This window comes from Pinus tabuliformis, chromosome 3_2 (assembly GCF_031772625.1).
Source record: "Pinus tabuliformis cultivar Carrire ecotype Pingquan chromosome 3_2, CPIR1, whole genome shotgun sequence".
NCBI classification, from domain to species: Eukaryota; Viridiplantae; Streptophyta; class Pinopsida; order Pinales; family Pinaceae; genus Pinus; species Pinus tabuliformis.
This window is the reverse complement of record NC_142302.1, coordinates 139,233,761-139,377,939: the sequence shown is the minus strand read 5'-3', so window position 1 is coordinate 139,377,939 and position 144,179 is coordinate 139,233,761. Positions and strand designations below refer to the sequence as shown.

General features: G+C 40.4%; 1 protein-coding gene across 7 annotated transcripts; it reads right to left on the bottom strand.

Annotated features, from left to right (window-relative positions):
* Nucleotides 1-25,165: 25,165 nt before the first annotated feature.
* On the bottom strand, nt 25,166-116,745 carry LOC149180211 (polypyrimidine tract-binding protein homolog 3-like). Of its 7 annotated transcripts, none has more exons than XM_089415967.1 (16): nt 116,467-116,745; nt 88,676-88,795; nt 36,174-36,240; nt 36,005-36,076; nt 35,816-35,892; nt 35,624-35,723; nt 35,280-35,412; nt 34,917-34,981; nt 34,773-34,822; nt 34,597-34,638; nt 34,408-34,474; nt 33,813-33,870; nt 26,369-26,430; nt 26,118-26,231; nt 25,803-25,946; nt 25,166-25,713 (listed from the first exon to the last, which is right to left on the bottom strand). In XM_089415967.1, exons 3-16 carry the CDS (start codon nt 36,231-36,233, stop codon nt 25,315-25,317), a joined length of 1,443 nt encoding a protein of 480 aa, XP_089272093.1. In that variant the 5' UTR covers nt 36,234-36,240; nt 88,676-88,795; nt 116,467-116,745; the 3' UTR covers nt 25,166-25,314. The 7 variants fall into 7 exon arrangements, with proteins under 7 accessions (XP_089272093.1, XP_089272092.1, XP_089272091.1 ...); XM_089415966.1 differs by lacking the exon at nt 88,676-88,795 and adding an exon at nt 86,302-86,390; XM_089415965.1 differs by lacking the exon at nt 88,676-88,795 and having other exon boundaries at nt 116,467-116,744.
* Nucleotides 116,746-144,179: the final 27,434 nt, after the last annotated feature.

Sequence of the window (144,179 nt, the reverse complement as noted above, 5' to 3'; positions counted from 1 at the left end):
GGAAAGGCTGGATCGAAGGGTGGCAGAAAAGGACGATGTTACAATTGCAATAAAATGGGCCACTATGCAAGGGAGTGCCCTGATAAAAGGGACTCGCACCATGACGATGACCAAAATCACTCTCAAGGAAATCAAAGGAATGGGAGGTCCAATGGCAGAGGTAAAAGAAATGTCAGAAATCAAGGATCAGGACAACCCTTCAAGAAGGCAAGAAACTCCAGGTATGAATCTAACGTTGTTAATAATAAGCAAGATGAATATTATCTACCAACGACTCTCTCTACTACTGCTCCCCCGGACACGCTGGGAAATTGGCTTATTGATAGTGGTGCCTCAAGGCACTTCACTGGTTTCAAAGAAGCTCTCTCTAATCTAATAGAGAAGGAGACCAACCTGGAAATTGTTGTTGGGGACTACGCAAAATATCCCATGAAAGGCATAGGGAATGTTACTCTTCAATTGAATCAGGGTAATACAATTCATTTGCAAGAAGACCTATATGTACTTGATCTAAAAAAGAACTTGGTGTCCATTTCAGCAATGGAAGACAAAGGCTACAAGGTAACCTTCATCGATGGCAAGGTACATGTATGGAAAAAGAATTTTAAATAAGCTTTCACTCTTGGGTTTCGAGTCGATTCATTATATTGGATCGGAGGAAGTCCACTGAGTGTCATGTCTTGTGACACATCACTTCAGTCCGAACTATGGCATCGAAGGTTTGCTCACCTTCATTGTAAAGCTCTACCCAATGCAAGACAGATGGTGACAGGGATGCCTGAGTTCCGAGTAGAGCAAGAAGGTGTATGTCTGGGATGTGTCGAAGGGAAGCTCAAAAGGGGACCATTCCCCTCGAGCTTCCCCTTTAGCTCTCTGTTTTTTATTACCGGATCTATACCTTTCATTTCTGTGTATGCTCTTTGCCCCGCGACTCTGTGGAATCTGGAAAATCAGAAACAGAAAGAAATGATTTTTCTCATGTGTATGCTCTTTTCTGCCACGCCTTATTGTGACCTCGGAAAATCACAAACATTGAGTAAAATCGTTAGTTTCTGGGTAAAGTTAACTTCAAACCATAAGGTTTTTTTTTGTATGTCCATTTTGGGTTTTGTGGTTTTTGTTTTGTAGACAAAAAAGAACTTTCTCAAGTAAACACGCACCCTAAAGCTTCGGTGACTAAAAAAAACACCCTTCCTCTTTTCCAAAAATTACTAACCTTTTAAACTAGCTCACTTGGTCCAAAGTTACTTTGTGAGAATAGAGGTCTTGAGTTCAAGTCTTTCTCTTTGTTGAGCTAATTAGATTAAGTTTAGAAAGGGGGCGGATTTTTTTTAAAATATAACATTATTATTCATTTCCGCACATTCCCGCACTTCGTCGGCATCTTCAACAACTTTTCTTCAAAAAGCCATAACTTCTTCATCTGAAAGCCGTTTTCAGAGCCATTTTTTTTAATTAGCCTAATTTTTTGAGATATTTCCATTGGAACACTTAGTTTCAGCATCTATAGCTTCAATTTCTGTTAAAATGGAAAGCCCATGCAAAGTTATTATTGACAACACCAACTACTTCCAATGGTGGTCCTACATTGTGGATTTACTTAGAAGTAAAAGTATTTACAGAATAGCATTAGGCCAAGAAACCAAACCGAGAGATGAAGATAAGGCAGCCAAATGGGAAAATAGGCAAGATCAAGCACGTGGGTTGATAGGGATGTTTATTTCTCTAGACCTTAAATTCCATATCGCAGAACTTGATACTCCTAATGAAGCAATGAAACAGATCACTAAAGTTTTTGGAATTAAAAATGAACTTAAAGCCCATCAACTCGAAAATGAGTTGCTTACATTGGACCCCAATAATTTTTCTTCCATTGAAGACTTTTTGTCCAAGTTCAAGACCCTTAGACTTCTCTTGGAAGGTGTTAAGGTTAAGAAAGAAGATGGTAACCTTATCTATTCCATTCTTACTAAGTTGGGACTAGCCTACTCTGTGTTTGTTTCCACCTTACATTCTACAAGAGAAGCCTTCATTTCTCAAGGACAAGACTACAAGTCCTCTTCCTTTGATGTCTTTTGTGATTCTTTAATAAGAGAACAAGAAAAACTCTTACACCTTGGTCTTCTTAACCTTGGAAACTCTTCTAAGAAAGCCTTAGCCGCCCAGCAGCAACCAAATTCAAATAATCCTAAGAAGCCATATCCTAAAAAGAATGGTCATAAACCAAATAAGGGTCCTAAGCAATTTTAGTCTCAAAATGAAAAATCATTTCAACAAAATGATAAGGCAAATAAAAACAAAGGGAAGAAGACTGATAGACATTGCCTCTTTTGTAATCGAGATGGCCACTTAGAATCCAAATGCTTTAAGAAGATGGAAGCCTTGGAAACAAAAATGAAGAAGCATAACATCCATTTGGAGCACTCTTCAACTTCAACTTCATCTTCAGGAATAGCACTTTCTGCATGTGGTTGTCAAACATCTTGGTCTGGATATGCACTAAATGTATCTTCTTCTTCTAATTCTCATGAGTGGCTCATTGATTCTGGAGCTTCTTATCACTGACGCATAAAAACTATGTTGAAGCAATAAAGACTGATAGCTTGTAGATTTGAATGTAAAAATCCACACAGGTATTTAATAATAATACTTTATTATATATAAAATTGTATAAGATGATTGAATGTACGATGAGGCCCTACTTTTATACCTCAGCAGGTGACCTTTTGTGAAAGGGCATGTCTTTTTAGACATGTCTTTTCACTTAAATTAATAACTATTTAACCTAATTAATATCTAATTATTTAATACTGATAATTATTTTATTTATTTATTTGTTATGAATTATATTCATAACCTAGCCTCTTCCTTCAGAAGCTTTGTCCTCAAAGCTATATTGCTAGCAATTGTCTTTGCGGTGGTTGTCTTCTTGGCATATAATTTGGGTATCGTTTCATCATGTAGCTCATCAATAATATTACTTAGGAATTTTTTTATTTTTATTTTTTTATTAATATTGATTTTTTTTAATGGAATTATATAAATAATATATATAGTATTATTTAACGAATATAATATATAGTTATTATGTATTAATGAATCAAGTTTGACCGAGGGGTTGCATCATTTGACTCATGGTAAAGAAAATCGACGGAGTGGAATTCAAGACCAACCAATCCAAGGACATATAACCCACATCCATGCAGATCTTTCAATTACTTCGATACGACCTATGCAGAGTTAGACCGTTGAAGATACTTGAAATCAGGCACTTCAAGGACTGTTAATGGTCCAGCATCCTCTGGCTGGCTGGGATTTTCAGAGTCATCGGCCAGCTTCTCTACCACCTTCAACATACTCTCCTTGCTGGATTGCACGATATAGAAAACATAAAATAACGAATAAAATCCAACAACCCTAACAGCCCCCATCATCTTTTCCATTGTTTCTGTCTTCGACCTCCGAAGCTCCAATGCAAATCGCCAGGCGATCCCAACATCGATATAGGCCCTCATGAAGCGAACAAGGCCATTGATTCTAGAAGGGTATACGGTGAAAAATGGTTGCCTGCATGACATGTCAAAGAAAATCTCAGGGTCATCAACAGTGAACGAATAGGTCACATTGTCGCCCTCGGCAGTCGCCATGGAAACGGCCTGTCGGATTCCAGTATGGTCATTCGACAGAATGTGGAGATGGAATACCTCAATGAGATAGAGAGAAAAATTAAATTCCCCTTGAACCACTTCTCTTAAATCTTCATCGATTTCGGATTCCTCACTTCTTTCCGTCTTAGGGAACACGGGAGGTTTTACTTCGAAGGGTTGATAGCTATAATGCATTATGTCGGTAATGTAGCGGATGAAGGCTTCGAAGCTTGTCACACCGCGAGGGCCTCTCACAGTGAAAACGCTACCCTTATTTTCATCATAAGGGGCTAACACGAAGTTGGATGTCTGTTCGTCTTCGGCTTCGTAAAATATTCTGGAATCAAAGTATTTGAGAAGACTCGAGGAAGATTTCGTTGTCTGACACTTGACTTCATCAACATACTAGTACTCATCCTCGTAGAGATGCAGCCCTTGTCTGAATTTCTCGACAGCCTGTAACGGAACACCGTGCTATGAAAAGTGTAGACAACGGGTAACGATACCTCAAGCTTTATCGAATGCAAATCGTGAACGATTATCTGATCCCCTGGTACATCTTTAGCCATCGACACGAAGGCGCAAAAACAGAAACAGAAGGCTCGTTGTGCAGTCATCACGTATAATGCTTCCAAATTATTGCGAAGTACTTCAAGCACAGTCCTATACGTTTCCCACAAAAACTTAAGCCAACGTGTAAAAATCTCCTGCTCTTTCTCTTTGTTTTTATGTTTTCGTCCTTTCTTCTTTGGAAGAACCTCGTCCACCTCATGTGACAGGGTCCGGAACCTACCTTGTTTCCTGACCTGGACTCCCTTATCAAGAACGACCTCCATCTGCATTCCAGCATCCACACGCGGGGTAATTTTTCAACCTTGCATCGCGTAGATTCGGTAACCTATAATAGCCCTCCTGTGATACGGTCCGGGGCTTTCTGCCCTGCTTCCGAGCCTGGACTTCGGTATTAGGTCCCAACCCCATTTGGGGGTCCATAAATGTCGAAACTTCAGGTTCCACACCAGGAGAAATGTCAAATCTTGCATGGCTTAAATTCAATGGCCCCTCATTATTCTCATGTGCAACGGTATTGGACTTACTACCCAGTTTCTTAATCGTGATGGGTGTTCCAGTAACAAGACCCACCCCAATTGGCAATCTGTTGTCATGCTTCTCACTTTCTACGTTAGCCACGCTTAGCGACTTTACAATCCTGTCTTCCAGCAGACACATGGGGCATTCTTCTGAATTTTTGGCTCGAGAATCTTCTGCAACACTATCAATCAAATCAAGATTAGTTTCATCATAATCATTATCTTTTTCTAGATCATCCTCATTCACATCAAGATCATCCTTATCGGAATCCTCATCTTGATCTGTATAAGCTTCATTGGATTCATCATCTTCATCTAGATCATTTTACTTTCGACTAATTTCTGCAAATGATTTTTCTAAATGTTGTAATGCTTCTTGAGTACTAAGCTACTCAACATAATCAGGATGTGAACGTAATGGCACATTGTGCGATGAACTGTGTTCAAAGGCCCGCATGATTATATCATGTGTCATGGCTCTGATACTACTGAAGCATAAAAACTATGTTGAAGCAATAAAGACTGATAACTTGTAGATTTGAATGTAAAAATACACACAGGTATTTAATAATAATAATTTATTAATATATATATAAATGTATAAGATGTACAATGAAGCCCTGCTTTTATACCTCAGCAGGTGACCTTTGGTGAAAGGGCATGTCTTTTTAGACATGCCTTTTCACTTAATTTAATGATTGTTTAACCTAATTAATATATAATTATTTAATACTAATATTTATTTTATTTATTTAATTGTTATGAATTATATTCATAACAATCACATGGCCAAAAACAAAGCCATGTTTTCTTCTTTAAATGATTGTAACACCAAAAATATATATGTTGGTGATGATAGATCTCTTAGTGTTGTAGGGACTGGAACTGTTCATATAAACAATGGTCAATTTAATGATGTATTATGTGTTCCAACCTTATCCTGCAACCTTCTATCTGTATATCAGATAACTCATTCAGGTGAAGGTAAAATCATTGAATTTTCACCTCACGGTGTTGTAATTAAGGACCTAAGAGATCCTAGGCAGATTTTAGCTATTGGCATTACTGATGATTCTACAAGGTTATATAAGTTTAACAACTTTTGGTCATCAAATCTTCCCTCGGTATTTGTTGCTCATAATGATGAAGTGAGCAAACTTTGGCATGAGCGATTTGGTCACTTAAACTATCGCTCCCTTCAGAATCTATGTAAAGAAAATATGGTGACAGGTCTTCCAATAGTATCTTGTAGAGATGGTGTTTGTTGCGGATGTGTACTCGGAAAACATCATTGGGATAGTTTTGAAAAACGTGCCTCTTGGCACGCCTCAGCCTCTTTACAGCTTGTGCATAGTGATTTATGTGGTCCACTTCGAGTTGTTTCATTCTTTGGCTACAAGTATTTCTTAACTTTCATTGATGATTTCTCTAGACGCATGTAGTGTTCTAGCTAGGGTACTAGACTCGACTATATTAATTATCGACCAGGATGCGTAAGCTTAGAGGCATGCGTCTAAAGTATATAGACATAAAGGATTGTTGACTAGGTGGTTATGATGTAGGTCACAGGGCTTCTTTACGGAAGACTGGAATATGTCACCTATCATCCAAACACTCGGTCACTCTGCTAATATACCTGATTACAATGCTATCATTAAATGCATTTACCAATTCACACACTGAAACTAAACACTGTGTATCACTGCAGCAATGATCTTAATCTCCTTACGAAGATATTACACATAAAACCCTTGTTCAGTAAACACCCAGTATTCACTAATATTTATACAATATCAAAATATACAGAGATCATAAAGGAATTGTGAAGTGAAAACAAAGTTTATGACAGTGCTTTGAAAAGACACACAGGGATCGAATCCCTTACAGGACGCCCTTCCAGATCTCAGTGATGACTGTCCAGCATTACCATAAACGCAAACCAACCATAAGCGCAAACCATATACATTCAATGGAAATCAAAAGCTATGGAAATCGAAACCCAAATAATTGTAACTGCTGTGCAAACCATATAATACGTATTGAAATCGAAATCAAACCATACGATAACCTAAGTGCAAATAAAATGAAAGAACAGTATACCGGTTGAGTGCAGGGCCCGTCCGCACTCCAGAGGTACACTGGACTATAATCGACTGAAGATCAAATCAATGCACGAGACACCAATCGGAACTGTAACTGGTTCTTAGTATTAAGTTTCAAAACAGAGTCTTTGGAATGATACAACGATTAACCTTCATCCATTACCCGGACTGTATTTACATAACTATGTCATTAATGAATGTACATTCGGAATTCGGCTGTTGCCGCTTTTATTACATCGAGCTTTTTCAAAATGTTTCTATCCTAACTAATTTCAAAAAGAACAAAAACTAAATCAAGATAGAATGAGCTGATGTTTCTGCCTTTGTCGCCAGTGTGCCATGCTTTGACCTGAGTTGACCGCGCATGTAGGAGGGTCGATTCGGCTGCATGATAGGTGTTTGTCCATCCTTGGACATTCTATTTTTCACCCATGCCTTTCGCTCCAGTCCAGCTGCTGTGACACATGTCAAACAATGAGCTGATTACAGGATGTTGAGACTTCCTGTAATCATTTCACCAAAAACTTCTAATTCTTCAACATAAGATTCCTAAATCAATTTCTATGCATTTTAATAACTATAAGACTATTAATAATTAATTTTCAAGGATTCTAAGGAATATATGATGAAAAGGAATGGGTAAATGACATGTTTTTAGGAGGAAAAAGGGGTCTTGGGATGATACTAACATCTCTCCCCGACTTAAGGAATTAGCATGTCCCCATGCTATCCCCGAAGTGCTTCCCTTGAACTCTGTCCCTGACTGGATCTCTGCTGCCTTGAGCAATGTGTCCACATTCTTTTTCACCTGGTTTTCCTTCTGACCCTTGAGCTCCTGCTTTAACTTTTTGTATTTTTCTTTGAGGGTCTTCTTCTGATTGTACCACTTAGTGGCCCAGTTAGAAATCTCAGTTTGCTCAGCCTCCAGTTCACTGATTCTCTCCTTCAACTTTTCATTCTTCTTCTGAGTTTCTTTACTTTGCGCCCGGAGCATTTCATTTTCCCTCTTGATAACTTTTTCTAACATATTAGCTTCCATGAGCTCTTCCTTTAATTCTTCAATTTGTTTTTCCAATTTCTTTTGTCTCTTAATGGGAGGTGGTGAACATTTTTCCTGCTGATTATTGCTTTCTACCTCTACATCAACTTCTGGTCCTGGTAGTGAGTGGTCACCACTCTCAACATCCATTTGTGCAGGTGCATTGGATTCAAGCTGGTCTTCTTGCAACTGGGCTTTTGGTGTCCTCCTTGTTCTCCGTGAGTAAGTGGTGAAAATTTTATCTTTCTCGGCCCTCTTAGCATCTTCCTTTTTCATGTTCCTGGTCCTTATGCTGCCCACAGGTAGAGGTGCCTTGCTGGCTTTGGATACTGGAATTTCTTCATCAATGTCCTTCATGAACCCTGAATCCTCTTGCACTTCTTCTTTATCTTCTTCATCTCTAATTTGATTAACAGCAAGGAATTCTTTCCATGGTTTCCCTCTTCTGTGCAATTCATGCTCAATGAGAATTTTAATCAAGCCAAAGTGATACAGGCTCTTGTCTTCATTCCCCTTCTGCTTCTGAATAGTCTTGGACATCTTGGTTAAGCTTTGTAACAGAAAATATGGTACACTGATAACACATTGTTTCTTCAAATGGAGGAGTAGTTTAATGTGGTATAAATAGACAATACTGTAGCGGCCTTCACAGGTTATGAATTTTTGAAGGATGTAGACCATCTCATCCCAAGGATGCATCAACCAGCTTCTTAGAACACCCTTCTTCCAGTTCACTGATGAGACTCTAGATCTAGACATAAACTGTGTCCACGATTTTTCTTTAAATTGCTTGGTTTTAAAATATTTCTCCCCTTCTAGACTAATCCCTATTGCCTGAGCTATAGTATCCTCTGAAACCCTGAATGAGAAGTTACCTATCAGGGCTTTTTCTCCATTGAAGGTGAAGGCAAATTGCTTGGTAACTTCCTCATTGCTTCCATGGAATTTCTCTAGGAATGGTAACCACTGTATTTCTCTAAGAATTTCGATGCAATCCTCATGATATTGTGCACTGTCAAACACACTCGGTTCGACCCTATTAGTCATGGTGGCAGAGGGTCGTGCTTCTAACCCTTCTCTGTTTATGTTCTTACAATTTTAACAAAGAAATTTCAAACTGGTTACCTGGTATATCGCTTTCCTTAGTCTTCAATATGATGCTCGGTTGGTCGACTGTATGATGACTGTGGTGGAAATCGCAACAGGGTGGTTATACTTTCTCTTTAAGCGCTCACTGCTCCCATTCCTCACTGAATAAGTCGGACCCAAATGATAATAATCGAACCTAAATGATAATGCTTCTTCCAGCGCTCACTGCTCCCGATTATACTTTGAAAATTATGGGAATCAAGTGCGAGAATGACTGTGGGATAACCGGCTGTACTCACTTCACAGCATATTCATTCATTTGAAAACAGAGGAGTGTTGTACGCTTACACAGATGTCACCACAAGAACGCTGGGAGCATGTATATATAATGTTGGGTATGGTTTCGGGAAGTCCCTTGAATCATTGGGTACGTTGGGTGGTGGAATTATGATTTGGCTGTGTGGAATGAAATAGATAGGCCGCTTTACATTTGTCCCTTTCCTTTATATTTAAAAACATAATCCGCTCTCTTTCCCTTGTATTTAAAAACATAATCCGCCACGTGTCCCATTCCAGATGGTATTCGGTCGGATGGAGGATGTTGGTATGACTGTGGGATGTATGACAAGGTTGATGTATTGATAATGGGTTTTGGAAGTATGAATGGGTTGATGTTATGGGAATGATGAGAATCGGTGGAATAAGGGATGATAGGAAATGTAGATGTCCTTGAAATCAATCATAACAGTTTACAGTTATCAAAGTTACATTAAAAATCAATCTTAAGAAATCAAATGTTTAAGAACAAGAAACATATTACTCTTTTGTCGGTCATTGTTGTATTGACATGCTGAGTAGCTAGTCCCTTTTTTACTGTCCTTTTGCTTGTTGTAACAGGTCCTCTAAGGAAGATTGAATGCACAGGTCCTTTGAGAAAAATTTGAAGATATAACAGGTCCCTTGAGAAAGATTGAATGTAACAGGTCCCTTGAGAAAAATCGAAAATGTTCATGCAGCTCCTTATATTGATACAGGTTCACTGAGCTTGTGCCTTTGATGGAGTCTTGATGCCCAAATCCTTGTAGAAACTTGATGAAATTCTGTTGAAGTAGCCATTGGTGTCAATTTCTTTAACAGGTCCCTTCTGAATGTTTTAAACAGGTCCCTTACTGTTGGTGTTGGTAGCATAGTTGTCTGAACAAAACAGGTCCCCCTGCATAATGTTTATAACCAGGTCCCTTTGAGATAAAACAATTACAAAACAGCTTATTTATTGAAGTCTGGAATGCTGGAACAAGCTGCTTTGGAAATTTACAGTGAAGATATAGAATAAGAAATCTTTAAGAATTTACAATGGAGAGATAAAAGAACAAAGTGCTGATGCCTCTCTCCCCGACTTAAAATTTTGACTTGTCCTCAAGTCATGATTCAACTGATAAAGCAAACTGTAAACAAAAGAAAGAGAATTCATACCCGCCAGAGACTGGTTTTCAAGTAGGAATTTGAGGTTAGAGTGTGCCAGAGACTGGTTTTCACATCTAACCCATTATTTTTTATATTTTTATTTTTTTTAATTTTTTTTTAGTTTTTGTTTTATATTTTTTTTTTTATATTTTTTTTTATTTCTTTTTAACTTTGAAATTGAAAGGAAATGAAACTAAGGCAGTGATACTGCAGCTGAGGGTTGCAGTACCTCAACCTCTCTTTGCTGAGATAGTGTATGGAGAAAATCTTGCTTGCTGATGGGCTTGGTGTAGAGCTTCAGGCGATGACCATTGACTGTGAAGGAGTGACCTTCTCCATCAATAGTTTTGAGCTTGACTGAACCATTGTCATAAGCTTGAACAATTTCGTAGGGGCCCATCCAATGGGTGGTGAACTTAGCTTTATGATCTCTGAACTTTGAGTCAAAAAGCAAAGCCCAGTCATCTTCCTTAAACTGCTTCTTCTTAATATTTGCATCATGCCATTGCTTCCTATGTTTTTGCATGAGGATGGTGGTTTCTTCTGCTTGCTGCCTCATCTCATCCAGCTGGTTCAGCTGCTGAATTCTTTCTTTTTGTGCTTGGTCCAAATCAATTTGTAAATCTGCAGCCAGTTTAAAAGTGTGTATTTGGAACTCAATAGGAAGCATTACCTCTTTACCGTACACCAACTGATATGGTGTAAATCCTGTAGTATCTTTCCAGGTAATTTTGTAAGCCCAGAGTGCTTCTTTGAGCTTTTCCTCCCAGTTTTTCCGGTTCATTGCAACAGTTTTAGTAATGATGCCTTCCAAGGTTTTGTTTGTGGATTCCACCTGCCCATTGGCCTGTGGATGGTAAGGGGTACTTTTCCTATGCTTGATTTGGTATCTGTCTGTGATGTCCTTCACTAGCTTTGAGGTGAATTGAGTACCTTGATCAGTCACAATTTCCCTTGGTACTCCATACCTCACAAAAATCTCCTCAAAAAGGAAATTGACTACTGTGTGTTCGATTGCTCTAACCAGTGCTTTTGCTTCAGCCCACTTTGTGACGTAATCAGTACATACTAAGATGTACTTCTTACCATTGGAGGTTGGGTTAATGGGTCCTATAAAGTCTAGAGCCCACTTGTCAAATGGCTCTAAGTGAACTTGGGGCTGAAGGGGCATCTCATCGGTAGCTGTGGGCCTGCCCATTCTTTGGCAGCTGTCACAACTCTTTACATACTTCTTGGCATCCTTGAAAATGGATGGCCAATAGTATCCAAGAGTAAGAACTTTGAATGATGTCCGCTTCGCTGCAAAATGCCCACCACACGGTTCATCATGGCAAGATTTTAAAATATCAATGACCTCATCATTTCTTACACATCTCCTAATTATCATATCAAAACCAGTGTAAAATAAATTGCCATTAAGCCATGAATATCTAGCACTTTGTTTGACCAGTCTCTTCTGTTCCTTTGCAGTAAAGTGTGGACGTGTCCTTCCTGTAGACAAATAATTAGCCAAATCAGCATACCAAGGAGTTACTATGGAAATTGCAAATAAGTGTTCATCTGTAAAAGAATCTTCAACTGGAACAACCTCACCTGGATTTTGTAGTCTAGAGAGAAAATCTGCCACCTGGTTCTCTTTGCCTGGTCTATCTAACACTGTGATGTTAAATTCCTGTAACAATAGTAACCATCTGGTAACTCTGCCACTAGTTATTGGTTTATTCATCAAATGTCTAATGGCCGAATGATCGGTATGTACAAAGACTTCATAACCAGTTATGTAATGTCGGAATTTATTCACAGCATAAATAATCGCAAGTGTTTCCTTTTCTGTAACTGTGTAGTTGAGCTCTGCAAATGTTAGATTTTTACTAATGAAATAAATGGCATAAGTACAAGATTCCTCTTTTTGGCCTAAGGATGCACCTACTGCAGTGTCGGATGCATCTGTAAAGATATGAAATGGTAGGCTCCAATTAGGCCCTCTCAAGACTGGTGCGGTGGATAGTTTCTTTTTGACTTGTTCGAATGCTTGTTGGCAGTTCTCATTCCAGTTGAAAAGTACATCTTTGGTTAGAAGTTTAAACGAAGGTAAAGCTATCTTACTAAAATTTTCAATAAATCTGCGATAATAGCTTGCATACCCAAGGAAACTTCTTACCTCTCTTTGATTCTGTGGAATTGGCAAATCAGCAATAATTTGGATCTTGGCTGGGTCAACCTGGATGCCTTGAAAAGAAATATAGTGGCCCAACACTATCCCTTCATTTAACATCATAAAGCACTTTTCATTGCTAAGGGACAGGTTAGCTTCAATACATCTTTTCAAAACTCTCTCAAGATTTTCTAATGCATGTTCAAATGAATTGCCATATACTGAAAAATCATCCATGTAGACTTCAACACAATCATGAATTAAATCAGCAAAAATAGCTAAGACAGCTCTCTGAAATGTAGCTGGAGCGTTGCAAAGTCCAAATGGCAAAACATTGTAGGCATAGGTGCCCCAAGGACAGGTGAATGTGGTTTTGTCCTGGTCTTCAGGGGCTATCCTGATCTGGTTGTAGCCACTGAAACCATCAAGAAAAGAAAATGATGATTTGTCAGCTAGGGTGTCTAACACTTGGTCAATAAATGGCAGTGGGAGGTAATCTTTGAGCGTTGCTTTGTTCAGCTGCCTGTAATCAACACAAATGCGCCACTTACCATTCTTCTTGGGTACTATCACCAATGGGGATACCCACTGACTATCAGAAATAGGATATATAAAATTAACTCTCAAAAGTTTTTGCAACTCCTCTCTGACAATATCTTGGAGCATGGGGTTCATTCTTCTCTGTGGTTGCCTCACTGGTTTAATGGTGCTATCTGTATAGATGTGGTGAGTGCATGTGTCGGGGTGAATCCCATGCATGTCGGTATAGTCCCAAGCAAAGGCTTTTTGGTATTTTCTCAAGAGTTTAATTAATTTCTCTTGTTGAGATGAGTCTAGGTGATTGCCTATGTTCAAAGTTTTCCCTGGACTGATCTCTATGATCTGACTCTGTGTATTGGTGATGGATTGAACTGGAAAAATGTCGTGAAATGTAGTTTGCAATGATTGGATAGAGCATGTTTCTTGAAAGTTTTGAGCCAGAAGTAAATCTGCAGCAGGATATTGTTCATTTCTCAAATTTTCAGACATATCAGGTTGAGAAAGAAATAATTCTACCAAATCATTATTGTCTTCCTGGAAATCATAGATTTTGTCAATGCTAAAAACAGATTGTACTTCCTCTTTATCATTAAATTTATCATCAAGCCACAAGTTATGTGTTACTGCTGGTGATTGTGCCGATGGATAAAGGGTGAGTTGTTTTCTTTCGGTCCCCCTTGAAATGATCATGTTGCCTGATCGACATCCTATAAATGCATCAGCAGTCGCTAACCATGGTCTACCTAGGATGATAGGGTGTCCTCCTAAATTGGATTTGGGTTGAAGGACTAGGAAATCCACTGGGTACTCCCAAGAGTCCAGTGAGACAATGATGTCTTCCAAAATCCCTTCAGGAATGACTTTGGACCTATCAGCTAGTTCTAGAACAATCGTGGTATGTTGCAAATTCATGAGTTGGAGTGTTCTCATGGTTTCAAGAGTCATGACATTGATTGCGGCTCCAAGATCTATCAAAGTGTTTGGAATCCGTATGTTGTTAATGATGGTGGTCACCTTGGGAATGCCAGGATCAACATACTTCTCCATGGAGATGGTATTGGTCATAAGGCCTGCTAAATTTCCTAAAACATGAATGGTTTGAGGATCAAGTCTTTTCCTAGCAGGCTTCTTGAGGCACATGTCTTTGATGGCTTTGGTATAGATAGGAATGTCTTTTATAGCTTGCAGCAGTGGGATTTTTATGTAGACATTTTTAAGTTCATCTAAGACATCGAATTGTGGTGTAGACAATGGTGGTTTTACTTGGACCAATCGGTCTGGAAAAGGTGGATGCAATGGTTGCATCTGTTTGTCTTTGGTATCACTGTTTGGTTTTGTTTGATTTGTCAGTTCATTTTCTTTTTCTGAGTTTTCTTCTTGCTTATCTGTTATTTGAGAATCCTTGTGGAGCACCCTACCAGACCTCAAGTTAATGTTTTGCAAAGGCAGTGTGGAATATGAGGTTCCTTCCTCTATGTTATAGGCTGGCCTCTCTGCTCTATTATTCGGATTTGGGACTGTTTGAGCAGGAATTTGAGTGGGTCTGGGAGGTTGTGTGTTAGCTGGAAATTGCAGTTGTGGTGCATTTATTGGTGGAGGAGCAGGCAGTGCTTGTTGAGGAGGTTGGGGCTGATAAACAACTTGCTGAGGATACTGCTGATATGGTTGAGAATGTGATGGATATGGCTGTTGGTATTGCTGATATGGTTGTGAGTAAGGTGGGTATGATTGAGGGTATGTATTATAAGATTGGGAGTACTGTTGAGATGGTCTCCATTGGTTTTGTGATTGGTTCTGGTGCTGCCATGGCATGGGTATATTCCATGAGTTTTGTGCATACATTTGATCATTCATAGGAAATTGCAGATTTTGATTTGGAAACATACCTTGGGTTGCTGGCCGTGGCTGCCATGGTCGCTTTGTGCCCATGTAATACACGTTTTCCACCTCTGTATTGGCTGCCATATTACAGTTCTGCAAAATTTTAACCTTAGGACAGTTAAACATATCATGATGTTCGGTACAGAAAGCACAAACTTGGATATTCTCTAGAGGGCAATCTTTTAATGCATGTTTCTTTCGACACTTTGGGCAGAAGATAGCCATGATATGATCTTCATCTTCTTGTTTCTTTTTGGCTTTTAAAGTGTCAATTTGGTTCCTTAGAGTGCTTAACAAATCTGTTTTAAACTCTTCTAAAAGATTTCCTATTTCGGCCCTAGTGACACTTGCAGAGGCAGATTTTGTGACCCTTGATGGCAGGCCTCTCTTTCCCATTTTAGCTTTACTCCTTGAATACTTTTCGCACAAGTCAGCGATTTCTTCAAAGAGTAAGGCAGAAATGTCACCTTTGCCCATTAAGTTGAGATCATCCATGTATTCCTCTCGGATACCTTTCAAGAATATTGTGCAGACCAGATCAGGAGGCATAGTTCGGTGTTTAGATTTTTGTAAGTTGTAGACAAACCGTTCTAGATATTCCTCTAAGGTTTCATCCTCTTGCTGACTCATTCTAAAGATATCATCTTTAGAGTCTTTGGATCTGCAATAAGGCTGATATTTCCTTAGAAATATTCTCCTCATACCATCCCAATCAACTATAGCATGCTCACCTAGCCCCATAAACCATTTTAAGGCTGATGCCTTTAATGTGGCTGGGAACAATCTAAGTCTATGGGCATCATCTGTATAGCCATAAGTTCGACATACAATGTCAAACTCGAACAAGAATGAGTCCGGATCCTCTGAGGCCATACCATAGAAATTTGGTAGGACGGATGGGGGTATGTTTTTCATTTTGATCTCCTCATCCTCCTGTGGTTCTTGTATAGGGAACTTAAAAGTTGATTCTTCTTCATCTCCTGGGCGTGGGACTGATCCAGATCCTTCCTCAGCCATTCTAATTGGTCTTTCTATGTCAGTGTCACTTGGTGGAAAAAGGAGGAAGGAAGATTGCTCGGTAACTGTACTACTTTCTCCTTGTGTAGAAGATTTAGGAAAGTGCTTCTTCTGTGATTTATGTGTGAATAAAGTTTCCCTCTCAATAAGAGTAAGTTCCTCTCCTGAATAAAATTTTTCTGCCAATGTCTGGATAACTTCCTCAGCTGGTGTTGTATTCCCTAGAGAGTCTGCTCCTGATGATGATGATGGGTTATTTTTTAGATGGTGGGGGGTTTTTACAAATCTCCCTTGACTGTCTCTAAATCTAGGCATAAATGAACATGATTTCTAACTGTGTTTTTTTTTTTTTTTTTTTTTTTGAAATTTTTTTCTTTTTGTTTGAATCCTTTAAGTACGCCTCCCCGGCAACGGCGCCAAAATGTAGTGTTCTAGCTAGGGTACTAGACTCGACTATATTAATTATCGACCAGGATGCGTAAGCTTAGAGGCATGCGTCTAAAGTATATAGACATAAAGGATTGTTGACTAGGTGGTTATGATGTAGGTCACAGGGCTTCTTTACGGAAGACTGGAATATGTCACCTATCATCCAAACACTCGGTCACTCTGCTAATATACCTGATTACAATGCTATCATTAAATGCATTTACCAATTCACACACTGAAACTAAACACTGTGTATCACTGCAGCAATGATCTTAATCTCCTTACGAAGATATTACACATAAAACCCTTGTTCAGTAAACACCCAGTATTCACTAATATTTATACAATATCAAAATATACAAAGATCATAAAGGAATTGTAAAGTGAAAACAAAGTTTATGACAGTGCTTTGAAAAGACACACAGGGATCGAATCCCTTACAGGACGCCCTTCCAGATCTCAGTGATGACTGTCCAACATTATCATAAACGCAAACCAACCATAAGCGCAAACCATATACATTCAATGGAAATCAAAAGCTATGGAAATCGAAACCCAAATGATTGTAACCATTGTGCAAACCATATAATACGTATTGAAATCAAAATCAAACCATACGATAACCTAAGTGCAAATAAAATGAAAGAACAGTATACTGGTTGAGTGCAGGGCCCGTCTGCACTCCAAGGGTACACTGGACTATAATCGATTGAAGATCAAATCAATGCACGAGACACCAATCGAAACTGTAACTGGTTCTTAATATTAAGTTTCAAAACAGAGTCTTTGGAATGATACAACGATTAACCTTCATCCATTACCCGGACTGTATTTACATAACTATGTCATTAATGAATGTACATTCGGAATTCGGCTGTTGCCGCTTTTATTACATCGAGCTTTTTCAAAATGTTTCTATCCTAACTAATTTCAAAAAGAACAAAAACTAAATCAAGATAGAATGAGCTGATGTTTCTGCGTTTGTCGCCAGTGTGCCATGCTTTGACCTGAGTTGACCGCGCATGTAGGAAGGTCGATTCGGCTGCATGATAGGTGTTTGTCCATCCTTGGACATTCTATTTCTCACCCATGCCTTTCGCTCCAGTCCAACTGCTGTGACACATGTCAAACAATGAGTTGATTACAGGATGTTGAGACTTCCTGTAATCATTTCACCAAAAACTTCTAATTCTTCAACATAAGATTCCTAAATCAATTTCTATGCATTTTAATAACTATAAGACTATTAATAATTAATTTTCAAGGATTCTAAGGAATATATGATGAAAAGGAATGGGTAAATGACATGTTTTTAGGAGGAAAAAGGGGTCTTGGGATGATACCAACAACACACTTGGGTATACTTCTTAAAACTCAGGAGTGAAGTATTTAACATGTTCTTGGCCTTTAAGGCCTTTGTTGAAAAACAATCTGGACATCAAACTCTTAAGCTAAGATCTGATAATGGCAGAGAATGGAATTCAAATGCAACATATTGTTCCATATACTCCACAACAAAATGGTGTAGCTAAAAGGAAGAATCGCACCTTAAAGGAAATGGCTAATTGTATGCTTCAATCTAAAGGACTTAGTCTTAATTTTTGGGTAGAAGCAATTAACTGTGAAAATTACATAATAAATCGCACTCCTACTAAGGTTTTAAAGAATATCACTCCAAAAGAAGCATGGAGCTCAATTAAACCAGATGTAAGTCACTTTCGTGTTTTTGGAAGTGAAGCATGGACCCATATTCCCGAGGAGAGACATAAAGATTTAGAACCTAAGAGTGAAAAATGTATTTTTGTTGGATATTCTGAAGATGTCAAAGGATACAGACTTATTCCACTTAAGTCCAAAAATGTTATCATTAGAAGAGATGTAAAGTTTTCTGAAAATATATCGGCCTATGAGCCTAGTTCGACGGATGTGCCACCTCTCTCTATCCCTTCTACTTCTGAAAATATTTCTTCTTCAGATGATGACAGCGAGGATGACAATCCTCCCCCACCTTCTCAGGGTCCTCCTTCAGCTCCTCAGCTTCCAAAATGGGTCTGTGCTACTCGGGATGCAACAAGTGCTCTTGCCGGTGATCCTATAGATCAGCGATGTACACGTTCTCAGTTCGATAGAACCTCTTCTTAATTGGCTCAAGATTTAGCTAATTATGATCCTAACAACTTTGCAGAAGCTTCAGGCCATCCAGATTGAGACGCAACTATGAATGAAGAATATCGTTCATTATTGGCAAATGATACATGGGATCTTGTTCCCCTTCCAAAGGGACGAAAACTTGTTAGATGCAAATGGCTTTACAAAACCAAGTATGGACCAGATAGAAAAGTTGATAAACATAAAGCTCGTCTTGTTGCTAAGGGTTTTACACAAGTTGAAGGCATTGACTATACTGAAACCTTCTCCCCTGCTACCAAAATGAACTCTATCTGCCTTGTTCTTTCCCTTGTTGCCTCTTTCAAATGGGAAGTCCATCAAATGGATGTTAAATCTGCCTTCTTGCATGGGGACTTGCTTGAAGAAATCTATATGGAACAACCTATTGGCTTTATACAAACAGACTCCAGCCTTGTATGTCGGCTTAAGAAATCCCTTTATGGTCTCAAGCAAGCCCCTTAGGCTTGGTATGCCAAAATGGATAGCTTTCTTTTAGAAACTGGATTTTCTAGGTGTCATTCTGACAATACTGTCTACACCAAGAAAGTGGTTAAGTCTCTTATCACTCTTGTTCTTTATGTTGATGATCTTATCCTTACCAGTAATGATCCCAACCTTATAAACCATGTGAAGTCCAACCTTAAAAAGAAGTTTGAAATGATAGACTTAGGACACTTGCATTATTTTCTTGGTCTTCAAGTCTTGCAATCCAAGGAAGGTATTTCCCTTTCCCAGTCCAAGTATGCATGTGATCTTCTACGCCATTTTCACATGGAAGACTGTAAGCCAGCCCCTTCTCCCTTTCAGTGAAGAGCCAAACTTTCAGTCACTTGTACTTCCCCTGAAGTTGATGCTACCTTATACCGTCAACTTGTAGGAAAACTTTTGTCTGACCCATACTCTTCCTGACCTTTCCTTTGTTGCTGGCCTTAATGCTCGGTTTATGCAAAACCCACATGAAAGTCATTGGAAAGTAGCTAAAAGAATATTTCATTATGTTCGAGGTACAGTTCAGTTTGGAATTCATTACAGTGCAAAAGCATCTCCTTTATTGGTTGGTTTCACTGATTCTGATTAGGCTGGTGACCCTAATGATCGGAAGTCTACTGTAGGTTATGTGTTCACTCTTGGTTCAGGACCTATTACATGGGCTTGCAAGAAACAAAGTGCCATTTCTCTTTCTTCAGCAGAAGCAGAGTATCGTGGTGCCGTAGAAGCTAGTAAGGAAGCCATGTGGCTTCATCAGATCCTGTCAGAGTTTGGCTTTCAGCAACAGCATCCGAATACACTTTGGTGTGATAATCAAAGTGCCATTCAACTATGCAAAGATCCAGTCCAACATCAGCGCAGCAAACACATTGAACTGCACATGCACTTCATCAGAAAGCTCATTCACGACCATGTTCTTAAAGTGCAATATTGTTCAACAGATGATCAAGTTGCAGACATCTTTACAAAGGCTCTCACAGAGGCGAAGTTTACTAAACTTCGATTTATGGTTGGAGTTCAAGAAGTTGTCACTGAGGGGGGATAGGCTCTAATGCCTCCTTCCTTCTCCTATTGTGTCATATTTGTACATCCTTCAATCCTATCCCAATTTGTTCTTAAGGGAGGATGTTAGGATATTCCGACACATAGGAAATAGTTAAGTATAACTTGGTCTAGTGTAGAGTTAGGTAAAGTGTGTTTTTTTACTATGTACTTTTGTAACTTACAATTCGACTGTCATGATATGTAGTGATCCGACAGTTCATTCTCTCCTCGGTATTACCGACACTTAATCCATGGCTTAACACTTGATTGGTCCATGATCTCTATTTAAAGAGAATGGAGGGCCATTTGTAGGGTAACCATTCATGAGAGAAGCTTATGTAAATTTTCATTCTTTTATTAATAAATTGCCTGAAGTGGCCACGTTGGCTCAGGCTGTGGACTATTTCCCTCTTTGAGGATTTTATCCACGTCAAGAACACTGGTGTATTGATTAGTGATCTGTTTGTAGTGGTGTCCTTTGGTGTTCTGTCTGAGGAACTTACCCTATAAATTCCTACACATCTAGCCATCAATTCCTCAAATCCTTGGATGAAATTATTGTTAAGAAGAGTAGTCCTGAATATATACCATTCAGGTGGCAATCCTCCAAGAGTTGTGATAGCCATTTCCCTATCAAGAACTACTTCCCCAATAGATAGGAGATCATTCTTGATCCCAATGATCCTTAAGAAATATGCTTGCATACTCTCATATTTGCCCTTCTTAATTTCCTTTAGCTTATTTCTAAGGAACGGAACTTGATTTGCATCATTAACTTTAAATAAACTCACCAGTCTATCGTAGATTTCCTTGGAGGTTGTCAGCTCGGAAACATAAGCCACCAGGCGCTTGTCGATAGAGTCCTAGATGATCTTCCTTGCTTTGACTTCTCCCTTGGACCACTTGCTTTTGGCAGCAGCGGATGCATTTGATGGAGACGCAACAATATTGCCTCTTACATGGTCCAACACTTCCTGATCTTCTAAAGTCAGATCAAGAGACATCTTCCATCCGTGATAGTCGGACTTCTCACAGAGCTTGTCTTCCGCGGGAAAGAGTGTTGAGGACCCCATGAAGTTTTTAGGATAGCCTTGCCAACCTTCTCTTCGGTGATTGCTCTTGCTTGGGCTTTGTCTTCACCTCAGCTCTGATACCATGTTAAATTATGGTATGTTCTATGCTTAACGCAGTTTACTTCTTTTCTTCTTATTAGCCACAGATTAGCAATCATATATACATTAAGTAAAGTGCAGATAGAACATTAAATAATCAACAGAAAACAAGCCAAGACAAGAGACACAAGATGTGGTGGCTAGCCAGGGACAAACCACAATGCGAGGAAACCCTTTGATCAATTTATCTTCAATAGTTCAGCAGAGAGAAATGGTACAAAATCATAATTTTGTAATTTTATATCAGCAACAGCAAACCCTAGATCAACAAAGTCAACCTTGTTCAAACGAGTTGAAATTGACCTCCAATATGCTTGGTCAATTTCTGGTCAACTAGCCCTCGAACAGCCTGAAGAAACAATACTTGAACAACGAAAAAAACACAGTGAAACTATTGTTGACTAAAGTCAACCTGCTGCCCAAAACTAGGGCAGTGAACGCTGGTCAAACCTATCGACAGATTGCCTCGATTTTTGTGCCAAAATCTACGACCTGCCTAGGAGAGGCAACCACACCAAAACTGCACCCTTGATGAGTCAACACTTGGTCAACGCAGGTCAAAGATACCTTCAGTAGCTTTTGCGTCCTCCTTGCCCTAATGCGTCCTCCTTCCCACATGTGAGTTGCTCCTTGTATAACCCAATGCTAAGGAGAGAGAGAAGAATGAGTGAGATGAGATGATGAGAAAATGAATCAACCTCTCTTGTATTTATATGATTCAGTGGGCATGTGTGCCACACATTTAACTGATGGCTGACATTGACAATTTGTCAAGTAAATACAAATAAATTCATATCTCCATAAATACTTGTCAGAATCGGATGATCTTTAGAATCTAGGAAAAAATATCAGCTGTCATAAATGAGGTAACCCACATGGAGTTTGGCCCTAGTTTCCAATTTTAACAAGTTTCCACAATTTTATTTGGTGTAGGCTACAATGTATGTATTTCAGTATTTGTCATAGAAAATTGCAAGTAACATGTTCAATTAATTTAACAAGTAGGTGAAATATAATCAGTTTGTTGCAGTAGGAATCGGGTAACCGATTTTTCACAAAAATCCCCAATGAGACTAGCATGTTATAATAATGCAAAAAGGGGGGTAGGCATCCCCTAGATAGATGTCCACTTCGGTGTAGTTGGGACACCTCAGCCCTTGCTAATTCACAAGTTATTGATATATCTAGCTTACAAACTATTGGATATACTCCTAGGTTATAGTCTCAACCAATTGTTTTGATCTCGACCCTAGCCTAGGGCACTCCAACGAGTTGGCACTCTAAAGAGTTACCATTCCCATGTTTAAAAAAAGGAAAAAATCAAAGGAAACTTATCAAAATGGTATTAGTAAAGCAAAAGAGGGCCATTGCTCTTCTCAGGGGAAGGAATGATCACAATCACAAACTCCTACAAAAATGAGTTTTGGCACTGACTCTTCTACAGTTCACAAGTTAATCTATGACTAGTAGAGCCACAAGCTTGACCACAAGTTAGCTACAATGTGCAAAGTTCTTTTGCAACATACATAAGACCTCATGTGCAACATCTCAAGAGGCCAGAAGCTCGAGTTGTCGGTACTATGAAGACAACAACCACAACTATAGGCACTAAATCTAGAAAGTGCTACAAAAGTATAGGCCAACCATTTAAGCCACAAGAAAAGACTTCATCTCCAAAACTACAAGACATCTTGTATAGATATTAACTAGCAAAGAAGAGTCATCTTGGACTCAAACATTTTTGTCAAATAGAAAACATTAGCAAACCACAAATGAGCATTATCAATGATTTTAGTTTATGAAACGTAAGCAACCGCACAACAAACTTTTGATCCAACATATTTTGATATTTTGTTAATGATCATTGTAAACCAAACAATTGAAGAAGCCCACTGTTTCATAACCATGAAATAGCTTGATCTGTTTCTATGTTGACCAGAGAACTCACTAGAGAAGGAAACACAGGCAATTGAACACATTTGACCAGAGAACTTACCAAAGAAGGAAACATGGGCAATTGGGCACATGAGGGAGAAAGCATGGAACAAAACAACAATGGTCTCCAATCACATGCTCTTGAATATCAACAGGCTAGTATAGCCTTCGATTCTATAAAAGGTGTTCACTGACCTTTTACTCGATCATGATGTTAGTGTCACCACACATAGACCCCAGCAATAAGATACATCCTATGGCTATGGCTTAGGTGCTTTGATCCATTGTTCGAGGAAGAAATGCTAGCAAATCAAGGGAACTGTTAGTTACAGGCCTCAAGTCAGTTGCACCAGCTAGTCTTAGCAGCTGTAGCTTAAAATAACTTGCATGGACCTATGAATAGTATAATTTTTCTTTTTCCAAGGAAAACCTTGCAGGGAAATTCAAGTGATGTTTCCCAAATTTGTGGATGGCAGCCCTAGTAAATTGATTGGCATAGACTAGTGCACTTCACTGAGTGGGATTCAAACAAAACACTTACTGACAGAACTAACCAATGCCCAATAACATTGACAACAGACTGTTGAGTTAACCCTTGAGCTCTGTGGATGGTATATTTATACATGAATTGGACAGAAAAAATCCACCTTAGTGATATCCAGCCATGTTATATGCAATATGTTCTTATGGTAAAGGATAAATTTAATGGTGCACTGTGGGATCCATTTAAATGGCTGTTTTCAGACTTGCTATTAGCATCCTATGCATGGAAACCAACCTCATATTCGGCTATCGTCTTAGTCTACCATACAAAAACCAAGGTTTGAACTAAAATTGAACATGACAGCTGGGCATCCATGTTTGGCAGTTTCTAAGTCCAGGTAAATGCACAGCACTCAGTGATATGCCAGAGAGAAGATAACATGCAACCAAAACTCACGCTAAAAATACATCCATCAATCTAGCCTACAAATCAACCAGAATCCATGAGCATCTATTTTAATCAGTACACAAAGTTCTACCTTCAAATAACTCCCGAAACAAATATTCACAATTGCACAACTTCAACAAGCTCCCATTGGCCTCTCTTCTTCCTCTGCCCTTCAACCACAAGGGTACATACTGAAAAGGGAACATTAAAATTTAAGCGTAAATATCGACAATGTTATAAGTCGCGCCATCCAGCCTGCAAATCAATCAGAATCTGTAGCCTTACAATGAAGCACAAAATCAGCAGCTCCATGAAAAACCCAGCAATGCACAGAAAAAGTAAATATTGTGTGAGAAGCTACAACTAGATTTTCATATTGATGATCAGTTGGTGAGATTTGAGGATACACTTGTTAGTTGCCTGTGTTCCAGTGCAGCATGGCTTGGGAAGTCTACCCCAGCAGCAGGGCCCCAGTTATTGAAATCCTGCTAATCCCAGTCACTGGATGATTCTCCATATTGCCTTCAAATGCTGAGAAAATGCACATCTAAAAAGTATCCAAAGCAAACCTAAGCATGCCTACAGAGAAAGCACGCCTAGCATACCAACATTTGTTAAATGACACTCAATGTCAAAACAGCTTAATATTGTATTGTGATGCAAAGATTGAAAACCTGAAATAGAAATTCCTTATCCATATCTAACAGCAAACACAAAATGTTCTATCTGACCACCAGTTCTAAAGGGAAAACTAAAAAGATCAGATGCACCAACTTATAAATTCAAAACTGTAACACTCCAGAAAATTAAGATTGTGCATAAAGGCATTCTCTGGAAAAGCATAGCAACAGTACATTCCTATGGTACTATACCAAGCACACCTGCTGAAGCACCTTACAGCAGTCAGTCGACTAATAGACAATTTCATAGTCAACTAACTGCACGCAACAAAATGAAGGTGATTCAAGACATGAAAATAGAAAAAAGATATTCAAAATAGCCATGTTTAGTAGATAAGGTAATTTGCACAAGAAATCAAGCCTCCTCACACAAAAATTGACAGACAGAATACATAGAGTGACTCCTCGGAATGACAACGCTGTTAAAAGGTGGTACATTCTCACGATGACTGAATAGATTGAAGCTGAGAAAATGATATTCTTATAGTCAACCCATCAATAGTTGTTGCATGTTTGCTAACAAGAGCTTCTGTAGACTGCTCTTCATTTTCAAAAAGAACCAGTGCCTGCTTCTTACCATTAATCTCAAAGAGCTTGCTATTAACTACATTACCATGTGGTTCCAAGTGGGAAATTATTTCATCTCCTGTCACTTCAGGAGGGAGGCTGGAAATGTGAATCATCTTCGTTGGGGCACAACAATATCGGTAATTCTTTACCATGTTACGGTTAAAACGATTCAGCTTGGAAGTGGAGTAATCACGAGTATCTGGAGCAGAAGTTATCTGTGGATGCTTGGAATAGTTTACTTCCATTCGTTTGTCAAACAGCATAGCCCCCTGTTATACAATATCCATTGCTTTAGTATAAAATTTTGACCTCAACAAGTGACCTATCAAATAACTAAATTGCATAATAAAGAGCTCACCTTCAAGTAATGAACAGCCAGCTCGGCCTGCAAACCATCTCCCATTTGAATCAAAGCATGGTCAGGCTTGTTTCTAAGTATCTTGATGCGCATGATATTACCATAGATGGAGAACAAATTGAAAAGTTTGTCTTCATCAATTTTCTGCAGTATGAAAATATTATTCGTTAAGCTTGATATTTTTTTTCCAAAACAATCAGGCACAAGCTTATTCTCTAGCATCTATCACAAAAACTGTACCTCAGTGTTCAAATTGGAGACTAGAATAGTACATCTGACAAGCTTATCCTCTAGCATCTATCACAAAAACTGTACCTCAGAGTTCAAATTGGAGACTAGAATAGTACATCTGTCATTAGTACCAGTGATTCCAGAAGGTAGCATCCCACCAAAAGCTGCTGCAACAGCATCTGCAAAGCCAACAGGCATCTAACAAAAGGCCATCATAAGTAGTGTATTTATAGTTAGCCCATTAAAATAATACTAATCACTTCCATCATTCTGAATTTGAAAAGCATCTGGAGCCAAATTCTTTAGCTTAAGTAAAAAAAGGAAGCATAACTTACATAATTACCAACCTGCAATGAATTAAGAACCATAGGCTGAGCAACTATCTGCTGAAATGGCACTGCATAATTTGAAAAAAATAATACACAAACATATTAGTACATTGAGTTGTGGTATTACTCAAATTTGACTATCATGGCTAAATACCAATAGTCAGCGACTCAGCAGAAGTACCTCTTTCGAGACATCATTTTCTAGCACCAATATTGGAATACATAATGCATAACATTATGACCTAAGTTGCTGCATGAAATGTGGACATGTACTAGTTTCAGAAATGGGTACATCTTGGGAAATGCAATATAGTCTCCATTTTCCATATGTCGTGGTTTTTTCTAAGTTTGTATGGGTCCCACACCCGTCATAAACACTCGGGCATTTCCAAGAAGTTTTTGTGTAATGTCCCCGATTTTGATTTTTCATTTAAGGGGAAGTTAATGGAGTTTATTGGGGAGGTGCTAAGCATAGCACAATTTTGTAGCTTGAGGGTTGGAGACATTTTTGGAGTATGGGACTTAGGAAAAATATAAGATTATTTTGCTAGTGGAATGTGGAGGCCACACTCACAAGAATACGCACCACATGTAGAGAAAATCGAATTGCTAAGGGAAAGAGGCCGAAACATTGGATGGAGGGACCCACATGAGGATGCAAGAAAAAATTATAAATAGAAGAAGCATAGAAGCTATTGGGGTCTTTTGCTCACTCATCTATTTTCTTTGTTGCTCAAGTTGTTTAGCTAGGTCACTAGTGTTGCTTAACACAGAGTTCTCCAAGGGGAGAATTCACCCTTCTTTTAGTGGACTTCGAGTGCCACCCTAGGAATGCAATCTATTTCTATTTTGGTGAGAAGGTTGTGGAGTATTTCAGCAGATTTCTCCGCAAATATGTACTCTAGGAAGGACGTAGTAGAGAAATTGTACCAATCATTTCAACTAGCTTCCGAGGGTATTTTACAAGGAGAAAACCAGTGGAGTTGGTTGAGGGAGAACTCAACTTTTGCGGAAATTTTTGGAGCTGGTGGTGACTGCTATTAAGGGGAAAAAATTTATCTTCCTAGGCCCTGTGCAGGGGGTCACTGGACAGCGTGTTTGTGGAGCTGGGTTCAGCTATCTTGTGCCGGGATTTGATGTAAAACCGCTCCCCTACATCCGGGAAAATTTCCTATATCATTCCTATTGCAGATTGAGGAGAAATAAGGAGATTTTGCAGCAGATTAAGACACTGGGGACGCAGTTCCTGCCAAGGAGGGCATAGCACCAATTTTGGGTAATTTCGGGAGATCGGCATTAGCCCAAAACATTTCTGGGTTTTGTCACTCAAGGGTCAAGGAGTTAGCTCCTAATTTTGCAGAATTTTTGGGAGAGTTTTGACACCCCAAACAGCAGAATTATTTGGCAGCCGATGGGGAGGAGTGAGCTGAAGTTTTGAGTTCTAAGTGGTCGGTAGAATTAGCCAAAACCTTTTTTGGGATTTTCTGGGTTTGTGGTGGAGAGCCCAAAATTAATTTAGCATAATTTTCTGAGCAATTTTGGAGGTTCAAACAATGGTTTCTTTCCAGCCAACAACTGTTGGTAATTTGTTCTATTTTGTGGGTTTTTGGTTTGGAGGATAGGGATCAATTCCTTTCTGTGTCATGTGGGGAAAATTAAGAGGAAGCTACAGCGACAATTTCAGGGCAAACTGGGCATTCCAGCAGGGGATTCGAACCATTTTCATGTAGCAGAAGTGACACAATTTCTAGGCAGCGCAGAGGTAGTTTGGGGGCCGAAATTTCTACTCCTGGAGCGTCTTTCTCATGTTGGGTTTGCTTCAACTTGCTTACACAAGCTCAGGTGCACTTGTTCCTTGTTATTGTACTCCCATTCATACCAGATTTAACAAAATGGTTCAGCTTATTCGCCCAATTTCTTGGTGTTTTTGATGGTGCATGCTTAATTGTGATCTTATTTGCTATAGCCTAGTTCATGTGTCTGTTATTAGCTGTAAATTTCAAATTGGAACATTACGCCCCAACGGTGGGTAACCAATAAGATCATGGAAAATTTGGGTATGTAGGCACAATGACTGGTGAAACCGTAGACAAACCCATGGCCCAAGGGAAATTCAGTATCCAGGAATTCTGGGGTGGAATTCATTGTAGCGATGAGAGGTTGACCCAGTTGAGGAGGGTGACAGATCAGACTCGTCCTCATTTTTTCAGTAGAGACACTAGACATACACAAACCGTTGGGGTGCAGCCATATACACCATGTGGGGTAAGTCGACAAACTCAGGACACCAAATCTCCTCAAAAGGAGCAGGCAGGACAGGGACAGTTAGAGGGTGAGTCTAGGGGGCGCTTTTGTTGGTGGAAACCTGGCTTTAGATATCAAGAGCCTGAGGAGGAGGTTGAGCATGATGTTGAGGGCCCAAAGGATGGTGAGGAGCACATCGATATACCCAGTGGGGCACAAGAGTCACCATTATTAGAGACCTCTTTGATAGCCCCAGTTGACACCTTGGTGGAGAGGATAGAGCCTACACCCATAGAGCCATCTGTTGAGGAGGTGCCACCCATGGATGAGATGCTGACAGTTGCTGAGGTATCTGGAGTTGTGACAAAGTTTACAAGTGATAGGTGCCCACAGAAATTTCATCAGTTACAAGTCGGCCTTCTAGCATTGAGAAAGAATGCCACGACAATACGAGAGGCCCTTCTGCACCAAAACGAGGAGTTGGAGGGCATGAGAGCGGTTTGTGCCAAGTGAGCGACCAAACTGACTCGCATTGGGGAATGGTTGGATTCCCTAATGGTACAACTAGAGTGCACATTAGAGCATCAGAGCAGCCCGCTTCAGACATACATAGATGGGATTGGCAACACTATTAGGTTACCTTTGCCCTTTGGAGAGAGAGAGAGGCAGAGCTACCTAGTCAGGTTTTATGTGTTGACCAGGATGATGAGTTGAGGTGACATGAGTTATGCAGGAAGCAGCACTCGCAGGATGAAGGGCTTGCTCTTGCTGGAGTTCATGCATATGATCCCTCTCTTGGGGTTGGATGGCAAGAGATTTTGAGTTGGTACAAGGTGGAGGGAGCTAGACTCATGGAGATGGTCATAGTCCGGAGTGAAGCTCAGTGGGAGCTCCTAGACATCGAGGGTACTGGAGGCCTAGGTTAGCATTGGGATCCAGGCAGGGCTTCCTATCTAACATCAAACACGTGAGATGGCTATGGCATTGTAGTCAACCCAGTGCCTGAGCGCATGCGTTCCTTAGGGGAGTTCCAGTCGGCACTAGTGGCCAGACGGTTCGTGAGCATACTCCATGGGTTGTTTTGGCATGTTGGTTGCGCATGGGGTCACGGGATGATTAGCGCTCTCTAGCAGGAGATGGTTGGAGGAGGTGGCATGGGTAGGCCACTGGACCGAGCATTGTATGGAGACGATGTTCTCCCATTGAGGTTTAAGACTCAGGGGTCACCGAGGATCGGCACAACAAAGTTATCCCCTCTAGCAGGAGTAGAGTTAGGGTGCTTAGATCTACCAAGATCAACGAGAAGGTGCAGCCTGATACATACAAACCCAATTAGGCCATAACACCCAGTGGTGTGCAAGGCTATGCAATGAGGAGCAGTGGCCTGCAGAGGAGCATGGAGATGCATGGTGGTATACCACAGCTTGCCGGTTTACACTATGGGTAAGGAGGAGTGACTCGCATTGCATTGAGTACCCACAGCGAGTATTAGGTATAGTGACACAGGCAGGACACGAGACGGTACAAGATGGTACGGCAGTAGCAAGGGGTATCCAACGATGCACAGGGCTAGGTCGCAACATACAATGGCATGACGAGGAGTACAGGGATGCTCGGTGGTATGTGAGAGCTTATGGTGCAACACATCGAGGTCATGGAGTGTTGCCTCCGAGGAGACTTATGGACAAAGACACTAGGTATACCTTTGGGTGTAGTTCATCCATGATCGACATGGACGTGGATGACCGACACCTTGACGGTTTCCATGGGGACTCACACACCTACCCCTCTTCTATATCACTTATAGGAACGGGCAATCTGGTTGTTGTCCTTTGACACTCTGGGCACGAGCAGCAGGGGACGGGGAGCTCACCCAAGATATTTGGATGACACTCAATGCATTAGGGGAGAGACTTCTCAGCGGTGGCATCGGGTTGGTGTGCAAGTTGACAGCCATAGGTTGAGGGATGAGGTGATCACCTGCAAGGATGGCATATCGTTCATCATTGATCCTACGCCTAGGGAGTTGGTCACAGGGGAGACATGTGTCATTCTTTCGACAGGGCATGTCTGGAACATGCATGAGTAGAGGATACCGCGTACGGCTTAGACAGTTTTCCAATATGTATCCGAATTCCCGACGTTGTATTGACACATTATCCAGAGGGTAGGTGGCCGACCCAGTGGCAATGGTTGGCAAGAGCAGGATGGATCCACATACACTGAGTTGATTGCGAGTATCAGATACCCATCTATTGGCTGCATTCAGGGGGTAGCTATTTGGCACATGTGGTTTCTAGTGGTCATCATTACTACACAGTGGGCACAGGGCAGTTTAGCATGCCTCATATTAGTTCATGATATACTATATATTCGTGGCATACAGGGACTAGAGATGAGGGCCTGAGGGATTCAGCAGTTGTCAGAGCTATGCCGCAGTAGGTTTGGATATGGGATGCAGGGATTCAATTGATCGATAGATCACTTTGTCTCGTGATGAGTGGAGTCGTTGCAGAGAGTGATATAGTTCACTCTTGGGATGACACATGGGGGTTCGCAAAGGGTTTCATCCTATGGGGAGGCAGACATTCTCTGTTGCTGCACAGGTTCGGAGTTAGATTTGGATGGGTAGGCTTTGGCATCATGGAGATGTCTAGGCAAGATGTATCTCACCTCTATCAGTATTTCACCATCGAGTTCTAAGAGAGGAAGATACAGTGCACGCACAATGGGCAGTTGGTACCAATTGGAGCAACGACAACATGGTGGCACCTTTCTAAGGGTAGCATGGGACCTGGGCATCACAGTACTTGGCAGCTCAACAACCTTTAGGGATGAGCTGGCTGCTACATGGGGAGGTCACTTAGATCTTCCATGGGGCTTTAGTGACTCGTTGATGGTGTGGGGGACTTCATCAACATGGCAAGTTGGCCAGCAGGAGGATTTTAGGAGGAGCTCATGCAGGGGAGACTTCATTCACATAGGGAGTGGGTTGTATCTTCAGGGGGCCACAATCAGAGTGCACGAGATGGACTAGTCGGTAGAGCTGCTTCATGAGGATTTGGACAGAGTTTTATAATGTCAATATGCTCTACTTATTGGCAGTAGACAGAGGGCTTCTAACGCCTATATCTAGCAGGATGGTGAGTGGAGCAAGGGGTGCTTCACGTTGATCAGGTTGGCTTGGGATCCTGGTATCGAGGGACTCCTTCACTATAGGACACTATAGAATTCAAGGACGATCCAACGGCACATTTGGGACCTTGGTGAAGTTTGCAATGACAATGGGGATCCATGGTCAAAGAGGGCACTTGTTCAGCCATTGCTTGAGGACAAGAAATTTTTGGTGGGAAGGACTGTAATGTCCCCAATTTTGATTTTTCATCTGAGGGAGTTAATGGAGTTTATTGGAGAGGTGCTAAGCATAGTACAATTTTGTAGCTTGAGCATTGGAGACATTTTCGATGCATGGGACTTGGGAGAAATATAAGATTATTTTGCTAGTGGAATGTGGGGGCCACACCCACAAGAAATGCGCACCACGTGGAGAGAAAATCGAATTGCTAAGGGAAAGAGGCCTAAACATTGGATGGAGGGACCCACATGAGGAAGCAAGAAAAAATTATAAATAGGAGCATAGAAGCTATTGGGGTCTTTTGTTCACTCATCTATTTTCTTTGTTGCTCAAGTTGTTTAGCTAGGTCACTAGTGTTGCTTAGCACAGAGTTCTCCAAGGGGAGAATTCACCCTTCTTTCAGTGGACTTCGAGTGCCACCCTAAGGAGGCAAGCTATTGCTATTTTGGTGAGAGGGTTGTAGAGTATTGCACATATTTCAGCAGATTCCTTCAGCCAATTCGCACTCTAGGGAGGACGCAGTAGAGAAATTGTACCACTCATTTCAGCTAACTTTCGAGGGTATTTCTTCGGGAGAAAATTAGTGGAGTTGCTTGAGGGAGAGCTCAACTTTTGTGGAAAGTTTTGGAGCTGGTGGTGATTGCTATTGAGGAGAACAAATTTATCTTCCTAGGGCCTATGCAGGGGGTCACTGGACAGAGTGTTTGTGGAGCTGGGTTCAGCGATCTTGTGTTGGGATTTGATGTAAAACCTCTCTCCTACATCCGGGAAAATTTCCTATATCATTCCTATTGCAGATTGAGGAGAAATAAGGAGATTTTGCAGCAGATTGAGCCACTGGGGACGCAGTTCCTGCCAATGAGGGCGTAGCACCAATTTTGGGTAATTACGGGAAGTCGGAATCAGCCCAAAACATTTCTGGGTTTTGTCGGTCAGTGGTCAAGGAGTTGGTTCCTAATTTTGCAGGATTTTTTGGAGAGTTTTGGCGCCCCAAACAGCAGAATTATTTGGGAGTCAATGGGGAGGAGTGAGCTGAAATTTTGGATTCCCAGTGGTCAGTAGAATTAGCCAAAACCCTTTCTAGGTTTTTCTTGGTTTGGTGGAGAGCCCAAGATTAATTTGGCAAAATTTTCTGGGCACTTTTGGAGGCTCAAACAAGGGTTTCTTTCCAGCCAGCAGCTGCTGGTAATTTGCTCTATTTTGTGGGGTTTCTGGTTTGAAGGATTGGGACCAATTCCTTTCTAGGTCATGTGGGGAAAATTACGAGGAAGCTACAGCAGATATTTCAGGGCAAACTAGGCATTCGAGCAGGGGATTCAAACCATCTTCAAGTAGCAAAAGTGGCACAATTTCTGGGCAGCGCAGAGGTAGTTTGGGGACCGAAATTTCTACTCCTGAGAGCGTCTTTCTCACCTTGGGTTTGCTTCAACTTGCTTCCGCAAGCCCAGGTGCACTTGTTCCTTGTTATTGTACTCCCATTCATACCAGAATTAATAAAATGGCTCAGCTTATTCGCCAGTTTCTTGGTGTTTTTTATGGTGCATGCTTAATTGTGATTTTATTTGCTGTAGCCTAGTTCATGTGTCTGTTATTAGCTGTAAATTTCAAATTGGAACATTACATTCTGAGGCATTTTTGTGTTTCCAGTTCCACAATTTTCTGCTACTGGTATGTGGGCAGTTCAGGAGTTTCATGCAACAGAGATTATGATGCATTAAAAATAAACCCTAATTGGTGTTCATGTTGTGACATGCAACTACTGTAAAAAGGCACTCACCCCATAATTCAAATCACACCCATGCTAAACGATTTACAATGAATAATCAAGAAAAATACAGATTTAACACATACCATGTCTAGACCCTGTAGGCTGAATACGATAGATGCTTCCTGTCTCTCCAAATGCTGACTGTGATTATATTATTCAGACGTCTTAGTAAGCATGTAAGAGAAACAATTATGTAGCCACTCAATAATCCCATACACATAGCCAAAGTAGCTTGCTGCATTCAAACCCAGACAAAGGTTCTCCATAGAACATTTCACTCCATTTTACTGAAAAGGAAAAACTAGCCCTCAATTAAGTCATAACTGTTCAAATTTAAAAAATCGGATTCATCTAAACCAACTACTCAACTTCATTATCTTAGCTGTGTATGAACTGACACTATATCTGACAGGCTCTTCCCCAATTTGAAGATTTAACTTATTTTCTTTTTACTATTCGCATGTTGTAGTTAATGCAAAATGTCATAACAGGCATTCACTTGAAACTCTAATTTACCATACCCATCCAACTCTTCTCCGAGGTAGTTTTCACAAGTGATCATTAGTTTGCCTTCATAGAGTAAAATAAATTTCACAAAGTACTACCAGGGCTGCAACATCAGAGGCAGATTTATAAAAATGGTCAAAAAACTGGTGGAATTTCAATATTGTCAGATACCATTGCATTTGCTTGGGCTGGAATTCTACTTTTCTGTTCAGAAGGCAAAGATGGATTTGTGAAGTCCCTGTAAAGACAATTGTTTGGTTACAGACTATTCAACCACACGAAAAATTTGGAATATAAACGTGCACCCATGGGCTCACTGATGGAAGATAGACAGAAATGATAACCAATGCCTAATCATACCTGGAGCGCTCATTGTTATAGTGTACTTGCAATCCATTGAGGCTGATAAGAAATGCATATTAGAAAGTCAGAAAAAAATCAAACTGTTCATACACGCAACAAATGGTAGCATCGTGAAGAATTGGAAAAATAAAACATCTGAAACAAAATGTATGATTTAATTCTTGCAGGCATACTTGGAGAACTGAATGTCTAGCTGACAGCAGCCATCATAGATATTGCGCCCCTGCATAAAATATACTATGACGACCAGAGTTTCTTCTATATATGCAACCTGTTATAATAAGGAAAAAGAAAACCAATATACAAAATATGCATACCTGCAAATTATTTTTTGCTTGAATAGCATTTTGTTGTGATGCATACTGAATGAGAGCTTGCAGTCCTAAATGACCAGACATTACTATCTTTAAATATTGAATGGAATTCTAGGATATCAGACAGTTAAATAAAAATAGAACTTTAATAAGTACCAATTTTTGAGATTGCAGTAATTGGTTGCATGCCAAAAATTATATTTCAAGAGCACACTCAGCTTGAGAAACAGGAGTATAGAAATAAACCACATAGAAAACAATGGGGAAATTCTAGGGTAAGAAATATTATAAGCCCCTCAACGTACTAACATTGAAACAACAGCAAGACATGAGAATTAGATATGAAGCAGACTAGAAGAAGCTGACCAGCTGACTTCTGAAATGTAACGATCTTCTCCACAAAGCCATAAGGAGAAAACACTTGATGCAGCACTTCCACTGTGATGGGATAGAGCAGGTGGTGGATTGTGACTAAGAGAATTCGATTGGGCTGTGAATCCTGAGGATGGCCCAACCAACCCAACAGAGTAGAGGCATGAAAGAGAAGACATGAATAGAGATAAAGAAGTAAGAAAGGACACATGAAAGAAGATTCAAGATAAAGAAAAGAGCTTTAGATACTAAAAACAGTCTAGTCAATCTGTTAGTAATTAACTGACATTAAATGACATAAATAACTGACATCAAATGACGTGAAAATGACAGAATACATGGATGAAAACCTGATCCCCACTTTGGCGTGCATGTGTTGGCTGTTCAACAGTTGTCAATTCTTGATGTGAAGAGAATTGAATGTACACATTTCTTCCCCTGAAAATATATAATGTATTAAATCCCTTTCTGCAAAGAATTGAAATAGTTGTAACTGCCTCTTAACTTTAATGACAAGAGTTGCATCCCACCTAACAGTTGGTTGAACAGTCGAGTAGTACTGAATGGCATAGATCGCAGCAGATACATCATGCATCTGTAGTAGAGCCTGGAAGACAAAAGCGGACACTTACAAAAATTCCAGGCACCTCAAGAACAGTACCCAATATCTACAATAGAAAGATTCAAGTCATGCTTGACACAGAACAGGCTTCTCAAACCTGATTTTTTGCTCGCAACATCACAAGTTTTGTTACTGATCCAAACTGTTGAACCAGTTTCAATAAGTCATTCTGCACAATTTAATTTAGAAAGCATAAGCATTCTTAGATATAATAAAAATAAAGGAACATCTATAACAATACTCTTTAGGTTTTAAAGAGACAGCACCTCTGATATCTCATGCCCAACATTTCGTACATGCAAAACTTTCGAAGGCTCTGCCATCATTTTATACCTGAAAAAGATAACATCAACAATGAGAAATGACAATATCTGGGTCAGCATTCGATATGTTTATTTCCAAGTATCCAGAAAAACCGACCCACAAACCACGACAATATCTGGGACAGTATTCAACGTTTTTCTTTATTTCTAAGAGTCCAGAAAAACCAACCCAATAAGGATGCAACAGAAATGACAGATCTACATAAGAGCTTATTCAAGCACCATAAAGCAAAAGAGCTAAACATTGCACCTTAAAGTTCAAAGATTAATTTTTGAATTTTCTTTTCTACAATTCAAATATCACATCAAATCTGATCCAGCATGCCTTGATCCTATTGTTCTGACTGTAGTCTAAATGTGCTATGAATTGGCCATTTTCTGACCACTCAAAATAACACAGGGAAACTGGGATTTTTTGCTTGAAATCCAGCAAGAATTATTTTGGACTGATGGAATTGTAAATATCGGATGTTAAAATTACACAATCCGATTGCTGAATTCAAGGGAACTGAATCCTTTTTTGCATTAAAAACAACAATTTCATCCATCCAAAATAGCACTTTTGGCAAAGATTGCCTGGCTTGACCTGAAAAGGTCAAAAAAGTGCAATGATAGCCGTCTTCATTCTTGTGTGGTCATCCTACATGTTGCCACTGCATTCATACAAATAATATAAACAATACTTGGTCTTGTTAGAGGAAAGCATTCCAAGAAACAACCTTTCAACTATGAGCCATCAATATTATCCCATTGCATTTCAGATTAGGACTGAGATGGTGACTCTGACTATACTGGTATAATTGTACGTGGCAACACCTAGCCCCACTGCTTCCAATAAGCACACACATGTGGGATGCTTGTGCCCACAGACACAGGGAAACATCTGTTGAAAAACATTGGGGCATCAAAACTCATAAGAAAATCAACCCCAACCCTGACTATCACAAAGCTAATAAGGACAGCCACAAAATAAAATGCACAGCAATGCCCGTTTGGTTCCTTGATTTGGAGCAAGCAATTAACTCTTTGTCTGGATTTATTATTTTAATTAACTAACAATTTAATTCTTCTACTTTCCAGCCCTTCCTTTTGGAGTTATCTTCACATCAACAGCAAAGCATGCTTTTTTCTCAATGATGCTGTTACCTCCCAGGTTCTCACTAGGTTAAAAGTCCTGAGCACAAGGATGAAACTCAAGTGTGATGATGATGATAAGTTCAAATGAGTCCTCTATTTATATGAGGAGGTTGAGTTCCTATTTTAGCCTATTAGTCCCTAAAACAATAAAATAATCATAATGTGCTAGGTCACAAGCCAACCTAGTAGCTAATGAACAAAACTCAAATTAGACCACAAGTGTGAGCCACAATAGAGATAAAGCTGACATCATCTATGTGTGGGCTTGCTTAGGGCAGGCATTGAGGGCTTAGGGTGCCATGATGTGAGTAGAGGCCCTCTAAAATCAACTCCTAGGGGTTGACCCTTAGATCTTTGTCAATCTCCCTTTGTGGACCCCAATTTTTTATTTTGGGGCACAAAAGTAGTCTCATGGGTCTCCAGGTGGTCAAAATGTATGTCTCTGCTCCAACTTTGAGGGCCCTCAAGGTGGTGCTAGCCCTCCCATGTCTCATGGGTCTCCAAGTGGTCAAAATGCATGTCTCTGCTCCAATGTTGAGGGCCCTCAAGGTGGTGCTAGCCCTCCCATGTCTCAAGGTGTGAGACCATCCTCCTCTAGGCTCTGGATCAACTGCCAAACCCTCATGAAGTGCTACGCTGACTAGGGACATGCTTGGTCCAGGTGCATCATCCCATAAAATTCATCAATGTGGGGAAAATTGTTGGAACAATGTGGGTGCTAGAGGTGCCCATGGCTATGTGTGATGCTCTATTACAGCTTGGCGAACCATGGCTCTCAACGCCTCACCTATGGGCATCAACATGCTACTTTAAAGGACTTGGGCCCCAGTTAAGTTGCCCAAGCCATGGCTATGGAACCACCTGAGAATTACACAATATCCAGTGCTAGCATCTACATCATTACGTACATTTAATCATTTTTGCATCTAAGTGAACCAAGTTTGCAAGTAATGGGCAACTTGACACTTCAAACAAGGCTTCCCTTCCAAAATCAAGGCTTTGAACTTGAAATAGTGTCACCGCCCTAGGTAGGAGTGGCTAATGGACCACCTTATTAGGTGTTTCCAGCGCCTAGGGGGAAATGACCTGTCCTTGGTCCATCCTTCAATTGATAGGTGTCATGTGAATAATGAGGGAACGGAGTGGAAAAGACTTCATGGCCAATTGCCACAGTCAAAGAGAACAACATTGATGGGCCCCTCGTCCTGAGCGTATAGATGTTGGGACATGGGAGGGAGCAATCGTGGATGCACAAGTTACCAACTTGGCCTTTGTTTTTCCACCCCTCTTGTGTGCCTTTTATTTTTTCTTGATTTTTTCTTTATATCACTGCTCGTAGCTCAAGGGTTAGAGCTTGCTTTGTACAATGTATAGTAGTAATTGCCCCCTTAAGGGTGAGGCAGCTCATTGCTCGCTAGGGGTTGGGACATGCAAGGGTTTCTTCTCATAATATGAAAGCAACAAGTGCTTAGGAATCGGGTTATGGCCATAATGAATGAGGTAGAGCTCATGCTAGGATTTTGCCCATGTGCTAATGTGTATGTCCCAACCATCTTTTGCATTTTGATCTTCTTTTGTTTTTACTTGTGGCCATCATATGCTTTTTCTTGTTCTTTTAGCTGTATCAACATCCTAGAGCCAAGCTTTGGGCCCTGCCCAAGTATGAGGATGTATGGTGTCAATCCCAAAGAACCAATGGTTAATTGAACCCAAAGAAGGGAGGTGGTATATGCGGTTTGTAATGTAAAATGGATAGTGGCAAGCATGGAATAGGTAGAGATGGGACTATGCTATTTCAATCAAGGTGTCCTTGTGAGTTTGTGTAACTTGGACAGGTGTTCTAGTCTCAGGTGGTGTCTATGAGGGTAGAAAAACAGATGGATCAATTATCTCCAATACCCAGAAAAAAATTATCTAAGGAAAATTGTCTTAATTAGATTTAATTAGCCAGTTTAATTAGTTTCCTAAGTCTAACTCAAGAAAAGTGGTTAATTAATCAGTATTAATTGAGACAAATGATTTTGCTCTAGTGACTTCTAGAAAAGTGATTTGAGGAAGTCAATTTGATCTTAGCCATCGATTTGAGTTAGATCGTGGTCGTTGATTTCTTAATGAGAGATTATAAGAGGAGATCGATGGGGTTTTTGGAGATTATTGGAACAAGCGTAATTGCAATGATAACAAGGGCACAGTGATAGTGTGGGAGGACACTAGCAGTGGGGTTTCAGCAGGAGAAATTGAGGAGAGATTTTTGGAGAAATTCTTCACAGAGATTTCGGTTTTCTAACAGAAGCAAGGAGGTCGAATTATTCTACAAGAGGGAGGTTGTATCAGCTAGTGCAAATTGCCATATTATCCAGCGCAAGTTGCCAGAGGCTCTTTTTTATTGCCAATTGCCAGATCGATTTCCTCGAAGTAGTGCGAGTGGGTTTTTGGAGTTGCTAGAGGCAGAGAAATTCGCTGGAGTGGTTTTTCGAAGGCAATGCGAGCTTTAGGAAGAGTCGGTGTGCATTTCCAATGGGTAGTGTAAGTTCACATATGGAGTGCAAGTTGCACAGAGAGGGTCGAGCTTGTTTGCAGAGGATTTTCTAATTCGACATGAATAGTAGAAGTGAAGGAAAGATATTGTTGGAGCTTTTCCAATAAAAGGCAAGGAGTTTATGTAATCATGAGAACTCCAGCAATCCCTGGGCTCGCAGACTTGTAACTTGCACATTTTAATCAACTTGATTGGGAGCATGTGTTACTTTATGTAGCTCGAACAAGTGTTCTAGTCTCAAATGGTGTCTATGAGGCTAAGGAACATAGTGGTTTGATTTTCTCCAATACCCGAAAAAAAGTTTCTAAGGAAAATTAGCTTAATTAAAATTAATTAGCCAGTTTATTAATTTTCCTAAGTCCAACTTAAAGAAATGGCTTAATTAATTGGGCTTAATTGGGGTAAATCGATTTTCCTCTAGTGACTTCTAGAAAGTCATGTGATGGGATCAAGATGATCTTAGCCATCAATTGAGATTAGATCACGGTCGTTGATTGCACAACGAGAGATTAGACAAGGAAATCGATGGGCATTTGAAGAACACATCGGGACACAGATTGGCAATGATAGCAAAGGCGCAGTGATAGCGTGAGGTCAACAACACAGCGAGATCAACAGTGACTGCAAACATGATTGTTGGAGAAGATTCCTCATAGTGATTTCCAGAGTCTGTAGGAGATCGATTTCTCTGCAGAGAGATTGATTTTCCCCTTGGTGCAAGTTGCTTCAAAGAGGCTGACTTGCCTGAGCAAGGAAAAAGATTGCCAAAGTGATTGATTTGCACAAGGAAACCGAGTTTACCAGTTGAAGCCGAAATCTAGTGGAGGCCAAGTTTATTTTCCCAACAGTGCGAGTTTGCCAGAGAGGGTCGAGTGCCAGGCTAAGTTGCACTGAAACAGATATGGGAACAGATACAGACATGGGGTTTGAAATAGATACAACAAATTTCCAAAAAATCTAGATATGATACGGCAAGGAAACGACATGCATATATATATATATATATATATATATATATATATATTTTATTACCATTCATCTTTTAGAATCTTGAATTTATATCCAAAATACAGAATCCTTGTCATGAATTCAACATAAACAAATTATCATTATGAATTCAACGTAAACATTGTCATCATAATTAGTGATTATTATAACATTCAACATATTGTCATCATCATTAGTAATGTAATCAGAAATGCTACAACCTTTGTGCTTTCAAGTCCAACTCCTTCAAAGAACATGTCATGCATGGCAGATGATATCTATCTTCCTTGCATGGCAATTAAAAATCCCATGGGATCAATGGGATATTCCGTCAAGACCTATTCAAACATTTCAATCTTCTCAACATCAACTTGGTCTCTTAACTATAAGCAAGCAAAACATTGGCTAGAGAATATTTTTTATATTGGAGGGATTTATGAAATCACGAGAAAAATCAATGACAATTAACAAAACCTTAACCAAATTGAAAATTAATTGCTTAAATAAATCTCTTTGCAAAGACATTCATCAAAACCTTTTGTTTGCATTTTTGAACATCTATCTTTTTCTTAGTAAGAATCCTTGACAAATATATGGAGTGTCATTGTTTCTAAAGATTAGAAGAGATGTTATGAGACTGTGTTTATATTGAGTTTATTTTTTTTTCCAAGGAAAAAAGCGAACTTTTCATTAAACATAAAAAGTTACAAGTATATGCCAAAGGCATTCCATTTGCTGTATGACAAAATCATAGAGCTGCTACAAAAAGAACAGACCTTTCTGTGCCTCAAAATCTGGTATAAAAGCAGCTGAAAAGAAATAAATGCAGTTTCGTTTTCAGCCCTTATGTACCCAAAACCAGTCAAAATGTAGAGATCCCACTGTGTTTGTCCACTTACTATTTCCTGGGCTTCCTCTTAAGAGGAAAACAGCCCAAAACGAAAATAGCAAATGACATATTCAGATACTGTGACATTGTTTCACCAACAAGTAGTTTAGAACATAATATCTTATGTACCAAAAGTTTATGCCAAAAAACAAAAGAAAGAAACAAAAATTTAAAGGACAGGATGATAGACATTAAGAGCATGGCGGCTGATCCGACACACGGATCTGTCCCTGATCTTCTTCCACTATTTTCCAACTGCCCATAGCTTGCTGTAAACCTTCTTTAGAAAGGATATCTGCTGTAAAGTTTCGCTCCCTGTAGATGTTTATATTGAGTTTATTAGCAAATATGATTTCTTCATTTTTATTATTTATTTATGGCTATACAAATTTTCATGCTTTTTAACATTGTAAGGGTGGATCCTGATCACAATTTAAATCCGAAAACGGATCCAAAAAAATTAAAACCCTTGGAAATGTATCCAATTCCAAATCTGTAGTTTTAGATTTTTTGTAACGTTGCAAAAACGTTTTTACAGCGTTTCAAACAAGAATCGTATCCATTTCCATATCGGAAATGAGGATCCGCGTTTCCGGCAAATTCTTCAAGCGTTTCCGGAAACTTAGGTGCCAGGGCTGCACGTGTGACCGATTTAGGAGCCAGAGGGAGGTCAAATTGGATCAAAGGGGTTGCATTGCTTCCACGGGCCTAAATTGACTTGCAGAAGTGACTGCGATAATTTTTCGGAGGATTGCTAATTAACGACAAACACTTGTAATTTTTGCATTACAAATTTTGAACACAGTAACCAATCAAACGGGAATTGAACCGAGTTCTCACTTTTTTAGAGGTAGAAAAAAATCATCCGATTTTGAAAAGTGTTGATTCAGAAAACACCTTTTTTTTGGGAGCATATTTTTGATACTTTAAATTTTCTTTGCGCATTTTTTTTAAATGTTAGTGACTTTCACGCCATTTTTTGCAAGTGTTGATACAGCATCAACCCCTTTGTTGTTTTCTTGGGGCTTATTTTTGACACTTCAAATTTTCTGATATATTAAGTATGGATAAATTTTGTTTAAATGTTGTTGATTTTCATGCGGATTTTGAAAAGCATCAACATAATTTTTCAAGGCATAGTTTTGACACTTTAAATTTTTTTGTCTTAAGTATTCACTTTTTTTTTTTAATATTTGTTACTAACCATTTAAATTAAAAGAAAAAAACAATATAAAAAAATTGTATTAAAAAACATTAAAAAATAAATAAAATAGCCAAAAATAACCCATAAACTATGAAAATTCAAACATAAAAAAAAAACAAAATAATATTAAAAAAGACCAAAAAACAAAATTACCAACAAAAAATAAAATTTAAAATATATATATATATATAACACATTAAAAAATAATAAATAAAGTCGGCCAGCCACCCCCGCCCAGTAGCCAAGGGGTTGTGAGCCAAGGTGGGTGTGATTCCCATAATCACCCTCTAGCCCCCAGCACGATGGAGGGTGATCACCGAAAACACCTACGATGCCCTCTCGCCCTCTAGCCCCTACACAGCAAAGGGTGATTCCTAGGCACAATGGAGGGTGATTCCTAGGCACAATGGAGGGTGATTCCGAGGATCACCCTCTCATCCCCAACATGACAGAGGGTCTAGCCCCTACACAGCAGAGGGTGATTCCTAGGCACAGTGGAGGGTGATTCCGAGAATCACCCTCTCATCCCCAACATGACAGAGGATGATTCTGGGAATCACCCTCTAGCCCCAACACGGTAGAGCATAATTCCCATAATCAAACACCCTCTAGCCCCCACCATGGTGGGAGGTGAATATGGGAATCACCCATGGTGCCCTCTCGCCACCAACATGGCAGAGGGTGATTTCGGGAATCACCCTTTAGCCTCAGCACTATAGAGGGTGATTCTGGGAATCACTCTCTGACCCCAGCACGGTGGAGGGTGATTCTCAGAATCACCCTCTCGCCCCCATCTAAGCAAAGGGTGATTCCGAGAATCACCTTCTAGCCCCAGCACAGCAGAAGTTGATTCCCAGAATGACCCTCTAGGCTCTAGCCCCTAGCACAGTGGAGGGTGATTCCGAGAATCACCCATGGTGCCCTCTCACCACCAACACGACGAAGGATGATTCCTGGAATCATCCTCTGGCCCTGACACGGTGGAGTGATTCCAGGAATCACCTTTTGGCCCTAGCATGGCAAACCCTCTCATCCCCAGCACAGCAAAGGGTGATTCTCGAAATCACCCTCTCGCCTCTAGCACGGGAGAGGGTGATCCTAGGAATCAGCTTGCCACCCTCACCCAGTCGCCAAGAGCCAGGGCGGGCACCCTCGCCTAGAGGCCAAGGGGCCGTGGGTGAAGAAACCTGCCTTGGCCCGTGACCCCTTGGCTGTTGAATTTTCTAAGTCTATCCATTAGAAAATTAATCTGTATTCTACTAGTTTATTTCTTCTACTTGTAAATTCTGAACAAGTTATTTAAAACATATAAATAATGAAATAAACACAATACAATCTCAACATCTACAGATCATCAGCTGAAAGAAAACAAACACACAAGTGACACCGTTATTTTTGGACAAATGTCCCCGAAAAAACCCAATGTGGGAAAACCAGTGCAACTATTCTGAGGGTTTATTATTATGCAGTATTTCCTTGAGTACAACTGGGTGCCTAACCGGCTCACCCGACAGAGAAAAATACATGGCAACAATACCTCTCTATTTGAAAATAGATATTCAGGAAACCTATCCCACGAAACACTCTCCAACGACTCTGAAGCACTGCACTGGCACTTCTGGCCTCTGCATCGGCCCCAAACCCTTATGCCTCAGCCCTCTGAGGCACTGCACAACTTCTAGGACCCTCTGCGTCACTCCAGTTGCTCTCTGCGTGGATGACACAATCCCTCTGGCCTCTGCGTTGTCTCTACTAGGCTCTGCGTGGCCTGCTCTGACTACTGCTCTTGCTCTCTGCTTCTGCACTAGTTTCTTGGTACTGTCTCTACCTCTCCGACCAATACTCAGTGCCCCTCGCTGCTGATCATTGATTCGGCTTTGCTTAGGAACTTCACTCTAGCAAATCAAATGACTAATCACTCTGGTGTGTTCTCCAACTGACCCTCAAGCCTCCTCTTATATTTTCCTCGTTGGTCCTTCAATGGCCGATATTAAATCTCTAATCAACGGCTAAGATTAGATTTGGCTTGATCTATGACTTTTGGAACCTTCTAACCTAGTTGCATATTAATACTCATTAATATTTTATTTTTCCTAAGTTTAGACTTACAAACTCCATTAAAAATATTAATTATTTTAATATCTCCCAAACTGGGTACAATCTGTCCAAACCATTTCTGGGTCTTGGAGATCTCATGTGCTTTAGCCTCTCCACCAATTTTCATGGCTAGAGCAACCCCAAATCGACACTCCCTCTTAGCGAGCACTGTGCTCTAGTAATACTCCTCGCTCAGCATCACTTTGATTATACAGCACCGGTAGCTGTGTTGATGCTAGGCCTCCTTGCCCAACATCCTCTGCACTGCTGCCACCTGTACTACTGCCCATGGCCCTGCCATTGCCACTGCTGCATCCATACGGCAGCTCCCTCTGCATCCGTGTTGCTGGTGGTCCTTTCTACCAACATTGCATCTGCACTGCAACCCCCTCTCATCATGCTGCATCGTGCTACTGCACTACAACTCAGTTACTGAGAAGTAAGTAACTGATCCACCCAACTTCTGACATCCCCGTCAAGCTAGAAACACTCCCGATGTTGAAGCTCCCTCTGCCGCTAACAAGTGCTCCCTCCACTGACCTTGCGCTGCTGCAACAACTCATTGCATCTCGCACCGCTGCAAACCTCTCTGTGTCGTCCTGCATCGTTGCAACACTCTCGTGCTTCTCACATTGTTGCAGCCTGCTAGCCTCGCGATGCTTGGGGACTCCTGCACTGTAGCACTCTCTGTCACTTCATCTACATCCGTCTCTACCTACATCCGCCAGTCCTACTACTCTTCGGAGCTCCCGTAGCAAGGTATAATCCAAGAGGTTGGGTACCTCAAAGATCCTGCCCCTCATCGCTTATAGTCTTCCTGACTATAGCTCGATGTCTCCCCACCTCTTCTCTAGAGGTACATGAGCACTCATGGCACAATCGTCGTCATCCTCATCTTCTTTCTCCGCCTTCGTTGGCACTGTCTTAGAGTTAGAAGCCTCTCCCTTACTCTTCTTCCTCGGACACTGGTTCACATAGTGACCCAGTTCCCCACAGTGGAAGCACTTGACCTTGGAGAGGTCCTTCTTCTTCCTCTTCTCATGCTTTCCCGCAAATGCTAGAGTCGCATCCTCTTCCTCTTCCTTCTTGATCCTAACCCCTTTGTTGCTACTTCCCACCTTGCTCAATCACCTGATCTCCTCTTGACAAAGAGTGGCCCACAATTCTTCTTCCCAATTTGAAAGATCCGCCCTGCCTAGTATCACCTGGACAAATGTCTCCCACTCCTCAAAGACTGCGTTAAGTGCAATCCTTACCATCAACTCTTCATCCGGCGTGGCTCCTATGGAAGTCAGCTGGTCCCGGATCTCCTTCAACCGACTGAGGAAGTGATCTATTTGCTCCCCCTTTTGCATCTGGTATTACCTTCGCTGATTCTCAAGTAACATCTTCCTCTGCACAGAAGTATGTTGGTACAATGTCTTCAAGGTGTCCCACATCTCCTTTGTCGTCTCCTTCTCGGCAATATGTTGGACCACATGATCCTTGACCCCATCAAGGATGAAGCATTTTGCCTTGGCCATTGCCTCCTCGTACTTCTTATTAGCTACCAGGTCAACTGGGATAGCCATTACTCTCAAGGCGAATCCCTTGATGCAATGTCTGTCTAGAATGGACAAGATCTTGGCCTTCCAAACCACAAAGTTGGACGCTCCGTCCAGCCTATCCTGATCTCTCAGCCTATTCACGGCCATCTCTCTGCTCTTCTGTCGACTCCTCCGAGTCTCTCTACTTCCCTCTGGAAGTTCTCCTTCTGAACCCTGTTGAATCTTTCTACTTCCCACCTGGAAGTTCCCTACTAGACTCCCTCTGAGTCCCGATTTCCCTCCTAGAAATCCTTCTACCAATCGTCAAGTTGCCCATCTCCGATCGTTTGTGCACTCGCAACATTGATCCAGATTCCTTAGCTAGAAATCCGTCTTGGTAGCAACTCCCTCTACCTTGGTTTTGCCTTGTTAGGCACTGTTATGCCATCAGTACCCCACCAGCTTTGCTCCCGCAAACTGCGCACAGTTTCCTATGCCCCAGCAACTGAAGGACAGAGCCTCTAGGCTTTGCGCAATTCCGACACTGGCAAAACAACTCCCTCAGCCAACTGCGTCAACCCTCCTGGTCTCTACATGAGCCTCTTTCTGCCCTTCTCAGCCTCTGCGCTAGCGTCTCTTTGGCCCGGACTAAAGATGCAGTCCCTCAGCATCAACCCTTCTCTGTTGCTTCTGCAAGGATCAACTTCTATCACTCGGGATAGTTGATTCTGCTACAAATGCTTTGCTTAGCTGATGCCTTCAGCTCTCCTGTGATCTGTAACCACGCTCTGATACCTGTTGAATTTTCTAAGTCTATCAATTAGAAAATTAATCTGTATTCTACTGATTTATTTCTTCTACTTGTAAATTCTGAACAAGTTATTTAAAACATATAAATAACGAAATAAGCACACAGACACACAGAAAACAAAACGAAAGAAAACAAACACACAAGTGACACTGTTATTTTTGGACAAATGTCACTGGAAAAACCCAATGCGAGAAAACCAGTGCAACTATTCTAAGGGTTTATTATTATGCAGTGTTTCCTTGAGTACAACTGGGTGCCTAACCGGCTCACCCGACACAAAAAAATACATGGCAGCAATACCTCTCTATTCGGAAACAGGTATTCAGAAAACCTGTCCCACGAAACCCTCTCCAACGACTCTAAAGCACTGTGCTGGCACTTTTGGCCTCTACGTCAGCCCCAAACCCCTCTGTGTCAGCCCTCTGAGGCACTGTGCAACTTTTGGGACCCTCTACGTCACTCCAGCTGCTCTCTGCGTGGATGACGCAGTCCCTCTAGCCTCTACGTCGTCTTTGTTGGGCTCTGCGTGGCCTGCTCTGGCTGCTGCTCTCGCTCTCGCTCTCTGCTTCTGCACTGGTCTCTTGGTATTGTCTCTGCCTCTCCGTCCAGTACTCACTGCCCCTCGTTGCTGATCATTAATTCGACTTTGCTTAGCAACCCCGCTCTAGCAAATCGAATGATTGATCACTCTGGTGTGTTCTCCAACTGACCCTCAAGCCTCCTCTTATCCTTTTCTCGTTGGTCCTTCAACGGCCAAGATTAAATCTCTAATCAACAGCTAAGATTAGATTTGGCTTGATCCATGACTTTTGGAACCTTCTAACCCAGTTTTATATTAATACTCATTATTATTTTATTTTTCCTAAATGGACTATTCAAAAATCATGAGAAATTAGTCAGTTACGAGTCACGACTACCCTCATGGAAATGGTCATAGATGAATGACTCACTTAACGCAGTTGAATCCCAAAAAATCATATCTATTATTTTAATATCTCCCAAACCGGGTACAATCTGTCCAAACCATTTCTGGGTCTTGGAGATCTCATGTGTCTTAGCCTCTCCACCAATTTCCATGGCTAGAGCACATCCGATGCTACCCCAAATCAACATTGGCGGGGGTGCCCATCCCCGCCCAGCTGCTAAGGGGCCTTGAGCTAGGGCACCTGCCTTGGCTTGCAACCCCTTGGCAGCTGGGCGGGGATGGCAGACCGATTTTATATATATATATATATTACATTTTTTTTTGCTTTTTTATGTTTGAATTTTCATTGTTTTATGGGTTATTTTTCGTTGTTTTTTTTTTTTTTTTTTTTATGTTTTTTTTTTTATTTCTTGGTTTTTTCTTTGTTTTTTTATACAAATTTTTTATATCGATTTTTATTTTTTTGTCATTTTTAATTTTATTTTATTCTATTTTTTACTTTTTTATTTGGGTTATGATTTAATTTTATTTTTTTTAATTTTTGTTTGGTTTTGTTTTTTAATTTTATTGATTTATTTATTTATTTATTTTTTGTTGTAGGGGTTGTGTGGATGTTCGACTAGCAACCCGACCCCGAGTATGTGTCAATTTTATAGTTGATTTTTCAGTTTTCGTTACAATGAATCAAGTTCGTCTCCAATATGTGTTAATTTGATGGTTAATTTTTAAGTTTCAATTGCAATGGGTCAAGCACGCCCCCACTATGTGTCAATTTGATGGTTGATTTTTAAGTGTTCGCTGCAATGTGTCAAGTTGTCTTAAGGTAAGATTTTAAAAGAACTATATTTTTAGCATTTGGTATTATGATTTTTTTATTCAGATATTTATTTTTAAGGCTTGATTTAATCATCATATTTCATTTCGAAATATATTGAAAATCTAAGGCTTGTTATAGTCATGATATATATTTTTAATTCCATGGCTGAAAAATGTTGAAATTTTAAGGTTTTATAGAGTCGTGATATTTTATCTTTAACGTCGTGGTTGAAAAATGCCAAAATTATAATGTTTTTCAAAGTCATAATGCTATGGTTGAAAATTATTGGAAATTTTACGTATTTTGGAGTCATGATATTTTATCTTAAATGTATTGTTGAAAACTATTGGAATTTTAATGATTTTTGGAGTGATGGTATTTTATTTTTGATGCCATTGCTAAAAAAATGTTGGAATTTTAGCGAAAACAAAAATAAATAAATAAATTATGTCGACATCAACGCCTTTTTTATATCAAGGTGTTTTTTGCGCAAAAAAAAATTGGTTTTCACTATCATTTTTAAAAAATGTTGAAAATTCACCCCTGCCCCCCAAAAAAAAAGTTGTTCCAGCATACACACTTTTCATTTTGGGGCATTTTCTTCATGTTTTTTGGGGGTTTTTTGGATAGAGTTCTCGTTTGATTGGTTACTTTGTTTTTGTTGAAGAATTAATAAAAATACTCATCTACAGAACTGGTTTTCCCCACACTAAGGTTTTTCCAAGGACATTTGTTTGAAAAATATTGGTGTTCATTATTTGTGTGCGCGCAATTATTTCTCAATTCCTATGTTTATTTATTTTTTGTGAAGTTACAGTAGTGTTTTATTCAGTATTTGTTGCAAAGAAATTGCAGAAGACAAATAATCAAATTTGATAGGAGAATAATAACCAATTAGCTATAATAATATTAAATTTCACATGGTATCAAATGCAAATTTGAGACCAAAAGAAGGCTCTCTGAAGGCACAGGAAGAGAAAAGTCAAGGGTTTTGAACCCATTTTATATTCTTCAGTTTATTTGGGTTTTGCTTATTTTCCGAGAGTTTGGAAATGGCCTCAGCGGGTTTGAGAGATCAGGACAGATTAGATGGAGCCTCAAATTTTGGTGTTTGGAAAGCCAAAATTTCTTTGTTGTTGGAAGAGAATGGTCTCAATGACTATGTGACCCATGTCATAGTTGTTCCTATGGATCCACAACAACTTTTAACATATCAGAAGGAAGATGCCAAAACACAGAGGATAATCCTTGATGGAGTTAAGGGCCATATAGTTTCGCATATTGCTGAACCGGATACAGCAAAGAAGATGTGGAACGTTATATTGAAGCTGTCCCAGGGTGCGACCACTAATAGGAAGCTACTTCTCAGAGAGAAGCTAAGGAATACAAAGATGCAAAAGGGCAAGACACAGATAGTAGCTTCAACAAGTGTAGATGAGCTCTCCAGTAAGATGGATCAAGAATTTGCATTGATAGATTGCCTATCTAGCTCAACTTCATAGGGTGTCGAGTATATAGACAGTGGAGCGTCATTACACATGACACGAGTTAGAGTACTTCTCTGGCTATATGGAGAAGGACATCAAATTTCAAATCCAGATGGGGAACAAGTCCAGGTGCAACCCAGTTGCAAGAGGGATCGTTCTATTTCAGAGGGAGAATGACAAGTTGATTCCAATTCATGATGTGCTGCATGTGCCAGGCTTGAAGATGAACTTGGTCTTTGTATTTATCATTCAGGATAAGGGGTATGATGGACTCTTTAGAGAGACGCGGGTGTTGTTGAAGCACAAGCATTACAGATCTCCTATATTGATTGAAGTTAGGAGCGGTCCGTTATACGGGTTGCAGATGGGCACTCATAAGGCACTAGCTAGCAACAGTGATCGAAGGGATTAGAGGGAGCTATGCCATAGGAGGATGGGCCATATACATCATGGAGCACTTAGATTGCTTCGTGAGACAGTAACAGGTGTTCCAAAGGTGAGCACAAAGCATGATAACATTTGCAGAGGATATGTGTTAGGGAAGTTTGTGAAAGCAGTTTTTCCAAAGAGTGACAATAGATCACAAAGGATACCTGACTTGGTGCATTCAAATATATGTGGGTTGATGTCTATGAAATCTTTCAGGGGATACAAGTACTTCGCGACTTTTATCGATGATTTCACCAAGAACACTTGGATCTACTTACTAAAGACCAAGGATGAGGTTTTCAGTTGCTTTCAAGAGTTTAAAGGTCTAGTGGAGAAAGCAAGGGGTAGGAATACTCTTCAGTCAAGGGATTGAAATGAATACACCATTAAGGAATTATAGGAATTTTGTACCACGACAAGAATCAAGAGAGAGTGGACAGTTCCTTACAACCCACAACAGAATGGGGTTGCCAAGAGGAAGAACCGCTCTATTTTGGAGGCAGTGAGAGTGATGTTGTATGACCAAGATCTCCAATGCTACTTATGAGCAGAGGCATGCAATACAACAGTTTACATACAAAACAGGGTCCTGTTACCGCTCAAACTAGCAAGGGCCTAAAGGGGACAACTGTTAGGCCAAAGGTAACAATGGAGACTTAGCCCACTGTCACCTCAGCTAAGATTCCCTACTCTTTACAGACTTTCATTGATGGGAGGAGACCCGGTATATGGAAGTCACTTGTGAATGATGAATCAACAAATGGATGTGAAATGACCTTGATGATCCTTTTCCTAGAAGGAGGGTAAAGAATGGAGCTTACTTGCTCTTCAAGCAAGGTAAAAAGATTTCTAGGATAAGGAGGGGAGGATTTGAGGGTTAGGTAAGGAGTTTCCCAATCATAAAATCCTTATTGAACTTGACTTCCTGAATGGTTCTTGAATAATTTACTTTTCAAAGGTATGGGCCACACGGGACCAAGTGGACCCAGCCTAGGTTAAGGAGAGAGAATCTAGCAACCAATGATATTTTTAACCCAGACAAGGAAGGGGAAAGGATCAAAGCAAGAATTTCCAATTAAAAGTGTCAAATTGATCCTCTGAGGTGCTAGCTTAAGGAATACCCGGGCAAAGTTTGATCTCACAACACCGTCAGAATGGCTTCAAATTTGGAGGAGGCCTTAAGGACACACCAACGCAATAGAGGCTAGGAGATCGAACTTTTTCTATGGCTATTTCGTCGGGAAAATGATGCCCTAGGTGACCCAACTTGGCTAGACCTAGAAGAGAAAGGGAAGAGGTGGAGAAAATGTTCTTTGAGTGATCACCTATTGGTAGACCAGTGCCTAATCCCTTGGGGAGAATGGAGTCTAGGAGAATGATGAGAAAGGACTTCATATTTCGGTCAAGGAGGCCTTAAGGACTACTTCGCTTGGCCTTTAGGGCAAGAAGAAGTGACCTCAAAGCTTTTATACTTCGCTTTGCAAAAAGAAATGGCTTATCAAGATAAATTCACTAGTAGAATTATCCCTAGGAGATTTCATTCACATACATGGCCCATACATTGAGAGATGCTATATAGAAACAATAATTCCACAATTTCACAATTATGCAATGCAGCAATTAGCCCTAGTATAGCGAAAATCCCATTCAATGCATATGACAAAAAGTAAAACAAGAATAGCATTAAATGTGTGTACTTACATGTAATAGAACATATCCAACCATCAACAATTTGACAATAAAGAAGCTCCAAGATAAAATACTCCAATCCAAACATCAAAATTCATCCATGCTCCAATTCATCCTCCCAGAAAAAGTGCGAAATTCTCTAAAGAGAAGAATGATCCAATCCAAAGTGATGATACAAATGAATTCATGTCTCTCCTATTTATACACTCATTAGGAGTTTGAATTACCTAATTTGAGCCTACATTAGCCCATCAACTAAAATAATGTGCAAATAACTATCTATTGGTGACAAGCCCACCAAACTAGCTCACAAATAAAATAATAAGCCTCCCAAGAGGTCGAATGATCAATAATGCATGTCGTTGGGCTCTCTAAGACGCTTCATGAAGCCCATAAGTGCCAAAATGATGAATTGGACTTCCAAAAGTAATGGACAAGGAGTTGGCCCCTTGTTCGCCACATAATACACCTGTGGTGCTCCCAATGGCTGTGAAGGCACACAAGTGACCTCATGGGTCTCCAAGTAAGTCGAAGATGCTTATAGACCATCTGTAAGGGCTCAGACGATGTTGTAGGTGATGCCACATCATCCTCAAGTCCTCGGTCAGCTACCAAGTGCATGGTATTATGGTATATCTGTGGGGTTGGCTGGGCAAAGGTGAACCAGGGCATCTTCCTCGTCCAATAGGTGAATCTCAAGCAATCTTTGAACATCTCTGGGGATCCATGGAGTGTTGTCTACTGCTGTGGAGGCCCATGGCTCTCAACACACACCCTACATGTGCCAATGTAGCCCTTTGGAGGGTTAGGACCCCGTATAGGGAGACCAAACCCAAGATGGAGACCACCTACAATCCTGCATAAGATCCAATGTGTCCCCTAGCCTTCTAGTACAACAAGTCATCAAGAAAATTGAGTAAAAGAGCTTACAAACCATGGACCACAAGTGGGGACTTCATAATGGCCTGCCCTTCCATAATGGGCTTTGGCATGTGCTAATGTCTCCAAACTCCAAATGGGGTTAACCAAGTATCCCATTAGGTGGTTTCTACTTTTAAAGGGGATAATATGTCCAAGGTACATCCTTTAAAAGGTGGTGGCATGTGATAAAGAGGTGAATGGAGTAGGGAATGAGAAGGGGCAGCCTGGGCCACATGTTGGGGTACAAGGGTAGCTAGTAGAAGGGAAGCCCACACTTGGGTATATAATGTATAGGAGGGAGCAATCGTGGTACATGAGGTGCCCCGGCCTTGATTTTTCCACCCTTCTTTATATGCCTTTTGCCTTTTTATGATTTTTCTTCAATTAATTGCTCGGGGCTCAAGGGGTAAGAGCATGATGTGTGAGATATAGCAGTGGATACCCCCTTTTAAGGTAGGGCAATTCATTGCCCACCAGGGGTTGGGACAATCATGGGTTCCTATATGATGAAGGAGGCTCATAGAACCTGTAGGAACCAGGGTGATGGCCATGATGATGGGGTAGAGCTCATGTATTGGCTTTTTCCCACGTGCTAAATGTGTTTGTCCCAACCATCTTTTGCATTTTGTGGTACATTTTCCTGTTGAATGTGGCCAATTATGCTTTTACTTTTCTTTTCAGCTGCATCAACCTCCGGGGCATCATTCTAGGCCTGACCCAAGGTGTGGGCAAGGGGAAGGGGAGAGCTAGCCCTATGTGGACCCAGTGGAGGAATGTGGACCCAAGTGGGAGAAATGATGAATGGGGTAATAATGAGTGGAAAGGGGGTAATATATGCGGATGAGGGAGCGGGACCACGCAACCAAAATCAGGGTTTCCCGTGAAATACCATCCCTAAAACCAAATGGTCAGTAAAAGAGATCCCACGGGACTAGAATCCAAGGTTAATATCCAAAAAGGGGTCTAGGGGACAAGAGCACAAACCTAGCCCATTCTTTTTGTCGAATCCCCCCATTAATCCATGTCCAAAAGTGTCCATGATAAGCAAACTAGAATACCCAATTACCAAATGACAAGGAACACCTTTAGGTTCAGGAGGCCCACCTTCAAACATACGATCATGACAGATGGGTGAGGGACCACACGGTTGGCTCAGCTGGCGGAGAAGTGGCACAACGAGCTAGTTGGTCGCTGCAAGGGGTTGTTGGTTGCCAGCTGAGGACCATCTTGGAGAAAAAAATTTCTCCTAGGGATATCACCCACAAAATGGTGGGTAATATGAGAATTTTTGAATCTACACATCAGAAATCCTACTGCAATCACTAGTTTATCATCTCCTACTTGTTCTTTACATTCAACAAGTTATTTAATTACTTAAACAGCGATGAAAACACTATTGCAGCCTACACATACATACAGATCATGAACTGAAATAAACTGAGACAATAACACAAGGGACACCATTATTTTTGGACAATCGTCCCCGGAAAAACCCAATGCGGGAAAACCAGTGTAGCATATAGAAGGTTTGTATTATTAAGCAGATTTATGAATACAACTAAGGTGACAAATCGGGCTCACCCACAAGAGAATAAACCCGACAAAAGTACCTCTATTCGGAGACAGATATTTTGACAATTTTAGCAACTGGATGATCAAACCCCACAGATGACAATGTTGTTCCCAGTGCTGGGCAGCGATGGCTACTCCAAGCTCTGCGCAGGAACTACGTCACCTCCTCTAGGAGTTGCGTCACCCTCCCAGTGAATCTCCCTTGCTTAGAAGTCGATATGTTGAACTGCTGCTCTCTCTGCCCCACACAAAATCCCAGCGCTACCTCTAAGGGTCTGCATCAACCCCTCTAGCTTCTACGTCACCCTCTCTGGAGCTGCGTTGTCTCTCCTATTGTTGCTCTGCCTCTCTACAATGTATCCTCGGCCTTGGACTGAAGTCCCTCTGTCGAACTGCCCCTCACTGCAACTCAAATCACTTAGCTCGACTTTCTCAGCAAACCACGCCCTAGAAAAATCTAACTCTTTGATCTCTCGGTATATCTCCAACTGACCCTCAAGCCTCCTCTTTACTTTTCTTGTTGATGAATCAACAAACGAGATTAAGTCCCTAATCAACGGCTAAGATTAAAACAGGCTTGATCCTTATCACTTAGAACCTTCTCACCTATATTCTTAGTAATACACATTAATATTTTTATTTTTTTAAGTTTAGACTTAGGAACCCATTAAAAATATTAAATATTTTAATAACTCCTCATCCAGGTGGAATTTCTCCAAACGATTTCTGGGTTTTGGAGATCTCAAGTGTTCTAGCCCCTCCACAAAATTTCGGAGGTAGAGCACATCCGATGCTACCTAAAATCAACACTCCCTCTTAGCGAGGAATGTGCTCTAGCAATACCTCCCCATAGAAGCATTACATTGATCCATTGCATTGGTCCTCTGTGTTGTTGATGCTTGGCCTGCTGCCCTTCATCCACTGCACCGCTGCTTCCTGTAATGTTGCCCATGACTCTGACACTGCCACTGCTACATCTATACTGCAGCTTCCTCTCAAAATGTTGCATCATGTTGCCCATACCATTGCCACTGCTAACTTTTGCACTGCAACTCAATTACTGAGAAGTAAGCAACTGAAAACTCACCCAAACACTGACATGTTGGTCGGTCTGGATGCCTCGTGATGTTGAAGCTACCTTTGTTGCTAATCTGTGTTGACCCTCTGCTGCTGCAAACTGCTCTGTGCCTCTCGCACTGCTACAACATCCACTGCGCTGCCTCAGACTTTGGCACTCTGGCAATGCCATTGTCGCTCCATCACACCTTGCTCCAACCGACACCTGTCATTTTGCTACTGTCATTAAGGGCTCCTGTAGCAGTATGTGATCCAAGAGTTTGGGCACCTCAAGGATCCTTCCCATTCGTGTAGTCCTCCCAACTACAACTCGATGTCGCCCCACCTCTTCTCCAGAGGTGCATGAGCACTCATGGCACAATCGTCATCCTCGCCTTCCTTGTCTGCTTTCGCTGGAGCAGCCTTCGATTCAAAAGCTTCCCCCTTGCCCTTCTTCTGGGGGCACTGAGTGGCATAATGTCCCAGTTCCCCACAGTTGAAGCATCTGACCTTGGTGATGTCCTTCTTCTTTCTCTTTTGCTGCCCTTGTTGTCCTGATGATGCGAGAGCTGCATCCTCCTCCTCCTCCTCGACTCGGAATCCCTTGCCGCTACGTCCTGTCTTGGTCATCCTCCTGAGCTCTTCTTGTCGAAGAGCTGCCCACATCTCCACCCAACTAGGGAGAATCGCTCTGCTGAAGACACTTTGGACAAAAGTCTCCCAGTCCTCGGTGACTGCATTTAGGGCAGTCCTGACCATGAACTTAGGATCTGGTGTAGACCCCACGGAAGTCAACTGGTCGCGAATCCTTTGCAACCTCAGAAGGAAGGGATCGATCTCCTCTCCTTTCTGCATCCGGTATTATCTCAGCTGATTTTCTAATAGCATCTTCCATTGGACGGAAGATCCCTGATACCAAGGTGGTCAGCGCCTCCCACATCTCCCTTGATGTGTTCTTCTCAGCAATGTGTGGTACTACATGATCTTTGACCCCGTCTAGAATCATACACTTGACCTTGGCCTAGGCCTCCTCGTACTTCTTCAATGGATCAGCATCAACCGGCTCAGCAACTACCTTCAAGGCATAGTCCTTGATGCGATGTTTGTCTAGGATTGCCAAGATCCCAGCCTTCCAGAAGACAAAATTGGATGCTCCATCCAATCTGTCCTAATCCCTCAACCCAATCATTGCCATCTCTGCTCAAAAAATAGGACTGGTTCTCTTCTCCCTCTCTTGTTGTCAATCTAGCAAGACTTGGATTTGGATTTCTTTGGCGCAAGAAACCCTCTAAGGAACAAGCTCCTCTAGACTCCCTCTAAGTCCTGATTTCCTTCATGGAAATTCTCCCGCCAACTGTCGAATCACTCCTCTCCAATCCTCCTTTGCTGCTGCAACCCGGATCTAGATTTCTTTGGCTAGAAATCAATCAAGGCAGTGACTCCCTCTACCTTGGCTCTGCCTCCACAGAGACTGTTCTGCACCAACAAAAAAAGCGTCCCACCAGCTCCTCAAGTCGAATTTGCTCTGCTCCTCCAACACTAACAACTGGCTGATTCGAACCTTTCAGGCTCTACGCCGGCCCAGAGCGCTGACGCAATCACTGTGTGGGCTCCTCTTTGGCTCTGCGTCACCCTCTACAAGATCGAAATGCTGACGCAGGCACTGTGTGAGCCTCTGCATCACTCCTCTTGCTCTGCGTCACCCTTGCAGGTGCTCCTCTACCTCTAAAACAGCGCTGTCACTCGGGATAGCTACTTCTCTGCAGCAAATTCTCTGGATTTCCAGGCTGGAGTCTTCAGTCTCCTATGATCTCTGATACCATGTGAAAATTTCTGAATCTACACATCAGAAATCCTACTACAATCATTGGTTTACCATCTCCTACTTGTTCTTTACATTCAACAAGTTATTTAATTACTTAAACAGCAACGAAAACATTATTGCAACCTACACATACATACAGATCATGAACTGAAATAATCTGAGACAATAACACAAGGGACACCGTTATTTTGGGACAATCGTCCCCGGAAAAACCCAATGCGGGAAAACCGGTGCAGCATATAGAGGGTTTGTATTATTAAGCATATTTTTTAATACAACTAGGGTGCCAAAGCTGGGTCACCCAACAGAGAATAAACCCGACAGAAGTACCTCTATCCAGAGACATGTATTTGGACAATTCCAGCAACTGGATGATCAAACCCAATAGATGACAAAGTTGTTCCCAGTGTTGCCTCTAAGGGTCTGTGTCAGCCCCTCTAGCTTCTGTGTCACCCTCTCTGGAGTTGTGATGTCTCTCCTGTTGTTGTTCTGCCTCTCTACTATGTATCCTCGACCTTGGACTGAAGTCCTCTGTTGAATTGCCCCTCTCACTACAACTCAGATCACTTGGCTCGACTTTCTCAACAAACCACGCCCCAGAAAAATCAAACTCTTTGATCTCTTGGTATATCTCCAACTGACCCTCAAGCCTCCTCTTATACTTTTCCTGTTAATGAATCAACGGCCAAGATTAAGTCCCTAATCAACGGCTAAGATTAAAACAGGCTTGCTCCTCGTCACTTAAAACCTTCTTACCCATATTCTTATTAATACACATTAATATTTTTATTTCCCTAAAGTTTAGACTTAGGAACCCATTAAAAATATTAATTATTTTAATAACTCCTCATCTGGGTGGAATTTCTCCAAACGATTTCTGGGTTCTGGAGATCTCATGTGTTCTAGCCCCTCCACAAAATTTCGGAGGTAGAGCACATCCGATGCTACCCAAAGTCAAAAGGTAACAGGTCCGACATAAAGCGCTTGGCAAGATGACACCTGAGGAGGCATTCATGGGGAAGAGACCAAAAGTCAGTCATTTTAGGATATCTAGAAGCCTCACATCTAGGAGACACGCGTTCGAAGTTGGATCAAACTGCAGAGAGAGGCTACTTCGTTCGGTACAACGAAACCTCTAAGGCATATCATATTTTCATTCCATGGACCAAGAGGATCATTATCACGCAGGATGTCAAGTTCTTAGAGGACAAGGCATACAGGAGGTCCAAAGATTTTCCAGTAGCTGGTGATCAGAATGAGCAGCCAACATAAGCTCCTAGAGTTGAGCAACACGATAAGGAGCAGCAGAGCAGGAGTACAATTACCAGTACGAGCACCAGCTCAGGTGCAGTTGTTCCTGAGACCTCACAGAATATGGAGCAGCAAATCAGGGAGATGCATCAGGAGGATATAGAAGTGGATATTGCTAAGACTACTGTTGGCATAAGGAACTGTGACATTTAGCAGACACTTAGGGATGCTTAGGAGTTTGTGGGGTCTCATAAGACAGCCAAGCGAGAGCGAAGACAACCAGAGAGGTACATTGGCCACATGGCGCTAGTCAGTGAATTAGTTGATAGCGAGCCTTCCAACTATCAAGAGGCCGCACAACAGCAGGTGTGGCGGGATGTTATGGTGGAGGAGTACTCCTCAATCATGTAGAACAATGTGTGGGAGCTTGTATCTAAACCAACAAACAGGGTGGTGGTTGGATCACGCTAAATTTTCAAGATCAAGCATGGTGTAGATGGCAGCATCGAAAAATACAAGGCAAGGTTTATGGCCATGGGATTCTCTCAAAAGGATGGAATAGATTATGAGGAGACATTCGCTCTTATGGCCAAGTATACTTCTATACGAGTCGTGATCTCATTAGCAGCACAAATGGGATGGCGGATCCATCAAATGGATGTCAAGACAGCATTCCTCAATGTTCAGTTGGAGGAGGAAGTGTACATTGAACAACCGGAGGGCTTTGTAGTACACAGCAGAGAGAACCACATGTGCAGGTTGAAGAGAGCTTTGTACGGGCTCAAGCAATCTCCTAGGACGTGGAATGGGTGCATTGACAAATACTTGTAGGGCATAGGCTTCTTGAAGAGTGAGGCAAATGCAAACCTCTACTACTTGGGGTTTGGGGGTGAGGTTCTCATTCTTGTCCTGTATATGGACGACCTGTTCTTGATAGGTTCATTGGGGCTCATAGAAGAGTGCAAGAGGGATCTTGCAACAAAGTTCGAGATGAACGATTTGTTGCTCATGCACTACTTTCTAGGCATGGAGGTATGGCAGACAGATGGACAGATATTCCTTGGGAAAGGGAAATATTGCATCGAGATCCTAAAGAGATTCAAGATGGAGGATTACAGAGCTATGTCTACACCCATGATCATGAATTGGAGGAAGGTAGACACATCCAGGGAGAAGGATGTAGACCCCACCTTGTACATGCAATTGATAGGCTATGTCATGCATTTGGTCAACACCAGGCCAAATATAACTTATGTAGTAAACTCTCTCATTTAGTTCATGGTGGAACTGAAGAGAGTGCATTGGACGGCAACTAAACATGTGTTGAGGTATACTAATGCAAACTAGGTAGGTGATACAGTGGATCAGAAAAGCACTTTAGGTTGTTGCTTTAGCATGGGATCAGGAGTTGTTTCTTGGTACAACAGGAAGCAAAGGTCCATGGCACTGAGTGCTGCAAAGGCAAAGTACATAACAACTAGCATGGTGATGTCTGAAGCCATATGGCTTCAGAAGCTGTTAGTAGCCTTGTTTGGTCAGAGGGTTGAGACGACGGCAATACACTACGACAATCAGAGTTGCATCAGGTTGTCAAAGGATTCAGTGTTTCATGACAGGTCGAAGCATATAGACATCAAATACCACTTCATCAAAGATTGTGTAGTGCAGGATTGTTTAGCTGCAATATATACCCACAGATGAGCAAGTAGCAAATATACTAATGAAGGCTTTGGGTTAGGCAAGATTCATCTTCTTCAGAGACAAGATGGGTGTTATGCAAGAGACCTTCCTCGCTAAGAGGGAGTGTTAGTTTATGTAGCTCAGAAAGGTTTTCTAGTCTCAAAAGGTGTTTGTGAGGCTAAGGAACACAATGGTTTGATTTTTTTCAATAGCTAGAAAGTTTTCTAAGGAAAATATCCTTAATTAGAATTAATTAGCTAGTTTATTAATTAGAATTAATTAGCCAGTTTATTAATTTTCCTATGTCTAACTTACAAAAATGGCTTAATTAATCGGGATTAATTGAGGTAAATCGATTTTCCTCTAGTGACTTCTAGAAAATTCATGTGACGGGGTCAAGATCAATGAATTGAGATTAGATCATGGTCGTTGATTGCTCAACGAGAGATTATAAGAGGAAATCGATGGGCATTTGGAGAACACATCGAGACATAAATTTGCAGTGATAGCATGAGAGCACCAGTAAATCGAGATCAACAATGATTGGAGACAGGATTGTTGGAGGAGATTCTTCACAACGATTTCCAGAGTTTGTAGGAGATCGATTTTTCTACAGAGAAGTCGATTTCCCCAGTGGTGCAAGTTACTTCAAAGAGGCTAAGTTGTTGAAGCAAGGAGAAAGATTGCCAAAGTGATCGATTTGCATAGGGAAGCCGAGTTTTCCAGTTGAAGTCGTAATCCAATAGAGGCCGCGTTTATTTTCCCAACAGTGCGAGTTTGCCAGATTCATGAGCAAAAAGGAGGTTGAATTGGATCAAAGGGGTTGAATTGCTTCTAGGGTCCTAAATCGACTTGCAAAAGTGACTAGAATAATCTTCTAGAGGCTCGCTAATTTACGGCAATTATTTGTAATTTCTACATCACAGATTTTGCTAAAGAATTAATAAAAATAATCATCTTTGGAAATAGTTTTCCCAACACTGGGGTCTTTCCAAGCAATGTTTTTAAACCCGATCGGGTCAAGGAAAGCGGCCAGTGAACCCCCAAAAACGCAATTTTATTTTTTTTTTATGTTTCTCTGAGTGTAGGTGACTCCAAATGGTTTTACTAATTGGTTTTTTTTCATCCTTTTACTTAAATTTTTAACATTACCATGAAATGACTCAAGTTGTTTGAAAGTGGTTCTGGCCTCATTGGATTTCATATCGAGAAAGTAGAATTTTAGATTTCATTCAAAATCCAACAGACTTATCAGTTTTTCAGGATTTCAGGACTGGGGGATTGCAATGTTTCCATTGAATTTTGTCATGTATTAGGGTATGGAACTCGTATTTAATCAAGAGCACCAATCCCTCTATGTACCTTGATGTTAGTGACATTGGTTGTCGAACTCCTCCGGGATTCGCTCCCAAACCGGGAGCTTCTGAAAATGTCGCTCCCACTCTTGTTTTCGTTCTTGCTCCCCGTTTTTGCTCCCACTCCCAAGTAACACTGAGCCAGATGATGTTGGCAACTCTAGCAGTAGCCAGTAGTACTGGTCACAGACTTTTGTTATAGAGGCCATTTATAGCCTCCTTGGTTATGTGTTTTTGTTCTGATCTCTATATCATCATCGTGTATGTATTGGACAGTGCACTGGGTGCCATTTTGATATAATGGATATATTCATGAGCCTACTTTGATCATATGTTGTCTTCTATCTATATTCTAATGTTGTGTGTTTGGAAACATGAATGAAAATCTTTAAAATTATGTGCTTTTATAAAAAATAAATATTTAATGTATTTTTTACAACGACCGAGTCACTGAAATCAAGCCAGCTGAGTCGATACTAAGTCAGAGTCGGAGTCGGAGTCGACCCTCGATCGAATCGGAGTCGGAGTCAAAGTTTTAAAACATTGTTTCCAAGAACAATTGTCCAAAAATATGGTGTTCATTATTTGTGTGTGTGTGTAATTATTTCTCAGTTCCTCTAGTTTATTTATTTTATGTTACGTTGCAATAGTATTTTATTCAATATTTTATGTTATGAAATTTGATAGGAGAATAATAAAGAGTTAACTGCAGCAGTACTAAAATTTACAGCATGTGTACTGGGTGTAGGGAATCACCCATGTTTTATATGAAGGTATAAATCTATATAAAGAAATAAATTTGTGCTAAATGCAATCTATTCTATAATGAAACATGATATGAAATGCAAGATTTTAGGATGCTCTCACAATATGTAATGCAACTACCTATTTTATGCTAGCATAACGCATGTACTATGTATAGTCATATAACTAATGCATCCAACATATCATTAGATCAACATACCCTTTACCCCTATGATTAATCATAGAATAAAACAAGCAAGCACCATAATAATCCGCATCACAACGCCCACATATTGAATCACATGGTCGGGAGGTGGGAAAATAAGATGACCCTGCATCATGAAAAGGAGCCATGGATGAAAAGGGAGGAAAGGAATCTGGCTTGCAGCATCAAGTCCTCTCTTGCAGCCTAAATATGGAGTAATCAATGATCAAGCTCAGGAATTTTCACTCAAGAGCTATCTCAGGGATACAACTTGCATTGATACCCTCAGGGACATGCTGGTAGTGATATGATGAGGGAGATGGTTGGAGGGAAATATCTCAACACCTAGGTTGCTTGTCACAACAATCAAATTCAAGAGGGTCAACCAATGGTGGCTCATCATGTTCAAAACTTATGTGCCCTAAATATGACTAATGTACAACAACAGGAAAGTCTAAGGATGGCTATACATCAATAATCACATCTTCTTGATTGTATGGAATGTAACCAAGACAAGGTCATTGTTAACATCATCATCAATATCATAAATCGAATCCTTGTCAAAATGATGGTTATCCATATCCCACTTCCCTTCTTTGATATGCATAAAATCACAAATGTCCATTTTTAAGGAAATTCAGGGATCACCCTTTTCAAGGTCCCTAGAAAGTACATCATCAAACTTAACATCCATGAAAAGGGTGGAGCTCGCCTCAATTTCACTTGCCAAAGTCTCATCTTCATCATGATCCTCAGCATGCTCCCTTCCTAGATCATCTTCAAAGTTAATTTCAATTTTTTCAACTTGATGATCCAAAAAGGACTATTCCTTTTGCTCATGGTATTCTTCTTCATCACAACCCTAATTTCTTTCATCAATAGAATGATCAGGATTTTCTTCAATATGATCTACTTGATAATCAGGGGTGATGTTTTCTTTTGGATGGCAATGATCTTCTTCAACTTCTTTAACATAATTGAAGAAACCTTCCTCTTCGATAGCCACGATCAAATCTCGAAGGACAACTTCAAAATGACACATTGGTCCCTGATACTTAAGAAATTCTTCAATGAATACATTAATGGACGGGATGCTTTTAGGTCTACAAGAACATTTAAACCAATCTCTTTTATCATCCCCAAAGGAATTAATGAAGAACCTCATGAGGGCATCCTCAAGAACCATGTCGATCTGGGAAGTATACTTGATAAATTTGGCAACATGATCCACAATTGAAGAAGGATCACAATCAAATTTTGGGACATTTGTCATAGAGCTTATATCCCATCGATTTAGATATCCACGAATATTCTTAACATCTAAAGCAGGTACATTTCATGCAGATCCCAAGGAGCCATTGCCTTGAGTCTTACATAACAATCAAATAGGGAGTCGCCAGGGTGAATTTAAAATTCCTTAATAGATGCTTGCTTCACCCTACAAGTGTTGAAAGTTGAAACATTGAAGCTCAATGAAGAACTAGGGTTACGTTCTTCCAATGGAGTCACCAGATGAGCAGATTTATCCTTGTCTACAAGATAAGCTCAATCAATGAAATGAGGCTCGAACTTCAGATAATGAGGAGGTTGACTCAAATCCTCCCTAGCAATGATGCAAAAAATGTTGCATCAAAATCTAGCAAGGCTTGTAGAGGATAACCTTCAAGGCAAAAACCAGACTAAGGGACAAAAATGAGGTGTGTCCCACTATCACCACAACCACTACCTCTTGCTCTTTATGGACTTTTGCCAATGGGAGGCTTCCCTTTAGATAAGTCACCTATGAGAGGTATGTTAGTTTCAAGGATCAAGGTAACAAGAGAGGCCTAGAGAGGATGTCTCTTCTTAAGTACAAGGCTCAGTCAAGCAAATAAAGGCAACTCTCATCCTCTAGTAAGGCCTTATTAGGGCAACATCAATATAAGGCTTGAGAGATAGCAAGAAAAATGGACTAGCCTAGATTGGAGAGACCAAAAAAAGGTTTTCAATAATGAATATCAGTAATCAAATGGAACAAGAAACCTTAAATAAGCCCCCAAGTTGAAGCTTAGGGCTAACTAGGGTTTCTTAGGGCAAAGTGTACCTAGGGCAACAGAATTTAGCCTTAGAATGGATGGATTGGCCACTAAAGGGAATTGATTTTGACGTAATCAAGTCTCACCTCAATGTTAAATCCTTCCAACTCGCAGCTTGACCTTAAGAGGAACAAAATCAAAAATAGGAGAGTGAAAATGAGTTTTGGGATAAATTTATGAGTGATCACCAAAATGACAAGGTCAATGCCTAGTCCTTGGGATGATGGACTCTATGGAGGTGAAAGGTTTGCTAAATCTTGGTAAGGAGTAAGGGAATTTTGATGCCCTAGCTTAAAACCCTAGTTATTACCTTTGTGAGGAATCAAGGTCGCCTGGGAGAGCTATTCAAAAGATTCACCAAAGGGATTGCCATTCCAATTTCCACATGAGTAATGCATACAATGATGTTATATATATTCTATACAATTGATCTTCAATAATAAATGGCATAATAGAAAAACCCTAGATAATCAATTCATTCCATTCATTAGACATAAGATCAAAGATTTATCAAATACAAGGCTTACTTACAAGACAAACTGCATGAGCAATCCTTTATTGATCCAAGATAACATCTCCAATGCCAAGAAATAGCTCCAATATGCCAAAATACATCATAGAGTCACATCTCAACAAGAATTCAAGACATTGAAATCTCTAAGAGGGCCGAAATTATGTCAAAAGTGATGATGATGAGATACAATGATCCTCTCCTCTATTCATACGAGGAGAATGACTACTAATTAGCCTAATAACACCCCTAAAACAAGTTTGATATCATAATGCACTTGGGTTACAAGCCAACCCACTAACTTTATGCAAATATGTCATAATTTGCCCACATGTGTGAGCCGTAAGCTCTCTAGGGATGGCATCATCCAATGAAGGGGCTCCAAATGTCATGTCCAAGGCTAATGGGGTGTCCAAGGTGGTGTAGAAGCATGTCAAGTCCATGATTTGATTGTTGGCCTTCAAATCCACCCCATTGCCTCTAGTGGTGCCCAAGATCTAGGTGGGGCACCACAAAGTGGTCTCCATGCGTCTCCACCTGCTCAAAGTGGCCTCCTCTGCTCCAACATTGAGGGCTTCTCAAGTGCAACAAGCCCTCCTTGCTCTCTAATGGTGATACCATCCTCATCTAGGCTCTGAATCAATTGCCATCCATCGATTGGTATCGAGGTCAGCCTAGGGGCATGCTGGGTCCAATTGTGTCATCCTATGTTGTTGTTGGGAGGTTCAAGAGACTCAATGCTTCACTGTAATGTCCCCAATTTCGATTTTTCCATTTGAGGAGGTCAACGGAGATTTTGTGGGTGGTGCTAAGCATAGCATAATTTTGAAATGCACAGCATAATTTTGAAATTCAGGCATTGGAGGCAATTTTGATATGGGAGGCATGAGGACTTAGGAGAATAGGAGAAATTTCAGCCTTGGTGGAATGTGGGGACCACAAAAAGGAGGCAATTCGACCCTTGGAGATAATTCGCACTTGTGGAGGAAGAGAGAGAAAGAAAGGGGGTGCGAGTTAGTGGAAAATGGGGTCCACCAAGAGAAAGAGGACCAGCTTCTATAAATAAGGCAAGGAGGCCTCCATTTGGTATCTTTTGACAATCTAACTTTTGAACACAAGTTTTCTTGAGTTGTTTAGCCAAGTAAACCAGTGTTGTTTAGCACAAGGAATTCCCAAGCGAGAATTCCACCTCTACCTTCGGTGAACTTCGAGTGTCACCCTAGGAGAGTATTTCAGAACTTAGTGGGGAGAGATTTGTTGGAGTTCGTGGGACACATCAACTCTTGCTTCAGCTAGTTCGAACTTCCAGGAGGACGCAGGGACAGAAATCGAACCACTGAGTTGAGGGAGTTTCAAGGGAATTCTGGCCAGCGAATTTAGGAGAAATTTCATTGAGGGTGGACCAACATTTGTGGAGAATTTCAGGGTTGGAAGTTGTTGCTCCTAAGAGAGCCAAACTCACCATTTTAGGGCCTGCGCAAAAGTATTACTAGGCAAAATTTGTGGGGTTGGATTCATCTTATTTGTGCCGGGTTTTGGAAGGAATTTCACTCACATCTTCCGAGGGCAATCGTATAGCGAATCGAGAAGGAATTGGTGACATATCCAGCAGTTTGAATTGTGGGGGACACAAAAACTGTCAAGGAGGGCGTAGCACCAAATTTGGGTAATTCTGGGAGGTCGGAATTAGCCCAAATCATTTCTGGGTTTTGTTGGACTAGCCTCAAGGAGTCTGCTCCTAATTTTGCATAATTTTTGGATGATTTTTGGTGCTGCAAAACAGCAAGATTATTTAGCAGCGAGTTAGGAGTGAGCTTAAATTTTGGGTCCCGGTTGGTCGGTAGAATTTGCCAAAACCCTTTCTAGGTTTTTTTGGGTTTTATGTGGGGAAACTCCAGCAAAAATTGCAGAAATTTCTAGGCACTTTTGAGGGGTCAAATACAAGGTTGTTTCCCATTGCAGCAGTAGTTTACATCAGGTAGGGCACAGGCACAGTTTCTTCTCGAAGTTTTTCCGACATTTGGAGCCATTGATTTGTCACCTTGGTTTGGCCTTGCTTGCTATAGCAAGCCCAGGTTTCTCTTATCACAATTATTGTACTCATAATTTATTATATTAATACAATGGCTCAGAGTTTTTGCCCACATTTCAGTGTTTATTTGTGTATGGCTGTGCATGCTTGAAATTTATAGTTGTAGCTAGTTCTTTGCTTCTGTTATCTATTGTATTTTTCCATTTGGAACATTACAGTGGTATCAGAGCATGATCTTGGCCAGCTGTGGGGGAGGCTAGCAAGATCATGGAGGAGTTGATGAGGCAGAACCAACAGTTGAGGAGGCAAAACCAACAATTCCTAGAGAGGATGCAACAAATGATGGGGAAGTTGAGACATAACTAGCAAAGAAGCTACACACATGCACGCCCAATCCAACAGAACAATACCCATGGCCAGCCTAGCTAACCTACCATGCCACATTTTCTGGATGAACAGGAGAAGCAGAAGCATGGTTCAGGGGTTGGCTCATCATGTAGAGGAGGGAAGTTAGAGGGTGAGACCCGGAGGTGATTTTGTTGGTGGAGACCTGGTTTTAGACATCAAGAGACTGATGAGGAGGCCAAACATGAGGCTGAGGGCATGCAGGGTTGTGAGGAGCACGTAGATACACACAACGTGACACAGGAGCCACCCTTGTGGGAGTTTCCTTTGGTAGACCCAATTGACACATTGGTGGAGACAGTTGAGCACACACCCATAGGACCATCCATTGACGAGGTGCCAGTAGGCATAGAGGTACCCAAAGTTGTGACAAAGTTCCTAGACGATAGCTACATATAGCAGCATGGAGAGCACCTTGAGAAGCGTGAGCTAGATGAGGATGTTATGCTTGAGGAGGTACCTGTGGTGGGGCAGCTCGAGACTCTAGTTGAGCCCATGATGGAGGAGGATGGGCAGTCATCTTTTAGGTTTGCCATCAGCGGGGAGCAGATAGATGCGTAGGCAGCTAAGAGAGTTGGTGTACTTGCATTCAGTAGCTCTCTTTAGGCTTACATAGATGGGGCCTGCAGTATTGTTAGGTTACCTCTGCATGTTGGAGGTAGAGTGCCTAAGTTACCTAGACAAATTGTATATGTTGATCGGGCCAGTGAGACGAGGCGACATGAGTTGCGTAGGGCGCAACACTCGCATGATGGACTTGCTACGTACTCGGGGACTCTTGCATTTGATCCCTCTCATGGGGTTGGGTGGCAAGAGGTATTGAGTTGGTACCTGATAGGGCTAACTAGGTTTTTGGATACATCCATGGTCGGGGGCATAGTTCAGTAGGGGCCGTGGTTTTCCAGAGGGGCTCGAGGGTTGGATCATCGTTGGGATCCAAGTGGGACTCCCCATCACTCCATGGATTGGGTTAGTCATGGTATTAGCAGGATGGTGGATCCCGTGATTGGACTCACCCCCATTTTCGTATTCCCATCAGAGTTCTGGATAGCACCAGTGACAGGTTGGGCTGACAGGGGAGTAGGCAAACTCCGTGAGTTGTCTTGGCATGTTGGTCGTGCATGGGGTCATTGGATGATCAGTGTACCTTGGTAGGAGGTTGTCAGAGGAGGTGGCATCGGCAGGCCACCAGATAGTTCCTTGTATGGAGGGAAGGATTTCCCATGGATATATGGGGCACAAGGGTCACCGAGGAGCAGCACCCTAGTGACACTCCCACAGGTACATAGGGAGATTCGCACGTCAAATCTCTCAGGGAGGATCAGGAAGGGAGATCCACTCATTCGAGGTTATGGAGGATGATACTAACAGGATGCAGGCTGATACTTATTGACTCAGTTTTAGACCATGGCATCTAGGGATGTATAGGGGCATGCAGCAGTGTGCAGTGATATGCAAAGGGGTACGGAGGTGCACAGTGGTGCGTAGTGGTGTGCAGGGTCACACCGGGGTGTAGGAGGAGCGGTTCACATCGCAGTGCATTTCCTCATAGTGTGACGAACGCATCGATACAGGAGGGATACCAGTTGATCCGAGGCGATGCGACAACATGTAGCAGGGTCCAGCGGTGCACAGAGATGTGCAACGAGGTGCAGTTGTATGCCAGGGGGCATGAGGATACATGGGTATATGTAGCAACGTGCAGGGCTGCACTGCGAACTGGGAGAGTGTTGCTAGCAAGGAGACTACTTGACGAGAGTGTTAGGCATGCCATTGAGGGGGACATACCCAAGTTTGGAGAGCGGTTCAGTCACGGGGCCAGTCAGGAATGTCTACATGGGTTCTCGACCATACCCGTCAGAGCCCAGGCATCTCTCACTCATTGGCCTTGCAGACAGTTGAGGGGAGCCTTGTTGTGTCCGATGGAGGCCTACATTGTGAGTAGGACTTGGGAGACTTGCTTGAGACGACTCTATGAGATTCAGTGCATCAGGGGCACGATAGGGATTCCTCAGTGGAGGAGCAGGGTCAGTACGCGAGTTGGCAGCTACGGGCTAGGAGATGAGATGATCTTATGCAGGGGTGGTATACCATTCATCTCTAAGCCCACACTTGGGGAGTTGATCATGGGGGAGACATGTGCCTCTACTTCAATAGGGCTTGTTGGGATCCTGCATGAGCAGGGGATACCGTGTATAGCTGAGGCAATTTTCCAGTGGGTATCCAGGCTTCAGACATTGTATTGGCACATTACCGAGGGTGCAAATGGCAAACTTAGTGGTGATGATTGGATGGAGCAGGACAGATCTGCATACACTAAGACGGTCGCGAGCATCAGACATCTGTCTATTAGCAGCATTCAAGGATTAGTTGTATGGCATGTGGGGTTCCTAGTGGACATCGATACTACACAGTGGCAGGCGACAAGAATTGGAAGCGATGGGCTTTCAATTTGGCTTTGGGTTCTAGGGATCCATTGGGGCAGTAGACCACCTTTCTCCAAAGGGATCACAGAGATGACAGTGACAGGACGACATCTCCCTTGGGAGGTCAGGTTGGGGATCGTCAGGATTATCACTCTGGGCCGAGGAGGACTTTCCCTACTATTGTTTCAGCCAGAGACTGGACAAGGATTGGTAGATGATGGCTTTGATGGGATGCCCTGGCAAGATCGTCTTCAGCACTATAGAGTTGTCCTTTATTGGGGTTGTGACAGAGGATTATGGGAGTGGATGGATCTACAAGAGCACGAGGGGGTCGCAGTCATGCCTAGATTGGTGCAACGCCTACATGTTGACCTCACTTTGAGATTAGTATGGGGCCATGGAGCTACAGGGCAGAGCAGTTGGGTCACAGACTTAGGAGAGAGGGTTCCCACCAGGGAAGGACATCCAGGTATTTTGTTGGGTCTCAGTTTGGCAGCAGGCATGATACCTCTCAGGGACTTCCCGAGATGGGATAACACTTCACATGGGTGGTCTTATGACCAGCGAGATGTGCTTGGCCCCCACAGATACTATGCCATCAAGTTCCAGGAGGGGAGGATACGATATGAGTACTATGGGCAGTTGACCATAGTCAGAGTGGCGCAGTGTCGACATGGTGGTATCCTTTTGAGATTAGCATGGGACCTCGGTATTACGAGGCTTGGTAGATCAACCACCTTTAGGGACGAGCTGGTCTCTACAAGGGGAGGTCAGGCAAATCTTCCATTGGGGTTCAGTTCTATGGAGAGTATTTGGTCCCCTAGAGATTCGTTGATGACTCAGTGGCACATTTGGGACCCTGGTATTATTTGCAGTGATAGTTGGGTCAACAGGGAGAGAGAGCTTGTTCGAGCATTGCTTGAGGACAAGCAATTTTTGGCAAGGAGGACTGTAATGTCCCCAATTTCGATTTTTCCATTTGAGGAGGTCAACGGAGATTTTGTGGGTGGTGCTAAGCATAGCACAATTTTGAAATTCAGGCATTGGAGGCAATTTTGATATGGGAGGCATGAGGACTTAGGAGAATAGGAGAAATTTCAGCCTTGGTGGAATGTGGGGACCAAAAAAAGGAGGCAATTCGACCCTTGGAGATAATTCGCACTTGTGGAGGAAGAGAGAGAAAGAAAGGGGGTGCGAGTTAGTGGAAAATGGGGTCCACCAAGAGGAAGAGGACCAGCGTCTATAAATAAGGGAAGGAAGCCTCCATTTGATAACTTTTGACAATCTAACTTTTGAACACAAGTTTTTTTGAGTTGTTTAGACAAGTAAACCAGTGTTGTTTAGCACAAGGAATTCCCTAGCGGGAATTCCACCTCTACCTTTGGTGAACTTCGAGTGTCACCCTAGGAGGGTATTTCAAAACTTAGTGGGGAAGATTTGCTAGAGCTCGTGGGACACATCAACTCTTGCTTCAGCCCATTCGAATTTCCAGGAGGACGCAGGGACAAAAATCGAAACCACTGAGTTGAGGGAGTTTCAAGGGGAATTATGGCTAGCAAATTTAGGAGAAATTTCATTGAGGGTGGACCAGCATTTGTGGAGAATTTCAGGGCTGGAAGTTGTTGCTCCTGAGAGAGCCAAACTCACCATTTTAGGGCATGTGCAAAGTATTACTAGGCAGAATTTGTGGGGTTGGATTCATCTTATTTGTGTCGGGTTTTGGAAGGAATTTCACTCACATCTTCCGAAGGAAATTTGCAGGGCAATCCTACAGCTAATTGAGAAGGAATTGGTGACATATCCAGCAGTTTGAATTGTGGGGGACGCAGAAACTGTCAAGGAGGGCGTAGCACCAAATTTGGGTAATTCCGGGAGGTCGGAATTAGCCCAAATCATTTATGGGTTTTGTTGGACTAGCCTCAAGGAGTCTGCTCCTAATTTTGCATAATTTTTGGAGGAGTTTTGGTGCCCCAAAACAATAGGATTATTTAGCAGCGAGTTAGGAGTGAGCTTAAATTTTGGGTCCCGGGTGGTCGGTAGAATTTGCCAAAACCCTTTCTGGGTTTTCTGGGTTTTATGTGGGGAGACTCCAACAAAAATTGCAAAAATTTGGGCACTTTTGAGGGGTCAAATACAAGGTTGTTTCCCGTTGCAGCAATAGTTTACACCAGGCAGGGCGCAGTTTCTTCTGGGAGCTTTTCCGACACTTGGAGCCATTGATTTGTCACCTTGGTTTGGCCTTGCTTGCTATAGCAAGCATAGGTTTCTCTTATCACAATTATTGTACTCATAATTTATTATATTAATACAATGGCTCAGAGTTTTTGCCCACATTTCAGTGTTTATTTGTGTATGGCTGTGCATGCTTGAAATTTATAGTTGTAGCTAGTTCTTTGCTTCTGTTATCTATTGTATTTTTCCATTTGGAACACTACATTCACCTACTTGTGCCAATATGCTTCAATGTAGGACTTGGGTACCTGTGGAGAAGGTGCCCAGGCCCTAGGCTGCTAAACCACTTGACAAAAACAACATGAATTCTAGTGAAAGCAACCAGTCATTAGGGACAAAGATCATTAGTGCATCTAAGTGAATCACGCTTGAATGTCATGGGCTATTTAATACTTCAAACAAGGATCCCCTTCCAAAACCAAGACCTTAATCTCACAATGGTGTTTTCTCCCTAGGTAAGGGTGGCTAAAGGTCAACCCTACTAGGTGTTTCCAACCCCTACAGGAAAGTAACAGTTCCTTGGTCCACCCTTCAATTGATAGGTTTTAGGGAATAATAATGATGGTAATGGAAGGGATAAGACTTCATGGCCAAGTGCCATGGTTAAAGAGGTTATTTGATGGGTATGTCCACATCCTAAGTGTATTGATGCGAGGAGGGAGCATTCGTGGATGCATGAGATGCCAACTTAGCCTTTGTTTTTCCAACCCTCTTGTGTGCCTTTTACTTCTTCTTGATTTTTCTATGTATTACTGCTTATAACTCAAGAGTTAAAGCTTGCTTTGAATGGTGTAGCACTTGTATTACCCCTTAATGATGAGTCAATTTATCACTCATCGGGGTTGGGACACACAAGGGTTCCTTCCTTTGATGTGATGGAGTAATATGTGCTCAGGAACTGGGTGATGGCCATACGAGTGAGGTAGAGTTCATGCTAGACTTTTGCCCACGTGCTAATCTTTATGTCCCTGACCATCTTTTGCATTTTGATTTTTCTTTCATTAGTTTTGTTGTGGTCGTGATATGCTCTTTTTGTTTCTTTTAGTTGCATCAACCTCCCAGGGTAAGGTTTTTGGGCCCTACCCAGGTATGTGGATATATGGCTGTCAAATCCCAAAGAACCAATGACAAGTTGAACCCGAAGAATGGAGGCGAGATATGGGCTTCTAATGTAAGATGGAAGGTGTTAATTATGACATGCAAGAAGATGGAACTACGTTATCTCAATCAGGGCTTCCCAAGTAATGCCCCTCCTTATAACCAAAGAGCCTTAAGGAAGGTCCCACTGGACTAAGATCAAAGATTAAACCCCCAAGTAAGGAGAGAGAACAAGATCACGATCAGAGTCTGTCAATCTTCCAGATCACTTCATAATCCATACTAAATGCCCAAGAACCTTTTGAGTAGAAACCCTCCTTCATCCATGTGCTCAAGATGGATGGGTGAGAAGCAATTGCCTGATGCAAGTAGCAAAGATATATGGCATATCATCAACTAGTGGTGGTTGTCAAGGGTTGCTGGTTATATGGCTGACCGGCTGGCTGTCTTAAATAGGAGAAAATTTCTCCTGTGGGGTTACCCATTTTGGTGGCTAACAAAATCTTCACTGCTCACATCCCAGCACATTACAATGAAGTATTCCCAAGCCTTTTGAAGGCTTCATTACACGCAATCCACAGGCACAAAACCATGTGCCCAAAACCACCATTGTTTGACTAAGCAACTTTGACTCTTTCACCAAGTCAAGTTTTACCTAAAAAAACGTTTGGGAAGTTAAGGGAAAAACAACAAAAAGACTAATGATTCAAGAGAAGAAATATATTCCTAGACCAAAAGGACAAAGCAGATTTTGCACTTGTCCACAATGAACAAAGATTGTCATGCAGCCAAATAGCAATCTGCCAGACACAGCCTAGGAATTTCCAATTTATAATAAAGGAGCAGATGCTGAGGCAAGGTGGGGTGACACCTTCACCTTCCACCCTCATCCTATGGAGAGAATAAACCTGCCATACTCCCACAACCACATGTCCATTCGACAATCAATTAGAGGCCACCAAGTGGCAATATGAAGAAAGGCCTGAAAAGCCAACATGTGCAATGGTAAGAGCCCAATGTCCAGGAGGAATCAGTAACAATTCTGGAATCTCTTGGCCTTTCGAGGGGGGAAGGAAAACCGACAAGGAAGGCAATAAAGAGGGCATTGGAGAGCGAACAAAGGGGTTCTGATTGCTGATGAGGTATTGAGAGCTAGAAAGTTTGGGAAGTTAAGGGAAAAACAACAAAAAGACTAATGATTCACGAGAAGAAATCTATTCTTAGACCAAAAGAACGATGCCGATTTTGAGCTTGTCCACAAGGAACAAATATTGTCATGCAGGCAAATAGCAATCTGCCAGACAACCTAGGAATTAAATTACGCAAACCCTCTGTTAGAGGGTGTAAAGATCCAATTTATAATAATTTCTAAGCATAGAAAGAACCAAACAAAGGCCATTTCTTTTTAGATTACAATAACAGAATAACACAGTAAAATATGTGTTATTTCTTTGTAGGATTATATTCTTCAACATCGTTTCCTTCATTTCAATTGCAGCCTACAAATAATACACTGTCAGAATTAATGCATGGTGAAATAGCAAACAGAGAAACAAATTAATTTCTGCAACATTTACTAAACTTTGTGTTGGTGGATCAACTAAGCCATACGCTGAGCAATTATGGACCAATGACACTCTAAATTTCATCTATGGCTGAATGTTTCAGAGATGGTAACATCTTTCTTGTATACATGTTAAATGTTACAAATATTACCATAATGTCTTTTCTCTTCTGCTCATGTTTAACCTTTACACTCTGCAAATGTGCACTTATAGTGTGACTGATGGGCTTTTTTCCTTGTTACTAACTACCATAAGGTGCCTCTTGCCACAATGCCCTCTCCATAAATAAGAACAAGTGAAACCACAAGTATTGATGAAAACACCAATCTCTCAGACTGATCTCTTTTCTATGTGACACCTAACGGATAGCCGCTTCAAAATATGTATTATGGAAAGGTGCCCCAAATAAACCGAAGTAATAAAATGTTAAATGAAATAAAAAAACATGAGAGCATGAACATAACATAGTATTTCCACACAGGATGAACATTAAGCAACTGCTCACAGAACCAGATCAATGATCAGTACACCAGTGTTTTATGTGGTTAAAAGGAAAAACCCTCAAAGAGGGAAACGGTCCATAGCCCTAACAATTGCAGCCTCTTGAGGCAATATATTAATGCAAAATAAAGAATTTGTACATGAGAGTTTCTCACAATTGATCTTTAGCAATTGACACTCCATACTCTTTAATTAAAGATCATGGACCAATCAAGTGTTAACCCACGGATCAATATAACCATTAGTATCAAGGAGAACATGAACTGTTGGATCACGTTATGTGTAGAACATATCAAGGCCATCAGAATACATACATATAAATGCATATTAATGTATACTATGGAAACACAATTTTCCCTAAAGACACATTAGACCAAATTTGTTCTTAACTAACTCGAAAGTGTCTAAATATCGTAACACCCCCCCTTGAGAACAACTTGGGATAGGACTGAAAGATTTACAAAGATGACACAATAGGAGAAAAAGGTGGCATTAGAGGCTATGCCCCCTCAATAACAAATTCTTGAACTCCTAAAATGGATCAAAGTTTGAAAAACTTTGGTTTTGTAAGAGATTTTGTGACAATACCTGCAACTTCATCAGCTATAGGGCAAAAGAGCACTTCGAGAATGCAATATTGAATGAGCTTTTTGATCAAGTGCATGTATAGCTCAATGTGTTAGTAGCATTGACATTGAGCTAGATCTTTAACGAGTTTGATGGCAATTTGATTGTCACACCAAAGAGTGGTCAAGCGTTGCTGCTAGAATCCAAACACTAAAAGGAATTGCCATACCCACAAGGCTTCTTGACTTGCATTAACCATTGTTCAGTACTCAGCATGTGCTAAAGAAAGGGTAATAGCTTATTGCTTCTTACAAGCCGAAGTGACAGGTCTAGAACCAAGACTAAAAACATAACCTACAGTTGACTTCCAATCATCAATGTCATCAATGCATTTGAAATTAGTGAAACCAACCAACAAAGGAGTCCCCTTTGAGCTATAATGCATCCCAAACTGAATTACACCCTAGATATAACAAAGTATCTGTTTTGCTGCTTTCAATGGCTCTCATGGGGTGTTTGTATACACCACGCAACAAGACCAATAACAAAGGAAATATCACAATGGATATGAGTCAAATATAAAAGGCCACCAACTCACTAACAATACAAAGTGGCATTTACTTTGGATGTAGTATAGGTGGCAACAAGTTCAACTCCAAACTAGAAGGAAGATGGAGTTGGTTTACAATCTTATGGTGAAAGTGGAAAAGAAGGCCAAATGCATACTTAGACTAGGAAAGGAAATTTCTTCCTTGGTTTGCAATACTTGGAGGCCAAGAAAATAATGCAAATGACTTGAATTTGTCGTTTCAAATTTCCTCTTAAGGCAAGATTTCACATGTTTTAAGAGTTTGGGATCACTCCCAGTAAAGATAAGGTCATCAATAGTAAGAGCACGTATTATGAGATGGTCTCCTACTTTCTTGGTATAGACATTGGGGTCAAAATGACATCTAGAAAAGTCAATGTCAAGCAAAAACCTATCTCTTTTAGCATATCAAGGAAGGATACTTACTTAAGACCACAAAGAGATTTCCTAAGGTGGCAAACAAGGCCGCTGGAGTTATTCTGAACATTGCCAAGAGGTTGTTCCATATAAATTTCTTCTTGGAAATCCCCACGCAATAAGGCATATTTAACATCCATTTGATGGACCTCCCATTTATGTGAGGTACAATAGCAAGGGATAGAACAAGGAAAATGAAATACATTTTGGCTATCAGGGCAAAGGTTTTGTTATACTCAATTCCCTTAGCTTGAGAAAATTGTTTGACAGCTAATCGGGCCTTATGTCTTTCAACACTTCCATTGGATGCATACTTAGCTCAATACACCCATTTACATCTAACAAGTTTTCTTCTTTTTGGAAGAAGTACAAGATCCCATGTATCATTGGTCATTAAGGAACAATATTCTTCATTCATTGTTGTGTCCCAATCTAGATGTCCAGAAGCTCATACACAGGTTTCTTGATCATGAGTCTCTACCAAACGATAGTAGGCTCACTAGAACTGTGAACATGTATGATGTTGACCTAGAGGATCACCAACAAGATCATCAGATGCTTCTTGTATTGTATGGACCCATCTAGGAAGAGATGGTGCCAATGCAGTTTCATGTTCGATGGACCCAACTGGAGGAAGGCGAGCAGTTGAACCTGGCCTTTCATCCCCACTATCATCATCTAAAAAAGAGACTAGAATAGGATCACTAGTTGAGAAGCTGGGAAGAGAAAATGGCACAGATGTCAAAGATTATTCACAAGCTGAAGATGGCACAAATGTTGAATTTGGCTCATAGGTTGAGAGATTTTCATCAAAATTAGCATCTCTCCTAATAATAATAATTCCATTGGAATGAGAATGAAGAAGTCTATAACCTTTAACATCTTCAGAATATTCAACAAAAGTACACTTCTCACTTTTAAGTTGTAATATTTTTCATTTCTCATCAAGAATGTGAGCCCATGCTTTACTACCAAACATATAGAAGTGGCTTAAATCTATATCAATTTTACCCCATGGTTCTTCCACTGCCATATTTTTTAAAGCCTTTGTCCAAGTGCAATCTATTATGTAATTGGCACAATTTATGGCTTCCACCCAATAATGAATACTTAATGCCTTAGATTGGATCATTCAATTTGACATTTCCTTTAATGTGTGATTCTTTCTCTCAACAATAACATTTTCTTTGACGTATATAGAATAGTATGTGCATCTAGATGCCCTATTAAGTGTTGTAAGTGGTAAATAGTTGTTAACATATCCACCTCCCTTAGTTGTTCTTAACCTCGGTAGTTGATGTACATATTGTGTTTCTACAAGGGCCTTGTAGGTCACAAATATGTCAAAAACTTCACTCTTAAGCTTTAAGAAATAAGCCCAAGTGCATCTGGGGAAATCATCAATCAAAGTTAAGTACTTGCACCCAAAGAAAGAAGGAGAAGGAAGCGAACCACACAAATTACTACGAAAAAGATGCAAGGGAGTCGAAGCATGCCAAGAGGCACGATTGTGAAAACTATCCTAATGATATCTTCCAAGAACACAACTAATGCAAATATCATCTCTGCAAGAAATGAGATGAAGACCAATCACCATATTGTGATTACATAGCTACTATAATGAGAAAGAGTTTAGATGACCAAATTGATCATGCCAAACTTTGCTCAAGTCACTGTTATGAGCAATAAAATTTGATGGAAAAGATGACCCAAAGTTGTCAAATTTGTACTACCTGGTTATATCATAAACAATTACATTTGCCAAGACATTCTTAGGATCATTTAATTCCTTGATTACAACTTAGTGAGGTGAAAAATCTATTTTTTTGTTGTCACCTAAATGAATGATTTGATATATTGATAGAAGGTTGTGGAAGAGACTCGGAACACATAGTACATTATTAAAATGACCATCATCTAACTGAACTGCTCTTGACCCTACAACACTAAAAGATCTTATCATTACTAACAAATATTTGTTTGGTCTTACATTCATTAATAGCAAAAAATATGGATTTATCCTTAACCATGTGATAAGATGCTCTAGAATCAATAAGCCACTCATTAGAAGAAGAAGTAGATGATGCATTGAAGGAAAAACCAAAAGAAAAAGGTGCATATCCAGGAGAAAAAGAAGAAGAAGAATCAAGATTGATGTTGTGCTTCTTCATCATTGTTTCTAAGGCTTTCACCCTTTTAAAACATTTGGAATCTAGATGACCATCTTGCTCACAAAATTGCAAGCTCTCTCAATCTTCGTACATTTGAACGTTGGTTCTTTGTCACCATTAGGAGTAGAAACTAGCTAAGAGGTTTTGGGACGCTTGCTTTACTTGTTGCGAGAATGTTGCTTCTTTGGATGCTTGGATTTATCCTTCTACTGGTCTACTAAAAATTTGTTGAATTTACCTACAATGTTGATCATTCCAAAATGCAAGAGTTTATTTTCCTCTCTAATCAAAGAATCACAAAAAGATTCAAGAGAGGGAAGTGTGTAAGAAGCCCCTAAAGCTTCTCTAGTGGAGTGAAAAGTAGATACAAAAACAGAATATGCACTACCAAGCATAGCAAGAATAACATATATACATCGATCATCCTTCATATCTACTTTACAGTCTCTAAGTAAAATTCTGGGTGTTTTGGACTTAGATAATCTTCAATGCAAGAGAAATCATTGGGCTTTAAAGAAATTAATTGATTTTATTGGTGGGCTTAAATCTTAATGTGTTTGCCGAATACAACTTCCAGCTTTTGCCAAGCATCATCTTTATCATCAATTCCTTGAAGATGAAAACATAAATCACTAGAGATGAACAACATTTCAATCAATCAACGTGCTTCATCATTTTTATTATCCCATTTGGCTTTCTTTGCCACATTAGTGGGTGCTTTTTCTTTCACAAGGTAATCTCATACAACCTTTTACTTTGTAGTACTTCCTCCATATGAGATTTCCATGATAAGTAGTTGGTACTGGAGAGCAAAATATCACTTGAACTAGCCATATGAAAATATGTAGATAAGATGACTTCAAAAGTAGAAACTCAACGTTTGGATGGAAAGCTCTCAAAAAGATTGGTAGTTTATGTAATGTCCCTTTTTGAGAACAGAAGAAAGGAGAAAATTGATTTAATTATTCAATGTCATCTTAAAGGTGATAGTGAGTAATTAAATTAAAAAGGGGATTATAAGTGATTTTTTATTTAATTAAGAAATAAAACTTATAAAAATCCACTTTATTATTGAAAGGTGACCCATGGTATTTCAGTGACCCATTTCGCCCATGGTATTTAGAGGAAAAAATTATAAAAAGGAAGGTGAGTCCATTTGGGATATGATTGAGTATTTAATATTTGGGTAATTGTCCCAAGAGCTCTAGTAGCTCACTGTGGGAGGGAGAAACCATCATTATATTTCCCGGTTTCAGTGTTGAAATACACACCCTGGTTTGTGGTGGTTGGTTTTGTTGAGCTTCCACAAAATTTTGCAATTGCTATGATGAACAATCTGAAACTAATTTATTTTCACCAAGACATACAATTTCTCAACAATAGATAAGCAACAGAATAAAACGCAAAGATAAAGAACACAGTGACACAAAATACAAAAAAAAATCTTTGGGAAACCCAACTAGGAAAACCCTCTCTTTGCTGTAGAATTTTATTGATAGAATTTTGAGCAATTAGATCTCTTACAGGGAAATTTATCACATTGATAACTAACTCGTTCTCATTGCTACACTAGCTAGAAACACCCTGCTACAATGTTGACCCAGCTCTTCCTTGCTTGCGTCGTGCCTAGCCCTCTTTCCTTGCACAGGAGATCTATTTCCTAGCGCAAACCTAGCAGCGAGAAGGTCTCTCTACCACTGCATATTGGCTCCTCCAAGATACCTCACACAACAAGGATCTCTCACTTTCTCACAAAACTCGTGAGCTTGCTTTGTCTCACAACCTTGTGCACAAATCAATTGATTAAACTTGTGCCCTTTGTCCTCCTTTTATTGGCTCGATCCATGCTAAAATTGGGGAGTACAAATTTGGAACAACAATTGTGTTTGACTTGTTAACTGAGTTTAATTTGTCTCTATATTGTCACTAACTTGACTTGTTTGACTTGTTAACTTGTCTCTAACTCGTCCTTGCCTCAATTAGAAACTGAAGCTCCCAACTTGTTTTGTCTAAATTTATAACTACCAATCGATCTGTAGTCAAACTAAAGGAAGGATCCACATAACTGGTCCTCAACTCTACACATGAATTCTCGAACCCCCTGAACTCGTCCATGGTCAAGGAAAGATTGATCATGGTCTTTTTGTGGCTAAGGCACATGCACAGAGAAGACCTTCTCTCGCTACTATTTTCAACACTCCCTCTTAGCGAGGAAGGTACTTCTGGAAGAAGCTCGTCCACCTGGATCTGTCTCCAACACTACCACGTTCTATGTTGTTGCAATTCCTCCCTTTGAACTAGAAGACTTCCTTGCTTTCTTCTGCAGAATCTGATTTGAAGACCTGTTCTTTCCAACTATGCTCTACGAGTCCATCACTTCAATCATAAGTGCCATGTACCCCATGTACCTCTGTGGCTACTTCCTTTGGCTGAAAGTGATACTGGAAGATCCAACTCTCTCTTGATCTCCCTTAAACAAATCTTCTTCCCACTTGGCTCGAACTTTCCTTGTACTGGGAGTCACTGACTAAGAGGTTACCTCCACTCGCCCTGGGCTATGCTCCTCATCATCCTATTGGTCGACCCAACTGCTAACCAGTTGAGACTCAAATTGAAATACTGGTTGAGGCTCCATCTTGAGAGCTCTATCCTACTCTCGCTCATCTATCACTTCTCTACTCTAAGAGCTTCCTGCCTTGTTGCTCAAGGTTGTGCCTGTCTCAACCTATAGTAAGTATAGATTCTTCTTCCTTACACCTATTTGCTTCTTACAAAAGTATTGGAGGTAAGCCTTACCTCTGCTGAAGATGACATCATAACCCTTGTCCTCAAGGGTAGGCTATCGAAACAAGATTTTGCTTTAGTCCTGAAACATAGAAGACATCTTTGAGATGAAGAGGATTACCTGAATCCCTCTAAAAATTGACAATACCAACTCCTCTAGCTGCATACATACCATCATCTCCTAGCACAATTTGAAACTGCATGTCCTTCTCCTTCAAGGGGCTGAAATACTTCTTGTTCCCAATCATGTGGAAGGATGCTCCTTAATCAATATACCATATATTGTTGTTTGTTGAGCTTGCCATGCAAGAAAACAATGAGAAATCTTTCTCGAATTGGGTAGAAAATGCATCTACCTCTACTGATGCAGCTACATGATCCTTCCTGGACTCCTTCCGATTAGGACACTTAGTGGCATAGTGTTTGAACTCATGGTAATGGAAGCACTTGATCTTGCTCAAATCCTTCTTCTTCTTTTCACCCTTCTGACTGGACTCTGCCTCTCCTTGGCCCTTCTTGCCCTTGGCTCTGTTGCCTTTGTCTACCAGGGCAACTTCATCGATCTACCATCTCTTGTCCCTCTACAGATTTCCTCTTTAATGCAATCACTCCATAACCTTTCCCAACTAGGGAAATTTTCTCAGCCACTTACTGCATCCTGGAAGCCATACCAAGACTTATCGAGTCCCAGAAGCGCAAGACTCACAAGGTCTTTTTTTGCTACTATATCGCCCACACCACCTAGCTCATCTCGAACCTTAGTGAACTTTGAAAGATATGTGATGATGGGCTCATCTTTGCTCATACGAATACTTCTTAGCTTCTCTTTGAGAGCAAGCTTCCTAGCATCACCGGTACCCTAAAACAGATCCAAGATGCCTTTGAACATCTCATATGTTGTCTTCTTCTCATAGAGATGATGAATAATATGGTCTCTAACCCCCTCTAGAATGATCTTCTTCGCCTTGGTGTCATTCTTAGTATGTTGGGCCAGTTGTTGGGGATCTTGAGGTGGACCTATTTGATTCTTGATAAACTCTCCCACCCCATTATCTTCCAACACTATTGTGATTCACTCCTTCCATGCACAGAAATTTGAGTCTCCCTCTAAGCTGTGATCTGACCTCAATCCTAGGAATGCCATACTGCTATCCAAGGAACTGTTCTACTCTGCTCTTCAAACTTTGATCTGCACCTTCAAAAATCTAATGCACAAAGATAACCTTGCTTGTTTCAAGCAGCTCAGATTTTCTACAGACTTCCTCCTCTTTGCTTGAGACACCTTAGGCTCCTTGCTCTGTCTTCTCAAGTAGAATTGCACTTGTGAAAATCACAATTGCTGCCCTAAAAACCCTTTAGGACAAACCTATTCCACCAGCAATCTTCTCCACAAAACATGAGCATCAAAATACCTTCTAGCCTCAACCTGTTGTAGATACACTTCTCAAACTCTGTGACCAATCTTCAGACCTGAAGCATACTGTGACAGCCCTTAACTTCATCCTCACAAACCTGTATCCTCCTCGCTCTTGCCTGAGATAACTTGGGCCTTCAATCTACACTTGAGAGAGAGGATTCTCGACCTCCTGTACCAATACTCCTATACCTCGGCCTTGCTCCACCAAACACAGAAATCTCAGCCCTATACTTGTCTCGGATCTGAGGTGTTACAGGACTCTCCTAGGTCGCGTCCTTAGCTGTAAACACGCTGAACAGTGGTATCTTCCTAGACCAGAACCTAACCAAACTGCCTGCTTCAATAACTAATCTTTGTGTGTTGGTATTTATGCAAATCTATGCTTTGATACCATGTTGAGTTTCGACGAAGTTCTGCAACTGCTATGATCAACAATCTGAAACTAATTTTTTCACCAAGACACAAAATTTCTCAACAATAGATAAGCAACGGAATAAAATGCAAAGATAAAGAATGCAGTCACACAAAAGACACAAAAAATTTCTTTGGGAAACCCAACTAGGAAAACCCTCTCCTTGCTGTACAATTTTATCGATAGAATTTTGAGCAATTAGATCTCTTACAAGGCAATTTATCACACTGATAACTAACTCGTTCTCACTACTACACTAGCTAGAAACACCCTGTTACAATCTTGACCCAGCTCTTCCCTGCTTGCACCCTACCTAGACCTCTTTCCTTGCGCAGGAGATCTCCTATTTCCTAGCGCAAATCTGGTTGCAAGAAGGTCTCTCTATCACTGTGTATTGGCTCCTCCAAGATACGCTCACACAGCAAGGATCTCTCACACTCTCACAAAACTCGTGAGCTTGCTTTGTCTCACAACCTTGTGCACAAAACAATTGATTAAACTTGTGCCTTTCATTCTCCTTTTATTGGCTCAATCCATGCTAAAATTGGTGAATACAAATTTAGAGCAGCAGTTGTGATTGACTTGTTAACTGAGTTTAACTTGTCTCTAACTTGTCACTAACTTGACTTGTTTGACTTGCTAACTTGTCTCTAATTCATCCTTGTCTCAATTAGAAACTGAAGCTCCAAACTCGTTATATCTAAATTTATCACTGTCAATCGATCTTTAGCCAAACTAAAGGAAGGATCCTCATAACTGGTCCTCCAACTCTATGCATGAATTCTCGAACTCCATGAACTCGTTCATGGTCAAGGGTAAAATGATCATGGTCTTTCTCTGGCTGAGGCAGACGCACAGAGAAAACCTTCTCTCGCTACTATTTTCAACATGTTTCGGTGGTTGTAAAGCCACCCTAACTAACCATTAATCTTCCAAGGAATTTGAATTGGTCCTTATTCATCCAAAGAGTGGGCTGAGTTATTATGCTTCAGTGGGATGAATTCTATATTTCAAAAGGGTCGAGTTGGCGAACCGAGTTGCTGAAAATCAAATTGCAGAAGTCCGAGAACCAGAAACCAAGTGTACACTCCAAGTTTTTGATGTAATATCTTTCCAGAAATTATTAATAAATAAAATTGGGTTTCTTGCATTAAATATTGTATGCAATCTCTATGAATCTGTGTCGCATTTTATTTGTATTTTCGCAAAAATTTATGTTGTAATAGTTTCTAGGAATTTTTAGCTAAATAAATAAAAAGGAATGTTTAAAAAAAATACATTGAAGAAGGACTTCAAATGTCAAAGTTATGCCCATTTTAAGAAAAGCATAAAAAGTAACCAAGGTGCCACATGGCTACTAGAAGTTGGTCCACGTGGTGATGGATGTACAATGAGATTGCTAAGTAAAAAAAAATCTCTAACTTTGCCTATACACTCACGTTTACAAATAAGTTATGCAGTGACCCACTTTTATAAAATAAGAATCACATATACAATGAAGTTACTTTATAATTTAAAGTTGCATGTAAAAAGTAACTTAAAAAAAACAATACTTTATAGTAATTCACTTTTATAATTTAAGTGAAATGCATTCTACAATAAAGTTATGAGATAACTTAAGGTTGTTTGAACTTTTTCAAAAAGTAAATTAAAGGACTCAAACTTAAGACCTTGTATTAAATAAAGTAGCTTCCAACCAAGCCAACTAACACAAAATGCATACCAAATGTCATAAGTAATGGGTATTGTTTTCACTCTTTGCCTCGAAGTGCATGCTTACTCCAAAAACTCTTGTTTTTTTCCTACAAAAAACTTCAACATGATCGCACGCAAAAACCAGTGAAATATATATATATATATATATATATGAAAAAGTTACAACGACGGGGTCAGACCTTGGTTAGCCACCCCAAAAAATGAAAGTTCTCTCTACTTTTTATTTGTCAATATTGCGTAACGATCAAAGCAAAGAACATACATAGAAAATAAAACATTTTTTGTTTCATATTTTATTTGTTGAGATCGCACAAAGCACACGACAAAGATCATACATAGACTAGAAAAAGTAGAAAACAAAGACTATTGATCCAGATTGGATCATTATATAATTTGTCATCTATCTTGATGCTTTCAAAGTGGGAAAATTGGAGGAATCGACTTGCAAGAGCAGTTTGATCGACAAGACCTAGTTTGGAGAATTGGGGTCTAAAATCTTCTTGGGCCATTTTGAGGCCTTAAATGACATCTTTTTGGGGCTAAAACTCTCGCATAAGTGTCATCCTGCATGATGTTGTTCTACACTCGAAGACCTTTCCAACAATGCAAGAATCGCTTCAACTAGAGTTTGTATGCAAAAGTTATGCCTCTCAAAAGTTGACCTACTTTGTTTAATGACCATGGCACAAGTGGATGTTGCGTCAACCCCCATCACTCATGCGTGTGGGAACAGCCATATGGGGATTTTAAAGAAGACTCTAGAAGGGTCAAATTTGTAGTTGTAGTTAAGAGTTGAAGGAGTCAAACCCCACTCCTAGTTAGCTATTGGGCTATGTTATAATTGGGCCACTAGGAGGAAAAGGGGTTCCATTCAATTTGAATGTATCTTGTTTCATAGTAGAGCAAAGCAACTGGGAGTGAGAGTGGGAAGGCATAACAGAGGGAGTTAGTGTTCTATAGCATCCTATCAGACCATAGGTCTAAGGTGACTCCATAAAGATTGCCTTCTCCTTTATACTTGCATTAATTCCATTCCAAACAAAAGAGAGCATAGCAACCTCACCTTCTAGCTATTTCTCCCGTAAGGGTTTCCTAGAGTAAATCTTTTGTCCATTGCGGTTGTTGTGTGATGTTGAGAAATCCATAGAGTGGCAGTTAAACGATTTCTCTTATTATGACATTAACTTGTGATGTTTTCATAATTATTTTTAGATCCTTTTAATTATCTTTTCTTATCATCAAGACTAATACCAAGCAACGAATAGAAGAACACAAGATGTAGGCACACTGCTAGGGCAAAACCCCACTCTTGGGGAAAACCCAGTGAAAATTCTTCCTTCAGTAGATTCAAGATGAGACGACCAAGACCATTACAATCTAGACCCAAGACATCCTCCATCAAGTCATCCTTGTAATTGTGAGAGCACCGAGTCCTTATCACTTGTGGCAGTACCAAAACCTTCTTCACTGCATCTAAACCTAGTCACTATGGCAGCACTGAAACCATCTTCACTGTGATAGCATTTAGATCTTGTCACTGCATTGAAATCATCTTGTCTCACAGTAATAGCACAGAAACCTTTTCCTCTGAAGTCTGAACATGTCTCTCTGAAATCCGAACTTGTCTTACTGAAATCCGAACTTGTCTTCTCTGTGATCATCGAAAAACTCTCACCGAAATTCTGTCTGAGATAACCGAAAAAACATCTTTGAAATCCGAGTTCCTGTCTGTGATTTATGTGAAGTACTTATGTTGGTATATATAGTGGTTCATCCATCATAAATGAGCTGACATGATATTATGAAGAGATGTGTCTTTGTTGAAGGCCGACATGAGTTCATTTGATGACTATTCCTTTGAGGCCAACTTGAAGGAGACTTTGAGGAGGCAAACTTGATGATGATCAAGGAGACTTTGATGAAGAAGTCTTTAACCAATTAACAAATTGACTTTGACAATAACTTAAAGCCTAAAGTGGAGACTTGACCAATAATTGACCCATGCATGAAACCCATGCTTTAATAAGTCAATGAAATTAATAATAAAATTCTTTTTGCTTTACAAATATATTACATTTGACTCAAATACAATAATGAAGACCGAACCTAGTTACATTCTTCAACATGTGATTGCATTTCATTGTTCTCTATTTCCCCATTTTATCTATGCATGCATAAACAACAAATAAATTATTAACAAATTTAGAATCTAAAGGAATTTAACCTTCATAGTATAGATTTTGATTTATCTTTATCAAATCTGTTGTGACAAACTGTATAGTGGGATATCCATTGCAGTTTGCATATCAACTATAAACAATAAAGTCAAAATATTAACTCATATTAAAGAAAAAATCAAAAGATGTGATAAAACTTAGTACCTTTGAATCTGAAAAAATCCATATCTTGGGCAAATGAAAAGCTTTTCAAGTGAAACAGAAAGTGTTTCCAATTAAAAGGAACATCCTAGAAGCAATGGAACAAAGTTCAAGCCACTCAACCTAGAAATGCATATAAACAACGGAACCTTAAAATATTTTGATGCATGCAGTGACAAAGTTCAAGATCTCAATCAAGAACAAGAGCAAGTCTTCACATAGGCTCTGGTACCATGTTCGACAAAACAGGGTATTTCCATACTAGACAAAAACATTAAGAAATTGTTCACACAACCAAATCAATGATCAATACACCAGTGTTTTACATGGTTAAAACCATAAAAGAGGGAAACAATCCATGGTCCTAGCCAACACAGCCAATTGAGGCAATATATTAATGCAAAATAGTAGCTCAAGCTACAACATTATTGTTATTGGGCTTGAATGTGTTAAACTATGTCCAAATATGTAAAAGGATGTGTGATGTGTGTAGCGAATCAAATAACAGAAAATTGGGTTTCTATATGCTCCTTACTATACCTTCTCGTCTATGGGAAAGTGTGTCTATGGATTTTGTAGGAGGTTTGCCTATGTCTAGGAAAGGTCGTGTTCTCTTTATATTGTTGTGGGCAGATTTAGCAAAATGTGTGTTTTAGTGCCATGTAAGAAACATGTGATAGGAGAAGGGACTGCAAATTTGTTCTTCCAACATGTATGGGTTCATTTTGGTTTGCCCACATCCAATGTATGTGATCAAGATTCTCGCTTCCTTTGGGAATTTTAATCAACTTTGTGGGAGTTAACAGATACTAAGCTTTAAAAGAGCATTACTTTTCATTAATAGATCGATGGGCAAACAAAAGTGGTAAACATAATAGCGATACACTTACTCCAAGGATATTGTAACAAGTATCCTAAGCTTTGGAATGAATAGTTGTATTATGTACAACATGGGTATAATTGTACCATACATTCTTCTAAACAAAGGTTTCTTTTTGAGACATGTTTTGGTTATTTGCCTAAGTCTCCTCTAAACTTTACTCTTGGGAAAGATCCAATGGTGGATGGACATAAAGATGCAAACAAACCTAAGAAGTTCATCCAAAAGATCCAATTGGTTCACCAAGCATACAAGAACAACTGGAAAAGAACCAAGCCAAGTATAACGCTAGGCATGACAAGTATTAAGTTGACCATCACTTCCAAGCTAGTCATTAAGTTTGGCGATATATTAACAAATAATGTCTTAGAGGTGAAGGTAAAGAAATTAAGTCAATTATATATGGTTCATTTAAAATTTTGGAAAAGATTGGTGACAATGCTTTTTGGTTGGAGTTATCTCCATATTAGCAAATGTATTATGTGGTTAACGTTGAAAACTTGAACTATATGAGCCTCCTATGATCATGGATCAAGGCAAAAATGTTCAAGTTCCTTTTGTTGAATATTTTGCTTCTAAATATCTTGATGAGTTGCAGGAAAGATGTTATTCCTGACTAAAGGGCAAGGACTTTGCAAAGAGGTGATGTGTAATATCTACGCATGGGTTTAAAAGGAATGCAGCCAAGTGAGGCACGTTGGATGGAAACCTAAAAAGTGAGGGAGTTGTACCCTCATTTATTTTCTAAATGAAACCAAACTTTTGGTGGTCCATAAACTTTTTAGTGGGGAGCAATGCTCCAAGAGGATCCCCACAACCAATACAAGATTAGCACCCACGCCATTTGCTCAAATCCCAAGCAATATGGAGCTTGATTTTTAAAAAGGATTTGAAAGATATTTTTGAAACCTTTCACATATCATACCAACCTTTCAATACAATCATGGATTAGTTTTGTTGTGACATGTTGAATGCAGATATGAAAAGATGTCATTGCCCCCTTGCAAGTCACCATTGGTGGCAGAGATATGCTTAAAAGATAACGACCCAATCATCAGGTCAAGAGCTTCATGGAGAGGAATCAATCTATATGACAGAAGATATAACAAAGAGATCCATACATTAGAACCCTAAATAACTTCTACAGGAATGGTTTTCATCAAAAAAAATTACAAGGTCGTGGATCTTCGTCAATGAGGCCCCATAGAGCCATGGCACGATACCCATTCTAAAATCCATGGCTCAACTACCTATGATGTTGTGACAAATATTATCCAACAATGGACAAAGCAAATATTGTGGTCGATAGACGATGCTTCTGTTGTGGAATTCCCTACAAATCCATCTGTTGTGCCCAAGCTAGAGTTGGTGATTGTGAAGAAACCCTATAAGACTTCCATGAAAATGATAGCAAAGAGCCCCTTATTGGGAGAATATGGCAAGCCTACCTAGATGGCATCAGAGAGAATTTTGGAGATTAAGGCCATTATTGATGTAACAAGGGGAAATGATGTTCTTTGCATCCTCCTAAATAAATCAGTTTGTCAATTGAAGCAAACAAACGCAGCCCATATGGTAAACTTCATTTTCAATTTGCTAAGTGTTGCCTATGTTATTTCAATTCTTGTTTTAAATTTCAGCCTTATGTGTTAATTTTGCTTACAATAAGAATCCAAATTAGTGGACGAAACATTTATCGCTAATTCCAAATATCACATACTAGCAATACCCGCCTACAATAGTAATTCTTATGGTATTGATTGTTTGATTTATAAATTGCTTCTTTTCAAGTTCTAAACTATAGAAATATTCATTGCATCCATTCCAAACAATGGATATTATGAGTAGGGACTCAACTCATTGCAAGATGAAATCTTTGGAACACCATTATAAGTTGGTAAAAATATTGAAGCTTGCCGAAAACAAAGTCACTAGATTATACTCAGCACAACACTCCTTTGGTCCCACAAGTGAAACTTGACTTGTGACTTGACAAAAACTTTCCAATCAACCTGACAAAAGCTCAATGTAAATAAAACTATAGACATATAGAGAATTAACATTTAAAAAAAAATGCATTAAAATTACACTACTGTTATAGCTCCAAATCTCACCCTTGATATTTGTGATGTTGCACTTATGGCCTAGGGCAACCCCTCCTTCCAGACCTGGTCCAAATACTTAAAAAGACAGTGTTTTACTCCCTATACGCGACATTGCCTTGAGCTAAACGTGTGTGTAAGCGGATCCGGGTATACCCAACCCGCGTATATGTCTTAAAACACTTTAAAAAATTAAATCTCCTTAATTTCGGGCGAAGATCACGGTTTTCACCTATTGATTACCTATTAAGTGCCCGAGGCCCAACTGTTCCCAACGAATTCCCAACTAAAAAACTACTTTGGGAGAAGTATAAAAAGGCTTCAATGGGAGGGCCTAAGGAGGAGAGAATAGAGAGAAAATTACTCTGCTGAGATTATCCCTTATCAGGTCTAAAGATCCTTGTGCTTCCAGCACTTCCCCCGTTACAAGAAACCCTTGTTCCCTTGAGTTATGATGTCATTTCACTAGTTGAGATATCTTTGTATGAGTCATGGAAGGAGCCTTTTGAAGACTTGGGATTGGACGAATCCGGAGGACGGTTCCGCTTGGAGCCAGCAAGAGGAAGATTCAGGTGATATCATTCCTTGCTTTGTTTTAGTTATCTGCGATAAAGAAACATTTGTCTTGTTCCCGAAATCAATCTTCTTCATGCATCTAATGTTAATGTTATGGTTTACATATGAATAACTGTTTCAATTGTATAACTAACTACCTTTCAATATATTATGAAGTTGATTTCTATATGATACTTGGTCCATATATTGCTATGCTTCTTTGAATTGGTTGTTTTGCAGGTCTAAGGATCGAAAGGAACTCCAAGAGGGTTTGGACCCTGGCTAGATCTACCCAAACGAAGGACCCCCAGGTGCACCTCTCTTCGTGTAGTTTTCTTATTTAAGTATCATGGCTGTGTGGAATGCTTGTTTTTTACTATAGATAACCCCCGCTCTGCTAAGGTGTTGACCCAAAACCCTAGGGGACTTGTTCCTCAACAGAATTGGCGACTCCACTGGGGACAACAGTATTGTTGTTCCTAGTTTGGGTTATTTTAAGCCAATCAGGGCTCAGCCATAGTTGTTCTTGCTGTAACTGGTTTGTCTGTTCCTGTAGGAACTCAGACTTTAAGTCTGAGCAGTTTCTTCAGACCTCTTTTTTGCTTTTTCTTGTGAATTGTTATATACGCAGTTTTGTCAGGTTACAGTAGCGTATGTACGCAAGTTTCCCCATATGAACCCGCGTATACGCAGGTTTCTTTGGGCTGAGTCGCATATACACGCAACTGTGTATTGACACAGTCGCGTATACCCTAATTTTCCAAGATTTTGTCAAGACTTTCTGTTTCTGAAGATTTGTTTGCTGGTCTGAGGGTTTCCTGAGCAGTCAATCTTTGTTGTCAGTCTTTGGTTTTGCAGCAAGTTTCCGGTTTCGAATTCTCTCTTATTGTGGAAAGTTTTGGTCTTGTTTTTGTTTTGTCGCAAGTGTCATCATTTGTGTTTGAGCACATGAGATTTCTTTCTGGGAATCTTGGCTGTTCTGGTCTTCCAGAGCAGAAAGATTGGTTTCAATCTTTGTGACAAACTTTATCTTTGTGATCTTCTTGCTTTGTGTCAAAACTGCATCTTGTGGCCATTTGCTTTTCTCGCTTTTTGAAAGTTGTTGAGTGACGATTTTGAAAGTTGTCTTTCTTGGTCTTTTGATCATTGTCACCAAGCTCTTTTTGCTGCTTTTTGGTCGTTAAGAGCATCTTGAAACACCTATTTTGTTGAGTTTTCACCCATTTTGAGTTGATAACTTGCAAAGTGTTTTTGTTGCCTATTTTTCGGTCTCAAAGTTTTCAATAGTATTTGGAGCACTTTTGAAAAGTTGTTTTTTGTTTTTGCTTTTAAAGAAAACTTCTTGAAAACTTGGTTTTTGCTTTCTTTTGCCTTGTTTTGATTTGGTTTCTTTTTGCAAGTGAAAGTGCATTTTGTTTGTCTTGAGATTTGCTTTTAGTGTTTGGACGAAAATGAGCATTAGCAACTTATATTCTATCTAAACATCTTAAGTGGCTAATTAGAAGCGATAAACAAGTTACTTTCATTCTTTGCTTTAGAGTAGTCTTAAGTTTTTTGCATCAGCATATACTCATTGCATTAGGATAGTTTGTGCATCTTTTAGGGCATCCATAGTTTTTGTTAGTTTTTGTGAGTGTGAAGCTTGTTAAAAGAAAAGAAAAGAGAAATTTATTGCTTTCTTAGAAGTTCCTTAGAACCTAGTAGAAATTTCTTTCATCGAAGAACAAAACAATTGCATTTGCATATAGTTTGGTTTTTATTAATTTATTTTGCATCGAAAAACACCACAAGTTTCATTTCCGTTTATCCCTTGACTTAAGAATAGCCCATTTAAAAACAAGCGCTAACTAAAATATACTAGAACTTTTTTATATTGTCAATTTAGACACACCAACAAGTTTTAGGATATTTAGGGCCTTGGATTAGGCGAGTGGAGAGAAAACTCTCCAAGGCCATTTTAAACTATCAAACATAGAAGTCTGAATAGCGAGTGCAAATCCAATAGCGTTAGGGAGACCAGGAAAGCTCCGGATCTGGGAGTTAAGCACGAGGGTTTTTGAAGATAAGGAAGAGAGATACCCCCTCTCCTACTTGTCAGATCTTACCTCAAGACTGTTCCGCCTAGCTTCTGACACGAGTTGGTAACCTTAGTTGCTTCTCCTAGGGATCTACACAGGTGGTTGCGGAGGGGAATCCTGTGGCACCTGAGGTCGACGTTGTATCACTCTCAGCAGTACTTTTGGAGGGCACCCTTGCGAAGCTTGGGGGCTTGCACCGGCACAAGCTGTTGTTTGGAGGTCAGCGTAACTTCCTCTGATACCTTCGCTGGTAGGCCTGGGCCGTCATTATCCCAGACTATCTTCGAAAGGCCCCTACTTCACTTTCTTGTATTTTGGTGTTCAATCCTCATCACTCGGAGCGGAAATACTTGAAAGTTGTTTGACTAGCTGATATCTTTTAGGGAATTTTTTTAGTGTGTGCTCTGTGCTCTTAGTTGGCCTAGCTTTCATTTTTTCTTGAGTCTTTAATTAGATCTTAATAAAAAATTCAAAGTGGCTGACCGATCACCTAGACGGTCTCGAAGACTTCGTGGTCTTTCACCACCAAGTTTAGAGCCTTCTCCTAGAAGGCGCAGAGGTAATACTGCCAGTGGTTTTCACCCAGTGGCAGCCGACGCATCAGGGATTGATCCTCCGCTTGGGGGCATTCGTGTACAAGACAGGCCTGGTACTACCACAAAGCCAAAGAGGAACACTCCAGTTCTCTCTCGAGTCTTCTTCCAGTCGGAAGATAACATTGAGGTAGAAGAACTCTCAGAGTCGTTAGCGGCTCCAAATTCTCCTCTGCCTCCTGATCATCCGGACGTAGTAGTATATGTTGGGACTCCGACACATAGACCTTCAAGTCCAGGTCACATCACACACATCCCTTCGATGACCACTGCTGGGAGCATGGCATCTACCGCGAGTGCTACAGGCACGCAGACTCCTATATCAGTACAAGGGGGAGGAACCATTTCCATCCCTTCTACATCTTTATTTGGGTCTACTGCTAGCACATCTTTGTTTGGGTCTACTTCCATTTCGTCGACGAGTGGAAGTTCCCAAGCGCATGCATCCAGTTCTGGATTCTTCCCGTTTGGCACCCAGTCACAGGGTATTCCGTCAATTCTGTTCAATGCCTCCACATCCATGATGAGTGGATCGGCTTCATTCCAGGGTTTTCCTTTTGGAAGTGGTCATATACCACATTCCAACCCGACGATAGGATCTATGCCTTTTTCTTCTATAAGTCAAGGCAGTAATCCCTTTCAAGGTTGGACTAACCTTGCGGTTAGTGGCATAGGAACTAGGAATCCGTTTTTTGGCCAACAAGGGAATACACCGTACTCCACAGTTAGTTCGTTTCGAAGTATTCCTCCTTTAGCTACCGCTTGGAATCCTTATCAAGGGTTATCGACTCCTTATAATGCTTTAGGAGGGAACTTCACTGGTTTTGAAGGTGTTTCGGCTAGAGTTGGTCAAACTCCGAGTTTTGCTAGGCCACAAGGATCACCTTTTGGTTCAGCGGATTCTGCTAGTTACTTCGGGCAACCTGGTGCTTTTCAAAATCCAGGCCAATCTTTTCAGAACTTTGGGAACTCCGCCCAATCTGGGTGGAATCCCCAAGGTCCTCCTAGGCTTCCTTTTCTGGCAACGTTGAATTTGCCAGATCTCACGAAATTAACAAATGATCCAATCAGATACAATCCGGCCTGGCCTCCGGTCCCAACCAAACTCCCTTCGGACATTCCAAAGTTCGAGGGGAAGGGTGGTGAAGACCCGGGCGACCATGTAACCACATTCCATTTGTGGTGCTCATCAAACTCCCTCATCGATGACTCGGTTAGGTTGAGACTTTTTCAACGCACCTTAACTAGCAATGTGGCCAAGTGGTATATAGAGTTGCCAGGGGGCAGCTTTACATCTTTCACCGATTTGGCTAACATTTTTCTAAACCATTTCCAGTTGCCCGTCCGTTATGATGCCGGAACTAAACTTCTGGCCAATTTCGTCAGGATACGGCAACTCACATCTCTGATCATATTCAGGAATGGAGACGGAGAAAGAGGCTCATTAAAGCTAAAATTCCGCCTGAATACTGTCTCGAATGGTTCTTGAAATCGTTACAACCTGATATTTCCAAGGATGTCTCTCTGTCCGGAGTCTATTCTGAAGAGCAAGCTATTTTTTGGGCCCAGCAGTTAGAATTGATTTACTCTCAGTCTGGGATTCTTCAGAAAATCTTGCCTGATGCTCCCGGGACTAAGGTTGATATAGCCAAATCGAAGCTAGGTCCTCATGCGGATGGTATCGTTGGATCAATAGACACCAATGCGGTGAACCTGTTGAGCCAATTGCAGCAGTTGTCTTTACAAACTGCTCCTACCAATCAGGTCACATCGTCTAGCACTCCACCTTCTCAACCTTCTTCCGTAAACGTCGTTCAGGCTTCTAACCCCAAAGGAAATCAAAATTCCGATGGGAAGAAGAAGGTACGAGGTAAAAAGAAGGATCAGGATGGGAAGGGTAATGCGAACAATCCCAGCAATGGTGTTGGTGAGGGTGGAAAGTAATCCAAAAAGAAAGTTAAGTTTCCATGCAAGTTATGCAATGGAGACCATTTGACTCATCTCTGCCCCAAAATTCAAGACGCTCAGCGCTTGTTAGTGCAGCAAGGGTCTTCTAGCTCTCAAGCTGTGTTAACCAACCCTTTTCCCCAAGGGCAGCAGTTGCTTGCTGGCGCGAACTCAAATCCTGGTACCTCTGCAGGGAGCAACCAAGAGGGGGACAATTCATCAAATATTTTCATGATGGGTTCTCACGTCAACGTGGCCACACGGTTGCGTGATTATAGTGACACTGAAACATCCAAGGACAAATCTGCTCCCGGAACTATCGACCCACTTTATATTGAGCGACCCTCTGTCGAGAATATACTTCGGATACCGAGAGGTTCCGCTAAACGCGCGACTATCAACCCTAATGCTAGGGCAACTCAGAATTACTCCATTGTGGAGGATCTGGCTCAGATTCCATGCGCTATGTCCGCTTTAGAGGTGCTCCAATCGTGTCAAACTCAACGAAGTGCTTTGCTTTCGGCGATAGGGGCAATTGATCCAAATGATTCTTTAGCTCTCAATTTTGATATGCGTAATGTCAACAAGAGACTTTCTCATCATATGGCTTTCCAGATAAAGTCTACTTACCGGAAAACCAATATTTTTCGGACGGTTATAGATGAGGGAGCTTCCACGTGTGTCATGTCTATGTCATGTTGGAAGGCAATTGGATCCCCTTCGGCTGTTCCTTCACCTACCCTCCTGACAGCATTTGATGGGCATTCTCATAGGCCGCACGGGATTATCCCGGCCTTTCCTATATGTGTTGGGGGAAAGACCATTAATATCGAAGTAGAAGTCGTCGATGCTAACCTAGACTACAATCTCCTTTTAGGACGAAACTGGATTTATGAAATGGAAGCCGTAGTTTCGACTCTGTTTCGCGTCCTTTGTTTTCCTCATGAAGGAAAAATTGTTAAGGTTGATCAATTGGATTATTCTCCAATTGATCCTCAGGCAACTTCGGATTCTACTGTTCCCTTAGTGGATAACCCCCGTCCGCCTACTGAGAATCTGGGAGTTGGGATGTATTCTTCATTGATGGGTACATTTGATTTTCCCTCTCCTATTGCTAGAATAGATACAATTTCATCCTCCAAGGAGCCTATATGGAAAGAGTTTGTTCGAACTCACTATTTTTCGGATCCTGGGACCTTACCTTCTTCCGCGACCACATCAGATGAAGGGAAGGTGGGTGGAATAGAATCTCCTATGTCTGTAGCAGAGCTTGGATATGAATTTATCAATAACTCTACAGACAACCATCTCGCTCCTTCTTTGGAAAAAGAGTTAGATGGTGATGTGGCTCATTCTCAGACCCTTGATTCCACTTCTGCTTTGGATTGCTTGGATATTGTTTTTCCATCTGACGAAGCGATATTCGAAGCAATGACGGCTGTAGATCGACCATTGGAAGATTTACATCATCGTTTATATTTCCGTCCTCCTTTGCATGAAGTCAAGTCTAGGTCCTCCAATTTGCCTACTAGCGATGTTTGTACAGTTCCTTTGGCTCCAACACAATTTTCTGCCGAAGGTAATATATTGATTGGTTCGATGACTATACCTATAAACATCTCTAGGAGCAAGCTGGCGGAGCCCCCTAACGGGCTCTACCTTAAGAAGTACTTTGCTTAAGTAGCAGCTAGGCAATGGCTTCTTTGTACATTTTGTATTTTTGTACATATCTCATAGGGAGTTTTTGATATCAACACTTTTTGATCTGCTGTGGCAGGTGTTGATGGATGACTTGGTCTATTTTGGATTCGCCGATGGTGCTAGTCGACACACTCAAAACCTCGCTTCTGCAGCTTGGGTGATCTACTATCCAACTGGTCAATTGATGGTGTCAAGGGGAGTATGCATTAGTCCCGCATCAAATAATATGGCTGAGTATACTGTTGTCATTAATTTACTATCCGAAGTTATTTCTTATGGAATCGATTCGTTGGTAGTCTATCTTGATTCACAACTGATAGTGTCACAATTGAATAACATTTATCGGGTTAGAGATCCATGTTTATATCGCCAATATTTAAGAGTGAGGGTGTTGCAAAAATCATTTACTTACATTAATTATTTGCACATTCCAAGATCTCATAATTGGTTAGCAGATTCTATCGCTAATCAAGCTTTAGACTGGCACATCATTCATTCATCACAATAAAATCAAGCATCAAAAAGTCGAAACTGTATATATATATCATAAAACATCCCGAGTGTACATAAGTGTGTCCAAAATAATATACAAAAATTGGGACTCAAATGCCCATAATCATGTCCAGTACATCTAATGCCCCGGCTCAAGATGAGCGGCTAAGTATGCGACTACTGCTTTGGCCACACGCCTAAGAGTCCGAACCCAGTCTCGTGGCATTCCAACCACATGACGCTGCATGTCTATAGGGAGATCCTCTACAGCCTCCATCGGTACTCGGTGAGTTAGTCTCACCAAGTGCCGCTGAACTATGTGTAGGAGTCGCTCTGTATCGGCAGTTGCCTCTTCGGCACCTCGGCCGTGACGTCCATGCCGTGGGAATCCATCTGGTCGTACTGGCCCAATATCTGGAATATGATCATTACATTAGTCATTTGAATCCCATCAAAAATATTTTTCAAAGTTCATTTTAATATTTGAAAAATCATAAAAATCATAAAACATTTGTTACCTATATTGCCCCATGTCGCGGCTGGTGGTAATGCTAGATCTGGATCTCCCCGGAAGTCCAAGCTGGCATAGGGGTAATCATCCACTGCGATGATCTGCTGCTCCCACCAGGAGAAGAAATCATCGTCAAAAGTTGTCCACGGTACGTCCCCGCCGCCTAGTCGTTTCATCAGATCAGCCCACCTGCCCATCCGTGGATCTCGCAGGCTACTGATCGGAACTGGTACTCTAGAGCGCAGCGTTGGGACCCTCTCAAAAAAGAAGGAGCACAGAATGGTCCCATACCCAAAGTTTTTGGTCTAGCCCTTTTTAATAGATGATAGCTAGCTCTTCAAGTTGGTGAGAAGAGGAGTACACCAATCAAATACTGTGGTGAGACAGTCTACCGCCAAGCTCATGGCAAGCCGTGAAGCCTGGTGTAAGGAAGCAAATCCATTCACTCTGGCTATAGTGAACAGGATGATCCTCAACGATAAACTCTCCACGTGCTTGATTGGAATTTGGCTTCCAATCTTTTCTGGATGACCCAGGCAATATATATGCACATAGTCCTCAATAGAGAGGCTACCTCGTGATCTGCCCGTGGAATGTACTACCTCTCCCCTCCGGGAAAGGCCTGTGATGAAATAGATATCCTCAATCTCTATCCTCAGTGGCATTTGATCAATCATGAATGAGTCATCCTCGATGCTCCAGTAGTGAATGAGCATTTCGAGCAAGCGAGTATTTGCCTTCATATTTGGCATTTTGAAGAACTTTAGCAAACCGCATCCTCTTAAGGCATCCAAGGCCTGTGGATCGTTCATAACCTCATCATCCACTGTGGCATGCTCCCTTTCCCTCCAAGTGACTAGCATCCTGAGGAAAAAACAAGTTTGGACCGTTAGTTTTTTGTTTTGAAGTTTAAACGGCGTATACGCGGGTCTGTTTCATACACAGTCGCGTCTAGGGCCTACGTATACGCAGGTTGCATATAGCCAACCCGCGTATATGCCGCGACAAAATTTTTGACATAAATTCAACGGTGAAACTTGAATTAAAATTCTTAAAACCAATCACAAATTAATACAAGATAAGTTTAAGGGTTACTTGGTGATTTTGGGAAGATTTGAACGGTCGAATTCGGCAAATGGCAAAGCTTGCTTCTTTTTCTCCACTCCTTGTGCTCTCAACTCAAACGGTAACAATGGTGAGTCAAAAAACTATTTTATAAGCTTTGAAAATGTCAAATTTTTTCAAAACTTGATTTTGTTTTGTCTCATGTAACTTTTAACTTGGGAGCTTGGAATGTCGAGAATGGTTTGATTTTTAGGACATTTTGGACGCTTTTTCGACAGTTTCGAGTCGGTTCCATGACTGCAGACCCGTCATGGCAGGTATCGTTTTCTCACTGGCATATAGGTTAGGGAAGCCATTTTTTCGTTGCATTATGCATACTAGCCTCCATTTGTCGATACACTTGCCCTAGGGTCAACCATCGTGTTAAGGTTCGTAAACCATCTTCAATTGCCGATTTTTTAAGTCATGGCACGATGGTAGAGCCATCCTTTTCATGGGCATCGTAGTTAGCACCCCACTGACATTTGTTGCCCATGCTGCTTCGATTTGAGTAGGCTCGGGAGTCCTCTGTAGTCCCGCCATGACTTATGCGATGGAGACTCGTTCCTCTTTGCTTCTTCGCTTCGTTCTGGCCTTATACCCTAGAGGCTCCTTCGTGTTGAGTTGTACTACTGCATTGCATTTTGACCATTTGCACCGTTTGGCCTTGAGCCGGCTTCACTTGGACTCGTGTTTAAGCCACTTTTTTTACCATGTCATCTGCAAAATCAAACTTGCAATCTCTTAGCTTCTGCAACTCGACACCCTATGACCCGTGGAAGGAACATACCTTTGAGTGCCTTTGACCAGTTTTTGCCTCCCTGCATTGAGCATAGGATTGTTCCAATCCCAAGAACTAGATCATCTACTTCACCAACACTCATTCTTTCCACTGTATTATAGCATTCTTTTATTCTTTTTCCAGCTTAAAGAAAAAGACAAAAAAATTATATATTCCAAAAAAGAGCGGGAACGGGACAATATTTCCATTTATTGTTGGCAGCTAGAGTTAGTCGTGTCGCCCTTGAACAAAGCACTCAAAACAAAGTCTCCTCCATTTGGGCGGGATTTAGTTTGACTTAGGTACGCCTCAACCGTGTTATTGGGTCAGTTCTCCTCCGATTGGTTATCTCTTCCAATCATATGGAGAGTTCGTTGGCGCCTCCTGCATGACGAACTTATACAAAGTCATCATATGCTGCCACATAGTCATCATTGAGTCGTGCTTTTGTTCAAGGGAAGTTAGCCTGAGTTGGCCTCTCTGCGGTGTCTCTTGCCTCATTTTTCAGTCGACGATCCCTGGTTGTCAGTGTCTTGTCTATCATCACATCAGTTATATTGGTCCTTTACTCATGTCGGTTTGAGAAGGTCTCCATTGACTTCTTGCTGGCGAGTCTCGTTCTTATCGACGACGACATCTTGCTCTGAGGACAGGCCTAGAGCCGCACCCTGGCCCTATTTTCATTATTGATAGGTCACCTTGTGCTCAGCATCGATCAGTATCATGGGTCTTTGACTGAGTGGTTTCCTTGTGTTCGACATCAGCTTACACTATCACACATTGGGATTCGTGCAGTGCCTTGGTTTCCATTTGACCCTATTGGTGGATACCACGCCTCTGTGTCAGCTTTTATTATTGGTTGGTTCAGAGGGTTTCTGTCGTGCGCTAGCCACATCTTGTGTACGCCGGAAACGTGCTTCAGTCGGGTTACTATATCTTTTTTCGTCCGATTCCTTCCACATTATTGGCCTGCGGGTTACACTCGCGCTAGATTGATGAAGGATGTCTTAATGCCTTCCTTCTAGCGGATCTTTCCCCATCGACTACGACTCATTGCTCTGGGGCAAAGGTCTAGAGTCCATTTCGCAGTACCTTGGGGTTTGCAGTCATTAGTGGCAGATCCTTCGCTATCGACAGTGGGAAACCATCATTGTCTCCTGATTGATAGATTCTTACAGGTGTTCGACTCCAGCTCATCTATTTGCACTTGTTAGATTGTACTGGGTACCTTGACTCTCATTATCATTATCGGTGAGTAGTCTCGTGTTTGTTAACGGTATACATCAATGACTAGTAATCAAACGATTTCTCACATGGTCGACTTCAGATCATTTATTCCCATTGTGTAGAAATGTACCACGGCAGTCGGTGAAGACCTCGGGTTGCATCAGCATTCATTGGTTCACTTGACAGTTGCTCCTGTTGCTGCTAGTTGATACCATTCCACCTTATATGTTGCAGTCATTCATGGCGACATTCTATATGCTGGCACCCGAGTTTGCAGTGTAGTACCATCTTATTCCATCATGTTCATTTGGTACTTTTGGGATCAGTCTTTGATATCAATGATCAACTTCATCTTTCAGCATCATTAACATTCTTATATGTGATATTCAGACATGTACTTGTTCGATCGTGATCAGATGATCCATTATGTATTTCCAGTCTTCTATACTTGTGTACTTAGTGGATCCGCTTGTACTTGATATGTGGACATGCTTTACTTTCTCTGAGCATGGGTATGCCCGCCTCAGACAGTGTTTCTTTCTGATCTCCTTTTATGGCTCGGCAAGTTGGAATCTAGTGAAGTCCTTCTCAGTTTTTGACAGGTTTCCTTTCCATGTACTTAATACATTTCAGCCATCATGTACCCCTTCTAACCTCATATATTAGGGGGCATCTGTTATAGCTCCAAATCCCACCCTTGATATTTGTGATGCTACACTTATGGCCTAAGGCAACCCCTCCTTCCAGACCTTGGCCAAATACTTAAAAAAACAATGTTTTACTCCCTATACGCGACATTGCCCTGAGCTAAACGCGTGTGTGCGCGGATCCGGGTATATCCAACCTGCGTATATGTCTTAAAACACTTCAAAAAATTAAATCTCCTTAATTTCGAGCGGAGATCACGGTTTTTACCTGTTGATTACCTATTAGTGCCCGTGGCTCAACTGTTCCCAACGAATTCCCAACTAAAAAACTACTTTGGAAGAAGTATAAAAAGGCTTCAATGAGAAGGCCTAAAGAGGAGAAAATAGAGAGAAAATTACTCTGCTGAGATTATCCCTGATCAGGTCTGAAGATCTTTGTGCTTCCAGCACTTCCCCCATTACAGGAAACCCTTGTTCCCTTGAGTTATGATGTCATTTCACTAGTTGAGATATCTTTGTATGAGTCATGGAAGGAGCCTTTTGAAGACTTGGGATTGGACGAATCCGGAGGATGGTTCCGCTTGGAGCCAGCAAGAGGAAGATTCAGGTGATATCATTCCTTGCTTTGTTTTAGTTATCTGCAATAAAGAAACATTTGTCTTGTTCCCGAAATCAATCTTCTTCATGCATATGATGTTAATGTTATGGTTTACGTATGAATAATTGTTTCAATTGTATAACTAACTACCTTTCAATATGTTATGAAGTTGATTTCTATATGATACTTGGTCCATATATTGCTATGCTTCTTTGAATTGATTGTTTTGCAGGTCTAAGGATCGAAAGGAACTCCAAGAAGTTTTGGACCCTGGCTAGATCTACTAGAACGAAGGACCCCCAGGTGCACCTCTCTTCGCGTAGTTTGCTTATTTAAGTATCATGGTTGTGTGGAATGCTTGTTTTTTACTGTAGATAACCCCCGCTTTGCTAGGGTGTTGACCCAAAACCCTAAGGGACTTTGTCCCTCAACAACTACCCTGAAAGATTACACTGAATAGAATGCAAAAATAACATATTTGGATTCTAGAAGCCCCAAATTGTACCAATATAACTAAGTATATCATATGATCGTACATCAAAATCACCAGAGACCATGTCGCAAAGTTATTAACCAAAACGAAACCTAAAATCCTATGACATAATATGTAAATATATATCAGCCCAGGATTAGCAGCCAACCTTAGGTCTTAGTCTCATTACGCCTGATAACCCTAATAGACTACTACACAAATTTCATCAGAAAAATCAAGGAAAAACAAGTGAAAAATGAAAGTGAAAGGGCTTTATTTGCCTTTTATAAAGAAGGCCCATGAGTTGACCTATCAAACCTTGACAAACCAAGACCATGAAGTCTCACTGAGTGAAATTGACAATTCCTACTACCTAGTCAACAAGGTTGACTACTATTACTATGGCTAAAAAACATAATTGAATTTTCAAACATACATGAAACCAACCAATAATAAGAAGTTCCATGTATATCCTCCTTTTGAATATTATCATGTTTTTTCCATGTGGTACAAGTGACTTGAATAACAAATATTTCTCAACTTGTTTCTGATATGCTGAGATGGCTGACAACAAACCATGGGTGTAGAATTTCTTGTATAATAACTAACCTAACTGAACCGAACAACTATTGCATAAGTTTCTAATATGCGGGATGGTTGAAAACAAACCATGGATGTAGAAGTTCTTGTATCATAACTTACCTAACTAAAATGGACAATTATTGCATAATATGCTTACAGGATAAGTTTGGTTGTGAATGATTCTCAAAAGATCAAATTGAGGTATACTTTCTAATTTTTGGGAAGAAAATATATTGGAAACTAGAATTTTGCTAAAAGCCAGAATTTAGAAGAACAATCATCAAACAATGTAGCTCTTTATATAGAAGAAAGGGAATGAATTCCATACGGCTCTAAGGTTGAACGAATAGAAAAGAAGTATTTTTGAAGAATTAAAAAAATCAATTGTTCAGCACAAAGAAGTTTTGATGCTATTGTTGTCACCCCTATGAGGTGGCTTCTGAAATCAAAATTGGTTAAATCATCGATGGGGGGAAATATCAAAGCCAAGTACTCAGGTGGAAGGAATGGAGACGCAAGATGGGACCCATCGGGCTCTTAACTGCGCAACAAAGCAAGGCAGATAAAAGGATTTACGTAGGCACGATGATCGATTAAAGGTCAGAGGGTTTTCAGGCGGATCGTTGTCCATCTCCAATTGACCGCCCCCTAGGATCAGAACAGAGGGTTAACCTGCACAGAAGATAACCGAATCGAACCCCCTAGAGTTGAAAAGTAAGATCTTGATCTGACAGTCCAGATCTATCCCGGCGGGTTGAGTGTGGGATCCACCCATCTGCCAGCTGACCCGCCGGAGGGTGGTGGTGACCACACGCCAAGCGGGCCAACCCGCTGGCACCTTTTTCCAGAAAGCATGATTTTAACAGTAACCCAATGGTCCCGCTCCTGTCCACCTGTTTCCCGCCCTCATCCAATGTCGTTGTGCTATGTGTCCCCCCTATGACGCCACCCCGCATCATCCGATTGTTGCCCCTCCCACTATAAAATCACCTTTTCCCGCCTCATAGTTCCAAAATTCGCTCTCCAGTTCCTGGCACACTCTCTCCTGTCAGTTGCCTGCACAGGACCCGTTCGAGCGCCCAGACCATCCAGGGTCTTGCTCCCAACGTCGTTTTCAACCACATCTACGGCAACCAAGTAACCTGTTACCCTCAACCATCTCCAGTATTGTGGCAGCGATGCGAACAATTCGTCAATCCTCCTGTGCTCCAAATCATTGAGCCCTCGACACAACCTCCACCACCAGCCTATCATGATTGAAGATATTTCTGATCGTGTCGACTGTGACACTTTACTTTTCATCTCTTATGTAAATATTTTGTTTTAGTCAGTCCATTAGTATTCGATTAGTATAGCTAGGCCACAGAGCACACTAAGGTTTTGACATGATTATTCACTGTCATGAAATCAAGAAGGAATATTTTTTGTGACAGGTTCTCCCTTTGAGGCCCTATAAGAACAGTTTTATGATATTAAACAAGGGTTCAAAATTTTGAAGTCTTTTGTTTCCAAAAAGAGAAGTGCTTTGGACTTTTGATAAATGTATGCTCCACGGAAGATTAATACAAAGTTTTTAGCGATTCCAACTCATTTGAGTTTGCAGTATGTATTATTTTCTATGTGTTTCCATGTGTGTTCAATATTCTTCTCAAACTACATGTAATAGTAGCAGTTGGACGTGTTTTCATGAATTTATGGATTCGTTTAAATCAAGTGTTGATGAATGACGCTTGTATTGATATGAAAACTAGAACCTTAAACAGGCTCCATGTCTCTTTGCATCCCATCAACATCTCCACCTATTCCATTTCGTTCTGAATTTTGATGCATCGGATTCTTAGAATTTAAGCCCAATGTATCAAATTTCTCTTCTACTTAGCTCTCCTATCATATGTACTAAAATGACTGATAAGCTACGGATTCAAATAATGTTGGCCACTATGAATCTAAGATTGACACTTTTGTGAGTAATCATTTACATCAGATTGTTGCATTTCCTCTCTTATGGAAGGTTTTGAATCAATTCTCTTCTAAACTATATTGAAAATTGAGTGTGCTATGAATTTCTAGTCAACCATAAAAACACTCATCAAGATGTCCTAGGCACTGGTCTCTCATGAACCTTGGGGTTGTCTCTATGAGCTACAACATCTTCTGGCGCCATTGCCGAGGACCGAGTCAGAATATTTTCCATGGGTACGACATTTGTACACCCTTTGGTAAGGTGAGCAAAATGGGGTGTGGGTTGAAGATCTCTCACTTTGGCGACTCCACTGTCTAAATTTTAGTTTGATCACCCTGGCTTTCAAAAGGCCACATACTCGCTCAAATACCTCACAACAAAGAACTCCTCTTGTGATCGACCCGGAAAGAATAATATGTAGGAGGATTTGGAAGGAAAGAACCCCAGCCACTCTTGTTCTTGTGACCTCCTTTCTAGAAGCATCCTCTTCTGGCTCAAGGAAAGTTGTGATAAATTGTCCTGATTTTCCCTCCAGGGTGCTGGAATATCCTCGAGAAAGCGGTCTACTGTTCAACACATCCCTCTCAAGAGTCAAAGACAAAGAAGCCTCCATCAGTGTGCCTTCTTTCTCATTTCACCCCTCCCCTGAAACAAAAGAGGTCAAAGACAACCTTGAGAACAGTCCCACGAAAAGTGTGAATAGCCTCCCAACTCAAATCCAGTTAGTTGTTGCTCAAATAACCCCTCTACGAGGACCTGTAACAAACCTATTAGCACCTCCTTTGCTCCATATGGTTGTCCCAGGCTTCCTCTTAAACAAATATGCCCATTGGACTTGCCTCAACCCTTGAAGGGTATGCCACAAGACTATCTCAAGCTCTTGCCAAGATTCACAGGAGAAGATGACATTTCAGCACAGAGGCATATAGAAGCTTTCTATGCCTTTGCAGAAAACCTAAATGTTGAACACCTAGATGTAGTGCTGAGACTTTTTGTCCAATCTCTGGATCGGGAGGCTAGGAAATGGTTCAAATCTCTACCAGATGCTTCAATTACCACCTAGGAAGAGATGGAAAATTATTTCATGCAAAAATTGGGGGAGAAGAGAGACCATGGGTACATCCTCAATGAATTAAATGCCATGAAGAAGAAAACACAATGAAAACATGTCAAAGTTCATAAAAAGGTTCAATAAATTGTATAATAGTCTCCCTGTTGAAATCAAGCCTCCACAGGCAGCTGCCAAAGTAGTCTTTGTTGGGGCTTTTGAACCAGAGTTTGGTTTCACACTTAGGGAGAGGAATTCTCGTAATTTGAACCAGATTCAAATAGATGCTTTAGAGGTTGAAGCAAACTTTACCTCTACTAGAAGGTCGAGATGCAGAATTGATCATGGAGAAAGGATGAGAGGAAAAGAAGCCAATTGCGCAAGCCAAGGAAAGGAAACCCAAGAGCAGAAACTTGAGGAAGTGAATAAATTGATAAGAAACCTGTGTAACAAGCTCGTGAAGCTAGAGCTAGAAAATAAGAATCCTCCTCGACAAAACTCACAAGCCCCTAATCAAGGTTTCAATCCTCAGTACAGGAGACCTCCTTTGCAAATTTTGTAGACGGAGAAAAAAGACTCAAAGAGCAACAAGACCACATTCAGCCTACATTGTACCTAGAGGATGATCCAGAAGAACAGGCACAAGAAACCATTGAGGTTCAAGAAAATCTATTCTCTTCTTTTTCAGATGAGGAATATGAAGCTGAAGTACATGAGGAAAGAGGGGATGATTTAGATGCACCACTGGATGATGGTGAGATTGATGATTATTGTAGGCAGTTTGTTGACTTCATGAAGGCACAGCTGCACAGGAAATATGAACTCATATCTTCTAGAAAGAGATCTAGAATGCAGGACCAAAATGAAGACCCCTCTCCCCAAAATTCTCCTAAAGCAAAAAAGGGAAAGAAGCCTTTAGACTCAGTCTTACCCAAAAAGGAGTCCTCAAATCCAATCTCCCATAAGGTTGAAGCTTCTAAAGGAGAAAAATCACCCAAACCAGATTGTGATAAGGAAAAAGAGCTTGTTGAGGTTATCATAGCTAAAAAGAGCCTTGTTGTCTTTAATCTCCAAAAAGAACTAGAGAAGGTCAAAATCTTTGTCCTGCTGACTAAATTGTTAAAGCAACCCAATTATAAAGCTCAAGTATCTCAGTTCATGTGTCCATCCACCACAGTCCCCTTGCATGATAGTTTGAATCTCCAAGAAGAAAGGCCTATGGTTGTATTTGGACCCCACGTTGAAGAACAAGACTCTTCCACCGCCCCTTTTTATGTTACCTTGGTAGTACATGACTTTTTGCCATATCACTGCATGCTAGACTCAGGCACTTCTCACAACTTGATGCCTTTATCTATCATGGAGCAATTGGGGCTGCAAATAACCAAACCATACAAAGATTTGTATTCCTTTGACTCCAAAAGAGTAAAGTGTCTAGGGATGATTAAAGATTTGGTGGTGAATTTGGCTCAGATTCCTGTAAAAAGTGTAGTGATGGATATTGTAGTGGTTGACATCCCTGCAAGGTTTGGTATGCTCTTGTCCAGGTCATGGGGGTCCAAGATTGGAGGGTCCATTAAATTGGATTTGACTTATGCTACCATCTCAGCATTCGGTGGAGAAGAAAGACAACTATATAGAGAATCAAGGTTTGTTAAGACAATTACCAGAGCTAATTGTTCGAATAATGCCCCTGTGTATGGTAAAGAAAGAGAGTTCTCTTGCTTCTTGTTAGAGGAAGATGATCTGATCCTGGAAGAGACACAGGTGTAGCCTTCTGTCCAACTAGACCAACAGTTACTAGAATTTGATAAGGTTTGGAAGTTATACTTTGATGGTGCTTATTCCAAGGAAGGAAATGGGGCAAGTGTGATGTTGATATCCCTAGAAAGCAGTTTGATCCCTCTCATTGGAATTTGAAGCCACTAATAACGTTGTTGAGTATGAAGCTTTACTCTTGGGCCTGCAAGCTACAAAAAATCTTAACATTGAGTGCTTGGTTGTGTTTGGAGATTCAGAGCTAGTAGTGAAACAAATCAGAAATCAATGCCAAACCAAGCATTTGAGACTGAAGGCTTACCATAATGAGGTCTGGGATCTGATTGATAATTTTTTCTTAGCCTTCAACATTCAATTCTTGCCCAGAGAAAGAAATTGAATGGCTGACTCCTTGGCCATAGCTGCCAGCAATTTTAAACCACCTCAAAATCCACTTCTCAAGTATGAGGTTGAAGTCAGATATAGGCCATCAGTACCAGATAATGTCAGACATTGGCAGGTGTTTGAAGATGAGGAGCAGATTAAAATCTTCATGGAAGTTATTGTGGAATTCTCAAATTTAGTAATTGACCAAGGGGATGAGAAGATGATAGATGAACAGCAGGCTGGTTGGGAAGAAACCATTGCGGGGCACAAGATTTTACAGCTGAAGGGTAACACTATTCCCGGGGTTTGGTTCCCTTGGAAAGATTGTTCAACTCAAACGATGTAGCTACCAAACCAACCGAACAAGAAATTGAAGAACAGGTGGAGGATTGCAACATTGGTTCAAAAAAGGATCCCCGGATAATCAAGCTGGCAAAAGGAATTTCCCACAAGTACAAGCAAAGGTATCTGAACCTTTTTAGAGATTATAAGGATGTGTTTGCTTGGTCGTATGATGATTTAAAAACATTTGATACTAATATTATTCAGCATAAGATTCCTTTGAAGAGTGGGGTGAAACCATACAAGCAGAAACTTAGGTAGATCAATCCTCTTCTACTCCCATCCATTGAGAAGGAGGTAAGGAAATTACTCCAGGCCAAAATCATTGTGCCTCTGAGATATTCAGATTGGGTGGCAAATCTGGTTCCTGTTAGGAAAAAGAATGGAGAGATAAGGTTGTGTGTGGACTTCAGGAATCTTAACAAAGCCTCATTAAAAGACAATTACCCGTTGCCTAAAATGGATTACATCTTACAAAAGGTAGTGGGGTCAGCTCAGATGTCTATGATGGATGGATTTTCTGGATATAATCAGGTGGTTGTGCATCCTGAAGATCAAAAGAAAATTGCGTTCACCACGCCCTGAGAGACCTTCATGTATGCCAGAATGCCATTTGGTCTCATAAATGTAGGAGCCACATTTCAAAGAACAATGGATATAGTATTTGTGGGAGAACAGCACAAGTTTGTAGTAATTTACCTGGATGACATTACTGTCTTCTCAAAAACAGATGAGGAGTGCATTGAACACCTACGACTCACTTCTGAGAAACACAGAAAGTATGGCTTGTCCCTGAATCCTAAAAATTCTCAGTTTGCTCTAAGTGAAGGAAAGTTAATAGGGCACATAGTAGCAAAAGAGGGGGTGAAGATTGATCCCAAGAGGGTGGAAGCCATAAACAACATTCCCCTACCAAGGAATAAGAAAGAGGTTCAGGTTTTTCTAAGCAGAATTAACTTCTTGAGGAGATTCATACCCAACTATGCCGATATAGTAAAAGAGATTACAGAAATGTTGAAGAAGGACAATGAGGTAAAATGAAATTCAGAGTCTCGAGAATCCTTCTCCAAAATTAAAAGGGCTTTCGCAGAAGCTCATGTGCTGGTTAACCCAGATTATTCGAAACCATTTTACATATTTTCTTTTGCTTCTCCTCATACAGTGGTTGTTGTCTTATTGCAGAAAAATATTGGAGGACATGAGCAACCAATAGCCTTCTTTAGTCAAGTGTTGCGAGAATTTGAGCTAAAGTATAACATCCTAGAGAAGCAGGCTTATGCCTTAATCAAAGCCCTAAAGGCTTTCAGAATCTATGTTCTGCAATCCAACATAATTGCTTATGTTCCTACAACAGTCATGAAAGACATTCTAGTACAAGGAGATAGTGATGGAAAAAGAAGCAAATGGATTGCTAAAATCCAGGAGTACGACATGGATATCAAGCCCACTAAGCTCATCAAAGGGTAGGGGCTAGCTAAAATTCTAGCATAAACAAATTGCCGAGCATTGGGCATAAACTTGTTGACTGAAAGAGATGGAGAAGGTGGAAACATGGGGCAACAGCAAGAGATCAAAACAATAGTCTAGAAAGTCCAGATGAAGTATATTGTGTCTTGTCGGTATAAAGACATCATTCACTATCTACTCTTTCTAAGGTGCCTAGTGAACTTTGATAAGGTGAATTATAGGCTTTGAGACTACAAGCCCAAAAATTTGTTATATCAAATGGCCAATTATACTAGAAGGACTCTGTTGGGATTTTGCTTTTATGTTTGGTTGAGGAGGAAATTCACAAGGTGATGGATTAATTCCACGGTTGCATCTGTGGAGGACATTATAGTTGGAGGGATACATCACACAAAATCCTCAAAGCAGGTTTTTACTAGCCAAAACTATTTGGAGAGATTCATGCTTATGTTCGGGCCTGTGAGAAGTGTCAAATGTTTGCCGAGAAACAAAAACTAGCACCCTTTACTCTAATCCTTGTTTTTGTTGAAGAACCCTTTAGGCAATGGGGGTTAGACTGCATTGGAGAAATACACCCACCCTCCAACGGCCAACACAGATGAATACTTACAGCTACTAACTACTTCACTAAGTGGGTGGAAGCAACCCCTAGTAGGAGTGCAACTAATGTTGTAATCATTAAATTCTTGGAGGAAAACATCCTTGCCAGGTTTGGTTGCCCCAAAAAGATTGTGACCGACAATGCTCAGGTGTTTAAGTCAGCAAAATTCATCGATTTTTGTCAGAAGTACAACATCGAGGTAGGTCACTCCACCACCTATTACCCACAGGGAAATGAATTAGCTGAGTCTTCAAATAAAACTTTAGTAAGGATCTTGAAGAAAACGATAGCAGAAAACCAGAGAAATTGGGACTCACAGCTGAAATTTTCCTTATGGGCCAACAGGGTTACCACTAAGAGATCCACCAAGAAATCTCCTTTTGAGTTGGTTTATGGAAGGGCCGCAATTTTCCCCATCTGGCTTGCTATGCCTGTTGCCAAAATCTTACAAGACATTGATGAAGAGCCTAACACTTTGACCAAAAGGATAAATCAGCTAGTAGAACTTCAAGAGAGTAGAGAGAAGGTGAATCATAAATTGATCAGTTATCAAGAAAAAATGAAGTCCTTGTTTGATAGTAAGGCAAAAGACAGACATCTTCAACCCAGGGATTTAGATTTAAGATGGGATGTCAGGAGGGAAGACAAAGGAAGCATGGAAAATTTTGACCCGCTATGGTTCGGGCCTTTTAGGATCACAGAAGAAAAGGGGAACAATACTTTCCTACTGGAAAACTTAGAAGGTGAAGTGCTTGAGCTGTTGGTCAATGGGCAGTTTCTCAAGTTTTACTTTCAGCACTAAAGGTACCACCCTCACTCATTGTAAATATCGGTGAGCTATCTGTAAATAACCAATGCTGCTTTGATTTTTCTATTATTTCTTTTTGTTTGAGCAAAGTTTATAATCAAATGACTCCATGCCCAAGGAGTAAGGCGCTAACTTGCAGGTTCTCAGTGCATTGCATCCAATACACTGTCCCTAGTATGTTGTCACCCCTATGAGGTTTTCAAAGGAAATGAAGAGCCATTAGTATGGCTTCTAAAATCAAAATTGGTTGAATCATAGATGGGGGGAAATATCAAAGCCGAGTACTCAGGTGGAAGGACCAGAGACGCAAGATGGTACCCATCAGGCTCTTAACCGCGCAGTAAAGCAAGGCGGATAAAAGGATTTACGCAGGCGTGATGATCAATTAAAGGTCAAACGGTTTTTAGGCGGATCGTCGTCCATCTCCAGCCCACTGCCCCCTAAATCAAATCGGAGGGTTAACCTGCGCAGAAGATAACCAAATCAAACCCCCCACAGTTGAAAAGTTAGATCTTGATCTAACGGTCCAGATCTATCTCGGGGGATTGAGAGCGAGCTCCACCCATCTGCCAACCGACTTGCCAGAGGGTGGTGGGGACCACACGCCAAGCAAGCCAACCCGCTTGCACCTTTTTCAAGCAAGCATGATTTTAACGATAACCCAGTGGCCCCACTCCTGTCCACATGTTTCCCACCCTCGTCCAATCCCTATGACGCCACCCCGCGTCATCTGACCATTGCCCCTCCCACTATAAAATCACCTTTTCCCACCTCATAGTTCCGAAATCCACTCTCCAGTTCCCGACACACTCTCTCCCATTAGTTGCCTGCACAGGACCCTGTTCGAGCGCCCAGACCATCCAGGGACCTGCTCCCGATGTCGTTTTCAACCACATCTACGACAACCAGGTAACCTGTTACCCTCGGCCATCTCCATTATTGTGGCAGCGATGCAAACAATTCGTTAATCCTCCTGTGCTCCAAATCATTGAGCCCTCGACGCAGCCTCCACCACCGACCTATCATGATTGAAGATATTTTTGATCATGTCAACTACGACATTTTACTTTTCATGTCTTATGTAAATATTTTGTTTTAGTCAGTCTGTTAGTATTTGGTCAGTACAGTTGTGCCACGAAGCACGCTAAGGTTTTGACATGATTATTCACTGTAATGAAATCAAGAAGGAATATTTTTTGTAATGGGTTCTCCCTCTAAGGCCCTATAAGAACAATTTTATGATACTGAACAAGGGTTCATAATTTTGAAGTCTTTTGTTTCCAAAAAGAGAAGTGTTGTGAACTTTTGATAAATGTATGCTCCATGGAAGATTAATACAAAGTTTTTGGCGATTCCAACTCATTTGAGTTTGCAGTATGTATTATTTTCTATGTGTTTCCATATGTGTTCAATATTCTTCTCAGACTGCATGTAATAGTAGTTGTTGGACGTGTTTTCATGAATTTATGGATTCATTTAAATCAAGTGTTGATGAATGATGCCTATATTGATATGAAAACTAGATCCTTAAACGCACTCCATGTATCTTTGCATCCCATCAACATCTCCGCCTATTCCATTTCATTCTGAATTTTGATGCATCAAATTCTTAGAATTTATGCCCATTGTATCGAATTTCTCTTCTACTTAGCTCTCCTATCATATATACTAAAATGACTGATAAGCTACGGATTCAAATAATGTTGGCCACCGTGAATCTAAGATTGACACTTCTGTGAGTAATCATTTACATCAGATTGTTGCATTTCCTCTCTTATGAAAGGTTTTGAATCAATTCTCTTCTAAACTATATTGAAAATTGAGTGTGCTATGAATTTCTAGTCAACCATAAAAACACTCATCAAGATGTCCTAGGCACTAGTCTCTCATCAACCCAGGGGCTGTCTCTAGGAACTACAACAGCTATATAGTTCAAAAATCATAAAACTATATAAAACCTTGATGAAAAAGGCTTTGAAAAACAACAACACCGTGAATTTAAGGAATGGCTATGTTTCGGGGCTTTTTCGGCAGTGTTGTCAAACATAACTTGTAGGAGAAACATAGATGTTGGAAGGCACCTTCAACACAGAGAACCATTCTTATCAGAATTAAGCATGCATTGCAAGAGCTAATATGCTTTGCAGGATCTTATCCGGATATATTTGAGAACAATGTTACCCTTTGTCAAGTGGATATTTTATAAATTTTTGAAGATGTTGGATCTTGCATAAGATTGTTTAGCGGAGTGTAACCACAACTCACGTGGCAACCATATCGTACTAACCACTAGAGCAAAAGTCATAAATCAGAATTTCAGTGACGCTGGAAAGTAAGCTGCTAGTGTTCAGCATGTCATTGAGGCATTTGTTTACCGAATCTATTATTCTTGAGACATTCAATACGTATTGGCATCCATTCATGAATACAAGAAGTTAAAGCTACAAAGGTACACTGTTACTATCCAGATATTTAAGCACTAGAAATTAGGAGCATGTTATCCATTATATTCATCTGAATTTTCCAGTCTGAAAAGGCAGTGGAGTGCGGAACAATCCATTTGCAGGAAATCTCGCCAAACAACAAGCTGAGCTACCTTGGTACCCAAAGTAGTTCAAAGAGCATGCAAAAATTCCACGTTCTATTCAGTACTGACATGCCAATTAAAAAGAGGGATTGACTATCAGAACCCAGAAAAGTGCTGCACCTTTAAGCCTAAGTTGAGTGGAACTTTTAGCTGTGCAATGAGGCCTTTTTAAGCAATAAATGTTGCACTGACAAACCAGTTTCGCAGCAGATCGATAGAACTGAAACTCAGTATGAAATTTCCAATATACATACAAATTTGACTGTGTGAATACAGCAGAGCGTTTAGTATGGGCATTGATGTATGGCAAGTTTACACTCGCATACACACAGAAAAACACCCACAATTTCTGTCCTGTAAGCATTCGACCTAAGTAGTGGTACTATTAAAGGTTAATAATAATGGTACCACTAAAACCCACTTTAGGAAAAAAACGCATTTCCTTGGTAATAAAGACTTTAAAGCGGAAAAAATGACGACTTTACTGGAATAACCTGAATAAAGGATATGCAATGGCAGGAATAATCAAAACAAATCAAACCGTTCACAGAAAAGTACTGTACCTCGCCTGCAAAAGTGAGAGGAGTGTAGCCCAGCTCTGAAACCAAATAGTTTCAGGTACAGAACAGCACCAGACAAACTGCTTCTCAAAGCTCAGAGCAAACAAGAAATGAAATGGTCTACAACAGGCAGCTTGACGACGGTACAATAAAATGTTGAAACTCGATATCCAGACGGCGGCAGCCGAGCGTCACGAGAAAAAGGCAGTAAGTTTAAACAACCATAGAGAATATAGATGATGTAGGTACGAAAAAGAAGGTTTGGACCGGCGAGTTTGTGGTGGAAACTCCAACTTCCATGGCATTAACAACTAAATAAACAACAAATAGGATGATTGCTATGATATATTATTCAATTAAACTTATTTTTAAGAATTGAAGTTTGATATTAGTCAAAATTGACCTTGAAAATGGGCCGTTTATTAGTTAGTCTAATGGATAGTAGATATAGGTCGTGGTCAAACCGAGAGACATGGTCGTGGTCATAATGTGTCGTCTAAATCGCGGATATTTTTGCTGGTAAAAGGTTGGTTTTTTCTAATTTTTTTGGTTTAAAAAAAAAATATTGTCCTAGCCGTTAAGTTGTGAAATTTGGGGTGTTTTAAAGGTTTTTGATGATGTTGATCCATTTTACTGTTAAAATCATGATTAAAATATTAAAAGATTAAGATTTTGCAGTCCAAAAATTGTCGTATTCCAGCAAAATTGTTGCCTTTGTAAACAACGACGAACTTATAATAATTTATTATGCATCTTAAGTTGAATTTGATCAACACAACTACGATGCAAGAGCACGCGATGTGCATGACTTGACGGCTAATCGATTACCCCACGAAGGATATTTGGTCATTTGCTAGCTTCTTATGAAGGATATTTGTAATGGCTTCGGCCATATGCTGTAAAATCATATGCTGTAATATCTGCTGGCTTCGGCCATACTCTCTGAAAAAAAACTACGATGCAAGATGTGTCAGTGCAATCCTATATAAAATTTGTTCTATAGAAAATTGTGGCTTGGGTGCTCACATAGTGGATATGACACCATTTTATTATAATGTTGTTGGCCTTTGAGAGCCAACAAAGTCATCTAGATCAAAGGATTGCAAAGTCTTGCAAGCTTGTGTTTGTCTTAGTTTAGTCACATCTAAAAACAAAGCTTGTGTTATGTTAACTTATATGGCAATTTAGCAGTTCCCACATTATGTCTATTTTCTTTGATCAAAACTAGTGCACTAGTTTGTTATATTGGTTTGTTGTTAGCAAAAATTTGTGATTGTTGTTAGTCAAGTATTTTTGCACCAATTACTTAACTCTTTCAGCAACCCTCTAACCATTTAAACATTAATTCGTCTTCAAGGACAATATATTTCCAAACACCGTACCATTGCCAAGCCTCCAACTAGTTTTTCCTGCAAACTATTTTGTGAGAATCAATCATATTTTTTACATGTTATATGTCATTGAAATCAAGCTTAACATATTGGGGTGGTTTAACCTTTGGTCAAAAAAATGCAGTGTCATTACTATTATAATCAATCTTTAAAGCTTTAAGAGGTCACAAGTTCAAAATCAGAGGGGGGCAGAGTATGTATGTCATCGTAGACTTAGAAAGGAAATCGTTGCACGGAGATGGGTCCCTTGTCCCACAAACAAGGGGGTCTCATACACCAATTTGGTGGTTGGCTTGGTCGTGACCTTAAAATTGGATAATAATAATTTAAAACTTAGCACCAAATTTTAATTCGAGCAATTTTCAATGATTACATCACCTATTGGAACTTTGGTGATTTTGATAGCTTATATTTTTTGTTTAAACTTTAATCCAAGATTGTTTGTATCTCTTATTTAGATTTATATAATTAGGACTGTTTATATTTATAATTGGACTTGAATACAAGAACCCAAGTTAATGTTTTATGAAATTTATAAAGAAATATAGATAGATCTCTGCACAATATTTAAGATGGGCTTGTTATTTTGTTAGTGAGTTGTGTCACCACAAAATCTAGTGGGCCTTAAAGAGGGAACCCCTACCAAACAATAGGACAATGGCCCACTATCACCATAGCCAACATCCCCTACTCTTTACTGTTTTTCACTGATGGGAAGATTCCTGGTAGGGTGGATAATCACCTTTGATAAATATTCTAGGATTTATTGTGTTAGATGGTATGGTATGACCTCTCAAGGGAAGCTCTATGCAAGGATATAATGCTTCTAAAGGTTCTTCGATTCCTCTAAGAGACCTATAAAAGACTTGTGCAAGACTTAGGTTTTGTGAAGTATCATGGACAAAGGTACCCCCAAGGTCAAGACAAGGAGGAGAAAGGGTTTCTTATGATTTACTTCACCAAAGGGTTTCTTATGATTTACTTCACCAAGTACTAAGTTCATACAACCCTCAAAGAAGTCCCTTAGTTTAAGGCAGTACAAGCTAGGATTTCCCTTTTAGGGCACACCTAGACCAAGAGATTTTATGGATGAAAACCAAGTGGATGCTTACCAAACTTTGAGGTATTGTAAATAACATGCTAGGCTTGGTGTTTATGCCCATGTAATTCAATAATTCACTCTCTAATGCAATTCACTCTATGCCCTGGCCTAGTTGTCCTACTTTAGGGGACTGAAATTTTGGAAGAAGAAAGTTATGGAGAAAAATTTAGTTTGATCACCAAAGGCTTAGACCAGTGCCTTGTCTTTTGGGCATATGGAGTTCTAAATGCTTTAGATTAGTAGAAAATTGTCTTTAAGGAGGTCAAGAATTGATGCCCTAGGTACCGACCCTCAATAATTACCCACTCAATAATTATGGAGTTTAATGGAGAAAAACAATATTTTACCACTAGAAACATTCATCATATGTCATACCATGAATAACATATGCAATTACCAACCAATAGCTCTCAAAAATTATCTTCACAAAATCAAGGCACAATGTAGCATTTATCTAGTTGCAATAATTCCATACATCAAACATTCTTTCAATAGCAAATTTCAACAAAAGGCACTTACAAGATGACATGCAATATATCCATCCACAACTCAAAAAGAAGATCAAAAATCAACTCCAAATATTGAAATGCATCCAAGATACTCCAATAGCCAATCCAAAACAAGTGTGAATTTGTCAAAGAGGCTGAAATTCCCAAGTGAAGATGATGAGAGATTAGAAATGACCTCTCTCTTATTTATATGTGTCTAACTAGGGAAAATCATGCCTACTAGCCCCTTAACATTATAAAAATGAGCAAGATACATCCCTTGGTCACAAATCAACCATATAGCTTTATAAAATATGAAATAGCCATCCAAATGCAAGCCAAAATGATGACATCAAGCTAATGTGGGGTTGTTGGAAGGCAACGTTGAGTTCTCTTTGTGCCAAAATGTGTGAGAGGGTTCCATTAATCTCAAACAAGGGGATGGCCCCTCAATCTCCATGTAAGTCATCATGTGGGCCCCAATTTTGTGTTTGGGGCACAAAAATTGGTCTCATGGATCTCCTAATGATAAAATAGCTTGTAATGCTCCAATGTTGAGGTCTTTATCGATGGTGCTTGCCCTCCTATGTCTCAAGGGGTGAGACAAACCTCATATGGGCCTTTGATCAACTGCCACACCACGTGATAAATATTAAGTCGACTGGGCCACACTGATCCAAGTGCATCATCTCATGAATAATGTGGAGCAATGAGCAGACTACTGAGGATGCTTAAGGTTCCCATTGCATGAAATGATGCTCTGCATATGATGGAAGTCCTAAGGCATGAAACGATGCTCTGCATATGATGGAAGTCCTAAGGCATGAAACGATGCTTTGCATATGATGGGAGTCCCATGGCTCTCAATGCTTCACTTGGAGGTGTCAATATGATCCTTTGGTGGACTTGGGCCCCAATTAAGTTTCCCAACCCATGATGAAACCACCTGCCAATTATATATAATTTTCAATCCTGCATCCTCACCACCAGGTACAATAATTCATTAGTGCATCTAAGTGGACCAAGCTTGTTAACTAAGGGAAAAATGAGACTCCAAATGGGGTTTCCCTTCCAAATTTGGGGCTTTAATATTGAAGTAGTGTTACCTCCATAGGTAGGAGTGGTTAATAAACAATCTGATCAGGTGTTCCCAACCCCTAAAAAAGACAAGTCCCTAGTACATCCTTCAATTTATAATTGTCGCATGAATGATGATGAATGGATGGGGACATAAGGGGTCTCAAGGCCAAATGCCATGGGTTCAAGGGTGGCAATGATAAGGGATGTCCACATATTAGGTGTATATATGTAGGAGGGAGAAATGGTGGATGCATGAGTTACCCCAACCTTTTCTTGCTTTTTCTTTGTATTACTACTCAGGGCTCTAGGGAATGTGAGTGTAACACCCTCCTCCCACATCTACCCAAGTAACTAGCCAACCGAGGTAAACATGAGACAAGAGGCTAATATGATTGGATTCAACCTCCTATGTGACCTTAAAGAAGTGGAATCAACAGAAACATCACATACAGTCATCCGACATCAGCTTAAAATCCCTTAGGAGACATGTAAGCCACTCATACATCATGTCCCTAGGTCACACTAATCTTATAGACATCTTAGGCCTCAGTTGCTCCCATGCTATAGGAAAGAGAGCGTCCAGAAACCCAAAGTCGCTCTCATAGGCTTGCTTGCCAGCAACTAGAGACTAAAATTGCCAGTTCTGTGCCAGCGACTAGAGATTAAAATTGCCAGTTATGTGCCAACGACCCACGGATTTAAGCCACTTTTTCAGTCCCAAAGCCCAGGTCACTAACTAGAATGGAGTGATAGCTTAAAATTAGTGAAAGTACATGGAAACAATGATGCAAAAGCAATAAGTTGAAAAATATCTTAACTAGACCCCTACTAGCCATGACATGCATTTCGTCAAACATATCATCAACATGTGACCTACAGGTGTAAACAACATAATTAAGTGTAGTGATCTCATACTTATTTGAGAATCGTTATGAACCATTGTTCCCTCGTGTCATTTTTCTGCATTATCATCTATTAGGTCATAGACACATTATCCATTCATATACAAGTAAAAACATGCTGAGAGACATACATAGTTGTTGTCCTAAAACATACATATAACCAACATAATAACAACAAAAAATACTCATGAAAGTACAACCATATAGACCACATATAATCTAGCAATTTGCTCATAGAAATACAAGGAGAAATAACTTTTCATTAATGATGCGAAAACCAAACCCGAGATGGGACTTCGATGTTCCACCTGACCATAGATTGGTTGAACCAAGTCTCTCTTCATGAAATCACCCCCGTGCCATATTCCAAGCATGAATGTGGGACTCATAAAACACACCAAAATCACCAACAAGCATGGATGCCACAGGAGTTTTCCACCTACACTGCGAGGAATTTGAGTACCTCCTAGTCTCTCAGGCTTTATCATAATCCGCAGTCTGATCTAGGGGTCACTAGGTCGTACACTGAGACACACTCTCCAAGCTTTACCATATATCCCATCCCAGGACTATTAGGCCCAACTAAGAGAAATCCACCTCTTGTCTTTACTGTATATCCCGCCATTCACCGGCAAGGATTCCTAGGCACACAATCCTGACTTTACCGCAACCCACAGTCTGGTTCAGGGGTTACTAGGCTAGTGGATTTACCGTGATCCATAGTCTAGTTCATGGACCACTAGGCCATGTGTTTGTCATTTTAGAGATCCACCCCACTCAACTTCGAATCCATCTGACCATCCCACATTAACCAAATATGAGAACCCATCTCATTAACACTATCAAGAAATGGCAAGGCTAGGCTGAAGAACATTGTCACACCTGGAAAAACCCATGCCATGATAGAAAAGAACCACATGCAATACCATGCATGCCAAATCTAGCAAGGAAAATGCACATGCAAGTTGATACCTGCAATGAAGCCTACCGTAGTTGCTTGATCCTGCCTTTCCCTGCTTGATCTTTGCTTCCTCTTGCCTTCTTTGCCTTTCTTTCTCCAATGCCAAAGTGCTCCAAGAAACTCTAAGTGTCAAAGAGTGAGAGAGAGAGAGAGCTCCAAAACTCAACTGATCAAGCCTGCCAACTGATCCTCACAAGCCTTTTTATCAATGAGGCCTTTATTTTCTTCATTTTCCATCATTTTCCTTCAATTTCCTCCTCACATGTAACCTGTGACCTTTCACCTTCCTTTTCTCCTAATTTCCTTTATTTTCATAAATAAATGTGCCAAAAATGCCATTTTGCATTTCCAAAGCCTTAGCCATTGCCTTTGTCAATTTCCTTAGCCATAAACAACCAAATGAACACCCACACTAGGATGCCTTGCCCACCATTCAACTTGGAATACGTGTCCTATCAACCATGGTCTTATATATTTTTACATGGAAATTTTATTAGGGTTGTTACAGAACCCTCCCCTTTGGGGGACACTGTCCTTGGTGTTCAATGACACCTATAACCAACAATACTACCGAAAACAAAACATATTGCCCATGGAGCTTTATAACACAACTCATTGCAGTATTTACAATGAATGACCTACTCAAAAACAAAACATCATGACAACATGACCAGATAACAACCATACCGCATACTGGAACTTTATAATATAGCTCATTACGGTATTTACAATAACCACGTATGCACATTTGCTAAACCAAAAAATAAAGGATATGATGCCTGCATCCACAACAAGGGAATCCAGAGGCTCACACATCCACCCTCAAAGTAATACCACGATTCACCTCCTTCCCAGGAAGTCTAGAATCCACTGCCACAGTCAAATCCGTATCCAATGTCCAGTGCTACAATCCTGCGCCACTTATCCTCTCAGCGAACAGTTACCAGCTCATTGTTTCGGGGTGCACTCCCAATGTGCATATGATTCCATCTAGCAATGCTCATGACATAAACAAATATATCCCCGCCCTTCCCTTCTCTGCTACACAGTCCCTCGGGCAATCTATTCACCCCTTCCACGCAGTCACTCACCTTCCAAGTTCCCCAACATCCCTATCCTGGGGCGATCCATCCCTTAGCAAGGCTTCCTCACATCGGGAGATCAAACAACCAAGGCATATACCTACCTCAAAACCATCACACCGGTCATAACATGCTTATGGAAATCAATGGACATTATTGGGTACCAGTGTCCCACAATGGCCCTGCTCCTGAAGTGCTTTACCAGCATATTGTTGCTTGTTCCAATTTCTTTCATTGTTGCTGCTAATTCTTACAGTCGATTCCAACCATCCAACTAAGCATTTACGTGATTTCTGTATCAAGCACATGACTTCCTTTAGATTCAAAATAAATTGAAATAACTTCAAATCATACGTCATTGGTAGCTTGTCAATAAGGTATACTTGCAATCCTGTTTACTTCCTATCACAACAAGTCAAACTAGCATCTTTGACCAAATCATCTTGTATAAACATATCACATTAGGCTAGCCCAAATACAACCATCATAGATCAACATCATAAATCACATGTAACCATCATAAACCAGAACCATAGATCACATATAATCATCATATACCATAATCATAAATCACATGCATAATAAAACTAAATAAAAAGTTGATACTTATCCTTTCATGAATCCTTAGCTTATACCTTTGTCTTCATTCCGTACGCACTCTGTATCGATTGCCACACTAGACAAACACCCAGTGCCTTTTCCTAAACCATGTGCATGTACACATAGTGTGCATCACACACTGCATACAACACCATGCAATACATGCACCTACACCTGACATACAAAACATACACCTACACTCGATGTATAACACAACACAAATACATATATAGAGTGCAACACGATGAATGCATATGTCACGATACCATGACTGCATAATTCACATACATAGTATCACATGCCCGCAACACAACATGTACGACATGCACTCAATCCCACATGTACACCAGTACCACATGTACAAAGCACCACCTGCACAACATCACATGTACACGGCACCACTTGCACAACGCCTCATGTACATTACACCATTGTACAATGTGTACACAATACCACATGTACACAGTACCACACACACATTAGGTACGTGACACCACATGTACACGGCGCCACATGCACGACATGTACATAGCACCACCTGCACACAATGCCACTTGTACAACATGTACACAACACCACATGCACACAACACCACTTGTACAATCATGCACCCAACACCATATGTACATAGCGCCACATGTACAACATGCACGCAACACCACCTGTACATATCACTACATATCAAACATGTACATAGCATCATCTATACACAACATTGCATATCCAATCATGCGCACAACACCATATACAATATTCACACAACACTATCTGTACCATCCTATACACAACATTGCATAAACAACATGTACACACACTATATATACACAACACCGCATGTGCACACATCATAGATGCATCATGTACAACATATAGAACATATACACAACAGTAGTACCACACATCCAAGACCACACTGTCCTTACCAAGAAACCTTGCTTCCAGTTTCTTGTCCATGCTTATCCTAGCATGTCGTAGACCACACCGCTTTCACTTTGCTGATGTATCCCTCGGTATAACCTATCCATAACATAAGCACATGCATAATACAAGCATACAATATAAATGCATATTCACATGATACTGACCTCATATATTTGTCATGACTACTCTTCCCACTTGATTCCTCATAGCCATGAACTTCTTCATGCCATTCGCTTGCATAAGCAATTATTCCGCCATAAGAATGATTCTTGATGATCTGTCAGATAGCGACATAGATAAATGGATACATACATACATATACGTAAATATTAGCATGATCCTGTCAGACAATGATGTGCATACATACATATATATATACACATAAATGTTAGCGTTGATAATCATGATCCATGATGACCATGTCAAAAATGGCATACATACACACCTACATGCATACATATATAAACATCAGCATAATCATGATCATAATACAATTAGCAGATATTAAGGTCAAGGTTTAAGAGAACTTCCTTTATTCATTCAACACGTGCGCAACATTAAGAATAGGCATTCCCAACATAGCCAAGGCATTTGACCTCTTAGATCCATTTACTTTACCTTTTTGGTTACCTTTCTCATGACTTTACTGCCACCGTCCATTTACCACAATGGACCCAGTCAGTCCAATCGACTCTCATAGTCTTATCTTCCGCTGTGCTTACTCATGCATCGAGCTTCATCTGTGTCTTACATTACCTGTTGGGTACCACACAGCTCTCCCCGAGCTCCATTAACTTCCTCTTTTCCCAACCAATTCCCAAGACTCAAAACAATAAAATGCAAGAATGAAAACAAAAACAAGAAGATAATGAAAACCAAAGCAATACAACACCACAACAAAGTGGCATAGCTATGCACCAGACACAATCAAAATCGCAAATCAAGTGCAAAAATCATAAAAAGACGAAAAACACAAGACTAACAACAGACACCATGACTCAATCCCCAAGGTTCCTAAAGAAATATCGACCTGAGCTTTCTTCGAGATTTCATGGCAACCTCTCTTTTCATGCAACTCCCTGCATCATGTTGTCATTAACACACAACTGTTAGTGCATAAATAAACATAAAAATACACCAATTACCTCATATTTTTGTGCCAAGCACATTATTTGCAACTGAACACATCCATGCCATCTCTCAAGGGACTCCAATCCTTTGACATATCCACCTATAACTAAAGACTAGCTAATATACTTGTCAAGTAAATGTTCATGAATATAGCATGTATCCACATAGTGTCAGACAAGATTAAGGTTAGGAAGACTTCCTATAGGCAAGGCACTCATTCATTTGGAATTAGGGTTTCCAAACATATCCAAAGGAATTCTTGCCCAAATCCTTTCTTTGACCTTTTCCTTGCTGCAATTGAGTGTTACTATGCATTGTCACATCACCCGATTGTTAGTGATATAAACACATAAACTATTACCTTGTCAAGCTAATACCAGCATGCTTCCTACAACTGCTCACACATGTCAGCCACATGTTCCAAATATCAAGACAATCATATCTATTTATTTGAAATCAACATTTAGCAAGACTAACAATAATGCCATAATCCATAGTCAACTCATAGTCATTAGACATAATGCTACAACTATCACCTACTTACATGCAAGTACATATCAACTGTCTCGACACATATGTATTAGTACAATCATCTTAAAACAAGATCATTTCTTCATGCATCCCTGTAGACTCATACTCATATCATGCAATTAATCAAACATTCAAGCAAGCTATGAACGCACCATGTCAGATAAATAAACTAGATGATGCAATAGGCACCAAACACCCAAACACCAAATAAACGACATAATCAACAATGAAGCACCATGTATACTACATAAGCAAACTCATACCTTAGTGCATTTCAGGGGAGGCTATCTTTTTTGCACAATCAATCTAGGTTAGCACGATACAACTTCACAATATATCAACTCAAACATAAATCATGATATCCATAACAGTAACTAACTAACATGTTCACATCATAAGCTCATAAGCATTTGTCGTTAATGCATAACAATCACATATGTGCGATCAATCTAGGTTAGTACGACGCCATATCACAAATATGTCGGCTCATATCTGAATATCGCAACCATAACCATCTGCATAGGCCAAGCCAGGTTAACAAAATACATATAATATCAAGATCTTCAATGCAATGAACATAACCATCACGCATATGGCCAATCCAAATTACAACATCAAGATCTCAATGAGATAACCCTAATCATCAAGTTAATAGCATATAACAACAATAAGTTATATATCATTCTCATCAACAACATATAACCTAATCATCAGGTTATCTAATGTAAAACAACAATAGCAATGCATACAACTACAGGTTACTATCATTCTTGACTATCTGACACATGTGCATATAACTACACTAATCAACTAACATCTATCATGAATGTAATCATAACATCAAAAGACATGTACATAAACCTAATGCATATAATAATCCTTAACTTACATACCTGCATGCCAACATACAATACATGTATGACGATCTGCTCTTACCCCAAAGTCTAATGCTGCAACTTCATTATGATGATTTGCATCTCCTGTTCTATCTCAACCAACACAATAGCATCATAACATACCAATATCAACCTAATGAACTAAATTGCATACCATGACTTCACAAGGTATGTTTGACCTATTCAGGCATAACTATAACCAAGACCATACATGCATGACAACTGCGTATAGACATATAAAACATGAGTACCAAACCATATTCACATCATTCTAGCTAGAGTCCAGTCATCATTACATGATCATATCAACTTCTCAAACCATGACCTCATGCATGACAACAACCATTACTCCATTGTACACATTGCCATATGCAACCATCAACGTGCATAGGCAATGCCTAATCAACTACACATACACATGAACGCATGTAGTCGAGCATAAGCAATCAACTCTTGTAACCAAACCTACAAGACTGATACCTATAATCAAACATACAAGAATGCAACCTAACATACAAGGATGTAATCAAGCGACATACGACAACATGTAAGTGACATATAACAATATGTAACCAGTCATATACTCATGACGATGCATTCCACAAAATCAACTTCAAGTTCCTCATGACAACCTTACTACAACCATGATCAACATTATGCAATGGAACAGGCACATGGAATGCAAGTGTAAGAGACACACATGCAACTGACATGCATACATGATCAACACACTCTGCTCATCCATTCTGAGAGGTGAACCATGCTATGATACCACTCTATAACACCCTCCTCCCACATCTACCCAAGTAACTAGCCAACCAGGGTAAACATGAGACGAGAGGCTACTATGATTGGATTCAACCTCCTATGTGACCTTAAGGAAGTGGAATCAACAGAAACATCACACACAATCATCCAACATCAACTTCAAAACCCTCGGGAGAAATGTCAGCCACTCAGACATCCCGTCCTTGCGTCCCACTAATGTTCTGGACATCTTAGGCCTCAATCACTCCCATGTTATAGGCAAGAGAGCGTCAAGAAACCCAAAGTCGCTCTCAGAGGCTTGCCTACAAGCGACCAGAGACTAAAATTTCTAGTTCTATGCTAGTGACCTTGAGATTTAAGCCACTTTTTCAGGCCCGGAGCCCAGGTCACTTGCCCAAATGGAGTGATAACTTAAAATAAATAAAAGTATAGGGAAACAATATGCAAAAGCAATAAGTTGAACAAGACCTTAACCAGACCCCTACTAGCCATGACAGGCATTTCGTCAAACATATCATCAACATGTGACCTACATGTGTAAACAACATAATTAAGTGTAGGGATCTCATACTTATCTGAGAATCACTATGAACCATTGTTCCTTCATGTCATTTGCTGCATTATCATCTATTAGGTCATAGACACATTATGCATTCATATACAAGTAAAAACATGATGAGAGCCATACATATATGTTGTCATAAAACATACATATAACCAGCATAATAACAACAAAAATACTCATGAAAATACAACCATATATACCACATATAATCCATCAAAATTCTCATAGAAATATAAGGAGAAATATACTTTCATTAATGATGCAAAAACCAAACTCGGGATGGGACTTCCACGTTCCACCCGACCATAGATTGGTTGAGCCAAGTCTCTCTTCATCCAATCACCCCTGTGCCATATTCCAAGCATGAATGTGGGACTCATATAACACACCAAAAACACCAACAAGCATGGATGCCACCGGAGTTCTCCACCTACACCGTGAGGAATTTGAGTGCCTCTTAGTCTCTCAGGCTTTACCATAATCCACAGTCTAATCCAAGGATCACTAGGCCCTACACCGAGACACACTCTTTAGGCTTTACCATACATCCCATCCCAGGACTACTAGGCCCAATGGAGAGAAATCCACCTTTTGGATTTACCGTATATCCCACCATTCACTGACAAGGATTCCTAGGCCCACCGAGGCACACAATCTTGGATTTACCGCAACTCACAGTTTGGTTCAGGGATTACTAGGCTAGTGGCTTTACCGTGATCCACAGTCTGGTTCAGGGATCACTAGGCCATGTGTTTGTCATTTTGGAGATCCACCCCACTAAGCTTCGAATCCATCCAGTCATCCCACATTCACCGAATATGAGAACCCATCTCATCAACGCTATTAGTAAATGACAAGGCTAGGCTGAAGAACACTATCACACCTGGAAAAACCCATGCCATGATAGAAGAAAACCACATGCAATACCATGCATGCCAAATCTAGTAAGGAAAATACACATGCAAGTCAATACCTGCAATGAAGCTATTGTAGCTGCTTGATCCTACCTTTCCTTGCTTGATCTTTGCTTCCTCTTGCCTTCTTTGTCTTTCTTTCTCCAATGCCAAAGTGCTCTAAGAAACTCTAAGTGTCCGCGAGTGAGAGAGAGAAAGAGAATAATGAGAGAGCTCCAAAACTCAACTGATCAAGCCGACAGACTGATCCTCATAAGCCTTTTTATCAATGAGGCGTCTATTTTCTTCATTTTCCATCATTTTCCTTCAATTTCCTCCTCACACGCAACCTATGATCTTTCACCTTCCTTTTTTCCTAATTTCCATTATTTTCATAAATAAATGTGCCAAAAATGCCATTTTTCCTTTCCAAAGCCTTAGCCATAAACAACCAAATGAACACCCACACTAGGATGTCTTGCCCACCATTTAGCTTGGAACACGTGTCCCATCAATTATGGTCTTATATATTTTTACATGAATTTTTTACCAGGGCTGTTATAGTGAGCATGTTGTGTATGATGTAAAGCAATTATTACCTCCTTAAGGTGGGGTTGTTCATTTCCAACCATGTGTTAGGATATGATTGGGATCCTTTAATGATGTGGGGGCACTCATGGGGCCCTAGGAACCAGGGTGATGGCATTCCAGACCATCTTTTGCAATTTACAATATTTTTTCTTTTTGTTTCTCACTCGTGACCATTATATGTTTTTAACGTTGTTTTAGTTGCATCAACCTCTTCGGCAACATTTCCAAGACCGAACCAACTACGTGGACAAGGGGAGCGGGAGTGGCAGTGCCTCATTAACCCAGTGGTCATGTGGACCCAGAGAAGGAAAATGATGAAATGGGGCTTGTAATGTGCGAAGGGGGGTGAAAATGTGGAATGGGAAAAGGAGACCACGCTACCAAAATTGGGGTTTCCCAAGCAGTGCTATTTCTAAAACCATAGGTCAATAGGGGATATTCCACTGGACTAGGATTGAGGATTAACCCCCCTTTTATGGTCAAAACTCATCCTCCAAGTCACCCAATAATCCATGCCCACAATGCCCAAGAAAATGAACATAAGCACCTGATTGCATAATGAAAAACATACCCTTTGGATTGGATTTCCCTCCTTCTAACATATGCTCTCAACATATGGGCAAGGGGACATATGACTGATGCAAGGAGAGGAGATTAAATGGCACAATATATCAGCAACATTAGTGGTTGTCAATGGTTGTTGGCTAAAGAAATGCTTAGGAGAAAAATTCTCCTATGGGTCACCCACTTTTGGTGGGTAACAAGTTGTAAAGTAACATGATAGTGATTAACAGTTTGGTGATACCATATTATATTTGCTAGTAGAGCTTCAAAGCTATGAAAATCTGCGAAGAAATACATTGGTAAAAAATAATACTTTTTTATTCCAAAAAGAGGATTTTAAAAACATAACATTATTGGAATAATTTTTAGTGATTAGATAGGATTCTCGTGTAATGTTATGTTGCTTGTTTATTAAGTTTTCCAAAAGCAAACCTAATCCACACACCAATAATGTAATTACAGATATAATGTATTGTTCTTACAATAAAAAATGTTTTTTCTCGATAATAATTATTTTTATCCAAAAACCAATGACAATTAAATTTAAAATGTTTTTTCTCCATAATAATTGTTTTTATCCAAAAACCAATAACAATTAAATTTTGAGAGCTCTGAGAAGGAAAACTCTTGCTAAATGTTAGTAATTGTCAATTTAGCCATCCCATGCAAATAATAATAATAATAAAAAGGAATGTCAACGACGTTAGAGCTCCGGGATTGGCTAACGGCGTTAAACGATGACCTCATTAAAATCTTTATAGTACAGGCATACGAATCTGTACAGTGTTACTAAGAGCAACCTCGCAATAAAACACCTTCAGCGTCATTACATTAAGAGTAAACAAAATGTTAATGTTATTGAATTATCGTGTTTGATAACATGGTTTGAAACTACAACATTTTCATTATTTCTAATACTATTTCATCAACTTAAAAGCTTGTAGTGACATTGTAGTATGTGTTTCCTAGTAAATTGGTTTTTCATTTCTGTCTATGAGAGAAGTGAGAATGTTCATTATTGAGTTGTAATGTTATTATTATTATAATATCAAATATATTTATTTATTTTTATATTAAAAATAGATATTCCAAATTTATTCATATAAACATAAGATCTGCATTTTTTCTCTCTCCAATTTTGTTGTTGTTGTTGGTAAATCGAGGTTATATTTATTCATCAAAAGGAAAGTTTATAGATATCAAAATGTAAGTAGTCGCATCCCGATCAAGTTTGTTGACTAATGTTATCACCATATGACAAAGAAACAATAGCAAAACTAAAGGAACAATCTAAAGCTTGACAAACCAAAAACACCAAAAGACAAACAGAACAAGAAGAACACATGTGACCATGCTTAATCATCAAAAGTAATTGACGGTGGGTTGTCTGGCCCAATCCCTAGAGGGGAGGGGGGCCAAATGTACACTGAACATGTTGCTCGAAGCGAGTCATCCATGTTTTTAGCTTCTCAACTTTTTCAACTAGCAGATTTTGTTTGCGCCAAACCACCACAATCCTTTCTCTGACATGCCATTGGAAGTAATGCAGTTGATTTAGCATGGTAATGAAAACCTTGTGTTCTTCCTTTATGGTCCTATCATGAACTTACAAGCGATCTAGAACAGTCTAGACGAAGTCACAACAGGCATCAGAGCGAATCTGTTGGTCAACAACTCTTGTGCGCCCCTGCCAATGATTCTGACCCCGCACACCTACTCCACCCCCACGTGCCACACTACCTTTCTTACCACCACCAGCTGCACGTCCACCCAGCACTTCGCTCGCACCACCTCTGCCACCACGGCCTCTCAGCACCACTCTGGTCAACCTCCTCCAGCACGACCACCCCGCTTTGGACGCTCAACAACCCGACCCTCCAACACCACCTTCGAATCATTGTTGCATCCTCCCTAACTGATCGAAGCTCCCCTCTGCTTGGGCTAGGAGCAAAAATTACGCGACACAGGTCGCATGGTGAGTGCCCTGGGAGACACCTCCAAGATAGGGCCAATAATGATCTGTTGCACCTCCCGACAAACTTTGAACCACAGCGGGCCAAAATTCATCCTCGATTTATCCAACAAACTCTTATTCCACAAAATTGACAACCACCACACACCAGCCAGGAGGGTTGCAAGCAAACCCACAAATAAGAAACGTGTCATCCAAACCGATACCTCTTCCTCTCCTCTGCTAGGGGAAACACCTGGGAACATAGACATAGACATAAGGGCTTGACATTAGAGCATAGACACACGAGAAATGAACCCAAGCCACTTACCAATTACAATAATCGCATCTGGACTGCCCTTTCACCACCGAGCCCAATTGCTGCTCACCCAACGGTGGGTCTCTGGATTCTAGGCTAAGACCACAGAAAGAGGAATACCCAAACAATATCTGACAGACAAGAGACTCATACACCTTCCTAAACACAGAGAGCACTTAGGGAGAAAGCTAGCACGTAGTGCAGGAATGTACATTATGGCCAACCAAATTACCATGTAAAATTCCATTAAACCATTGTTAAAAGTGAGGAACTAGACAATGGGAGAAGGACTTAACGCTTTTGTTGACCGTTCACAGTGGAGGAGGCAACGACAGTGTTTTTTCCACTACCCCTAGACTACCCGAGGGCCAAAGAAACCAGATAAACTAACATTGCTCAGGCCATAAGCTTCTAGACACCATACTACGAAAGCAATATAGCATTCTAGAGCCCTGACGATCGCCATAAACCCACTTACCTTACCAGTGCACATTCTAGAGGAGAATAAATGATACTTCACACACAACACCATTAAACTCACCTTACACCATACATAATGGGAGGACAGGCTATCTGTCCTCCTTCCCATTCGCCGTATGCACCCATTCATTGCACACGCATCTAGTGGGTCTTGAAGTTCGTCACACCCATCGAGGATCCTCCAAAATAAATTTAACAAGATTTTCATTTTCCAAAAAATATTTCAATATTTATAACTTATATAATAGAATATATATATATATATATATATAGATATATATATATATATATAATTTTTATTTTTATTTTTACAATGAGATTTTCTATAAATGAATTACATTAAAGTTTAAAAACATCTTTATATATATATATATATATATTTTGGACCTCGCGGATCGATGATGATTACATCCACAAAATATTTGTATCAGATCCACCCAAAGAGATCACTTCCTACCGGCTCAACCACGAAGCCTGACCTCGAGAGTGTTGAGAGAATTGAACGAGTGACCTCTCAATAACAAAGATGTTTTAATAATGGAGACTCAACCAATTGAGTTAACCCTGAAAATTACACTCTACTTGTTATTAAAGATTTAGCAAAATTTAATTTGAAATTTTGAAAAAAAAAAGATAAATTGTTAAACTAAATTGATATGAAAAAACTAACTATTAAGTGATAAATATAAAATTAATAGGAAGATTTGATCAAATCATTATAATTATAATTCTATTACATAAATAGATAATATTAATGATAGTTATAAAGTGTGATAAAATAAAACAATAAACTAAACATTAGATATTATATGAAAAATATGATATTGTATTATATGGAAAATATGATATTAAATGGGGAATTTAAGTTAAAAACAACATAATGTGAATTATTTTTTATGTAATTGAATTAATAGTGATCATAAATTAATAAATAAAAATAAATTATGGTAACATAATAAAAGGACCCCCACGACGAATGTTAATGGGTATATGGAAAGGCATTATAAATAGATGGGACGTGGGAGGGTGCTGGAGATTAAGATCGCCTCCCTTAGCATCATGATAAAATATCTATTTTTGCATGCAAAACGTTATAGTGGAGGGTGTTAAGGTTAGGATGGTGGTTCAACATAGTCGATAGTTTCACTTTGTCTCATCATGACAACACAATATCGTTCATTCGACACATCTTACTGGCTACACGAGGGAGACACATCTTAATGGCTACACGAGGGAGGTGTGTTGACAAATGTGAAGAAATTAGGAAGACCATAGTGAGAGGTCAACGTGATTTATGGTGGATTGGTATGGTGCATATTTATTTTGTAAGGCTATAGAGCTTCAAGATCTCATTTGGCCCCTTGATCTGTGTTTTTGTCTGCAATATAAATATTGAAATACAAAGTAAGGAGCCTCCATAATGTGCTAAGCCTAAGCTTTGGCCTAAAAATTGGCAAATACTTTCCTTGCACAAAAGGGATGTGCGACATGTTAAGTAGAAGGTCAAACTATCAACAAATATCGCCAAAACTTTTTTGGTTAGAACATTTGAGGCTTTCATTTCTACTCAATGAATTACATGTTTCAAGTCAGTAAATACTTCTTCATCCTTTCCAAATTGAATCATGTCTTTGTTCTTCCTATCTTCATTATCTATTTAGTCTTGGTTCATTGGGTTACTTGGGTGTTGTTTCATTGGAATTTAGCCTTTTCTTGAGGGTTTTCACTCCCTCTAGTGCCTAATTCATCTCCTTTTTGTAGTTGTTGTTTCATGCTAGCTTCAGTGTAGGTGGTTTTACATTTGTGAGTATGATTTCCTAGAGAGAAAGGATGCTCTGGTTTATGTTTCTCTTCGCCTTGCCCTTTTATTCACATCCCTCCTTGAGTATGTGCTATTTTGTCCTTATTGTTTTCGTCTATGTTCCCCTTCTCCACCCTACGATTACTCTCTTTATCCTGGTTATCATTTGATCTTGCATCCCGTCACCCCTGAATCATCTCTAAACTTCTACTCTTGTGTTGTTTTCTCTTCCTCCTTCTTTGTCTTAATATTGCTCCTCCTTTTTTCTCCATATTTTTGTTGGAGCTACCCTATGTCTTCAACCCCTTTCCTAAATTTCTCTCTAGAGCTTTTCAATACCCTATTAGTCATCATGTTCCACACTTGTCACCCTAGGGTGTTAAAAGAAGTTGTAATTGATGTCAAAGGTTTTCCAAGGAAAAGATAATATATTTTTACTCCACTCACCTAGTTCACATGGAAGCATGACATAGACGGTCATAAAGCTTATTCTGCGACCTTTCCAATGGTATATGACACTCCCTCTAACTCCTCACGGTTGAGGATAAATGTTTTTTGGATTTTTGATGCCCAATTTGGATACCCTATCTTTGAATGCATTTTTACTTCATTTACCTAGCTCAAATGGAAGAATAACATGTAACATACATGGTTAAAATTCCATGTAATAAAATTAATAAAAGCAAATAATAACCAAGGTCATGGAACGCGTATTCCAAGTTGAATGTTGGGCAAAAACATAGTGATGGGGATCACTTGTGATTAATTAATGGCTATGGAAATTGGCAAAGGTAATGACAAAGGCTTTGAAGAGGCAAAGAGGCATTAATTGACATTTTATTTATGAAATAATGGAAAATAGGAGAAAAGGAAGGTGAAAGGTCACACGCTGCATGTGAGGAGGAAATGAAGAAAATAGAGGCCTTGTTGATAAAAAGGCTTATGAAGATCAATTCATAGCTTTTTGTCAGTTTTAGCTTGGAACTCTCTCTTCTATTCTCTCTTTCTCATACTCTTGGACACTTAGAGTTTTTTTGGAGCACCTTTGGAGGTGTTAGTGTCAGTCTTTCCAGCCTTCCTCCAATGATCAAACGTGCTCTTACAAAGTGATTTTGAAGTGTCAAGGTCAAATTTTGTCATTTCAGTGAGTCTTCAAGCAAATTTGGTCACTAGGCATTAGATCTAGGGTTTGCTCTCACTCTTTTCAAAGTTGCCCAAATGCCAATCTATGTCACTTTTCAGCTGAGTCTATCATCATTCATAGGGTTGTCATTATCATCTCAGTGTCTAATGAGTCATTTTACACCTTGTTCATGCTTCAATTGCGCCTAAGTAAGGTCATTTCCCTCTCCTAGGGTTTTGAAGGCAATTTCTCTTGGACAGTCAAATCATCGGCAAAACATGTTTCCTGATGTTCATACACCTTCCCCTATCCTTAAAGTACCTTACCAAATGCTTCCCATCACTGAGATTCCCCAAATTCCTCATTTTCGCACAAACCCTAGTTTCTAGCTACAACCTGGCAATTTTCTAGGTTGGGCCTGTGTTTTGCCCTTTTGGACCCCTTCCCCTCACACAATCTCTGAGATTCCACTTTCCCCTGCTTCCTAACATCCCTCCCTACTTCCAAAAATTTCCCCAAGAATTTAGAAGCCCCTTATCCCCTTCATTTCGCTTCATTTCGACAAAATTCCTTGTTTCACACATCGGGATAAGTTTCACTCAAAAGATGTTTCAGAGAAATCAAAGATGAATTTTGGAAAACTGAGAGAGGTTTTTGTCCGCAACATGCCAAAGAAGAAAAACCTCCTTCACTTTTTGCACACGTGTCATGGTTTTAGAGAAATGTCAAAAATACAATCGCCAGATCCAAGGAGGTTGGCCAAGGCACTAAAACGACGGAAAAGGCCCGATCCACTCCAAATTTTGGCCAAATCCTCTTTGACTGAGCATGGTACTTGATTGGGGACTCCCAGCCCGAATTTCAAGAAATTTGGAGAAAATTTTGTCAATTGTGAATTTTTTGTGCCAAACACAGGTTTTTGCCCTCAACGCGTAGCGCGCCGCGCGCGACCCTTAAGATGGGCAACTCCATTTCAGGAAAACTCAGCAATTTTGGATTTTTCATGCAAAAATACACTTTCTCAGCAATTTCCAAGAAATTTCACCAAGTTTTGAGCCTCCAGAAGGTCAAAAAACATGCAAAAAATGACTTTCTGCCACTTTTTTGACACACAGGAAGCAGTGTTGGGAGATTGCAATTTTGGAGGGGCAAATGGACACCAAATTTAGAAATTCCACTTGGGTTGGAAAGTAGACATCCATACCTTTCCAACAAGCCCACTTTTGCCTCATTTGGACACCTGGAAGTGCCTCAAATGTTGCTCCAAAGGCGCACTACGCGTTCAGAATCAGGGCGCTACGCGTTGGGCAATTTTCACAGAAATGCACCTACAGCTCAGCAAAACGCAGTTTTGACTGGATTTGACTTTTTGGAGTGGATTTTGATCCTCCTTGTTGTAAATGATGTAATTTTATGATATTTTGACACTCATTTATCTCTTCTAGAAGATTCATTCATGAGATAGGCAAAAATTTAATGAATGAATTGGTTTCCTAGCTTATAGAGGCAAGTTGTTTTGACTGCTTAGTTTTCAGTGCTCAGTTTAGAATTGGTTGAAACAGCTCCTAGGATAGTGAGCTCGACCCCTAGAGGCAAGGAAAGATGTTAGATTGCCTATATTATGTACTTTCTTGGTCATTTTCATGGTTGGACTCTTGAAGGAGAAAGCTTCTATTGTATTACTCATTGTATCTCTGCAATTTTGGCAAAGGAAGAAAGACCAGGGTTTTGCAGTCCTTTTTGGGATTCCTGTGGTTACATGTATTGATGGTGTGTTTCTCTTTGTACTTGTAATTTTGTTATGTGAATCATATCCTTACTTTTCCTTCTGCAAATTAGGCAAATGAAGTGTTAAAGTAGAATTCATGATTGTCATGCTCTGCTTTTAAGTTTGCTTAATATTTATGTTTTCATCTGTTTAAAGAGAACTCTTGAAGGTTTCTTGCTCTCTTTAGCCCCTCACCGGTCATTCCTATCCATTCACTTAATTCAAAGGCATCAATACAGTCTCCTACCTTGCCCCAAAGAACCCCCTGCAAAAACTGTGTCCAATCCCCGCACCCAAAATTTCCTTTCCCCGATTTTCCACCAAAATCCTAAAACTTCCCAATTCAAACCTTTTTATCAGTTTACTAGCCTAAAATCAGTGTTTCCTTATTGGTTGTCTCGCCCGTTGAAGATCTCTACCGAGATAGACCGGAGAGAGCCCTCTCCTGCCCCGTAGGGCTAGCTACGAGGCTAAGTGGTTTGATGTTGCCTTGGAGTTTGCCTTTCTCAGCCTGAGGTGAAATTTCAAGCGCTAACAGGAGGAGTGTGGCATACTTGGGATTTAGAACAAAAAGGCAAAGGAAAAGCAGGAAATCACAAGAGGACAGTGGGATCAGTAGCTATAGCTGGATTGCTTTGCAGGTACCGAATTACATGGTTGATTTCTTTGCTAGTGTTGGCATGCATGGCACATGCATGTGGTTTCTTGGTAATGATCTATCATTGGCATGGAGGATTGCCTGGATTGATAGTGGTTTTACCTAGCCTTGCCATTTCATAGATAATCATGGTATTGTGGGTTTTATCTTTGTTTTTAGGTTGGTGCTCATGTTCCTTTGGCTGTGGGTTGAGTTACTAGTTCCTACAGCCTTGGTTGGGCAAATGCTCTGGAAACCTTGTAACAACTTGGGTTGAGTTACTAGTCCTAGAAGCCTTGGTTGGACAAACGCTCTGGAGTCTTTAGTGGGTTGAGTTACTAGTTCTGGAAGCCTCGGTTGGACAAACACTCTGGAGCCCGGCAACAACTGTGGGTTGAGTTACTAGTCTTGGAAGCCTTGGTTGGAAAAAATGCTCCGGAGCCCTAGATAGCTTAGGTAGAGACCAATCTGGTAATGGTTAGTGATGTCCGACCGTGATGTGGAATCACTAGCTAAGGGTTGAGGTGGTTTGGCCTCTGGAATCCCTGGTTTGGTTTTGTTTGAGTTGTTTCATGAGATCCCACATTCATGCTTGGAATATGGCGCGGGGGTGATTGGCTGAAAGAGAGATTTGGTTCAACCCAATCTATGGTAAGGTGCTACGTGGAAGTCCCTGACTTGGTTGGATTTGCATATGTTAATATGAACTCATTTTCCTTTGGTATTTTCATAAGTAAGTGTGCTTGTCATTATGTGCCTTTAGTAGTTGTTTCATCATTGATATATCTCTAGTTATTTGCTAGTTATGAACATGTTTTATGATAATCTCGATGTATGGCTCTCATCATATTTTGGTTAGTAGATGAAATAATAATGAATGAATGACCTAATAGATAACAATGCAGTTATTGGGAGGAGATATCAATCCTTTTTGACGATTCTCAAATAAGTATGAAATCCTTGTGTTCAGATTTGTTGTTATGACCTGTATATTTCTTGTTTACGATATGTTTGACGAAATGCCTGTCATGGCTAGTAGATTTCAAGTAAATTCCTTATTCAAGTTTTTGCATTAGGATCCTTATCTTAGTGTTTATTATCTTTTGTAGAAGTTTCATGAAGTTTTGGGCAGTGGTTTGAGTCCTGGCCTTGAAAAAGCGACACAAAATCCAAGGTCGCTGACACACAACTGCCTGAAAAGGGCCACAATCGCATGGATGCCTTGCTGTGGGAGTGACTGGAGGGTCTCAGTCGCATGCATGGTTGGCCATGGGAGTGACTGGAGGGTCTCAGTCACATGCATGGTTGGCCATGGGAGTGACTGGAGGTCTAGATCAACAAAACATCAAGTTGTCTCAGTGGTTGGGCACTAGAATGGTTGGTTGTCTCCTGAAGGTTCTGTAGCTCTTGAGGAAGGTCAGATTGGTTTTGTCTTGTTGATTCCACTTCCTTAACTGTACTTGTGGAGTTGAATCAAATCATAGTAACTCTTCATCACATGTTCACCCTGATGGACGGGTTAGCTTGGGTAAATGTGGGAGAACGGTGTTACAAAGTGGTATCCTAGCATGGTTTCGTTCTCCTTGGATGAATGCGTTGTCATGTGTACATGTTGGTTGCACATATGTCCTTATGCTTGTGGTATGTGTGCTTGTTGTGTATGCATGGTGATGGTCATGGTTGTCACTATGATGTCATGTAGAAGTTGTCGAGATGTGTTCGTCATGAGTGCACGTCAATGTTTATATGTATTGTTTATGCATGTGCATTGGTGGTGTATTGTACATATGTTGGTTATGCATGCATGGTACCTAGTCGGTGTTGAAGTTGTGGCATCATGCATGGTAACTAGAATGATGAGTAAGATGATGTCTATATACTGTGATGATTATGATTATACATGTATTATGCTAATCTAGTTGATCTTACAGATGAGAGATACTCCCCTGAAATACACTGAGGTACATTGGTTTGTTTATAATTTGGTTTAGTTGACATGATATACATTGAAGAGAATATAAATGATGACTAGCAAGATGGTAGACTACAGTTCACGAGATTTAACCTATAGACCAAATGAGTAGCATGGTGAGGGATATTCTCCTGACATAGCAGACACTTTGAGAAGTTTGAAGGCATGGCTAAAGAGTTGTCAAGAAGATAATGACTGAATCATTAAATCATAAGAGAGACTTGCAAGGGCGCATAAGAAACAAGCAGAGGTCAATACGGTGATTCTTCAAAGCTTGTCAGATTTGCAGAGACAAGGACCACTTAGAATTAGTAATGGGCAGGAGGATAGGACTATTGGAGCATATGGTAGCAGGTCACATGGTGAGCACAAGTCAAATAGAGATGACATAGTCAGAGATGGAAAATTCTTGGATACACCTGATAGACGAGGCAATGGACATGGAATTTACTCTAGTTCTGGTTCAGACAGGTATCATGGTCATCATAATTATCATCATTACATGAGGAGTGATAGGGGATATTTGTTGGATGAGTTCAAGAAAAAAAAACCACCTACATTTGATGGGGAAAAGAAGAAGTCACATGATGCAGAAGCTTGGTTGCTTGGGATGAATAAGTTCTTCAGATTTCAGATTACTCAAAGAACGTGAAGGCCAAAATAACTACATTCAGTCTTAAAGGTAAAGCAGACATCTGGTGGGAAGATGTGAAGAATGTCATAGGTATTCATGAAGAGGATTTGACTTGGAGTGAGTTCAAGAGACTTTTCAGAAAGAAGTATCTATTAGAGAGATACTATGACGATAGGGCAGAGGAGTTCTATGAACCAAAGATGGGTCTATGATCGTTGAGGAGTACACTAGCATATTCTTGGATTTGTTGAGGTATGTGCCCTATCTTAAGGAGGAGAAAGAAAAGATTCAAAGATTCATCAGTGGGTTGTCAGTATCATTCAAAGGTAGGATTGATTTTGATGAGACTAGATCATTAGAGGAATCCATAAGGAAGCTAAAGCATTGTTATGAGCAATCAAAGTGCAGATATGAGACTAAGCAGGTTTGTAAAGGTAATGAGAAGAATAAAGGAAAATGGGACAAGAAGCGAACATGACCTTAGGACACAGGTAACAAAGATAATGCAACACTGCCTAAGAAGTTCAATGCATCTAACAGAGGACAAGGATATCAGTTTGAGGAATAGAACAAGGGTGATGATAGGAAGCGCACGCAATGTTGGACTTGTGGAGGAGAGCATCACATAAGAGATTGTCCACAACATCATGGTGCTAGACCGCAGATCTACAATGCTCATGAGGCACAGACAGTGGGGGATGTTAGACAGAGTATTCCTTGGATCTATGAAGTGTTGGATAATAGACAGGCAAATCACCATGCATCTCTTATAGAGATGGACAATAAGCTTTGTGATCAAGTTGTTTCTATTTTGATTGACCCTGGATCTAATTATAGTTATGTTAATCATGACCTGGTGGATAAGTGTGGTTTAAATAAAGAAGTACATGCAAAATCTTGGTTAGTGCAGTTGGCTATAGGTACAAAGAAGTGATTTCATCACTGGGTAAGAGCTTGTGCATTAGAGTTGAATGGTATGCCTACATTAGCCATTTGAATGTGCTTTGATTGGGATCATACAATATGTTGTTGGGTATGGACTAGGTGTATCTTCATAAAACAAAGGTAGATTTTTATGACAAGGCTATTGAGTGCTTGGATGATAATGGAAAACAAAATATTTTGCATGGTAAGAAGACGGAAACATCAACTAGAATGGTGACATATATGTAAGTCAAACGTAGTCATAGAAAAGGGTGTTTGTTATTTGTAGTGCATATTTCTAGTGACAAAGGTGAGGAAGTTAAGGATGTGCATGTCTTGATGAGGTACACAGTTTAATAGTAGTTTCAGGATGTGTTCCCAACGAAGATTTCAAATTTGTCGCCTCACAGGGAAGTGGAATTTTCTATTGAGTTGGTACCAGGGGTAGCAACAACATCAAAGGCACCATACAAGATGAGCACACCAGAGTCAATAGAGATTAAGTTGTAGTTGAAGGGAATTCTTGACAAGGAATACATTAGGCCAAGTGTACCGCCTTAGGGTTTAACAATGTTGTTTGTGAAGAAGAAGGATGATACTCTCAAATTGTGCATCGATTACAAGCAGTTGAACAAGGTTACCATCGAGAACAGGTATTTGTTGCCGAGGATTGATGACTTATTTGACCAGTTGAAGGGAGAAACAATGTTCTCGAAGATTGACTTGGTGGATAAGTGTGGTTTAAATAAAGAATCACATGAAAAATCTTGGTTAGTGCAGTTGGCTACAGGTACAAAGAGGTGATTTCATCACTGGGTAAGAGCTTGTGCATTGGAGTTGAATGGTATGCCTACATCAGCCATTTGAATGTGCTTTCATTGGGATCATACAATATGTTGTTGGGTATGGACTAGGTGTATCTTCATAAGACCAAGGCAGATTGTTATGACAAGGCTATTGAGTGCTTGGATGATAATGGAGAACAAAATATTTTGCATGGTAAGAAGATGGAAACATCAACTAGAATGGTGACATATATGCAAGTCAAGCGTAGTCATAAAAAAGGGTGTTTGTTATTTGTAGTGCATATTTCTAGTGAAAAAGGTGAGGAAGTTAAGGATGTGGATGTCTTGATGAGGTACACAGTTTTATAGTAGTTTCAGGATGTGTTCCCAACAAAGATTTCAAATTTGTCGCCTCACAGGGAAGTGGAATTTTCTATTGAGTTGGTACTAGGGGTAGCACCAACATCAAAGGCACCATACAAGATGAGCACACCAGAGTTAGTAGAGATTAAGTTGTAGTTGAAGGGAATGCTTGACAAGGAATACATTAGGCCAAGTGTACTGCCTTGGGGTGCAACAATGTTGTTTGTGAAGAAGGATGGTATTCTCAAATTGTGCATCAATTACAAGCAGTTGAATGGGTGACCATCAAAAATAGGTATTTGTTGCCGAGGATTGATGACTCATTTGAGCAGTTGAAGGGAGAAACAATGTTCTTGAAGATTGACTTGAGATCAGGATATCATCATTAATGGATTGAAGAAAAGGGCATTTACAAGATTGCTTTCTGGACCGAGTATGGGCATTATGAGTTTGTTGTAGTTCCATTTGGTTTGACTAATGATCCAACTACATT

Bases quoted from the DNA above. Each gene is read 5' to 3' on its own strand.
- LOC149180211 (XM_089415961.1), bottom strand. From the start codon at position 41,155: ATGACATGTTCTTTGAAGGAGTTGGACTTGAAAGCACAAAG. The intron at 34,982-35,279 runs GTCAGCTTCTTC...CTGGTCATTTAG, and splicing joins TACATTTCAGAAGTCAGCTG to GACTGCAAGCTCTCATTCAG. The intron at 34,475-34,596 runs GTATGATTAGGC...TTGTCTTTACAG, and splicing joins TATAACAATGAGCGCTCCAG to GGACTTCACAAATCCATCTT.